Source organism: Microchirus variegatus, assembly GCF_963457635.1.
Source record: "Microchirus variegatus genome assembly, chromosome: 2".
NCBI classification, from domain to species: Eukaryota; Metazoa; Chordata; class Actinopteri; order Pleuronectiformes; family Soleidae; genus Microchirus; species Microchirus variegatus.
In genome coordinates this window covers 30154107-30298285 of record NC_139803.1, presented here as the reverse complement: position 1 = coordinate 30298285, position 144179 = coordinate 30154107, and the positions used below count along the sequence as shown (strand labels likewise).

Here is a 144179-nt window from a genome sequence, read left to right as displayed (position 1 = left end):
AATAACATAGTATTCAGATAATGTTGACAAAGTAACGTCAAGAAGAGAGTTATATGAAACAAAGATGAATCTACAGAGGATGTGTACCATTTGTGTTAGTTTATCTAAAGACTGCAATAACCTTTTTCTATGTTAATGACGAGTGTCCATGTGATTTAATGTTTGTTTGAGGTTCTAAACCTAGTAAATAAATTCATTCATTAATTCAACTTCCCGGGCAAAACAAACTCAGTAAAGCAGATGCTATTAGCAAAGCTCCAAAATGGAATGCACATGAAGGCTGCAGGGTCCGGCTTGTGTGCTACACACGGCTCATTTATATTGTTTTCTGCACTCTACCCTCTTATAGTCAAGGCCAGGAAGAGATTGTGTATAAATCTGTGCTCCATAACACAAATGATAACACATTCCTGTTTGTCCGTTTTATTTCTCTCCCGAAGACATCATCTACGATCTGGGATGAAAAATACAAACCAAGATCATTTATAATAAGAGTAACTAGAGCACTGTTTTTGATGCCTCTGCCCGGGGCTGAAGGTTAGACGGCACAAGGTTAGAGGTGACAAATACTTGATATTCTTACAGTGACTGATCTGTAAAACCACACTTATTTTCTACTCTAGAAAAATGAATGCTGCAGTGAATATAAATGACATGCATGCTCACACACTACACATGTGGCTGTACATCCAGCATCATTGCCCTCATGGAAAAGGGAGAAGAGCAACTGCTTCTCCTTCTGATTTATGGCAGAGTCTCTGTATTTAAGAGTGGATCCTGAGTTTCACAACAAAGGGCAAGACTGGCGGTGAGTAAACCACGGTAAACCACGAGTCCCTGGTGTGCAAAGGTCAAGGTTTGCTTTCAGAGGAGTCTCCTTGCATTGGATCAGGAGATGGAGAAAGACACACATGCAGAGAGAGAGAGAGACGGAGAGGTAGGAGAAGGAGTGTTTGGTTTCCAGACTGAAACAACATCCTGCAGTTTGTCCATTCAGCTCTTGAAAGGCGTTTGTCCCTCCAGTGTCTCTGTGTGCTATTTCAAGAGCAGCATGCATGCAGTTAGATCAATACATTACCCAGTCCTGAGCATATACTGTACCTACTGCAATGCAGATGTAGAGAAGGAAAAAAGAAAACTCCACAAAGTTCTGGGACATGCTGTCTGAAATGGTTCCCCCATGCAGAGCTGAGTCAGGCGGAGACTTTGATGTTAAATAAACAGAAAGAGAGTTGTGATTGTTCTCTCAATTCCTTACAACCTTCATTGATAAGTGACACATCGAAAGATTCCCAAACTTAGATAAAGAGGATTCAAAAAGGGGCAACGAGTTTCCTGAAAAATAAAGACGATAAAGTTTCTTTTTTGACATTATGCAGGCAGGGTGTGTTCTAAAAAAAAAACAGCAGCATACAGTGACACTATAGATGTGCAAAGAGAGGCAAGAATAGATGTCCATCATGCTCGCCCCGAAAACCTTGCTTAGCCTGTCAGCGATCTTCCCCAGAGGCTTCTGAGGCTTAGAGCTATAAAAATGAGAAAATGAGTGTAAGGGGACAGAGGGGGCAACAGAAAGAGAGACGGGGCTCTGACAAAGGCAAAGACAGTGACTGAAGGGTTCTAGCAGAGGAATACTGGGTAAGAATAATGTACAAGCGTCAGCACAAATACAAAGTTAAGACTTTTCTGTTGCGGCAGCAGCAGCAATTAATGAGCACTATCTCTTTAGGCATGGGTAACAGGAAGAGATAACTCCCGATCATGTCAAGTCCTCGGTGGCTCTGCTGGATTTGAAAACTCCAGAAAGGATCAGATTGAATTCTTCCATCAAACCTTATCATTAATTCACGCACAGAACTGAAGCTTGCCAATGTATAATGGAAGTGGCCCCGACTCTGGCCTGCGGAGCTTGTTTTCTATCTGCAGCAGTTTTATATTTTTCTCATATCCTGGGAGGAGTAGAAGTGTGTTTAATTAGATTTTTATATATATATGTATATATATATACATATATATATATATATACATACATATACACATATATATTATCCTGGCTCCTTTGGGGAAACACCTCTGAGCTACATGCCAGTTCATAATAATACAGCGAAGAGATAAAAATGAGTTTAACAATTATCAAGCACATAATTAGTCGTGCTGAACACCATAAACCTCTGTGGCGATTAAGCTACGGGCATCTGATGGCACCAACACGGTATTGATCTTAGAATTACATAGATTAATGCTAATGTGTTTATAATGTTTGATAACACACTGCTTAATTAAAGCTCATCATGATGGCCAGTGTTTGTCTTATTTGTGGGCTAAAACATGCACATTTATGTCTCTAAAAGTCTCCCATAATCAAATAAATACATCAGTTGCTAGCTTTCCTTTAATGGTTGTCACATACAGATGATAAAAGATGCTCTAACTTCTATTTCACCGTGAATCTTCCACTGCCACTGAATCTGTGTGTGCTCTGAGAGGCCCCAGACTTATGTCCTTGCTATGGCCTTTTAAAAGGTCCTTTAAACTGGATTAAGGTGAACAACTCAACATTTTTTTTATGTAATCCTGTTGACAGGACGGAGCCTGAGAGGGAGTTAAGAGGAACAACGGTGACCTTATACCAGGTCACCTCAAAAGGCTGCTAAACAGATTCCTGATTTAAGGAATATGCCCCTTGCCAGAACACACAATTCTTTCATTTCCCTGGTGTAAACAGACAGAAAGGTTCTTGGTCAGCACTTTTGTCACATAATACATTACACGGTAAGCCCAAAATGTCAGCTGCACTTGCTTTAGTGGCATCCAGTTTTTATGGCGAAGTATTTTCCATCAGATACAATATTTTATTAGAGTTGAGGAATGGCACCACAGATCAGCATGATATAAAACTTTCGGTTTATGATAATGGATGCAACTATCATACGATGCATCATACTGAATGTTACCTTAAAGGCCCAGCTACACCAAATGTTTCTGGTCATGCAAAAGAGATTTTAGCACAGTATTTTGTCTGTGATCGACAGTAGCATTGCAGCACGGCTGCATGAAACTGAGGTGACTTCGTTTTACACGCACACAAACGAGCAACTCGTGACTTTTAAAGTAGTTGCTTTCAGTGTAACTGAATCATTAGAATCAGTTGATTAAAAACTATTTGTTCAGTACTTACTAGTGGACTTAAGTACTGTGCCGTGCCATGTCGGTGGAAACACGCCAACATGACTGTTTCTCAATGAAAAACTGAGCTTGTACAGTCGTGAATCAAACATAGATATGTCACTTAAAGTTAATAAAGTAGTGATAAGTTAAGAGGTTTTTTTGTTCTCTTTTGTTTTAAAATAAAATGTAAACCAATAGCAGCAAAGCAGGAAAAAGGGGATTTGCACGTTATCATTCTCCGAAAATGAAATGTAATCTCCTCTGGAGACAAAGCAATAAAAAACTATAATTAAAGACGTTCATGTGATAATATTACTCAGTTAAAGGTCCAGGGTTTAACAAGATTTTATTATTATTATAGTATTCCAGTAATATAACAAAGAGGAGGTGGTCTGAGATTTCAAAGGGATGTTAAGCTCAGATTTTTGTGACAGATTCACACATTGTGTCTAAATGTCTTGGGCCCATTAAAACAACAACCGCACAGAATTATCACATAATTGTTGGTTGATATATAAGGGTTGTAGAGCATGGCAGGCTTTAAGCACCATTAACCCCTCTGTATAGATCCACAGCTCGGGTTTATGGCTCTTGTTGGCAGAGCGTTTTCTACGAGGGCACTTTTTCAAGGGCCCTGTCAATATCCAATGGCAGCATAAGCTCTGAGGGCAAAGCAGTGAGTGATGAACGCAGCATTGTTATCATGCAGCGAAGGCTAATGAGAAAACGGCTCCAGCTCCTGCTCCTGCATTGCACATACTATAATTACAGAGGTGGGGGGAAAAAAAGGTTATACTAAATGATAGCTGATAACAAGACTATGAACCCTTGAGCATCGGTGCCATAAATACTGCAATCTGCACTCCTGTAGATTTTCATGGCGCTGTAAAAGACGAGATTGAGTTACAGTGTCCCTGTTGTGGATTACAGTATGTAGGTGGTTGGGTTGTTGGGTGGAGGAAGTGTGTATGGGGTTGAAGGAGTCAAGGTTTCCTAGAGGGAGGGGGGTGGATGGTAATGTGGAAGCAGGCGTAATTAATCTCCACATCGGAAAGGGGGTGCAGGGGCAGCTGAGTGTCTGTCTCTCTCTCTCTCTCTCTGTGCTCGGGTGTTTTCACGATGGCCCCCACATCCTCCTCACACCAGGCCCCTGGGGCCATCCTTCATTCTTATTTATGAGCTTCCACACGGCCACTCAACCTTTGCTGTACCACCTCTGCATCGATTCCTCAAGGTCGACAAGGAGCTGAGCTTCTGCCGGTGAGCTGGATGCACGAGCGGCTGAAAGAGGAGAGCCTGATGTGTGAATGTAAAGACTTCTGTCGGTGTTTCCACAGAGGGGTTTGCCTCAGAGCGGCCATGCAAGCTCACCTCAGGGTGCCACACCCAGAAATACATCAGGATAAGATTTTTTTCATTAAAAAAAACAACCCAGAAACCTTCAAAAGCTAAGGTCTAGGTCATACTTTACGCAGAATAGGATTCCAAACATGTTTGAGATCTCATTTCATTCCAGAAGCAGCGATTTCTCCCAGATGTTCGCCCTCATTTCAAAGTCCCTGTATTCTTTGACGGCTATCGTATCCTTCTGCGACTCAAATTACTTATCTTCCAAAAGTCTGTGCTTCTCGCCTGGTGCCTTGTGACTTGGTAGTAAAGTTTTAAGTTGAGCTGCAGCATCATCCTTTCTCTGGTAGAGCTTTGTGACCTTTGTGAGTAAGATGCTCAAGGTCAGAGGTTAGCAGGGAGAGCAGATCTCTCATCTCAGCTTCCTGGCAGTGAGATTCAATCTCTGGGTGAGACACTTCCTGCTGTCCCACAGGAGAGTGAACATGCATTTGGTGGGTGAGTGACACAGAGCTCCATTAAAACCCCTGCGGATACAGGCGCGAACATTTCGCAATCTTACTCATGTTGCTGCGGAGCATGTCCAGTGACTGTCAATCTCTGAGTCAAACCTGGCTTCCGGTTTCCCATCCGTGAAGAGAGATGAATATCTGTTCTCTCTCATGGGGTCTTCATTTTAATATGGAAACCAATCACTGTGCCGTAACCACATTATTCAATAAAAAATAACGTTCAGCTGTGAAATCAAATGCTGCTTTTGCAAAGATGTAAAGGTATGATGTGCTGTGCAGGGCACAATTACCCTACAATAATCACATCACATTTAATTGTCACACATGCTGCAGCCATGCCGTGTATTTTCATTATGTTCCCCACCATTTTTTGATTTACGATGCGCCCTCACTGGTATTGATAGTTCAATAGAAAACACTACATTTGGTCATTACTCTTCAAGCTTATATGAACATGCCTGTGCGGGACTGAAATATATTGCATGTTGTACATAAACGGAGCAGCTTCTTGTATTTTATTGTCTCCCTGTTGGCCCTGAGGTGGCTTGTGTGAAATACTGGTTTGCATCACTCCACGCCAAATATCCCCAGGTGTTTGTTAAGATTGTAGAAGAGCTTCAGTTTATTAAATGGGCACAAAAAACACTTGAAAACAACATGTGCTCTACATATATACATATCTATATACACATTAAAGAGGCCCTTTATTGCCTCACATATAGTTTTTTCTTCTTCTTTTAAATGATTTATAACCTGACTTATAATGTACAAATAGGATATGTCATAGCGTGGCTGGAACACACATTTGTGCTCATTTAATATGGTTGCCATGGCAAGTCTAAATCAAGTTGCCTTATTTAAGTCACAACTACAATTTTCTTGCATTATTGCCCTGGTTTAAAATTGTACGAGGAAGATGAAAAAAATAATGACGAAAACATGTCGGGGAAATCATCAGCCCTCGACGCCATCTCCGTTCCTTTTGCAGGAGACCACGGTGCCAATGGGCCATGAAGACTGTCCTCCCATCACTTATTAAAATCTGTGGCATGCTAATGATGTGGCTATTGCTTTAATTCCATTTGCATTGGGGGAGAACTATCGCGCAGGCAGGCACACAGAAATGAATATCATTAGAGTGCAATGGGGGCAATTCATATAGAATGAGCTTGGAAAATGGGAAGCAACTGCAAATGCAATTTCTCATTGTGGAACTATTGTATAATGTTGTGTTTGTTTTTGCTCTGCCATTTATGTTCCTATGTATCTCATATTGGTAACGGAACCTTTTGCTTCTTCACAGAAATATTAGATAGTTTGACAATAACACAAATTGAAGGATTCTCTGAGCTACTGCAACCTTGAGACTTTCATATCCTCCTGTAACTCAACTAACTCATCCTCCAAAATCTGTGCAAAGTCAGTGGCAACACATGCCCGTCCTGGTGACTTGGGCAGTAAAGCTTCACGGCAGGAGAAGGACCAGGAAACAATCTATTAACTTTTGAAGCATTTCTGACAAAGCAACTATAGATAGAACTTAAAATAGAATATAATACCACTTTATTAATCCCAGAGGGGGATGTTATTGTGTTACAGCAGCAGACAGACCAATAATATTTGATGTGGATTCGGATTTTGTTGTTGTAAATAAAGGGGTTAGTGAGAGTATAGTGGAAGATTTGTGGATGAAGGTACAGGTATGTGCTCTCAGGGCACTTTTAAGTTTATAACTTGTGTAATGGATTTAAATCTATTCTCTTAAAAAAAAGAATCAATCCCTTCATCATTATTTAATGAAGGTTTAAATGGAACTTTGTAGATAGTGATGATGCTGCTCTCTCCCTCCTTCTCTCTTTCTCTCTGCAGCTGACAGATGAAGTCCTTCAGAGGACACACTGTAAAATACATGACTCCATCCTGTTTCATTCATACTGACCATGCATGCACAGATTCAGTTACGCCGATATCTTCCCCCTCAGCACTATCTGACCAGATCACAATATAATAATGGCAGCCCAAATTGGCTTATGGAACCAATATGGCCAGCGCAATGTATAGAGATGAGGATGAAGAGGCAGAGCGGAGCTGGAAAAGAGCTTTGTGGGGGAAATTGAAGAATGCTGAGAATAAATGTTTGCTCTATAAGGACGTGCACGGGCCACAGTGTGCTGTGCTGGTGAATAAATGATGAAGAGGAAGAAGGCGCTGTCCTGCTGAGCTTGTCAGCTTTGGAGGATGACTGTGTGTGTGTGTGTGTGTGTGTGTGTGTGTGTGTGTGTGTGTGTGTGTGTGTGTGTGTGTGTGTGTGTGTGTGTGTGTGTGTAGAGCTGACAGGAAGGCTGGACTGGATGGAACAGGCACATTTAAAAGTCAACATTTTAACATTTTAACGCTGGCTAAATGAATATTTCTCCATATTTACCAGAGCTAAGTACATGAACACTCAAACTACTGAACTCCAATCTAGTAAGTAATAATTAAAAAAATGTAAAATGATATATGCATAACAGAAATATCAAATAAAGCAATTGGGAATGCTTTTGTTTTGCAGGTCAGCATAACCTGGGCAAATTTTAACTTTTTTCTGACATGGGTCATAATGTTCGACTTACATCAACCTACTTTAATAAAATGTTGAATTATTGTTGTTAGAAATCTTCCAGCATACTGTCGTCACGTTAATCCTTCTTCTCCATGGTTAAAGATCAAAACAGACGAGTTAATCATTAAAATGATCACTATCATCATCTTAATTTAAAATAATAATAAATATGATGAAATCATTAACGGGTCCACAGAAATATAACGTTCCAGAGCCGTGAAAGGGGGAGGATGTATAAGTAACTAGTAGTTATTCCTTTAGGATAAGGATTTAATTATTGAAAAGCTGCCTCCTGTTGAGCGTGTGCACACGCACGTTCAACATAACTACACATTAAAGGCATGTGCCACGTCCTGTTGGAAGAGCAGCATGGAAAAAGAATGTTTCTTAAGAACCTGTCCAAAGATTTCACTTTCATATGGAGTCACTTATAACCTGTCATTAAATGATATACTAAATGTAGAACCTCTTTACAATGCTCTAAAAACACACAGTATATACAAAAGGCTATGACATAGCGCTGCAAAATTATGTAAAAAATAATAATCAATATTATCTGGCTCAAAATTAAAGTAACTAAATCTAACTATTACTCATCGACTTGAACGGCATTTATTGCACGTAAAAAAACATGACATTTCAAATTAATCTTAAAGATATTTATAAATGATTGTATATTGTAGATACTGTATAACCCAGTGTTTAACCCAGGGATTCCACTGAACAGGACAGGAAGTCCAGCACCATTACAACATTAAAAGCGCTCTTCTCAGAATAAAAGTAATAATTGTTATATATGATTATATTGTTTTTGTTTTTGTTTTTGGGCCATAAACCTAATTGAAACACAAGTTTGGATATAATAGCACAGCCCTACTTTGACACCAGTCCATTATGGAGTTGTCCATCCACATGTCCATCACTCTGCAGCACATTAAGCAGGAAGGAGGAAGTCAAAAACAACATCTCTCTCTCATCCAAGTCCTTTTTCATGACACCACAGAGATGACGTCATGTTCACAAAGCCACTGAGCTCGTTTGACACAAGCAAGATGCATGTTCATTTTTGAAGAGAATTGAGTCATGATGCACCTACAAGGACACATGCATACACTATATCTGCGGTGTGTGTTTGCATACGCGTGGTTTTATTATGATGACACCATGGAGGTGTCACCTGCCACTGCATGTGGCAGCATTCCTCTGTGGTGTTGACAGAAAGAGGGGAGAGAGGGAGGGGTGTAGGATAGGAGTGGCGACAGCAGTCTTTTGAGGCTGCAGCAGGTGCTGTCAAGCCCATTGTGTTTCCCCGTGTCTCGTCCTCATTTGTCTGTTTCCTGCTCCTTAATTCCAGCTTTCTTTTCTCCATTCTCACTGTGCACACACGTGAAACGAACCTCACTTATTAATATGTGGATGTGGACTAAATTATTTCTTTAAATAATAAGTTAAGACAAGCAATAATGGATATTTATAAGTAGAAGCAGTCGTATACTGGTATTTATGTCTCGTTAGACAGCTGGAATATTTATGGGATCGTGACTTTCACAGAGACATTTTCCATAATGGCCAAACAGATGGAACATGTTTACTATCATCAGATAAATGGGCAAACATACCTAAGCCTGATGAAGCAGGGGTGTGACACATATGTCAGTAAATAACACAATATACAATATGCTGGAGTACTTCTATATATACAGTACATGTGATTTGTGAACGATAGTAAACAACAAGATATTAAGCTGACAGCTGTCAATCACAGGTTTTATGCCCCACAAAGGATTAGTCGGTGCATTAACAAACACCTAATTACCCTCAAATGCTTTTCATTCAGGTTCCATGAATATTTAATGGAACACAGTAATGACGTTGTGTAGAAGTTAATTTAGACGCACAAGGCTAAACAAATGTGAACGCTATTATTAAACCACAGAGGCCAGTGTTGCATGAGGCCTTTTTAATGCAACATTTATTAAACAAGGGGTACTTATTGACTAGTAATAGTGTTATTATTATAAAAAAAAAAAAACTGTCTAATCATACATTAATTTTGTATTTACAGTCCTATGCAAAAAGTTGCAAAGTAATTACATTAAAAGGTCATTATAGCACTGCTAAAACAACACATTGAACAGTGATTTTGCACAGTAACTCAAGGCGCACACAGCTGATGCTGAACAATGAGACACCAATTAGCATTTTATTTTCCTTGTGAAACCCAGGAAACAAAGTGAAGACATCAAAAGCCTTGTACGCTGATTTTCAGCTGCGTGTTCACATGCATTGTCTGAGACAGGTATTGATCCTCTGAGAAATGAAAAGGAAGAAAATCAATGGCTTTTTACATAAATGCAAAATAAGCAGATTTAATATGCGTGCATGCGAGTTGGATGAGGGCAAAAAGGGTAAAAAGCACAATCTTGTGTATCAGGATAAAACTGAATATCCTCCACATTAATGCAGTAAAAACAACACAGCAGCTGTTGTTAGGTGAGAAAGTTTGGACAAGCAGGACTCATTCCACCGGAATGTGGATTAAAGCCAAGGATTTCATTTCTCTGAAGAACCGGGACTGACACTGACTTAAATTCCTCTTCATATACACATTAAAGCATCAAAATGCATCATCTCAGTTTCTATAAGACACACACACACACTCTCTCTCTCTGTGATTCTCTTTATCACCTCCTTTGCAGAACAGTCAAGACTCCTCGAACAAATTAGGTCTAAATGACCTGCTGTCATCATACTTGACCAATGGTCATTTAGACCAAATAAAGACACAGACAGACAGACAGGAGGACGCCTGTTCTCGTCTAAATCTAAATCTACAAGCCAATGTGCCGCCACTGTAGAGCGAACAGATCAAGCAAACCACCCACGATATCATCCATCAACCACAGGTCAGGATGCTCATTATTCTCCATCTCAAATCTTCCTCTCATGTGCTGCATCTGGCATTTACAGTTTATTCTGAAGATTCTGATGCTTAATATATGCTGACCTAAACTAGACAGATTGACAGTTCATGTTTAGGAACCATGATATTTATTTCACCCTTCTTAGCCCCCACTATAAAGGAATGATATTGTGTGGTCTGACCCTCGTCTTTAAACACTCCGGCATGTAATCAGAAAGCATTTTTTTCCATTCCACTGCTTATACTGCGAGGTGTGTGGAGCTGAGGGGCAGCACCAAGTACACACTGAGATGAAGGCATGAGAACAGCAGAGCTGAGTGACACATCAAAAGCTCCTCTGAGTTACAGTAATCAGGAGAGAGCCCAAAATCTGCCAGAGCAAGGCAGTGAGCAACTGAGCCGTGCTGGCAAAGCATGTGTGTGTACTGTAGATATGTGAGGACAGTTTGGTCCACACAACTTTAAAGGCCATTTTGAGGATTGAGACTCAGTTTTAGGGCAATGGTTAGTGGGTTAGGTGGCTAAGAATGATGTACAATAATATGTGTGTGTATGTGTTTGAGTGAAGTGCATATTTGCTGTCTTACAACAGGGGACAGAGGCTGTGAGAGGGACACAATGTCAAAGCAGAGCTGAAGTCATGGTTAAACCTGAACCAAAGTCCTCGTCAATTCCCATTCTTCTGTTCACCATCCCCTCAATTTATTTTCTCTACACGACAAAGTAAATCAAGGTCGTACTACATTTATTCATTTTTAAATTTGAAAGCATGATTTCTGACAGTAAGGACCAGTGGTGAATGCGTGTGGGCAACTGGAACCCTTTCCTTTTGTGACACATAATGTGAAAAAGCCGAGACCAACACAGCCCAGCACTTACAGGCACATTAGTCACTACAGGCACATAAAGACGGCCTTGCCTTTCTTCTGTTGTCAAGTGGGGAAGTTGCACTGACTGCATCATATCTGACTCATATTCTTCGTCATGAAAATGCGTGCATCTCAACAAAGACACATTTCAAAATATATTCTCCAGTTTCTTTTAACCAGCTTCAGATCTATTAAAAGTTGAATGAGTAGAAAAATACTAGTGCAGCCTCGAGTCTCTCAGTTTTGTCTCTATAAATGTTGACTTTTAAAAGCTCAGTATTTTGTAACGCATTTTACCAGAACAGAAATATCACGAATCACATTCTGATACGACAAATAATGAATGTTTCTAATGAAAATGTAATTTAATTTGTTGAGCAGATAGAACATCTATCGTTAAATGTCTCAGATTCAAACCTTGTGACGTCATTTTGTGACTTCATGTTGATGTCATTAGAGCATATGGTCATAATTTGACATCATTTTGTGACTTCATAGTGGATTTGTGTTACTAAGCACGTTTAAACATTCAGGTCTTCATGTGGGTTTACACCCATCGATTTTCAAACATTTAAGCACATAACTCAACTAATTTACAGTTTTTTCAGATTAGGCGATCTACTCTTGGTGGTTTAAGGTAGCCTGTTTCCTCTCACTGTAGAACCTGCTGACCTGTATAACCTATTATTAGTATGTAAATAGATTAACATAATAATGGAGGAACACTTGAGTGAAGATAATTATTCACCACTGAATCACTGTTGCCTAATTAAGCTATGACATCACTGGTCCCACAAACACACACACACACACACACAGACGCACACATCAAAGCAGGTGTGAGGAGCAGCGGACGATCAAAAGGGCGACTGAACCCTGCAACTGTTGCCATGTTCATATTTAAAGTGGAGAGCTGGAAGTAGAAGGTCAGAGAGTCCTTGAGCAGGTTTACAGTCCTGATCTGATCTACACATCTAATGAGGAACAATCAGCTTATGCAGTGTTAAGGCGAGCCCACACTGTGGACACGAGAAAATCCACACGATTCAAAAAGAACTACTGTTCTGAGTCAGGAAAAAGGGTGTTCCAAGGAGATAGGAAGAATCAGTGTCAATACACTTGTTTCTGTCTGTTCTGCTTCGCTCTCCGAGTGAGAGTGTGGACGCTGGCCAGCAGGAGCGATCGTTATTTCCTTGGACATCTTCCACGATGAAGCACTGGCCAGCGTAAGTGGCCTTAGATTGCTTACGGAAAAATAGTCTCAGGCCTCACGATCCAGCTGAATATGTGTTTGTTTTATGTGCCTGTATCTTTTAAGACCTTTGCTCTGACATTACCTCATCATTTATAATCACAATGTTCAGGCTCCTGTGCAGAAAAAAAAAACCTCATTGCTCTTTTCGGTCACTAGATCCTTCTCCTGCTGCTCGTTATTTCCTTCTCGACACTATCGTACGAGTGTGTGACTGCCACCATCGAATCAATCATGGTTTCCTTAGGAGTGTGAGGTTTCTCACTTTGCTGCTACACCTGCTGTTATGATTAAACTGACATGAGACGTTCATGTGTGACCCATCCATCATGTGTGTCTTACACTGTACTGTATATGTGTGGGGTGAACTAGAGTCCCAGATGATGACCTGAAGTGCTCTTCAGCATTTTGCAATAAGAGAAATAGACAAATCTTCTCCCGGATGGATTTAATGTGCATGTGTAGTATTTGTTATGTTATTTTGCATATTCATCCTCCTACATGTGTTTAAGGCCGTCAGGATCAGGCTGTGTAGCAGCTCACTCAATGTCTTTTATTTCCTGCCTTATCGTGTGATTTCCATTGGAGATCCCATCCTCCCATCGCCCCTCCCCCACTTCTTCCCTCATAAGATGGAAGTATCTGTTTCAGACTCTCGAAAAAAGCAGCTCATGAACAGATCCAAACATTCACCACCACCACCACCTCCCTCATGGGGAGCCATGCTGTCTGGACAGTTGTGAATGAAGGTCATCTCATCTTGACTAAGAGCCAAACACATTGCTTGTCCTCCTCCACAGTTCAAATACTGCTCTGTTTTCACTGCTATATGGATACAGCTGTGTGGACAATCAGCACTGACTGTGTGTAGATTTTATGTAAACCTGTGATTAGAGAGGAACATTTTAAGTGTACAGGTTAGCTGCTTCTGTTATTGATCCTCACCAATTAATGTGCTTGTGTGCACTGCCTGACTGTCTCCATGAACAAAAGGAGCAACATAACTGTAAAAAGAAAGAGGAGGAGACTTTCAGTAGAATCAATATATTAGAACAACAACAACAACAACAACAGTGCTCCAGTGCTCATTTTCCATTTCAGCAGGGATGATATTAGGACTGCAAACCTCCAAGCTACAACAGAGTGGATGCCACACATTTTATATGCATTGCATAGCCTCCTTTATGTCATTGTTTCTGTATCAGCGTTGCATAGTAGGGAAGAACATTGACAGGGCACATCAGTCTAAATGAGTCTAAATCCACAAATAAAGGAAAAGACCCCATAATGTGACGCTGAAAGTTTTTTTTTAATTTCACCCTCTCCCCTCCCGAACGCTCTAAATTATCACACAACAGGACCTCGGGGGAGGAATTACAGAGACACAGTGCTTGTGGTATTTGTCCATTACAGCCTCATAACCGCTCATCCAATTCTGTCCAAAGAGCGTCATCATCATCATCACACATGTAGAATGTAAGAATTAACCATGTTCACATGCTGATTTTATACATTTGTTTGCATCTTTGTTTTCTCGTTCGAATTCTGCTTGCAAGAAATAAAAAATATATATGCTTTTACTTGAAAATAAGATTTATTGCATTTATTTATTGTATTATTATACAATTAAAAAAAACTCTTTTTAGACTCACTTTACCTTTTACAGGCGCTTGAGGACTCTACAGCGGGGCATTTTAAGCTTGATTAAATCATTACATGATAATAACACGGTTGTGTATTGATCTGCATTTTAGCAACAGGGTCATGTATCGATGCGCCTTTGATTATCACGAGAGTCATTTATTGACGACTCCCAACCCGGATCAATGTGTGCCCTTTAGACAGTTCAATAGTATACGCTGCCTCTGCCGCAACCTCTCACACCTCTTCATCTTAGTTACTGTACCAAACAAAGGGGGAGGGGCGCATTGGAACAAATGGGTGGCCACATGTGTAGCTGCTGATAATATAGCAATATGTTTGTGGCAGGCAGGAGGGGAGAAGGGGTTTGATTTGTTCACGGCAGCATCCTTTACACTTCATGCTTTGTTCTGGAGCATAAGAACAAATATAAATAGATGAGGCAAAGACACTCACTAAGGATTTATGGTTGGATTCTTTACAATTACTAAACTGAAGTCCACAGACGTACTGGTCAGGTCAGAAGTACAATACTTTGCAGAAAATGTACAAAATGATAATACCTCTCCACTTACACTGTGTGTGTGTGTGTGTGTGTGTGTGTGTGTGTGTGTGTGTGTGTGTGTGTGTGTGTGTGTGTGTGTGTGTGTGTGTGTGTGTGTGTGTGTGTGTCCTGTACGTCTGCATTGCAGCCTCAGCATCGAGATGAAGTGTCCCTAATAGGATCCCTGTGGGATTCCTCAGCAGCTTTCCACAGTGAACCTGCACACCGTCAGCAGTCAGCACAGAGACAGAGTCCAAAACTCAAGATGGGACACACACCCCTCTCTCTCTCTCTGTCTGTCTCAGTCTCACACACAAGAATAGGAGTTTAAATTCACTACACACCGTCATCAAATGCATCCTTCAGCTCTCAGTGAGTGGTTTGGAGTCTCTTCTTCCCTCCAATCTGTACAAAGTTACTTTCAAACGGACTGATAATTAATGAGCTCACTAACACCTAGACATTGTGCGTTTAATTGACAGGTAAGATGCTGTCAGAAGCAGTTAATCTTCTATTTGCCACACCACATAAAGGCAGCTGTGGGCAACATAAAACATACATGAACTGGCTATTGCTCATCTTTAATGTATGCATAATTATACCATACATACATTAATTAGCTGCTTTAAATATGATCTGTGGCCCATTAATGTGTTTAAGAGGAGAATGTGAACTAAAGCAGGTCCAGGTGGAGCTGTTCTATTTTTGGGCGGCTGTAAAGTGGATGTAGAAACACAATGAATCACCCTCCCTGTGCAGAGTAACACATCTCAGAGCCTAAAGCACTGGCTGGTGAACATTATAAAAAGTAATTAACCAGCTCCCCCTCTTTAGGTAATTGGAGATTGGGAGTGTGATAGCCATTAGCAGCCTCCATTGTCTTGGCCTGGCGGCACTGCATGAAAGAAAGAGAAAGGCTGAGCAGCACACGCAATTCACGCAGAACACTGTGGAAGCTGGCAGACGACATTATTATAAAAAGACAAATTAAGAGAACACAATAGGAATGCTTCTACCTCCCGAGTTCTTGCCAGACCTCTGCCAGCTGGCTTTCATCGCAATGTCCATTGTTCATCCATCTCGTCGAGACACCTACACCAATTTAACAAATAAATGTTCAATTGAATCGAAGATAAGTCAAAAAAAAAAAATCACGTCAACATGTGTGACCAGCCAAGAAAAATGAAACGCTCTTTTAGAGTAAGAACAAAATGTCATCACATCTTACAGAGCAGAAACAAAAGAAGCACTACGAACAGAACATGTCGTGAAGCAGATTTCTTATTAACATTCTTTTTTTCTTTCAAGCAAGGAGGTTATCCATGAGATTTACTGGTGATAAATAAATCATAAGGTGCAGATAAAGAACACATCATCTTGCTAAAGATGACCTGACATGAAATCAGTGCTGAACAGTTAAATAAGCTGCTGCATGCCTGGAATGATTTCACTATAATTGAAATGCTCTACATACAAGCAGTCTCTGTTCCTTTCACTCTCTGTACTTTTTGTGTGATGAGAAACCATGAATTTTCAGTGTGGAATTTAACAGCACTCTTGTCTACATTTTTTAACATTTCATTGCAATAATGCCTATTTAAACATTATGTATTAGGCATTTTCTGAATTAATAAATTACTCACTTTACATTTAATCCTAAACAAATTTTGTCCGATGAAGGAATGCTGCACACCCAAAAAACACTGTACATGAACTACAAAAACATTTTGATAATAATAAAGAATCTACCAAAGCCAACACACAATGTAGTGATAGTGGTGTCCATGGAGAAAAGACCACACGGGGGAAAGAGAGAAGCCGCACGTAGCCGCACATAACAGTCTTAATACACAAATATTATCCTAAAGATATCTCGGGTGCAGTAACATTAAACCTGTCTGTATGATGTGTTAAGCCAGGAATGTAAACTCTGTGTATTGAAAACTGTGTATTGGATTATATTCTGATGTGGAAAGTAGTGGAAATACAGCAAAAATCCACTAAAAAGAAAAAAAATATTCTATTAAGACATAATTGAAACTTGGAAAATGGATAACAATGGTGCATCCAGTATATTCACAAAATAAATTCTCATTTGAAGGCCACAAACTACAAACTACTAACCAACCAATAACACAGCTCGTAGCATTCAAACACAAAGGCGATGTCACCAGAGTGAGCAGAGAGCAGCTTGTTGCTAAGCATCAGAAATACTGAAATATACGGTACCTAAAAAGCCTCACTACCCCTCTCACAAGTATCTAGATAGGTCTACAGTAGAGACGCGTGAAAATGAAGATGGCTGAATGCAAAGAGGAAGTCTCATGTGATAATTCTCCATGTTCTAAAGCAGTTCTTCTGCTTGTTATGGACACTAAAAATAACCAAATAGCTTCAAAGTTTGTGTGCATGAACGTTGTAAGGCAGGGTGTAAGTGCAGCCATTTTAAATGTGTATGTGTGTTTCTGTTCGACTGTCTCTGGCTGTTTCCATCAGATGCCACCTTGACAGAATTACTCCTCAACACCTTCAATCTTTATTTGGTGACATCCAAGGTTCTTTGCTTGTCCCTTGTGTGTGTGTCTGTGTGTGTGTGTGTTTGTTTACAGTCCAAGGACAGACATGCAACAAATGCACAGGTCATCATCGTATGCCTCAGTGCGCGTGAGCATGTGTGCATGTGTGTAAGCGTGCGTTTGTGACATCCGGCAGCTCCTCCCAGCGTCAGACTCACATCCTCAAGGTCACAAATCAGGCCAGGTGGCCGTTCGAAAGAGATTAAGGACACGTTCCTAAAAAGAAAAAAAAGAGACACCTTTGATTTATCACATGATGCCAGTCGTCATGCTGATCGCTGCTGGAGAAGGGCAGCAGTAAGAGGTTATGGAGCCGGGGCGAGATGCATCAGGGTAGACTTCACATGTTACAGCCCAACATGATGATGTGACAGAGAAGAAGAAGAAAAGTGGGCTGAGTAGAAGAGAAAACAGAGGGGCAGCATGTGAGTGAGGCAAAAGCTGGCTGGTCCAGTGTGCCAGGGAGGCACAGTCTTAAGGTGACAGGCTCTGCCATAGTAAAAATAATTGATAATGCCATATGGCTGCAGGAGTGCAGCAGCAAATTCTAGTCACGAAGCCACAGACTAGGAAAAATCCTTCTGCTCCTCCTGCTGCTGCTGCTGCTGTAAGACATGGCTTTACTGCCCTGTAAGACTTGGATGGAGGGGAAAAGAGAACAGGAGATGGATGGAGGAGGGGCATGAGTGCAGAGATGACCCCTGCCCTTTGCTCCTTCACTTCACGAAACGCATGTCCTCCTAAATCAGAAAGATTCCTTGATAGTAAAACGAGAGCTGACACACTGTTGTTCTGTTCTGTCGTACACAGGAGAAAGGCAGGTGGAGCTGAGCCTGCTTTTAGCATAATGCTACAGTAAAGGCATTGTGTATTTCCAACGATTACTCAGAGGCTTTAAAGAAATGACAACTGTGCAAAGTGAATGCTCACAGTTACCTTTCCCCCAGGTGTACACAGCCCAGAGAGGCAGTGGCTTCTATTCTGTGGCGAGAAGCAATTAATTTGGAGGGTGCTGCACCAGGAGCTGAGAGGTTAGACTTAAATGCTGCAGGAGCCGGCAAGAGACTACGGCTTAATTGTTTGATTGATTGGCTGAGACTGCGAGGCATATTTTCTGAAACCCCCCTGTGCGCCGATCAATGTGTCAGCGAACGCCTCGCCAAACCTCGCAGCTTCCCCGGCCTCGCAATTCAATTAACGTGGAGGCCTTGGTGGCCGCTGCCTGCGATCGTGTTATAGCCCTGGAGACGAGTCGCCACCGCTGCCTCCCCCTCTTTCTTTCTCATAGAATCTGGGAGGATACTGCAGCAGATACAGGCTTGGGGGCAGGGTATGTTGAGAAGGGGAGGGGCCACGGCACGCGGAGGATGCAAAGCAGAGGGGGGTTGGCTGGTTATTAGATTGGTAACAGACACTACATACTGTATTGAACACAAATCGAGTTAGCCTTCTAATCTGTCATTTAAACAAATTATCTCGGGTGGTGATGCATCAGCAGTATCGCTCCTCTCCGGGGGGTTGAGGTAAAGGGGGGAGGAATGGAGGAATGGAAAAGGGTGGGGCAGTGATGGAGGGGCCGAGGCTAATAGAGACACAGGAGAGACTGACACTGTGTCAGGGAAGCAACGCAGGGGCGGAAGAGACGATGACGACGGGGTGACCGGGGGGCGACAGAGTACATATACACTGCTGTTTTTGTTCACCTCGGTCGTGACCAGGATTATACCTGAGAATGGACAATAAAGAAACATGATGTAGAAACCACCCGTGTGCAAAGAAGGAGAGGAGATTTTTTTTAAGGAAGCACTGGAGGCAAACGCTTCCACTCTTTTAAAAATGACGGACAGCTCTGACACGTTGTTTGCTCCATGTCAGGGTCACGACTGCAGCCTCCATTACTGCAGATTGACAGCTTCATTGACGGGAAGACGGACACACGGACAGGCCGACAGACTCCCGGGGGCTGCAGTGCTTTCTGTTGTTCCATGAAAAACACAATGTACACAACATAACTTCACGTAGCAGCCGTCACAGCGCTGTGCGTCATCAAGAGAAATAGAATACTATGAATCCAAAGGAATAACAGCTTTTTGGTGTGAAAATAACAAAAAAAATATGTGGGCAATTAATTCATGACACACAAGGTGTTAAAGGGGAATATCACACTGTGTGTGGAGAGCAAAATTACAACTTTAAAAAGTTGGATTAATCAGAGAGAAGCTTAAAGAATTCATCATGTTTTCTTGGACGAGGTCTCTTTATACATTAAGGAACTTAATGCAGGAACTGCAGTTGAAATATATGCCTTGGATTTAATACAAATGACCCTTCTGTACATTACTGGAACCTGGTACTAAATGTCTGGCACATTTCCTGAGATAAAAAAATGTAATTTGGTATTTAAGAGTGTGGAGTGAATTAATTATTACTATTAATTATTGGCTGCAGATTCTTTCTCTTTTATCTCTAAACTAATCAGCACAACGTATTAATGTTGTGCAGCTCCAGGGAGCGTGTGGTGAGAAAATGATGTGGGTGTTGATGAGGAAAGTGTGAATCAAAGTGAGTTGTGTGACGATGCATATATAGTTGCACTGGTTGCTGATAAGGGTCATAAATCAATTATATGCTTCCTTTGGCACAAGACTTTGACATTAATACATGTGCGTTTGACTTGACTTATACGGAGTTTAAATGTTCAAAAAAATATTATTTTGATGGTGCATCAACTTACAACAGTAAGTGAATTACACCTCTCCCAAAGCCTGAGCAGATCTGGCGCTATATAAGCGACTATATATACACTATATTACCTATATCGTTACGATGCATTGTAAAAGAAAAGCACTCGCCCACACGCATTATTACATCATTGACCAGCAGATCAAAGCAGGTCTCAGAAGCCCACTGCCTCCCTTTGACCCTTCAACCCTTGGACATCAAGACTCCCAGGTCCTCCCATCGTCTACATCTTAATCTCCTTCAGCTCCCTCTGTACGAGGCAGCGAGATGCTGAGTGCACACTATGTAACGCTGCCGACTCAGAGATGCAAAGGGTCAAGGTACAAAGGTGGGCTCTAAATCAAGACCCTTGCAATTCGCACATGACACCAGTTTTCCTCTCCAGTGTTTCCTATGAGTCACAGTTTCATTCTTTTCCCCTTATTAATTCAAACTACTACAAAGTTTGCCTAAAAAGACAGGAGCTGTAACCTCCTTCAGTTATGCTGTAATAAACCTACCAAGGTGCAACCATGTTATGCCAAGAAGCAAAACCCTGAATTTTGACGTAAAGGCTCCAACACTTATTTATATATAACATAAATATAACATAATTGATTAATCTGTCAATTATTGTTGTTGTTGTTTGATCCATAAAATGTTAGAAAATGTTGATCGGCCAAATCAAACAGATTCAGTTTGAATAATTGCATTGATTTAAGGTGCGGAAAAATCAAAGAGCTTTTTATGAATAAAGAAACATTCAGACAAGAAGTAGTAAATGTACATATTCATAGTCAATGCAGTAGATCTCTCTTTCTTGTAACATTATCCAAGAATATGAGCATGTAAACAGAGCAATCTTTTCACAATTAGTGATTTAGTTTATATAAATGATACCGTCTACAAAGAACCAGCAATAATTAACTATGTTTTGAAGAGACTATTATGGTAATTAGTTTGCACGACAGCAAAACAGTCATTTGTAGGTACATTTAAAGTTATTTTTTTCCCCAGTTTTAATCATGTTAATGAGAACATAATGTGAGGTCAGATTCAAGTTAATGTGCATGTGTGATGGAAAGCTGTCTGAATGTCTGTCCTCCATCCTAAACCCGTGGTTTAAAATGACGACGATGAGCATTGCAGGTGCACTTGATGGAGCAGAACCTATATTCTGTCGTGGTAGAGAAGAGAAGATTGAAATCAGTCTTACTCCGTGTAACTGTTGAAAACTAAATGCTATTGTCCTCTTATCCACCCCGTGGCATTCCTGGAATCACTGTCCTATCACAACGAGAGCTGACGAGGGAATTCAGCGCTGAATATTATGGGTCGACTTCAAAAAGTCATTCCCACTGTCGCTAATTATCCGTCATCCTGAGCCGACGCTGTCGATCTCCAAGATGTGACACAATTGGGTCCTGTGAAAAAGGACTTGTTCTGTGAATGCCAGAACGTCAGAGATATATTTCACTACAAGAGACAACACCCTCTGCATTTCACCAGCAATAATACAGTACTGTGCAGGAGTCTGAGGAAAGGCAAGGTAAACCCTGGTCAGGTCAAGACTGACATACACTGTAAGAAACGATTCTGTGGTGATGTAGATTTGAATTAATGTATCAGGTAAAATATATTCAATATAATTGTGTTTTTGGTTTTGAAGCAAATATTTAATTACATTTCAAATAAAAATATTTGGAATAAAATCCACCCATTGTAGTTAAATAAAATATAAGCATTGTGTTTGCTTAATCCCAAAAAAACTGAATATTGAGTGAATTCAAATTAATGTAATCAGGCAAATTTTAATTGAGAAGCACTTCCTGTCAAAGTGTGCATTTTTTGAATGCAGCAGGCTATCATTTAGCCACAAGACATTTGAGGAGCATAGACAGTGAATGTTCATCTACTTCGACATTGCTCAAAGGTAAGAAAACTTATTTTATTATCACCTGGCTTGTAAGAAGAACGCATGAAGGCTATATTACAATATAAAATGAGCTATCACAGAAAAAGAGACTCAGCAGCAACATAAAGTTGGCTTCTGTTGCCAAGGCTTTATGTTAATGTACATCAGTAGGCCTAGTGTGATTTTGTTGCGCTATAATATGAACACTGCATTATACATTTAGGAAGAATTCATGTATTGAAGTCAAACTTATTTTGAAGGATGCGGATTAGCATTCCGCTATCATGGTTGCTATCTTGCTTCCTACGTCACTTGCGTGTTGATATATCCTCAGTATGTTTTTATAAAATGACGTAAATAAGTACATTGGGTTTAATGTTAAGGTTAGACACATTAACATAAAGAGATATATTGGGAGTTATCGCTGAAAGAGCATCTTATATTTCGGACGGCACTTGACGCACTTCCGTTAGCTTTACTTCCTGTGTGGGGCTCGTTTTCCCGGGCAGCTAACGTAAGTACTCTCTGTTGTTTCGCTGTTGTGTTCCAACTTGCAAATGTGAAGGCAACTTACCTAAACACACGTGAAGTAAGTTTATCAACAGTGTTACGTTTTAGAGCCGCAATTATATTTATTTTCATGCTTAAATCTGTTAATTTTAGTGTGGTAATGTCCGGTCCACAGCACTAAACGTTAGCAGGGGGGAGGAGGGGAGGCCTAACACGGCACAGATTTTTTCAATTTTCAATTTTTCAATTTCAGTCCATGAACGTTTTAGACTGGAAAATATATTATATTAATTATAGGTTAAAATCACGTTATGTTGACATTGGTGTTTATATTTGTGTTGGGGAAATTTCATTTCAATAAAATGCTTTCAGTTTTCACATGGGTATGATTATCATCTGCAGAAATTTGAAGCTGAAAAGCACTTCTCATATCTAAAACTTTGTGTTTTCCTTAGGTGCAGCCAAATGAGATGGCAGTGTAAAGTCTTTGGATTCAGAGCGACAACAAGGGGTGATCTTCTGCAGCATTACAGACTACAGCACAGCAACTTCTGGCTTGAAAATGAGACTGTAGTTGCAGTTTACATGTTGTGCTATGTTCAGCTTCTACAGAGCTAGCGATTTGCACATTTGAAAGTGCTGCTATGTTTGTAAATTAGCACTGATTTGGACACTTATCCCACTAATGTCAATGCCATTTCTATTGTGGTTAGTTCTAAATGTGTTTTACGCCATACAAATAGTTTTGGTACATGCACTTCTGGAGAATTTTTCTTTAAGATCATTATTAATCCAATTTAGTAGCTTTGTGAGGTGCGCAAGCATGGAAATACATCATCACTGTGTAAAATGTAATTTATTTTTGTTTTTACAAAAAAGTTTGGAGTCAGTATTCTGTCCTATTCAAATTTCTGGTTTGAAATAGGACAGAATAGGACAGCTGTTAATTGTTAATAAACATGTTATTTGAGTATTTGTTTAGTTCTGTATTTTCTGGGCTATAGACTAGTTATTCCTAAGAAATATTTTTTTTATATTTAATTGATTGGATTGAATACATTCAAATTAATGCACAGATAAATATAGTTGATTATTAATCAATTATATATCATTGATATGTAGAATTAAATACATTTTTATTAGTACAATTTACACATTATCTTTTTCAAATCAACTCAATATGTTTGTTTAGATTTTAATTAATTCTGTATTGTTTTCTATTCAGATCTACTCATATTAAATGGGTAACTATTAAGGGTCTATTTTAATTAAAATTTACTCAATACCAAACATTGTGAAATTTAATTAATAATATTGCTTGTAATCTGTTGCCTCATTTTTATTGAGTAGATATGGTGTATCTTTTCTTACAGTGTACAGTGATGCACAAACCTTTCAAATATTGGATTATATGATCGTTTTTTAGGTTTAATCTGTTTATTATATTAATCTTTTGTTGAACTTGACAAATCAGACAGTCCTCTCCACACTTACAGGCCAAAAACTGTGGCAACCACTGATTTAATCTATAACAAAATGTACTGTATTCTCTCAGCAAGTGTCTGTGAGACTGGATTAGAGCGGACACTCGTCTGACTGAATACAAACAGAAACTGCTTCTCTGGCTACACAGCTTTAAATATTTTGATCTTGCTGTATCTTGTGTCATCAATCGATTCAATTTCTATTAATTTATAGACAAAACAAACAGATAGAGATTGATATCACATCTGAACTGTTTTTTTTTTTGCTTCATTTTTACATGTATGTTCCCTGTCATCCTCTTGTACCACATCTCTTATGTACAGCTATTATTCCAGGTATATAGAACACTGAACACTGAGCAATATTAGAAGGATAATGCAGATTGGAAAACACCGGCCTGGTTTTGTTCACATTGATCGCAAGAGGATGAGTCAAAACTGAGAAACACTGAGAAACACTGCAGACATGCAAAAGTTTTTCTTATACTTCAGTCTTGTTTCATCTAAGTTTTTTCTCATTCCCACAGTGACACAGCAGGGGTTTTTTGGGGCTTCTTTTGTCCAGAGCTTTGAGGAGGATGTGATGACCACGCCTGCTACTCATCTGCCCTGCTGCTGCTGCTAAAGTCCAATCCAGATCCCAAAGCACAGGAGCTACTTAAAACCTCCACACACAGACCCAGATGACAGGCTGCCACCCTCCCCTTTTTGTCTGATCTCTCTAAAAAAAAAAAACCATGCTGCTGTTGTTTCAGCTGCATTGCAGTCATCCTGAACACATCCATATTTCACTGGGGAAAAGAAGATGGATCGAAGATGAGAAGGCAGCTTCGTACAGTGTCGGACAAAAACAAGAATGGACTAATAAGAAAAGAGTATACATTTGCCTTACTGCAACATAAGCAGGACATGATGTCAAATCAAGCCTCAGAAATGAAATAACTCATGATCACAGTTTTAATTAGACGCCACCCTTTACGATTCATGACTTTTCAGAACTGTGCAAATTAGATTCCTACAGTCCATCAGCTCTGAGGAGAGCGCTGCGGCAGGTAAGTCATTTTCCTCACATCCTTTTGGGAGGAAATTAAATAAGATGGACCTGAAATTGTCAGACGGTTGACCTATAAATTCACAAGTGTTCCACGACGGGGGGCGAGAGGAGGAAATGGGCAGAAAGAAGTGAGGGAAGAGAGAGAGAGGGACATGGAAAGAGTGTAGGAAAAAAAGAGGGAAAAGAAACAGAGACAGACACATTAAAAGTACAGTGATTGTTTGAGTTTGAGCTGTCAGGAAGGACAAACACACTCAGACAGTGAGACAGTGTCATGTTTGGCCCACTTTCGCCCCAGCACCACCTGTGAATGTCTGGTTAGTCTGGCCCTAATCCTCTCTCTGAGACTGATATAATTCCTGCATGCCTCCCGACACATACAGTGTTTTTGTCTCTGTCTCTTCTCAACTTTTACAGAAAATGAGTAGAAAATGAATTTTTTTATATATATAATGGGTAAAGTTTTATGGATAGAATGCTTTGATTTATTTGTGACAATCACTGCAGAGATTTGCTGCAGAGCAGATGCACGAGGCAAAGTGAGTGTAGGAGGGAGGGAGAAAAGTACAGCGTATACAGCGGCAGAAAGGCACGATGAAACAAGTGGTGTTTGTGAGGCTGTTAGCAAGTGTTAAAATGGACAGCGAGGCCCGAATAACACTGTGCTTATCTGTGAATGTGATTAAAAGGCGAGAGTTGGAACACGCATTGTTTAACCTACATACTCTCCATCTCCAGTGATTTCCACCGAGAAAGTCCCTCTTATCTGTTAATAGACTTTGATAATCCCTCTCACACGCATGTATGCATGCACACTGGCAGCTTCCTATGAATACTGAATGAGAGACGAATCTACACGAAAATCAACAGATATAGGCAACACATACGCCTATATATAGAGGCGATGCATGAAAGACAAGGGTTTATCAATGAGTCCTGAATAACCTTGTGCATAAAGAGCTGAATATCAGGTTGCAGGACCCACATAAACACTAAATATATATATAAAATGTGATGCAACACTGCGGTTGGATTTTAATTAATCAAATAAACCATCAGGCAAACGATGACAGATGACTTGCAAAATGTTAATTCAATCACCAATAATTAGCAAACACAACAACACACCGTAAAGAATGAATCATTCAGGGATTTATTCCAATGACTAATTCATGCAGAAAATAAAGGCTCTGACATTTTCACAACCAGTGATGACAGCGGGCATAATTAGTGCACAATATAAGGAGAGTATAATTTATTTGGATTACAATTACGGCCTAAAAACACGTCCCTGATATTTGATATTCTGTTAACTCTGGACGGGTCAAATTAGTGCCAATCAGTTACTTGCTCTAAGTGTTGTGGAGGAGAGGCGGGAAAGTGCAGGAGATTTCAGGCAGCAATCAGAGTGCAGAGTGGGAGAGATTGTAGAGGACAGCGCTGGAGATCAGCAGTGTGACCATATCCAGAAAATAAGATTAACCGAATTAGAGGGATTAGATTGACGACAGCTGGATTGGACCTCATGGTTCTAAGAAAAGAGGAAGATAGTGTAAGAGAGAGAGAGAGAGGCGGCGCACGGCCAGAAGAATAAGATATAAACAAGTTACTTAGAGAGCTGGGTGGAAAAAGTCGTATTGCGGTAGAGAGAGGAGGAGAGGAGAGGAGAGGAGAGGAAATGACAGCTCAGCAGATTTAGAAAATCCTGGGCAACTTTAAGGGGCTGGCACTGAAGTTAGCAGCTGACACTGTTGTGGCTGCTGCTCGGCTCCTAAAGGTTCAGCCGAGTTCTGCGGCTCCACAGAAGTCTGCTTGAGCTGCAGTGCCTCTCAGTGGTGATGCCTGAGCACACACACACACAGTGGTGTGATCCTCTGAACCTCTGAGTGGGATGTGCTGGGGTGAGAGGACACAGGGGCATCAAGAGGACAACAGAGACTTACTGAAAACGCTGGGATTTAAAAACTAAAATCTATGATGTGATCGTTTCTGCCTGTCGAGATAAAACCAAACCTTTCACAGGTTTGGATTTCAATGCTCATCTCATGATAGTACCTCAAGTGAAAGACAGACACGGTGACATCATCATCATTAATTCAGAGACTGTGATGAGAATTCATCATCAGATCATTAACATGGACTGGTGTGAGAGTGAGGAGAGAAGGTGTGGCAGAAGACAGAGCTCTGACCAGGGGCAGTGAATTCTAAATCAATGTGATTAATTCAAAGTGTTGCCCCTTGGTGTCAGTGCAGCGACGGCCGTTACTTTGCTGGAACACACGGTTCTGGGCGTCACCTTTACGTCCCCCCAACAGATCAATCTGCAAAGTCAATATGAGAGACGGATACAAACTCCTGCTGCTTCACAGCTTCACTACAGCTTCCTTCTGACCCAGAATGAAATAAATACATAAATAAGACCACGCTTAGCTTCCTTCCACTCCTGTGGTGCACTTTGGAGAATAATAAGAAGACCGTGGCGATGTATAACAGAGAGATACAGATTTTGTTATGAATTCTCGCTGCATATCCCACTATGATTTACAGGCGTCACACAGCCTGCACTGCAAAACTGCAGGGGCGTTGTCTGCATACTGATGTCCTGCTCTCTGCGAGCAGGGACTCTGAGGATCAGAGGCTCAACTCCTTTTAATGGGGACTATCCTTCACACAGCAGGGTTATTATAAGCCATAAACATCCTTTAAAAAAAACAAGGGTATTGACAAGGGAGGAAACGATTCAGGACGAAATGAAAATAACAACAAGGTTGATCAGGTTTTAAACGGCGCGGGCGAATCCACATCTTCAAAACACACAAAGCGTGGACACAGAACGAGACAGACGAGAGCTCGTGAGGATGATTAATGGCCTGCAATCACTCAAACACAGGGACATGGTTTTAATGTGCATATGAAAAGACTGAATGCACAATTAAGAAGATGTTAACCAGAAGGATGTGATAAATCGTACCTCTTGACAGCAATTGTGTCCAGGACTGTGACTGAAAATCTTGCCAATTTAAAAACAACAAAGACAGAAACAAAAAACTATTCAGAATCTCTTCCAGAATAAACCACATGGAAAGTATAAAATGTGTGTAAAATTGACAGATATCTGCATCTACGCCTAAAAAACAGCTGCATTTACCTCCAGAGAAATACAGCGTTTAATATACTTCGTCCCTGTGGCAGAGCAGAAGCTCTGAGTGCTCCCATCAGAGGGGAAAGATTGCCTGTCAGTGCTTGTTTAAAGCCAATCTGTTTTTCCAGTCAAGTCAATATTGCAAAACAGCTGGATATATTAGAGGTATAGGCCGCTCGCTCAGTAATGATACATGCATCAGACGTCAGTCCTGCAGGTTCTGTTTGAATATGTGCATCAGTGGCAACACGTAGGACGGTTTTATGTTCTAATGTGTGGAAAAAGGAGTGGTACAGACATTAAAAGAGACCATGACTCTGACAGAACACTCTATAAAGTCTATAAGGAAACACATAAATGGAGATGGCCTGGTCCACTTTACCGGGTAAACGGATGTACAGTTGGAAAGATTTTTGACCCAGTTCCATATGAAGAATAAATAACACAAGAAAGCTATACGCGAGGGCAGATACGCATCAGTGTAATAAATGACGATTCCAGCGTGGCTGACATTGCACTCCACAGGAAATCAAAGGCAGCGAGAGGAGGATGGGCGTCCCGATTTAGAGCAGGCAGCTGTTGTGGACCTCGCCTCACTACACATCTGCCAAGTCACTGTGGGCGGGGAACTGAGGTGACTTCCCAAGCTTGACACTCAAACTTTCTCTGTTCACACGATTGACATTAATGATGTACACTAAACATTATTAATCTTCCTCCTGATGACTTTCTGTCTGCCTGACAAAGCCTGTCAGATTAATTATCTGAAATACTGTACATCAAAAAGGTCCAGCATGTGAAATTGTAGATATCTGATGTTGAAGGACTCCAGAAAGGATGTTGGTCTCCTTTGTTTGGGTAATCTCCTGCTTCAAAATGCAAAACATGTTCTCACCGCCTTTTCCATTTAAGATGCTGTAGAAACTTAACTAAGATACATATAAGAGACTCACTCTAATGTTAACAAACAATAATATTCAGTTTCTGCCAAAGTCTCCAAAATGTTACCCACTCCAGTCTTTTCATGCAGTGCAAGCTGAGGTAGCAACAGCAACGATATGAGCAATCTGATTAGAGCTGCAACTTGTGATTATTTTCATAATTGATCTGTTTTCTTAATTTTCTCCATTAAATTAGTAATCGTTTGGTCCATAAAATGTCAGAAAACTTAAAAAAAATGAAATAATGATGTTCCAAGTGTCTTGTTTTTGTCCACAAACCAAAATGATTCACTTTTAATGAATTTGTTATGTGGAGCAAAGAAACAAAGAAAATATTTGCATTTAAGAAGCTGAAACAATCAGAAATCTTGTTTTAATCATGAAAAAAGATTCAAACCGATTATTAATCAATTAATCGAGTAATAGATGTTGTAGTAAATCTAATCAGTAAAAACATCAGGAAGTTAAGGAATCAGACAAACTGCTGTTTGCACTCCACAAGAGAGCTGCAGGTGAGTTTGCTTATTAGAAGTTTTAAGAAGAGCAGAGTAAGTGTTTGAAGGTGTGATTCAGCTGAGTTAGCAGAGTAAAAGGAGTGGGGGCGAAGTACTGACAGCTTAAATAGGCCAACGTATTACTGAAGGTGCACTGAATTGTCGAGTGTGTGACATGTGAGAGTTTAGCAGGCGACTCCAGTGTGTGTGTGTGTGTGTGTGTGTGTGTGTGTGTGTCCCTGTCCCTGGATCACAGCTCACAGGCTTCACTTCAGATTGTTTAATTAAGGTTGAAGTAGCACATGTAGCTCCTATTAATTCTTTGATCAAAGATTTCCACAGTGGGATCGTCTTCACATCTCCTCCTCCCCCCATTATTTTACTACACACGCATAAAACGCTCATGAAAGTGGGGAAACTACGGTGCCAATTGTGGAAGTAAATGATTAGAGGGTTCACTCTACACGGCTGTATTGACATAAGATTAAGTACTTGGTTCTTAATTTATCACCTATATTAAAACGCTTGGCCTCCTTTTGTCAATGAATCAGTTTGGAAAAGCTGATTATTATCTCCAGCTCTCTCGTGTTTCAGTAATGGCCGTGCATATTTCACACACACACAGCTACACTGAGCCTTTCCGAACTATATGTGAAAAAAAGTTTCAGCAGCACCTCCTGTTAATGGAAGGTGCTGCATTATCCTGGCTCCTCATTTCCATAACGCCTCAAGGAACGGGGAAAATATCCCGCTGCAGTTATTCAACTTTGACTTTGAGGTGAAACCCGGTCGCGGGTAATAGGGCTCAGGAATCACTGCAGAGATTTGTATGCGATAATGAGAAACGGGAGGTGCAGGCCCCCACACACACACGTTCACCCCGTGCTCACCACTGGGTGTAAAGTGTAATTACTCGTGTGTAGGCTTTGGGGAGGCTGACAGATTTAAAAAAGGAGTTGCCCTGGGGCTTGTTGGCCAGCCAGTTAGTTAGCGAGGCAGCTCCACTGACACCGATTCTCCAGCTGACAGAAATCTCAATGCAGGAGAATAAAATCACCGGAGAAATAAGATTCTGAAAATAACTACTCACTCATAAGAATAATACAGCTTTTATCTGTGAACAGCATTAAAATGTTGTACTAGAAAGGTGTGGTTCTATAGAAAGAGGTCATTTAACATTATGATGTTTAATATTACGATAAATAATAGGGCTATTTTAAATTCTAATTACAGATAACACTTCTGTTGTTTTAAAATAAGATAAGATAAACTTAATCTAAATTCACTTGTTAGAGAAGCAAAAACAGCTAAGACAGATGTGCACATACAGCAAAATTAGACAACACAAAACAAGCAAAGGATTAAAGAAAGGTAATATACAAATAAAAGGCTAGTCCTATAGTTATTTAAATGTAGCACTATTAAATGAAGGCTGTGATAGTTTTCCCCCAAAAGGATTGAAATATTCTTCTTTAACGATTTACCATGACTTCAAATATAATTTTATACGTATTATTTGTATCGGCTGATACGTTAACAATGTGTGCATTTGTTTACTTTCAGGCTGCTGCTGCTGCTGGTGTTTGTCGACGTCGTCTCCCTATAACTCAGGGGGGTGTCAAATCATCTACTGAACCAATTACCAATATTGAACAGCTTTCACTCAGCCCTTAACTCTTAACGCCTTCAAACGCTCGTCAATGAATACATTAGACCAAAATGACATTCTAATAACCATCTCCACTGATCAATACAGCTGACACTACACAGCAAGTGCACCCACCCATGGTGGGGTCATAAAGAATCCTTCTATTTGGTGGTATAATCTCACAAACAAATAATCCCTTCCAGATTTCAAGACATAACTTTGCACACGTGTAGATAAAAAAAAAAAAGGACAGGGACAGACTCTGGGTGCATTGTGCTGCTTGAGCAGGGCGGGGAATAAGAGAGAGGAGAGAGCTGAACGAGCTAAAGGAGTGAGCTTTTATTCACCAGTTGGCAGAGTGAGCAGCAGAATCGTGCACAGAGGCTTTTATGAGGTACTTACTCCCCCCCCCCTCTGCAGCCCTAAATGCTATAGATCACATATATCAGCCGTGCTACTGTGCTTACCAGCACTCTGCTCGCCAAAAAAGTCGCCCACATCATCATTCACTGGAAGAATAAAATACTATTAAGAGGCAGTGAGGATGAAAAGCACTGTAGATGTTTGGATAAGATTCATTTCTGGTCACAGCTTTACATTTGTATGTCTTTATCAGACAATCAGTGGCACCAGCTCTCTCCTCCATCCACACTGAACAGTGTTCTACACAATATAAAGTGCACGTTATTTCTAAATAAGTATATTTTTCTTGTGGGGAAAAAAAAAAAGTATATGTGTATATCAAAAGACGAATTATCTGGGACTCTCATCTATTTTAAGTGTTTTTTATTTTTTTTCTAACCAATTTATGTTGACAAATCAACCATGTTCCCTTAAAAGGAAATGTTTCTTTAGTTCACTAATAATGAAGAGCATGACTCTTCTGTCTGTGTAAACAGTTTCATTCCATCCTCGTCTAGAGCAGCTTTGTGAAGTCTGGGAATCCTGGAGATAACAGATGTCAGAAAGGTGAGAATATTTACCAAAGAGTGGTTTTAGAGGCATTTTTAAGGCTAAAATATAACAGTAAGTAATGAATCTTGTTCATCCATCAACTTTAAGGGAACAATTAAATGAAAAATACATGGGATGTGGACACTGGCATTACATAAAAATGTACCAGCACTTTCTTTTGTGGCTGTACTTGTTACACAGTGTATTAACTATATGTGAATTACTGTTTTTACTTCCTAAAGATGGAAATTAGCCAAAAAAAATGTCATGCACTTATCACATCAAGCATTTTTTGCATAATAATTACACAAATAAATATTGGTCATATAAGCTTCACATGCAGTGTTAAAATTAAATATTCTTATTATTTGTAAATGTATTGCAATTTCTGACATTTAGCACAAGGCATTGTGTCAAGGATTTTTTTGCTGCCAGTAGTTTGTCGTCATATTGTTTGTTTACATCTCCAACACAGACCATGTTCAAACTACACCACACGAGGGCAGTATTCACCTTTTCCACAACAACAGACACGGGGGAGAGAGAAAGAGGGAGCGATAATAACATTCATCTACAGTAATGTATTGTTTGTACCCAATAGTGCAAATGATGACTAAATTACACCAGGTCAAACAAGACTAGTAAACAATATTTAAATATGTAATTACAGTAAATAAACAGAAACAGGTCAAATACAAAAATAAAGAAGACAACAATAAACAATAAAGGATGAAGAGAACGTCACTGACTGCATTGTTTGATGGATAAAAAGGACACCGGTATTATAAACTCATTTTCATAATTTTTTTTATTAAAACAATAAACATCCAAAGTGTTAAAGAGAGGAATAAAACCACACTAAAGAGTTAGGCAACTGGAACGTTTTCATTGTGAACTCGACATCGCGCTGCAAGATAAGGTCGTCAGTGTATCATAATAAAATATATATTAAAAAAAGAATCAAACACATATTTATCGACTGTGAGGGTGATTTCTTGCCACTGAGGAAGCCAAAAAAAGATGCCGGCACGAAAATAAACTACTGCACACTGCTGCTGTCAGTCAACATAATCATGAATATTATGATCATTATGATAATCCAAATTATACAAAGAGCACAAGGGGATGACAACTAATTGTTTAAAGTTGAAATACAGCACGGAAAATATGCCTTTTATGGGACATATTTAGATCTACAGACACTGAGATAATAGTAGAACAAGAAAAACATGTTTAGCTTTTTTACAATGCAGACACTGCTTTACTGTATTTGTCCCCCTTTCATTTAAGATTATTGGATTAACAAAAAAAAGCTCCAGCTAAATACAAGTTCAAGTACACTTCATTAAATGTTGGCAACTGTATTCTATGTTGCTTTGGTTGTTTTTATGTCAGCCAAACTTCTCTACTCACTCTTACTTACAGTACTTACTTTTTTTGTTTTTAACTAATACTGTGTGGATATAATTTGAAATCATGGACAGAAACGAAAGAGCGCAACGACTCACAATCCAGTGACAGAAGAAAGGATTGAACTGGACACGAATACTTCTGGATTTAACCACAGATATGTCACTCTGTAACAATCTAAGGGGTTATAATCTGGTGTCTATGCATTTGAAATAGTGACACAATCCTAAAGTGTATCTATGATACCCACGAGAGGGTCTGTCACACTAAATCTGACTGCATTATCCCTGCACTATTCATATATAACTCTTCATAATCGATCATCATCAATGATTGCTGATAAGGACCATGTCAGCATTAGTTTCTGAGCACATGAACAGTGGAGGTGTTTTGAGTAATTGTCCCAGCTGAGGCTCTTTTACCTTTTTTCTTGGCAAAAACCAAAGCGTTAAACATCTGAGGTCGTCGTACGCCTCTCTCTCTCACTCCCACACTGCTCGGTGCGTCATCACCAGAACACAACAACAGGCCAAACATTAAAAATGTTAACATCGTTAACAAATAAGTAATGATTTGATTTTTGTTTGTTTTTTAAAAGAATAAAATCCCGGGATCCTTCTTCTGTACAGCGAGTGGCAATTGGTAACCAAACCCCCCAGCCTAGATGGACGTGGCAGTGGTTTAACACTTGTGCTTCATGGCAAGCTGTAGAAAAATGGAGGGTGGGGGAGTTGAGGGATAATAATGTGAGCCGACTGTTATATTACTCCATCAGCAAAATACTACAAACAATGAGTCTTTAATACCTAAAATAAAACTAGATAGAGTTGAGATACTTTTTCATTATTTTACAACTCCTTCCACAAATGAGAAGTAGAGTTTTATTACTCAGGTGCCAGAAAGTACGTTTTCTACATACAAGACTCAATAACAAGGGTTCTAATGGGCTTAGATGGAGGTTTGTTAGAGCAATGACCAAGTCCACCAAAGGATGACACACACAAGCTTGGTATGTTGTATGTTGTATGAGAAGAGTTGCATTCTACAGAGTGAACACGTGAGGGCAGCAGAGCAGCATGCAGAAATGAGTTGCGTTACAAAAAACTGAGCAAGCAGCACAGCTGAATCAGCAGCCGTCATGCAAGTGAGGCACAAAAATGAACGTATAAAAGAGCCATAGTGACCTTCTCACAGTACTGCACAACACACATGGTCGTTCCATAAGCTGCAGTAAGTGCAGATGTCCACCGTCACAACATGCAAATCACAGAAACTCAAATCTGTCACATCACAGCGGCAACAATCCAACTGCAAAGTCATTCAACAGAGCAGGACACAGAGTTAATGCTCACAAGGGCTTCAAAAACACGCAACACGATGGGTTTTTAATAACATACAAGATAAAAAGATGAGTTATAGAGGAAATATAAAAGATAACGGCGGCAAACTGAAATGAGAAACGCAGACAAACGAGTGATTCTTCATGGGGGGGCTCTGCAGTCATTTCTCATAGCTGAGACATGTTTCTCTGCTTATGAGAGCTCTTGTAATTCCTCACAGTGGGGAAGCTCATCTGTGAACAGTTAGAGGGCCGTGCGAGGCTCGTCAAACGTCTTTCAATTATCACACCATTACTGGTGTGGCATTGTGCATCATTCAGAAACAGTCATTTCACTGGGTAGTGAATGGCTTTACTATGCAAGTCGGTGACACTGCACTGAGGTTTTAAAAAGACAGCTATGATGGTCACATTTATAATTATTTTGTGATAAATTAAAACAATCATATGTCAAATCAACCACATGCTATTAGTATTATTATTATTTGCAGACAAGCATGAGATATGGAATCAATGACAGACAGAGAAAACGCCCCAAAAGAAGAAGAAAGCTATTATTTTCCCACAACACAGAGAACCACTACTGAGAGGACGGAGCTGCAATGAAGCAGCTTTGATCTCTTAGTTAAAATGATGATTTAATATTCTGTAAGACATGGGCTTGGAATGCATTCAGTAAAACCTACCTGAGGGTGTGTATTATCGCCTCACCTTTTGTGCAGTGACGGCAAACTGTTCGGCGCTGTTCATCATGTCCGCGGTCCTCTCCTCGGCTCGACCTAACCGCTCGCCGCGCTCGTTCAGGGCCTGGCTGGCCTTCTGTACGGCACTTGTCACGCTGTCTGCGGCCGAGTGTAGTATACTGTTACCTACAGATAATAATGACGGGAGTGAGGACGTCAGACAGAGCAGAGAGAGAAGAAGACAAGTGAAACAACAGAGGATAGGAAAGGGGGACACAAAAGGGGAAAAGACATCGTTATTCCTTTGGCGACTAAATTAACACAAGATGTGAAGTCTAATCGGTGACCACGAGATTCATTGGAAAAAGAGTAAATGTCTTGCCACCCGGGGCAACGCGGGGGAAGGTGGATAATGAGATTTCTTCAAAGCTGATTTACTTCAAGGAAAGAGCAAAGTGGCATTAACCTTTTCAAACTTAAAAGAAACGGCAACACCAAAAAGTAGAGAATGTGTCATTTGTGTTGACATTCAGCACTGCATCAGTGCCAGTTCTGTCATTAAGTCTCCTCTTTTCAACTCTTTCCTAACTCTAGTGTAATGAGGATAGAATAGTATGTGCTCAGGCAGCACAAGAACAGAAGCAACAGTGACTGTAAATAACTTCTACCTGATTCAAATGTTGTTGAATATTGGATAATGATTTTTGCATGTGAAAATGGTACAGACTAAAAACCAAGTGATAATATAATGACAATGTGAGTTTATCTTCTCATATATGAAGTAACTGAGTTAGAGGAGAAAGTACAGACTGTATTAAGAAGACCTGACAAGTCTGAGGCCGTCTTTTCCCCCGCAGGAAATACTATAATATATAGTGAGAGCACGTCCCGAGGCATGTGGACACGTAACCTTTCTGACAGACAGTTGGCAGAGCTTTGGTGCAGTGAGTTTAAACAGAAACCAACAAAAAAAAAGGCAGAAGGTGACGCCGGCTGGTTTTCCCCCCTGAAAAAGAACTCGCCTTGATAAACTCAAAGCAATTTATGGAGAGACAACAAACACAGACGCATCGCTATTTATACCCACGCACACACAGCCAGTGAGCCACAGGTGCCAGAGCATATTGCACAGGACAAACTAAGCCTCACCTATTACGATTTATTTTTATTTATTCCACATTGAAATCAAAAGGCCATGGTAAAGTGTAATAGTAAAGAATTATTTGGATGCAGGAACTGTAATGAATGTCACGTTTTCTCATCTTTGACCTTTGCCACCATTAGCAACTTCTGTAAACTTTTACAGCACTTTACAGAGACTACAACTACTCTGCTTCTGTCCGAGAGAGGAGAAAAAAACACTAGAAAGGATAAGACCTCTTCACCTTTAGATTCCTCTTTCCCTGGGAGTGAAACTCCCCATCATCCTCAAATGAACTGCAACCCTCACGCAGCCTCACCCCACATCGTTCACTCAGAGCACGTGTGCACATCAGAGTTTAGTGGGAGCAGCAGCAGCAGCAGCGTGGGCTCCATGTATTCACAGGAAAAGGCGAGGTGGAGACATTCTGGAGAGCTTATGATGGGCCTCTGTATGAAGAGCTGAATGAAAATGTGTAGGAGGAGCAGTTTATGTTGACATTGCTCTGATTCAAACTCGGAGCTTTAGTGTCTCTCAACTCAAAGTGGGTATAACAATTCTTTTATGTTACTCAGAGGGTTGACTGCTATCAATTCAGTCTGCTTTTTTAAATGAAAAGATTTTCCACTGATGTTGCAATGGTAAATACAAGAGAATAACTTTTTCTTGTTCCGTTTGATTTTAATCAACGCAAATCGTCAATTGAGAACAGAAAGCAGAGTACAAAAGATGAACATCAACGACACACCTCGCTCAAAAATGCAAGGAATTCTGTTGCCAATACCCTGTGATATCATCACAATAAGCCAGGATTTCTCTCAACAATAGAGCAGGACCACAAAGGGAAGTTGATTTCCAGCAACAAAAGATAAAGCTAGCACAGAAGGGTCACCCAAAGTCAACCACTTTGTTGTTGTACATGCTAAGATGTTAATTTTAAATATCTAAAGACAACGATTCTCATCTTACAATGTCTTTAACAGCTTCACTGTGAAAGGATTATGATTCTGCTGTGTGGTGTGTGGGTGTTTTATAATACTACTATCTTCTTCAAGACGCTCCATCAAAAACTCTCCTTATTACCTAAAGTTTACGAGAGCGCTTCAAGGCCGTGATGCACTCAAAGACAAATGCAATATCCTTAAGTGATACCAGTCCTATTCATACAGAGCCTACAGTCTCCTGACTTTACATTACAGACACTGTAATTGCTGATACTTCAGTGTAGATTCATGTTACACAACATTGTAAGAAAACTATACAAATAAATGTGGATCCATCCACTTATTAAGGGTATACACATGCTATTTTGCTGGGGTTGTTCTTTCATTTTTCATCAAAGAAAAGTGCACATTTGTAATAAATACAAACAGCAATTCCCGAAGTAATATCGCCGCGACATTATTTCCAGAAGAATTGTGTGAAATAACGGCGTACAAGAGAAATGTAATCACACGCGCATGCACTTAATTCTCTCTTACAACAGTCACCCCCAGGTCTTTTATATCTAGTAAATCTCATCCTTTCGTCTCAAATAATTAAGATATTCCCTGCCCCTCATGGACTGTGGTATATTATACTTTACTATCTCTATTATCTTAGCATGAACCACATTCCTACATCATACCTTATTGCATCTAAAAAACACATTAAACCTCTTACTTCACCACTCAATGTACAAAAGTAAGGACATGGATCTGGTCCAATGACATTTTCTTGAGGGGAAAAAAAAGCATTGGCCTTTTTAATTCGCCATCATGCTGCTTTAGACGGCTGCAGGAGGGAACCAAAGAGAGCTCACTAATAAGGATAAACAAAGAGTTTCAGTCCTTCTGTACCAAGCTCACACTGACCAGAGATGCTGTAGATGCTGAGTCTACTCTTGTAGTTTTTAATCAGTTTCTTTACAATCTTGTACAAAAGTAAAGAATATTCACAAACTACAGGCTTCTTTATTATTATTACTTTAAAGATAATAAATCCTTTCGTCAACGCTGACCACTTTAGAAGAAGTTAGTTTAGTGCATTATAGTCTTATATACCATTGGCTTACCTCGTCTGAGTAGATGACCGTGGTGTGCAACAAACTCTTTCCTCATTCTGTTCAAACAGACCTTGCAACGGACAATGACTGAACCTACAGCTTGGTCTTCTGCGATAAAAACATATTGAAAGTCATATTTAAATATAATATACTGTCGTTTTGGAATTAGTCAAGAGTGGTTATGATGAATTGAAATAATATGGAAATGATGTGTTAATCACTCAAGGGTTCGCTTCTTCTTAAAATAATGTCATGCAACTATGAAACTGGTTACTGTGTAATTGAAAGTATGTGTAAATGTTAATTTAAGTTTTAAGTTGAGAGCTTAAAAGCATCCACTTTTAATGTTGAATGTGCAAGGCTGCCAATATCATTTCAAGTCATTAAATACCTGCTTTATCAAATATTCAAAAAGAGTCACTTCAGGACTGACTGCAAAAACGATTTCATTGACGCATTATCCAGTCTATTTTCATTTTTAAATCCTACACTGAGAGGACAGTCAAAGCTTAAACTGAGAACCATGACGTTTTAATGACTAACTTTACCAAACAGAGCGCAGGAAACCATAGCCACCGTCAGAGTTCAGTAACTTGGAACTAAGATGAAATCTCTCTGTGTGTGTGTGTTTATGGAGCTGCTGCAGATACGAGTCTCCCACAGTTATGGTCCCACACCTGAGCAGCGTCATGAGTTTTGTTTTGCACTGGTGTGAGACTTAAACTGGAGGGGACAGAGTTGCCAGAAAACTGACCTCCTGTCACAAAGTGCAACACACACGGCTTCCTCAACACAACCGGGAGACAGGAGTTCATTATCAGATCATCAGGCAGACATCCACGATTGAAACTTAATGTATAAGTGATATGAAGCTTTTCTGGTGCCTCACAATCATTCTTGATTATTGTGTAGTTTACACGATGATACAGTAAGTGTGGTTTTCAGATCGACTGGAGGCGTGTGGTTGATATCTCCATAATCCATCCCACTCTTAAGACCCTTGCTCTATGGGACACAACCACCGTCCCACCTACACACACAGAGAGGAAGTAGGAGGAAGGTCAAGGCAAAACAACAGTGGTGAAGAGAACCGGCAGTGTTATCATCAATGGTCAGATGACAGGGTTCCCACACACAGATTTAAGAAAGGAAGTGAGCGGAATTCAATTTGACAGAAACGACAGAATCTCATACACACAGAACTCGACTTAGTTTCACTCGTCTCTGGTGCACAAAAGCTGAAGCATCAACTAGAAAATACTACAAATGTATCTGCAAGTGATGGAAAACAGATGAATATTATGTTAATTTCTTTGTTTCCAGTTGCTGGTGAATGATACAGAATGTGGTGCAGTGGATTCCCTGCAGGAGGTTGTGAGGTTTCCATAAATATTTCCATGAATAATACAACAGGTTGAACGGCGCTCAAAGACGAGGCTTCAGTGTAAACAGATCAATATCTGATCAAAACGTGCAGCATGCGCTCCATTTTCTGCACTGCAGAGGAAATATCCAAGACTAACAAGACTAACAAGTTTGGGGATTGATTTCGTTTTGACATGTTTGAGCAAGTCTTCATTAATGTTATTTCCAGAGTTAGATTTCAAAATGTTTTTCCACGACCTCATGGATTGGAAAGTCAGTGACAAACAAAGGGAGGGAGTGTTACAGCTCTTTGATATTATTTTGAAGGGCGGAAACTGAAGTCTCACACTTCAGGCACACAGTGAAACGCATTAATGTCACATAAATTAGGGCTTAGTGTTGTGTTCCTTTGTGCTGTAAAACCATGTTGATCTGTGGCAGATGCTTTGAGTCACATTTTGTTGGACATCCTCGTTGACCTCACTCTCAGCAGATGCTGTGTACGAGGAACGAGCATGAATTTTCATGCGCGCCAGGTGCTGATTGACATCATACATAAACAGATTGAGAGCGGCTTACAGCACACAGTGTGACACAGCGTTGAGTTGTCAGCCATGGCACGGCCACTGTGTTTCCAAACACAAATGCTAACCAAGAACAGTTGCGAGAGCTTTAAGAAAGCTAAATAAAAGTCTTACCCCCCAGCAGTTTGGACTGACAGTTGATGAACTCTGGTTTCCGTGCTGAGCAGTAGCGCTGGCAGGTGTGGTGAAGGATCTGGATGAAGGTGCACTTCTCTCCAGCCGAACCAGCGACCCACTGATCAAAGCCATTATCAAACAGCAGGTCGAACTCTGGACAGTCCTGTGAGAGAAAAACAAAGAGGAGAGGATTTAGTTAAGGAAAGGCAATTTGCTGAATGTCCCTTTATTCACACAAAGATTTTAGGTGACATACTTTGTTGGCGTCAATGCCGTTGACCTGTCGTAGCTGATCGATCGTCCACTGTGACCTCTTCACAAACGCAGAAGATCCTTGAAATTGCTTCACCTTAGTGAGGGATAAGTGTGATGGTTTCTTATTCGTCACTGTGGAAACAAAAAAACAATAAAGCAACACATTAGAAAGATAGGAAAATAAAGGATAAATTAACACATGATAAGGAGCATGAGAGTCACATAGAAACTCCTTTATTTCCGTGGGCGGCAGAAACAAAGGGAATCATTAACAAAGCACAATTCACTTTTGGAGCCAATAGCAACACAAGAGCATGATACAATTGCTCATGAGGAGACACAGCCCGACCATAAAAGACAAAAGTAAAGTTGTGCAGTACACACACGCGAGTCTGACATGTAAAGTATGCTGTGCAATTACAAAATACAACTTTATCCACAAAACGTTGTTGTTTTGTTCCTGTCAAAGTTATTTTATTTATTTATTCTCATTAATCATCATGAGAGTGATGCATTTCTTTCACGACACTGCAGACTAAATAACAGCTTACACATTCGAGCACCATTTCAAACAGTTCAAAGTTATGGAGCTCAGTTGGTGCATGAATAAGCAGTTCAACAATAAAGATTAATATCCATTGTGCACAGCAAGTTCTTTTTCTTTCTTTTTTTAACCAAAAAGGTAAAATAAAGTAAGTAAGACACTTTGTGTGTGTGCGTTTATGAATAACTAAGATATTTAAACGTTAGCCTCACCATTTTGTTCTAGCCATAAGGAGATCACATGTTTAGAGATCACCAAAGCTCAGAGCTGCTTGTGTATAATAGCTGGACACTGAAGGTTTTTGTCCTTTTGTGGAGACAACATAGTTCTGTGTTGCTTATTTAACCCAAGCAAAAAACCTCAGTTTCCACTCCAATAGTAGGCCAATAGAAGCTCCAGGAAAGCAGAAACTTTTATACAGAGAATGAAAACTGGATTTTAAATGTCATTCTGTCGAATGGCAGCAGCCTGAAAATACTAAGGTCATCCAATCTGCAGCAATAACAGTCTTTCAGTCACAGCCATGGTAGCTAATGATAGAATACATCACAGAGTCACTACTTTCTCTGAACACATTAAATAGACATCAGGTTTTATTAGTCGTATTTGATAAGTGAAGGATTGGTGGCTGAGACAGGAAAGAATAACAAGAATCAAATAAATCACTTACACACCTGTCAGCACAGGCTATATAAAAGAATAATATGAGACTTGCAAGTTGCAACCATGTTATCAAGTATCCCACACTGTGCAGAGCACACACTAATGTATTCATTGAATTAGCTGGGTCAATAAAATGTTTAAGTGAAGCTCAAGGTGACTTTAGGGCACAACATTTACACCAATGTTAATCTGAAAAAGCAAAATCCTATAACTCTGTAAATGCTTATTGTTAAATAAGTCATTATGAATCATTTGCTTATTCGCAACCACATGTGAAATCTATAAGAACATATACAGTATATATACACAGTACAATGTATCAACAACTCGTGACTTTGAACGCACAGAACACAACAGATGAGACACTTTCTTTCATTTGCATATTCACTGTCAAATCGCACGCTTTGATCTCAGAACAATGATCACATCAACCCTTCAAGGACTAGAATCAGTCAGTTGTGTAGGAGAAAAACATGTGAAGCACATACCAAGTGATCCAGTGCACATTCAAACACAATACAGTGGCATCTACTGTCGTGTTTATGCATTTTGAATTGAAAACAACTAGGTCGTATTCAAAGTAGCAGACACCTTTGATCCTGTAAAATCCACTTCATATTCAGCTGTTCACTCCCACCTTCGTCTGAGCTGCTCCCTTTCATCAAATAAACCCCGACAGTTACGAGAGCTTAATTGAAACAGCAATCAAGGACAAGACTGTGAGGGAAAAATGATGTTTAAACAAAACCACCTTCAGGTGCTCCCAGAGAGAGAGAGAAATAATTACTGAGAATAAAGTCAGTAAAGACGGCAACAAAAAATGACAAGAGGTGAACAGAGACACAGCAGGTGAAAGACAGAAGGGATGAAGATGCAAAGATGGAGGAGACATTCATACTTACACACCACCAAGGCTTATTTAAAAACACCTCACCCTGGAACACAACGCTGAGACATCAAACACCACTTTAACGCTACATAATACGTCTAAAAGCGAGGAAAGACCTCATTCACTGAGAGGCTGCCAAGCTGCCATTGTTTCCATGAGAGAGGAAAGGCCACGCTGAGGTTCCTGTCCTGCTCTGACGGTGACATGCTCTCACATCACTTCTTTGTTGTGCTTGGCTCCTCTGATGGTGCAGATATCGCAGATGAAACCTTCTCTGGGTAAACTTTCCCTCAAGGAAATATTATCTTAGTTGAGGAAGTAAAGAGAGAAATCTCAGCACCATAAGGATCTCTAGTAAAAGCAGTAATGACATGAAAGTAGATTTTTAATGCATACAATCATTTGTGGAAATGTTTAACACCGCACTATGAAACCAACGATCCTGTGGAATGTTTGAAAAAAAAAAAACCTCTGAACTTGCACGACCACCCACTTCATACAGTACTTAATCCACAATATCAGTACGATAAGCATCAATATTTTGGAGCTACTACCCGAGATCATATATGAAAATCTAGACACATAAAATAATAAAAGATCACATCAGATAATGTGTAACAGTACAAGCAGGGAAGTTATGTGTTCCCCTTGGCTAAAGTCGTTCCAACATTCACTAACCAAGCAGAAAGTAAAGCCACACACTAAAAATCATATTTTGTTGTGTGTATAACAATTCCACTCTTAATAAAGTGGTTAAATAACGACTCCCTTCTTTTCTTCCTCTTACAGCTTCATTCCCTCACAGCCAGCAGTCAAATATTCCATTGATTAGACATTGGTTGTCATGGTAACCTTATTAGCGCGGCACAAAAGACACCTGCCACACAGCGAGAGCAGGCGAAGACGATTCACTAAACTGCAACTAAAAATGCAAACACCTGGTCACAATTAAAGAGGATTTCAAAGCCATTTGGATGTCATTAAGATAGTAGAAAATGTTAATGGATAAAGTGCTTTGCCAGAAGAACTGTAGTTTTGTTTGGCTTGGCTGAGACTCAGGACTGAGCTTTCTCTATTGTAAAACACTGCTCTCAAGGGTTGGAGCATATGTGGTTGAAGAAAATAGAGATATAAGGCGAGTGCGAGTTTAAGAAGGTTCGTTTGAGGGGAAAGACCCAGAGCGCACAGTGCTTTCATCTCTGGAGAAGAATGCGCTTCACACTTTGTGAAAACATTGAACTCGAGCGTCATCATCATAATACTCGAGACATAAACTCCACAGTTCACAACCCCATCCCCTGAGGTAACAACAGCCTGAAATGATTGCCTACATATGGATAACAGAGAAGCTGAAGCAGTTTTGTCCCGACATGTTTACATTATTTTGTAGGATTGTTATTTGAGCTGTCGTCACGAGAGCGAATGTAACTCTCGTTTCTGTGCGAGTCTATGATTGCAGGTCTATTTTAAAGCTAGAACACAGTGTTATCTTCACAAAGAAGCTGTCACCGGAGTGAACCACACCACCGGCCAGACGAGCAGCAGCAGCAGCAGCACCGCAGAACAACGGCCGCTACAGTCTATTCATAAGTAAGAAGAACAAAGTGAGTGCTGTACCAGGCGTTCAAAAGGCTGCCCATGCAGAGGCGAGGCACCGCAAGTAAAATGGAGAGAATATATCAGGGTAAAGAACAGCTAGAGAAAGAATAAACCCAGACAACAACATCATCATCATCACTGTTACAATGGAGCAGTGCACAGCTGCACATCCTCACATGACTGTAAACTATTTTAAAGACTGAGTTACAACAAACACCAGCATCCGGTTCACATAGACCTTTAATGTCTAAACATCTTGATTAAATTAAGTTGTTTTTTTCTAATTTATTTAATCAGTGAACGGCACACAGTTATTGGCCGACTTCCACTTTCATCGAGATGAAACTGTGGTGATTTGTTTAGAATGACGTATTCCACAAATTCCTGAGAAACATAAAGATCGTTAGACTATTTGCATTTAAAGGTAATCCTTAACAGTGAGAAGACATGAAAATTAATCATTTTCTAAAGCAAATGAATTGTATTTTAGATGATATAAACCACACGTTCACTTTGTGTCTGTGTTCAGGGTTTTTTTAAAATGTCAACGACTTTGATTCAGCAGTAAATGTTAAACCTAAATTATTTTAAAAAAATAGCTGCCTTTGGCCTCCAGTCACATCTGTTATCCATTCAATTATTAATCTTACCCAAGGACAACAAGTTAAAATGATTATGGATAGAAAACTTTATTAGATTACAGAATGTTTCTGAACTGAAACAAAGGTGATAATATATTACTATTGTACGCAAAATATAAGTATGTGGCAATGGCAAATATAATGATGTAATCACTTGTATAAATGATGTCCTAACTGATGATTAAAACCTCAGATGACAGCAATCCAACCTGTTGATCCCTGTGAGTTTTTCTCTTTATATGAGAATAATGAGAACTAGAATGACTAACACTCACTAACCAGTGAAGGAGCAGTTTACATCTATGTGTGTTCATTTAATACAATTAAGTAAGAGCTTTGTGGGAAATTTAATAAAAGGCAGCTGGCATAATTATTGGAGGAGTGACCTGTGGGAGTATGAAAAAAGAAAGACAGAATATGAACAAGGTTGACAATAAGATTAAGATGAGATGATGAGAATGTGTTGAATTGACGGCTTCAACTTCATCTCATTTCCAAAAGCATAGAGGGCTAGAAATGAGGATACATTTCCTTTTACGACAGCAAGTGATGAACCATTCCAGGAACTACAAAAGGCAGAATTCATTTTCACCATGAAAGAAATTACAGAACTCTATGAAGAGAAACCATCCTCATCCAAAACAAAAGGGCAAAAAACAATCACAAGTTCCACAGAGTCAAGGTGTATTTTTCTTTCTCATCTCGCTGTGCTCGTGTTCACATCATCAACGGAGGAAAACAGGGTCTCTGGTGAGGCCCAGACTCCACATCATCATCATGACCTCCTGCACTCATCTATCAGCCTGATGATAGCCGTGCTATTCAGGCCGGGCCCAAGTCCACATAGTAAGCATTCCTCTGGAGCCAGAGTCCATGGAAACAAGGAGACATTTCATTTCAGCTGGGCACTGAGCCAAAGCTTATCTCCTACTGTGATGGTATGGGATGGATTTAATACCCGTTTGTCTAACTAGACTCTAGACTGACCATATAAAACCTGAACCAATTGTGGTGCTGTATACGATATGGCTGGGTCTTCTGTTCATGGGCTGCCAAGTCTACGTTAAATATTTAGCAAGAATTAAATTAACTATTTTACTTTGAGGGGAAAAAATGAAAGAAGACAAAAATGTCAGTGCAAAAACTCGCACGGTTATGGAAGAAGATAAAATATGGACGTGCGTGTTAATATAAATGACTTCACAGCAACCTAATCTGGTTATCATCATGCAATGATGCTTAAGCCGGGGGAATGTCAAAACAAGACGCATTCCTCAACACTTACTTGTTCAGGATGATCTAAACTGATCTGAACCCTGTGATCAAACAACAACCTTTGATTCAGACCTGGCTCGTGCAGTACGTCCCACAACAGAGATGCATGGTGGATTCAGATAAACCCTCTAAATCCAACTAGCTGTAATTTTATCCCAATATCTTCCTACTAAGGGGTCTGGTTGTAGGTTATGGGATATAATCATGCTGGGAATTAGGAGATTTAATGTATGCCTCTAATTCATCCATTATCTTATCTTAACACCGTAAGCTTTTCACAGCTATTATTAAATTAATCTTTAACACAAACGGTGAAATCAAATGACTAATCGAAGCGTTTAAAATTGCCATCATTCCATGGCCCATCTGTTCCAGTTTACAGACAAGTCTGGCTGTCAGAGTGCTATATAGACTGCAATAAACACTGCACAGGTCTCTCCAAAAACCCAATAATGTGGTCGGATCTAGGAGGTAAGAAAGCCTTATGAAAACAAGTCAAGTTTGACTTTTATCGTTGTGACAGGTATATTAAAAGAGAGAAAGCTATTTTGGGGATGTCAACAGTAGACACAGCTTGCTGGAAAGCAAAATAAAAAGGCTGCACCAGCTATGCTCCAAACCATGCTTTGTAAAAGATAAATAAAAAGCACATGCACTGCGACTGGTACCATGAGAATTATTCAGCTTCAAGCAGTTGCTTGAACGTTAACTTTCTTCACAAAGCTGCAGAAAAAAAAGATTGTGTTTGTGTTAAGTTTTAGGGCCCATAATAGAAGTGTGTGTGTGTGTGTGTGTGTGTGTGTGTGTGTGTGTGTGTGTGTGTGTGTGTGTGTGTGTGTGTGTGTGTGTGTGTGTGTGTGTGTGTGTGTGTGTGTGTGTGTGTGTCGTCATCTATGAGAAGCTTATACAAGATGCATTTGTTGAAAATGGATCACTCAGTTATGTATCCTTACATTCTGAATTAGTTGATTCCTTTATTCCACCTAATAATACCAATAAAATCAGGTGCCTACAATAGGGAACATTTATATATACATTCACTTCATTTACACAGCATTTAAATCCAATAGATCTTAGTATAGTATGATGTAGCCACATGTGAACAATTGTACATGGAGAACATTATTTGTGCAGTGATGCAGTGTTTGCAGTGATGCAGTTTTATAGCACAACTGGATTTCTCTCATAGAATATTTCACTCAAAGAGACACAGAGTGCAAGCAACTCAAGCCTTAGATCAACATAATCTTGCATACTGTCGTGAGGGTTAAAATTAAGATGAAAGCAGCATTACCGTGCACACATTAAAGAGGATAAAAGAGTGAAATATTGGAAAGGAATAAGAAACCTGAAAACCAAATCAATTCTCCAGACATTCCCTTGATTAGAGAGACCTTAATGATCATCCTTAGTCAGAGACAAAACTAAATTACAATGCAATGTTATTGTAAATGTACCACATAATGACCAAGCACTACTCCACACCACACTAATGACCACAGAAGACTAGAAGCACCGGGCTGAAAACATGGCAGAAACTGTGTGAGCTTCATTAGGACTAAAGGTCATAACAAAAAGTTTTAGAACAATTTGTTCTAAAAGTCAGATTTCCACTCATGGCAAAAACCCTTAATCAAAACGCATTTTACTAAAATTTAAAAAACAGTGTGCAGAAAGAATAAACAAATAAGGGTTTGAGGATGATGAAGGAGACTCATGTTTCCCCAAAAAGTCAAATCGAGTGCTCAGGATGTGACCCATGCACTGTATTGTTTATAATCACCAGTGGATCAGAGTGTAATAGCAGTAAGACCCTGCTGCTGGGACAGATCACAAACGTGCAGGAAATGTTCCTTTTGTTCCTTTAAGTCAATTATATGTGTCCATCTGGTGTTCCCATTAATGCTGTGTCATGTCGCTGGAAAACAGCTGGGGCTTGTGACAATGACATTAAACTATGATATCATTCTTCCTTCCTTCAGCGAAATGTGAAAAAACATTCTTCTATCTACAGTTCATCTTAAAAGTCCTGCATCTTCAGCCAAAAACGTAGACACAATGTCCAACAGATAGAGATTGCCTCAGTTTGCATAGTTGATAGCTTTGCTTCCCACCAGTGCTCAGTGTGTATCGATACAGCGATGTCAGGTCGTGCCCTTCACGTAAAATACCAGAGCAAAAGCCCACACAAGGCCTGACAGCCAGAGGTCTCGGCAGGAGAGCCGAGAGTCACCAAATCAGTGAGCCACCACAGGAGCCTGGAGAGACTCAGATGCCAAGGTGACAGTCCACATCCTGTGTAACCTTTATGTCCTAAATAACAGCTAAACGCCAAGTGGCCCCGGCTGCCTGGTGTTGGCCTGAACACCTGCTAACAACAAGTGACATATAGACTTTATTTTAAAGGGGTCATATTATACCCTATTTCTCCAAGTTAACTTAGTTCCCTGGTGTCCTAATGAACATGTCTGTGACATTGTTTGGTCAAAATTCCATAAGGATGAAGCACCACAGCAGTTCAATCACCCTGCCAAAACAGCCCTGTTCAGAACGCTTGGTTTAGTAGTATCTCTTTAACAAAAAAAACAAGGAAACCAAAACTTAAGGGACAGGAAATTACATCAGCCACAGAGGCTACTGGGACCTAACAACAGTATTTGGAAAAGTGATCATTTGCAGGCTCTAGCAGGCACATTGCCGTCATATATAACATGTATCCACTGGACAGATAAATCCTCTGAGGCTGGAAGTTTGTGTAGGACTCTGCGGACTTCCGGTTTTTGGATACCGTTGCCCTCGCCAGCACTCTTGAGTGTTTTACGGACAAAGCGGAGCTCCGCGAGACAAGGAATTTAACGCATAGTGACGTCCCGATGAGCGTGGAAGTCAGCATCGTGTGTGTTATATCCTGTACTTAGACTGTGGAGGACCACAAAAACATTAGTGAATCATCTTTTTTCACACTTTGCCGACTGATAGGACCTCCAGAGTCCCAGATATAAGGATTTAAATGATTAAAAAGTTGACTTTGCATAATATGTGCAAAATCCCTTGAACTACTAGGTGTGGAGTTTTACAGATTAAATAAACTCTGCTTGAGAATATTTACAACTGCACAACGATGTGAGTAAAACAGTCTGGTCAAAGTATTGCAGTCTACGACATGTGAGTCATCCTGATCACCAAAGCAGACCATAACATAACATGTTGGCAGCTTCTCAAACTCAATGTCTCAGTTCCAGAGAGTGCTACTGTGACATAATTTAAATTTAGAAAACATTCTACTTGGCTAGGTTCTCAAGTAAATCCATGCACTTCAGTTGGATTTTCAGATAAAGATAAATGATAAATGTTACAATGTTACAGAAACGCAATAAAACAGAGATGGATGTTCGCCCCACAGATGTGCAGATTTAGAAAAAGGTCACATTGAAATTAGAATTCATGATTCATTCATCAATCCCTTCCAGGACATCACTTTGTCTCCACAATAACAGAAAGAAAAGTATGTTTTTTATGCCTTTATTTTTCTAATTTTATTACAAAAACAGATCTGGCTTCATTCAGATTACCAGGCTGAAGTGATTCAGATCAGATTTTTTTGTATATCAGATATAAATCTGATATGTGGCCATGCAACATGAATAAGACTGATCATATCAGAATCCACTTGACTCTTCTTGTCTTCACGCATTAATCTGAACAACCTAATCTGATCTGATCTGTGTGTGCTGATTTTAATCTGATTTTAACAACGTGTATTACAAGGAGTGAGACTCTGCAGAAACATGTCCATTGTAATCGGTGATTCACATGTGCATCTGCACAAGTTAAAATTAGAGCTGGGACGACTCGACAAAATTTGTCGACATGAATATTTTTGCGTTGACGCGTCACCATTATGTGAAAGGTTACACTGATGAAGTAATGTGAAATAATCGGTAACTGAAAAAATAATCGGTAGATTAATCGTTTGAAAAATAATCGTTTGGGACAGCTCTAGTTAAAATGCTATATACGCTGGAAATGGCTTGGGTAGTTTTTCCTCACAGAAAGATAGAAGTTACCTGAAACTTAATAACTTCAATTGGTTTACTAACAGTACTTCTTTATAGGATAGAGGCTGCAGCTTCTTGAGTGTATTCTACTGTAGATAAACCTGTTAAACTTTATCCTAGTATCTTAAAAGTCTTGTGAAGTGTAAAACTTCTCAGTGTCAGCCTTGAGAAAGGTGTGTGGCAGAGGGGGGGGGGGGGGGTGCAGCAGCAGCATATGGTGTTTTTTGGTGTCCTGGTGAGGTTCCCATCAGGCAGAGATTTCCCAACAGGGAGTGTTGTAGATACAGAGAGGAACTCCAGCTGCTCCTCGAGGTGACCTTCATTACCACAATTAATATGCGTGCCACTCACAGGCACACGAGAATGAGCTGAACGTTGTGCGCTCAGGACGGGGAAATGAGCGAGGGACACAACAAGGCTGACAAGTAAGGATTGTGCTAATACTTCCTTATTTAAACTACTTGAACATATGTAACATACAGAAACTACTGCACTTTAAAAAGCTTTTCATTCATTCAAACAAATGGCTCTTTATCAGGCTTCAGCAGAACTTACTGACGAGCTGACCGTTTGCATCAGTTGTGTTTGAGCAGGGAAACACATCTAAAACATGCAGGACAGGAGTGAGAAACCCTGATCTAACCGAACCACATCCTTCGTTGTAAGTGCGATGCTTTGTGTCAAGAACCTTGAGAATAGAAAAATCAATAAGGGAAAACAGCTCACTGTTGTACAGCAGTTAAGTGGCAATTTATAATGAATTGTTGTTTGTTATTCTAAAGCTAAATCAATCAAAGGACCAAACGAGGTCTAACACAGAGACCATTACCCGACTAGTTTGTGCTGCTTCTCAAACATGGGCCGATCCGTTTACACGTCTGATCAGGTCCCCAGAGACTGAGGAGGCAGACGTAAACAAAACAAGCCTTAAATGGTCATTCTGTCTAATGACAGAAGAACAGAACAGTACGTCAATGCAGATGACCTCCCACATTTATTATTGATCTACATCAACAGCTGTAGCTGAGTCGGAAAAATGAAAATTTAAATAAACGAAAATGGTATTTGGAACAAATTAAAGCGGATTTCATAGGAATCTATGAATCAAAAACTATGTCATGTCATAAACATGCACCTCCGGTCATAAATCTTCTGTTATGAAACAAAAAAGAACAATAGCTGTGTTATGGCGTACACAAAACAGGGAGAAAATACAGCCAGTACTTTATCATCACACGTCTTCAATACAAAATCTTTTTCCAAAGACTTTTCCAACAAATAAGACTTTCAACTTTGTATCAATTTATTAAAAACTGTTTGCTGGGTTCGGGGTGAAGGTGAGGTAAACTCTTCTAGAAAACTCATCTATCAAGCCAAAGACTAAAATGTCACCAACGAGTTAAACGAAAATACATTTTCTCCATTTTATTTCAAGTTTATCAGGAAAACGTCGTTGTTTTTGGCCGACTGGCAGCCACTTGATTCATTTACCGAGTGTTACACAATGCCCTGATTAGAAAATGTTTGTTTTAACATTCCCAAAAAAAGTGAGGCACACCTCAAAATGTGATTATGGAAACTTCTCTGGGAGGATAATTTATATTCAAACCTTCAAAATGAATTAAAATACACCAGAAATGGACAATTAACAGTCAGCGTTCAAGAACAGCTCCATTCCAAACGGAATTAAATTATTTATTTAGAAAGACACACTCAAACAAGTTCCTAACCTGATATCTGTGTCAAGAAAGCTGAAACACTTGTTATTACAACATCTTGACTTATGATTATCTCCTTCTCTTACAACACAGACACACACCCACACAAAGATGTCATAATTCAAACAAAAAACAACTGCATATTGCTTCTTTTCAAGAAAAGATAATAAATCCAATACTTTGAATGATTATTATTAAATACTTTGAAATAAGATCAGGTTCATCTGTGTCACGGTTGAGTTTTCAGAGATTTGAAAACCTCCTAACATCTTTCTGTAAAATGTTTCACGGAGGTGAAAATGAGCAGCGCAAACTTTCAGTCTAGGCCAGATGTTGTTCGTTCCTCCCCGTGAAAATAAAACACTCCTTAGCTTGACTGTATCTCATCCAAGTATTTCCTCCAAGCAATCGCTCTGTCTCTGTCTGATTATCTCTGACCAGAGCCTGATTTGACCCTGATGATCAGCTCTTTTACTGGCAGAGACAGAGGCTTTTATTTGATAACTGTAACAAAGAGTGCTATTGTGGGGAGTAGTGTGGAGATAACCGCTTATAAAGTTTAAGTCTTATCGTGAGCGTGTCTTTTATTTTGCAGAAGTGGGTCTAATGTTCCCCCACAAGGTCCAATTAATCAAACTCAGTAGATTCAGTGCCGACTACTAACGTCAAAGCTGATCTACATTTAAATGTCTGATCTAAGATCTACCGTGAAGCGTACCATAGAGACACATTATAGGTCTGGCCTCCATTCTTGGGTGAACTAATAAACTAACTAATAAAGTTGCATTTCCACTACCATAGTTACCTGAAATCAGGTACTTTTTTGTAGTACCTGCTCTGGCCAGGTTCCAAGCGAGCTGAAGCGTTACTATGTGTGACGTCGCCAGACGGCCGGCCACTGATTGGTCAGAGTGCCATCACGGGTAGATCAGTTAAAAAGACTCAACAATCCTAAAAATGTGGGATAATCTCCAACAAGGGAAATGTCTAAAATCTCGATATTTAACAGAGGAGTCTGGTGTATTGTGTGACCGGTATCTATACACCGTCACTTTTATATTCAGTTATCACTTGTATTCTTTCAGTCAGTAGCTTGTTTGTTTTTGGTCTTTTAGGCGAAAGGATTTGACCAAGTCTAAGTCAGGATCTTAGCAGGCAACTGCTCTGGACTCTGTCCCAATCACTGATACAAGCACTGTGTACAGTTAAGCACTAAAGCTGGCTGACGCAGATTTAGCCCTGAGTGCATGTTGCACAGCCTCCCACCAAAAACAGGGAGGAAAGGAAAGGAAAAGTTGTCTTGGACGTCATTGATTGAAAGAGTCTGTCTTTACTACACTGCAGCAGATAAACAACGTGGTAAAAAGACATATGTGAGACTCTCTGCACCTCGTCTCGTTAAGACTTCCGAGCAGACTCTGAATCTGCTTGGAAGGCAAAAAAATGTTCCTCAATTTCGGAGCTGCAGATAAATCCAGTCTCCCTTTAAAAAGTGACTGATAGAGTTAACTCCAGAAGCCCTGGCTCAGCAGATCCATGTGCCTCACTTCAAAATCAATACTCGCAGCTTTAAAATGATATAAGAATCATGTGGCTCAGTGAACACAGGAGTGCGGAATCCACGGAATCCAGCGCTGAATTCATTACATTTGTTGGTATCACCCTGCTATAGCCTGTTAGAAACTCTCAGAGAAGATTTAAATCTTCATCACTCTCCCCCCTCTGACAGCTGCAGTCAAACAGCACCGGAACAAAACATTAGATTGTGATACAGGACATGAATAAAGTGATAGTCAACTGTTGTCAGTTTCATAAATAGACAAATAATATAGTTTTCATCATCTGTGTTTAGTTTGTAGACTCAGTGCGCTGCCTTTATATTAACGTGTTCCCAAAAATGAAGAAAAAGTCAGGTTGCATAACTTAACCTCTGCCTACAACCATCATTAACTGCAAGTCTAACTGCGAGTTTCTAAACGTAGGTGGCACGGTGTTCCACGATATAAATATATGCACACATCAGCTTTCCCAGGTGTATAATTCTGCCAAACTAAATATTAGCTGAGAACTGCAAAAGATCTTTAAATGAATAAGAAAAAGACTAAAGAATTATCGATAGTTGATGCAGTTTTTATTTCCATATTTTGCTACTGCAATAACAACAATAATACACAGTGGATACTGCACAGTGTGAATAAAGGAGATGGAACAAGAGCGAAGTAAACGAAGAAGAGCATGTTCCTCTACAGTTTTCCAGTCAGCCCAAAATTCTAAGATCAAGTCAGTAAAAGTTTCATTCTATGCCATTAAAAAGGAGTTTTGGCTCATGATGTAGATGAATATTAACAATATTGCTTTCAAACTTTGATTTTTCAATTTCAAGTCCGTCTTAATACTATCTAAATATTATCAGAGGTTCGGGCCCCTGAGATGTTTCCCTCCCTTTCTACCCCATATTTATGTCATAAACCACAGCTCCCTCCCAGTCTCTCATCCAAGTTTAAAAGTGTACATGCTGCACAAGATAGTTCTCCTTTTCTTTGGGTTAATGTTTTTTATTGGTCTGAAATAACAACTCATGATCAGATGAGGCTTTCTCAACAGATTTACGAGCTGCATGTAGATGAACATCGGGGAGAAGCAGCCAAGCTCATATTGAATCAAATCAATTTCCATTATATTTAATAAAATACACCTGAAAACAGTGAGGACGGTGAATATCAGATGTCAGAGATAAACACGGTGTTTGCCAACGTAAAAACCAAAAACAGATACAAAAGCAAAAGTTCTGAGTTATGAGTTATGTGTTCATTCAGATATTCTTTTGCTGATGTACCAGACTTTGTCGGCCAAAACCATGATGAATTGTACGTGAGGCACGACGCCAGGATGATTGTGTAGTGTCAGTTTTCCAGCCAAAGACATTTTGGTAAGTCCCTGTTTGCTGATCATCATCCAACAAAAGGGGGCAGGAGCTGTCAGAACAACATGAACACACTTTTATTTGAGTGTTTGTTTGTAGTTACAATTATTGTTAACATAAATCCTACCGTCTCTTATACAGTCCTTCGTTTACTCTCTCAATCCATTGACTGCACTTTGTTTAACCCTAATGAAACTGTACACTCCATTAAAAACTGTTCTTATGACCATCAAGGTAATGAGGCTGTCTGGATTTATATTGATATTATGGCTGTAGAGTTGTCAAAAACTGTTCCAATGTGTGAGTTCTTCTGCCCCTTTTTCCAAGATAACTTTCACTTTCCAAATCTGACAGTTATTCAACCGTTTAGACGAGTGATAACAAGTGTATGGGCACAAAGCTCCAATTCTGTTATCCTGTATCCATCATCCATCCATCTGTCCATCTTCTACTGCTTTATTCTTACTGGTTCTATATTTTTATTAGTGCTAAATACTTGAGCAAGACCTCATACTGAAACTATATGAGGAACCACGCCAGGTGACTAATTTGTATCTATCTCCCAGTCAGACTAAAGCACTGAGAAACAAAAAGTCAAACCTTTCCATTTAACACTTGAAGAATACAGCTGCACAGAGACTGCACGGAAAAAAACAAACAGTGGAAAAAGATGCTGAGTGGGAAGCATTAATCTGTCTTTGCAAGTTGACAAAAAAAAGAGAGTTATTAGAAAGCGAGCAAACCAGAAACACTGACTCTGACCTCAGTGTTGTGACAGCAAATGTTTTCCTCTCTAAGTCTTTGTCAAATGCACTCGTTGAGTGGGAGCCAAGTGCTGTAAAGAGCATCCAGACATCAAGATTGAGGGCTTGAATTAATGAGCTAAAGTAAAGTGAGGTCTCAGGGGCGTCACGGACTCAATATGTGACTGTTTTCTTTTAAACAAGTTAGGGCTAAAAACAGGAGAGAGCAGCTGGTTTCAAAGAATCCAGAGTTGTGTTTATTCTTGAGACTTTAGGAAATAATGACACGGTCACCCACATTTACTTCCTCTTTGGGAATTAGTCACAAGTCGACTTCAAGCACGGAGCGCAAAGTGACTTTCTACCAACTGCACACTAAAAATAACACGGACATTATGAAATGTCATGGAAAATTGATTGAATTGTGTAAATACAGTTAAATGTTTAGTTCTGAAGGGTTTGCTTGAAAGGGTCTTTGTCTATCTTTACAGCTCTCTTTTCACCTCTTTTTTCTCATTTTATTTTAATTTCACACTGCAAGAAATGAGAAGGAATCATCTGGGGAACAAACTTTGTTTACAAAAGAAGAGAATACAACGATGAGGACCTTTTTTTTTTGAAACACTCTCAATATATTCTCACAGACTGTAAGAGAGAAAATTCTCCTCCCTTTCATTTCCTCCTCCTTAGCATGTTCAGTGTGAGCAGGAACCCTGCAGAGTATTAAAGGAGGAGTGGGACTTCAACCAGCAGCAGCCAGAGTGAAGAAAAGTCACGGGGAGCTGAGTGGAGTCAAGCAAACAGCCTCCACATCATCAATTAACATATTCCTGCTAAAAAGAGAAGCACCCTACAGTTTGTGCTGGAAACAAGACAAAACACACACACACACACACACACATACACACACACACACACACACACACACACACACACACACACATGCACACAGACTCACAAAACAGTGGCAGTTGAAAGGAAAAAATGTTGCTTTGTTTGTAAGAAGTAGAGCTGTGCAGTTTTGCAGATTTTACACTTGTGATTCAATAGAAAATGACTTAAGGCTAAATTTGCTGTTGCAATTTGACAATTTAATTGATTTAAAGTTCAATTTTCAGGTTTAACTTTTAACTAAAATGCTGTTTGGATGGAAAGTGGACAGTGGAACACAAACACTGGAGCTGATGATGGACAGTTTGGCGTTGCTGTACACACACACACAGCAGCACTCTCTGTGGACGAGATGAAACACTGACCGACCGCACCGAGACAGATTGTTTCTTTGCACAACCACACACATACACACACACACCTCAGTGAGTCCACCTGCAGAGCACTTGAGCCTTTTCATCCACCTGCTTCCACCCATTGTGAGTGATCTGTGTGTGTGTGTGTGTGTGTGTGTGTGTGTGATCAGTGAGCAAGTGAAAGACACATCAGAGAGCATGGGATACCTTAGAATGCAATCACCTACCAATGTGTCTTTGTTTGGAATTATTTGGTCTTTTTTGAATGTGCTCCTATCAATGCTCAAATGTTAATGATTCACTTATAACTCACAAATACATCACAATTATTCTTCTATTCCACAATTCCTATACAATAGATAAATATCAATCTGACATCAGTGGGTATTGAGATGTCAAGGTCAGGTATGCTGTATATATTCAAATATTTATAACAGGAAAGTGTAGAGCTGAAACAATTACTTGATTATTAATTGATTACTAGATTAATCGTCAACTTTTTGATCATCAATTAATTTCTTTCATGAATGTTGATTTCTGATTGTTTCAGCTTCTTAAATGTGAATATTTTCTTCATTTCTTTGCTCCATATAAAAAAAGAGAAGAATAAAAGAGAAGAATAGTGAGTATTTTTTTATTATTTAGGTTCAATATAAACTGTGTAAAATGTCTGGCAGTTTAGGAGTAGCGATAGAGGGATAGACCATGCATCCGTTTCACCTTCATCTCCACTCTCCCATGTTCACATACTGAAGCCTGGAAGGAGCCTGTTGTTGCCCAGGAGGAGGCTGGAGGCACAGGGATGAGGGGAGGCTGAGGGGAGGCTGACGTGATAAGAGGGGGGCAACAGTGAAGACAGCTCATGTATTAGAGAGTAAGTCTGGCAAAGAAACTGAGCTGAGCTACTGCAAGAACCCAATTAGTCCAGATAAAGACCTCCCGTGCACACAGATACAAAGAGATCTGGTATGGATGGCTCACACACACACACACTCTGACATGTACACGTACACACACATACCTTTACTGGAAATGGGGGTATTAGCGTTGTGCTGATGTATGTGGTGTGCGAGCAGACTTTATATCTGAGTGCTCAGTAAATACTGGGAGGCCGGAATTCTTCAGAGCAGAGAACAGACCACCTACACATCCCTGTGCTCTACTAAACCTCGTTAAATAACGCTTGTCCAGACTCAAAAAAAACCAACTGTATCACAACCAAACACAAACCTTTCTGTAAACTAATTCCACTGGATCTGGTCATGGATGCATTCATACAGACTGATGTGTTTTTGGATTGAGTAAACATGGCCTGACATTAGGAACAGTCTAATAGACATGTGCGCTACACAATCCACCTGTCCATCCATCTCGCCAACTAATCCATGGCTATGAGGACACCGATGATGAATGGAGTGGACAGTTAAATTTACAAACACTGCTGTCACTGTCACTATTAAATGTTTTATGTGTTTTACTGCAGCGGTTCTCAAAGTAAAATAAAAAGATATTGAGCTCTTATAGTATAACCTAAATACACAGGTGTAAATAGGTTGAGCAAAGTCTAATTTACTCTCTTATCATCCTCCTCTTCCTCACATAATACTTCACACACTGGTATAGCATAATGAAGATGAGCTAAGGCAACTAATTATTATTTTACTTATTTATTTTTGTCATTTGCTTAATTTCCCATGCAAAATTCCACCGGTATATACACAGTAGAGGAGTATTTCTGATTTTACCACCAGAGGAATCTTGCATACCACCGTCTGGTATGCATATCACAGTTTGAGAACCATGGTTTTTGTTGCTAAATTCTGCCAGGTGTTGTCCAACTTTGGTCAATATTGATTTAGTGTGAAGACAAATGAGTATAAACATGAAAAACAAACACAAAAAGGAGATACAGTGCATGGCAACCAAGATAAGAGTATGCATCACATGATTCACGAGAGAGAAGCCTACACATGAATTCTACAAAACAACATGCCTGCATAGAGTGCACGATCATTAGACACCCACTGACTTCCTACATGGAGTTTCACATACTTGAATAAAAGCATCACTCAGAAAAGAGCATCAGTTCTGGTATTTAACCCCAAAAAGTTGCCACGCTGTGGTGTACACACTAATGTGCATGTTTATATAGACAAAAAGGGCACACAAACACTCAAATTCACCTCGACTTGTTTTCATGGAGTATTACATGCATCCCAAAATGAAGGGAATGGTTTGTGTTGTGTTTTCACCACAAATCACATCACAGAAGATTTTTTAATTGGAAGCAGAGAAAAATGATCCAGACACAGACAGAAACCCTCCAAACTCTGGCAGATAACTGAGCAAAGTCAAAGTCAAAGTGAGCCAAAAGAACATGAGTTCAATAATAGTAATGCACCCAAAGCACTGAAAGGCCTTTCTGAGCTGATTAAAGCCTTGTGGAAGAGACGCCTCCCCTAATCAGGTTCTTGCTCCAGTTCCTTGCTACAGATGTCGACTCTAAAAACAGCATTGTCCTGCTGATAAACAACTGTTTTCCAAGGTTTCACCCTGAAGCCAAAACATCCTTTAACTGAATCTTGTTCTCCTGCGGCCACATGTAATTCTGAAATCAGAAACACTGCTGCTGCTGCTGTGCAGGGCCCTTTTTTTTGTTCCACAAATAGATGAAAATCCTCCGCCCAAAACAAACAGTGATGTGAAAAACAGCAATTTGTTTTAAAACTCTTGAGTAAGAGGATTTTCAGCACAAGTAAATATGTTGTTTGCCTTATATTTAGTTTGATCTTCCTGGTGTTTAATCCTATGTTCAGTTTGAGAGTTAAGAGCCTGTAGCCATCTCTACAGCTCTGTTCATTCTCTTATTGTAGGATTCCTTTAGCCATGGAATGCCACAGATTACGTAACTGCCACTGTAAGGCCCTCAGGCACCAACTATGTGCTACTATGGCTGTGAGACTCTCACTGAACCCCCCTCTTCCCTCACTGCTGTATGCACACACAAAGCTCTTACAGTCACTCGCAGCAGCCGTGCTTCTCCAACACGCTGGGAGACAGACACAGGCTGGTTTCCTGCTCCTAGTTTAGACATATAGAGCGCACACACAAACACAAATAAATGCCACATGACTCAGGGAATGAACATGACAGTGCTCTCCTTCACTACAGCACACCCACGTGATGCAGAACTGCAGCTTTGTCAGGAGACCGTTCATACGGAGCACCCAGCAAAAGCCTTTCAACAGGCAAAACTCAATCAGGAGAGACAGTTAGGCAATGGTGTTGATTTTTATATTGGGAGAAAAAATGTTCCTTTTTATAGGTCCCATATTATGCAAAATCAACTTTTTAAACATTTAAATCCTTATATTTGGGACTCTGGAGGTCCTATCAGTTGGCAAAGTGTGAAAAAAGATGACTCACTCATGTTTTTGTGGTCCTCCTCAGTCTAAGTACAGGAGATAAAACAAGCAAAGTTGACTTCCCGCTCACTGAGACGTCACAATGCGCTAAATTCCTGGAATTGTTGTCTCGCAGAGCTCCGCTTTGTCCGTAAGCACGCGAGAGTGCTGGCGAGGGCAACAGTATCCAAAAACTGGATGTCTGCGAAGTCCGTGAAAAGTTCTATTCTTGGTTCCACAGTGCAGCACAGAGTCCTACACAAACTTCCACCCTCAGAGGATTTATCTGTCCAGTGGATACATGTTATATATGACAGCAATGTGCCTGCTAGAGCCTGCAAATGATCACTTTTCTAAATGCTAACTGCTGTTAGCTCCCAGTAGCCTCTGTGGCTGATGTCATTTCCTGTCCCTTAAGTTTTGTTTTACTTCGTTTTACTGAATGCACAAAAGGCTTTTCAGCACAACACAACAAAAGAAGAATAAATGGTGGATAATTATCCCTGCCACTGACTCTCAAGTTACCTGTTGATGAAACCAGAAAAACTCCTTTTCATTGGAGAGAGATCAACAAAACTAAGAACACAACAACCTCAGGCTTCTTCATCACTGACTGGAGCCAGCTCGTCTCGCTGCAGACCGTTGATGCACAGACCCAGGTTATAAATCCTGGACTGAAAGCAACTTTGAGGCAGTTTAAATTGGCTTCTCCACAGTGCGTCACCATGGGGATTTAAGGCCTCCGACTTCTGCCTCAGTCGGCCTCACACAAACAAACACATGAGACAACATTACAACAAGGATGAGGCACAAACACTGAGAAAATCAGGGGAAAAAGTAACTGCACAACTTTTTATCTTGGACTATCAAAATCTACCAATAGTATGCGATAGACAAATCACGCAGCCGCGACTCATTCTCAAATTGGATATTTTGCCAAAAATGGTCAATACAGAGAATGTAATAAACGAAGATCAGAGAAAGTAGCAATGTGCAAACGTGTTGCTCCATAGTGAGTCAAAATTGGCGCTTTTCTACCGGAAGATATATACACATTGATGAAACGTCAATCGGGCCAATTTTGGTTCGTTTGCTGGTGTGAAAGCGGACCACACTGGAGTCATATGTTACATAATAACAATTGTATTGCCTGGTGCGGATCAAATAATCGAACTAGTGGTGTGAAAGCGTCCTAAAAAGGAAAAAAAGCTATATTTTCAAATCAAAACCGTTTAAAGATGAGTTGCTGGCCTAATAGAAAAGGATTCAGAGCTTGTTATTTGTGCATTATGTCATCTTTTCTGATGCATTCTTGATCAAAAATATTCAAAGAGCATCTTAAAATGTAAACATTTGCCTGCAGAATAAGCCGAACTCTCACTGACTGATTAACATACTGCAGCATCAGAGGTTAACGTGCTGCTGTGAGGATGTGATCATACTGGTGCAGTGCAACAAGAGAAACCCAAACAATATTCACTCATTCACGTCCAAAGCAGATGTGAGTCACTGTCAACTCTTTGCAGGGTTCATCTCAGTAGCACGTGGTTAATCTCTGACTTGTACTTGAAGCACTCGGGTTTTATGTGCTCTTTCCTGAGAGTGTAAACAAGGCGCTGCTGCAGCAGCAACCTTGAGTTTTGATCCGCGCACACACAAAATACTGATACAAGTATTGACGACCTCGTCACCATGAAGTAACTTTAAAACGTCAGATGCTGCCACAATTCTTTTATGTCCTTTTTGACATACTCTGGTTGATGTTGTTGTTGTTATTGTTCTTTGTTTTTAGCTGTATGCACTTTCAAGGTGAAGTCAAGTAAATCTCGTTGTACAACTTGTATAATGACAATAAAGGCATTCTATTCTATTCTATTCAGCAGAGGTGAACACACATTAAAAACAAGGGATTTAACAACCAATATCCCAGCTAAGGTTCAGGTAGATATCTGTGACACAATAATTTAATTTCAGTGCTAATCTGATCTCTTTAAAACGATTGACCTTAAGCTCAACCACAAATTGATTAAGCTGTGTCATTTACTGACATGGGGAAATGTAAACATGCTCGTCAGAGTGAGAATTAGCATCAGAATTAATGCTGAAAGAGAGCAGTGGGTCACGTCAGCGTGGGATAGAGGGGAGGAGAGGATGATGTGTTCTCTGACCTGAGAGGCAGATGAAGGCGATGTAGTCTCCTTGAAGAAAGGGGATCTTCTTCTTGGTCCTCCGCTTCACCTGCACGGCAGCGAGCATCTTCTCATCATGTGGTATGAAGACCTCCTTGCTTATGGCCGACTTGGCGCTCATCTTTGAAATAAGTGTGGAGATCCACTCTACACTGAAGACAAGAGAGAAGAATGCAAATTCAATTCAGCAAATATTACATAAAACACTGATTTGGTTAACTCCATCCATCCATTATCTACCACTTTCTCCTCCACCAGAGGGTCGCGGGGGTGCTGTGCCTATCTCAGCTGACATAGGGTGATAGGTGGGGTACACCCTGGACAGTTTGCCAGTCCATCACAGGGCCACATATAGAGACAAACCATTCACACACACACTCTCACACCTACGGTCAATTTAGAGTGACCTATTCACCTAATCCCCATGTTGCATGTGTCACACAGCACTGGTCAGTGAGCGTGTAATAACAGAGATCCTGTGTCGCCATCTCTCTAAATGGTTTCCCAATGTTCTTCTTGGACGTGCGGCCACTTGCAGAAATGTAATGACTTCAGCAGACGCCGTTCAGAGAAAACTGTTAAAGTCTCACTGATACAGAGCATCAATCATGTTTCTATCGTTACAGCCAACACCTACTGCTGGATTTACTCCTCTGTGTCTCAGTGTCCGTGTCTGTGTGCAGGACACAGTCATAAAAGAAATGAATTAATTAGTCCCAGAAACACTCTCACGAGGACTGTCATTCTCACTCGAGACGCTCAAAAACCACATACCACCCTGACTCGTTAGTCTGGCTGTCATTTTCCACCAGTGGATGAATTACTCTGCTGCAAAAACCAGACAGCAAAACAACGTCTGCATCAAAAAATGGCTTGATAATAAACAACAGAAAGTGTTGTTTTCCATCAGTGCAGCAGGGTTTAAAATGTGAGGTCAGCAGATGAGGAGAAGCAAAACTCAGTCAGAAGTGCCACTAAATCAGATTACATTAAGCCAGAAGGAACACGGAAACTGTGCACACAATAATATCACTGCTACAACACCCTGCATCTTTAATTGAGAGTGTGAGCTTACTGTAGACGTTTCAAACTGAATTACAGATCAGGCAAAGATGATCTTAAACCCTCTGACACAGTCAAATTAAATATTCAGAATACATACATAAGTTTATCATCAACAATTTATAACAAGTACACTAAAAAGTACTTCTTTTAACCCCAACCAGAACTGTGTGCATCTTTATTAACTATGCTCCCTCTCCCCTCCCGTCCGCTACTTCAGCAATGAAAGACTTCACTGTAAACAAAACACACAGGCCAAGAGTCATTAGAAAAGGCAAATAAATAAATAAGTCTCTTTGGAATTTAAAAGACGTCCAACATCTCACATCGAGCCAACAGACCTAAACTTTCCAGTCACAAATATGACACCAGCGATGTTTTGCACAGGAGACGTGAGAGCTCTGATAAAGACTGATAAAGATCTGCTCTGTGTCAGCTCAACCTCAAAGGGACGAAACGCTGAAGCACTTAAAAACATGGACATTCTGTCCTCTGAATAAAACAGATATTCAATATTCTGATGTCAGCTCTGTGTGTAACTCAGCATTCGCATGTTGACCAGGGATGATCAGAGTTTTTCAGACAAAAGGGAATAAAACGAGCCAGTTATGCAATAATCAATCAACCTACACATCATAAACTGTAAAGATCTATCTTCAGACTTGTGTCTATGCACAAAGGAACTTCCTCAAATAAACTAAAAACGTTTCTTCTATTTCCCAATGAAATATCTCAAATATCACAGGTTCTTGTTGCTCTGAGCAGCGTTCTCTTCTCTCTGTGGAAGCCATAATCCGTGGCATCCATCCCTCTTTCCCGCCATTCCCCAGCTGAGACGGAAAGGCTGCTCACATCTCCCTGCAAGCTGTCACCAGGCGAAGGGGAGCGCATATCCACCCCCCCTCAGGTGGCCCACTGAGGCATGGTGGGAAAGAGGCAGAATTAAGTGGTTGGGGGGAGCAAGAAGAGAACAAAAATGAGGAAGTGGAGAGACATGGTAGCCTCCAGGTACTGAATGGGAGCCGGCAACGATGCATAGCTTATGTCTTGACTTGAGCAGTCACTGAAAGTGGCTTACATATATGTTACAGCTGCTTATCATACCATTACAGAGCAGTGCTCCTTTCAAAAACACTTCATTAAATGTGACTGAGTGCCACACAGTCAAAAGACTTCCCTCTTGCCCCATAATTATTTGTTAGTGTATCACGGCTCTCAGGAGAGCTAATTGGAGAGGGGGTCTCTGAGTTCTTATTAAACATCAGCATTCAGCACAATCCTGCTCTCCAGCCAGTGCTCACAGACCCATGGGAAAAATGGAACAGGAGCAGAAGCAGCAGCAGAAGCAGCAGCAGAAGCAGCGGTGGAAAGGAATCCAGCAGAGTCTTACGGGTAATTTCCTTTAGTCTGGTGTAAAAAAAACAAAAAAGAGGAAGTCGCACAGCTGGCACAAGGAGTTAGACAGAGTTATTTATTCACTCTGCTGGCAAATGTTGTGCTAATCATTATAAGATATTAGAAATCATCTAAATATATAAAAACACTACATGTGTCACGATTTAGAGGACATGAGGAAGAAAATGGCACAAAAGTGCAAATAACTCACACAAAGTGCAACACAATTAGGCAAATTAAATAAATTATAGGAAGTGGGGGAAAAACTGCTTCACAGGAAGAAAATGCATGACATCAGCGTCTAGTGTTCATAAGCTGCTGCTCAGTCATTTCACTTATGAATAGGGAAAAGTACTTCGGTATTGAAGATTTTTAATGTCACATCATCAATGACATGAATTCTGATTGATGTGTATGTCCCTGTTAAAGGTGCATTGAGTGGGTACAAGTTTGGATTTTATTCTCATAAAAGTGCATCTGGTGTGCAATGGCCTTAAAATTACACCTTAACTGTTTAGAAACCATTATGTGCTTTCTTCTTAGAGCCAAGCCATTGGAGTGCAATTATTTTCACAGGGACCTTTCACTATTTTACTGGACTGTTTCAAGATTTGGCTTTAGTTTAGAATCAGGTGTGGCATCATTGGAAGACACCATACTTTTGTGCCTAATCTGAATGAGAAATAGCCTAGTGCTAGTGCTATATATTCCTTTTGTCCCCAAGAGCTTGTTTACAGTCTCCTGTTCAAGTGGAAATTTAAATTGGAACACCGCCTCTGTCTACACAGAAACAGACACAAACAAGGAGAGTAGTGTCTTGGAGTACAAACGGTTAAAATCGGATAAATTACACATGTGGAGGAGTTGAGAAACAGATCAAATGTAGTCGATAAACTGACAAAGGAAATGTCTTCCACTGGTGAGTCAACAAGCACTTGCAGCCTGAATGTAAAACACCAACATGACAAGGAATTATATTCCATCTACAACGAGTAAAACTATGTGAGAGATATCACCTTTCACTTAAAAGGTTGTCATGAAAGCCTTAGCAGAATGTGATTTACAAAATTTGGAACATAATCTTGCAAGATAGTGTAGTTTATGATGTTGACTCTGCCGCTCTGTGAGAGACCTTGACTTCACAGAAAAATACAACAATGGACTCACATCTTTCTAAAACTCAGTGTGTGTGCAATATAATAAATAATAAAAAAAAATAGTGAGCAGTATCCAGCATCGCCACACGCACAGATGGTCTGTCGTAATTAAGATATTCCTGCTGCCTCGCTGTCTGCAGAGTATTATTATGATCATTTGTTAATAAACCTGTAATGACAGGTCATCTTCAAAGCATCAGAACTGTTGATAAAGGTAAATACAGAGAATTACGTCAGACAACTCCACATTCCAGCTTACGCTGTGAAGTCAGGGAACAGGAGCCAATTCCGTTGGCAGCGTTTCTACCACGTACCAGTCCAAAACTGCACTTGGGGAATCAAACCGCTCTCCCTCTTTCTCTGGATTGTGAAACACTTCAACACTCAAATAACCTTTTTAGAAATTGCTCAATGGTACAAATAAAAAGAAATAAAATGCTCTCCTGCAAAGTGACTAACAGAAAAAGTAGGAAAACAATATTCAGGCTGGATTTGGCCGTCCATCAAATCCTCGTATCAGAACTAACACAATGAGTCCAACAGTTAGAAAAAAGCTCATTAAAACTGAATTCTGCCGTCTCAGACACACAGGAATCTTGAAATGTGTCCAACTCAAATCTGCTCAGCTGTTTAGTACAATATGTAAACTGGGCAGGACAAAGAAATAGTCAACGATATCACAAGGCTTTATACGTTTTATAGGTAAACCTTTACCTGATACTGATACTTTTACTTTTACTTTTACATTTCCTTGTTGTTTTTGAGACAGGAGGAAACCTGGACTCCTCAGTTTTGATTTATTCTTCATGTCAAACAGATCAAGTGTTCTCAAGTGTCCTCAGATCATGACTTAGGGTTCATGCATCCCAATATCCATAACATATCTATTTTAAAGATACAGTAATAGGGACCTTTATTCCTAAGGGAACATCACAGATGTTTTTGTGAATACAGGACAGCCCATAAAGCTGATGCTGCTTCTGCATCAGTCATTTAGCTGCTTATTTTACTTTTACAAAATGTAACATTTTACATTATATATGTATATGTATATGTATATGTATATATATATATATGTATATATATATACATATATATATATGGAGAGAGAGAGAGAGAGAGAGAGAGAGAGTGTAGTGCTGGGTAGTTTACCTTTTCAAAACGGGCCAATGAGCGTCTAATCTGGTCAAGAGGGAGCCGGTCTAGAGGAAAGAAAGTGGGAAAACACAAATGTTAAAACTTATCACAATATTCCATTGTGATGTTGCAATGATGATTATTCATGACGATTCATTCACAGATTTTCAATGTTAAAGTGCTTGTATTGAGTATAATGACACATTTATGATGCAGAGTTAATCTATGAATATCTAAAAATATCTAAATAATAACATGGCTTACAGTATATATACAGTAATGTTGAAGGCAATACATTGAATACTGTGATAATTTCAACCGAATGTCTTATTATTAATTATTATAATAAAAAAAGTATTGAATTGTGTTTAAACACATGATGTAAAGTGGTTGGGCCGCATGTGATCGATTGTCATTGAAAAATGACCAAAAAATGCACTACTAATGTCCAATTGAAGTCTTTTTGTCTTCTAGAATATTGGAAACGACTCAGTCGTCCATCAAAGCACCTGCCTGAGAAATCACTTCACTTTTTTCCCTCAAAAAAAAATGAAAGGATAAGGAACGATTCATCCTTTCTCCTAAGAGACTGAGCTGCAAGTGAAGATCACCGAGAACCATGGAATCAATGAATGACCCCCAAAATCAGCCCTGTTCTTTATCGCACCAGCACCTTATGGCAATAAAACACTGAGGAAGGCGCTTGGTAAACAGTGGAGAGGCAAACACAGAGAGCTGCCATCATTAACAGTCACTCAATAACACACAGACAGCAGCCTGCAGCATTAACAGTGAGAGCTACTTTAGTATAAAAGGCAAAAAACAACCTGCATTGTGTCTAAATTTACAACACTAGAGTAAAACTGTATGATGCAATGATAACAACCACATTATAAATGTGACTCAGGTTCCCTCAGGGCTGCAAACGCAGAAGTGTAATTTTGTTAGAAACACTGACAGGAAGACTTTTGTACTTCCTCTTCTCATTTTATGATTCACCAAAGAAACACGGCTCTTTGCGTCTCACCTTCAAGGGGAGCTGTCGTTGGATACTGAAGTATTGGGGGGGGGGGGGGGATAAAGGTTTACAAACTTAGATTCTATTGAGTGCCAGAGCAAATTAAACCCCGAGTACATGACTGTAAGTGGGTCAGGTGACAGCACACGAGCAGAATGTGGAGCCTCTCTGCTAATCTGAACCAAACGGGGGGGGGGGGGGGGGGCTCTCATATCCCAGCCTGTCACAGAGATACACCAGAGACACAATGGTAATTACTATTCACAAACACTCACGCGTTCATACACGACGGTGCAGCCTCGCCAACCAGCAACCAAAGCTTTTGCATCTCAGTGTTGTTCGTGTTCTCAAGAAAGTACGTTTGACGATGTTGTCGCCCCCTTAGGCTCATACTGTTCCCCCTTAAGACACCTTTAAACAATAATAATATCAGAAATGTACACTCTCATGCAGCCACTGCTGATGGATTTGCTTGCTTTTGTTTGCGGACAGGTAAAATTCCACAGATTTAACATTAAAATCAGATACATTGATTAAATCTGGAGGACATCAGACTCCTCACTTGTACAAACATGATCAGACATAAAAGTCAAGGCTTTAAGATGCTGTAACTTGATCATTGTGCAATAAATGCTTCCTCTTTTGGGGAAACAGTTATGATACAGGAGTGCAGCCTACTGTCATCATCATCACAGTCAACTGTTGGACAACACCCATTATTCTCTGTGAATTCTCTGTCAGTTCCCTGGAATATCTGCACTCCCACGTTATGGCTGTAGTTCTGAATAAAAACGTTGGATGATGGACATTTTTTTTTTTTTTTTTCCATTTCACTGCAACACTGTGAACACAACCTCCGTTTATTATCAAGAGCCTGTCCAAAAACGGAGAGAGGTGCGGTTCACCTTCACTGCACGAAGTACAACACGATAACATATAATAATAATAATTAATAAACAATAATAACTCTGTAAAAATACCTTTTTGTCAAGTTTCTCTACTAAACTCGGATCAAAGTCTCATTAATTAAAGCGCACGTGAGCATTGCTAATTAAGTGGTAATAAGACGCAGGTGCGCAAACACTTTTCACCGCAAAGGCTGTGACGCTGACGCACATTCTGGATCAATAACGCGCAAACAAGTCCACTCACGCGGGTGTTAAGCACTAATTCAACTTTTCCTGTTCCACATTTCCACGATAAAACACGAGGGCACTCACATTATTGACTCACCGACGAGGCTCAGCAGTGACGAGGTTTCCCACGTGCAGACGCGGAGGTGGATCCGGATCCGTGGGTTAATTTGTCCAACAGCTGCTGTCACAGTCCACGCGACCACCGTCCTCTGTCCTCCCGGACTCAACGGGAGCTTCTCGTGTCCACGTCCACTCTCAGCGACAGTTGTGTGTGTGTGAGTGTATGTGTGTGTGTGTGTGAGCCGCGGGAGGAGACTTTTCGCTGCTGCGGAGGCTGTGACTGTGTGTGTGTGTGTGCGCGCGCGTAGAGAACCAGCAGCAGGTTTCCCAGACAGACCATAAACACGCGTCCGCCAATCACGTTCAGTGTCACAGCTCCACGCAGGCTGCGCTTCACATCTGCAGCAGGTTTCCCACTGTGCGAGGAAAGAAACAACGATTATATTATGTTTTATGTTAATAAAGTTTATAAATGTATTGTTTTAGTACTTCAATAGCAGCCCGGTTTTGACTTCACACCAATTAAATGTGACAAATAAAGCAAAGCAAAAAAAGTCACACTTGAACATAACTGTATGAAAATAATAATACGGAAGTAGAAGAAGAGGAAAAAACTGCTGACAAAACGTTTCTAATATAGTGGTTTCAAAGTCTGGGTCGGGGCCCACTAATGGCTCGCCTGAGATTTCAAACATATTTGCTGGATTTTTCCAAACATTTCAGCTAAAATTGATGTGAATATTTTATAAAAATGATCACATGCCGTCTTTACAACGTTACTTTTAAAGGATTCATATTATACCCTATTTCTCCAAGTTTAAACTAGTTTCCTGGTGTCCTAATGAACATGTCTGTGTCATGCTTTGGTAAAAAAAAAAAAGGAAAACGAAACTTAAGGGCCAGGAAATGACATCAGCCAGAGTCTACTGTGTGATCATTTGCAGGCTCAAGCAGGCACATTGGGGACAGATAAATCCTCTGAGGCTGATAGTTTGTGTAGGACTCTGTGCTGCACTGTGGAGCCAAGAATAGAACTTTTGGCAGACTTCGCGGACTTCGCAGACTTCCGTTTTTTTGCGTCTTTTACGGACAAAGTGGAGCTCCGCGAGACAACAATTCCTGGAATTTAGCGAATTTAGTAAATTTGTGACGTCCCAATGAGCGCGGAAGTCAACATCGCGTGTTTTAGAGTCCCAAATATAAGGATTTAAATGATTAAAAAGTTGATTTTACATAAGATGGGACCTTTAACCCTTCTGATACCAATCCTGTCATCGCCAAATGGATTTGTCATGTGTATTTCTCATTACCGTGACTCCTGGACCGGTGTGTGATATCCATCCATCTTCTACGGATTTATCCTCCACATGAGGTTCGCTTCTCGGCACTGTAATTCCTAAATGGTTCATTAACTGCCAGATATGTAAAAGTGAAAGTTATTTTGTTTAAAAAAAAGTAGCAGGATAACTCACTCATTGAACATTTTTTAACAATTCTACAGCCAGAAAATCTAAATAAATCCAGACCTAAGAGGGTTAAGAATAAAACCATAACCTTAGAGCATCAGGGAGATTGGTGCCTCTTTCATTCCCACTCTGCATCCTGAACGTCTGTCCTTGTCCAGTGTGAGTATGGTGATCAAGAAGGAGACACTAAAAAAGAGCATAATTTAAATGACTGTCAGTGATTTAAATACCACAATCAGGTGCAGTAAAGGCCGGGTCCTTCATCCATCCATCAAATCTATCGTCTATTGCTTTGTCCTCCACATGAGGGACACATGCAGGGGGCGCTAAAGTTCCTGTCCCAGCTGTCACCAGTCCATCACAGGACCACAGAGACACAAGAAGATTAGAGTTAGATATAATATGATCACAATATACAGATTTTGAATGACTCGTTTGAACAAGGTTGGCATAATATTCAATAATAATATCACTGTTTCTCTTCAGACCAGAAATAAATGTGCAATAACTGTATGTTATTCAGTAAGTTGATGTGATATAAAGTGGTTGGACTTGTTTGGGATCATGTGTTCAGGCAGGTCCACATGAATCCTTACAATGACTCAAACCTAAAACATCTATGATCGTTGTCTTTTCACAATAAAACACACTGAAACCAAGACTTTTTCCCCCCAGTGTTGCTTAATGACATCTTCTCCTTCACCCGAATGCTCTCTTATAACAGCTTTTGTTTCCATAGCCATGCCAATTGAAATCTGTTCCCGGAGAAAGAAAGCAGTGGAGTCTCATGTTGTGCTTTGCTGACTCCAAGTCATCCAAATCCCATACAGAGCTTTAATTCCTCATAGGTCTGGCTCCTTCTTTTCCTTGGCCACTGACTGCCTCATCCTCAACTTTAATGTGCTTCTGGTTTCTTTTCTTTTGAGTGTGTGTTTCTTTGCCTCTGGGTGTTTGCAGCTGATCGTGCACATGCTCTGGGAATTGAGAAGAGTTTTAAGTCGTCATGATTTGTCGTAGATAAGCAGGCGAGCGGCCGTGTGCTGCAGCAGCAGATGTCCTCGGGTTTAAGTAATGGTATTAAATAAAGCACGATAAAGGCAGAGCAGATCTGCAGCTGTGTGCTAATCAAAGATGAATGTTCCTCATTTTCGAGCTTGTGTGGATTCACACGTGTGTGTGTGTGTGTGTGTAAGGTGCCGTGATGAGCTCAGAGTTGTATTAATGACACATGTCGGTGGATTTTTCACTCGTGAGCACAACATTTCGTCATCATCTTCTCCTTTGACGAGTGCAGGCAGAGAAGAAGAACAGAGCAATAATTCAGTATGAACGCTCCTTACATCTCTTCCTCTGGATCACATTACAGTTTGTCTGCTCAAGCATCTGCTGCAGCATGTGGAAAGAGTTCATTTCAAGAATTTAAAGCAGGGGGAAAAAGTGTCTTCTGAGACTGAGTTTACCTTCACACAGTCACACTTTGATTTAAACACTCTTCTCTGTTTCGTGTGGATTTGGATCTGAGGAGGGGATGTTTTGGACGCTGGATAAAGTTCTATACGCTCAATCACGAGTGTATCTCTGTGCTCCCCTGCACGAGCAAACACTCTACTTACAGTCATGAGTCACTTTTTCCAGGTGGGAGAGGGAAAGCGAGAGAGAGTAGAATGCCGAAGGGGGAAAAGTGATGCATGCAAACACAAGCAGAGAGGGTTAAAAGGGCATGAGCTGTTTCCTGTTGCTGCATGTGGGATTTCAACGGGTTGAGTCTCTCCAGGAAAGAAAAGTTTTCAAATGGCATCAATGGTCTCAGTCTCGGTGAGCGTCTGCACAATGACAAGCAAACAAATCCGTCCCAAAGCTTGAAAACTCAATCCAGTAGTGAGGTCGGGATTTGGATCCGTGACACACACAGACACACACACACAAACCACAGAGGAGGAAACATCCTCCACGTTCTGCACATGTGGCTGGAAGTTTCCGAGCTGGGTTATGGGATTGGATTCTATGGAAACTATTCTGGTGAATGTTGCTTTATTCACTGTCTCATTTAGAATAGTTATTAAAAAGATAAAGGAATCAGTTAAGTTTTCTTCCAAGTAGAAACTATTTTTGCTTAAAGTGCCACTTTATTCTGTTCAGGAAATACAGTGTGTGTGGTCCTCTGCTGCTGTAGTGTATCTGTGGTTATTTTAATGACTGTATTCTCTGCAAACACTTACAGATAAAATACCAGCAGATCAGCTCGTTATGAAATACTCCACCAACATCCATGCCTCAGTTGCTGCCATGGGATTGGCTGCAGTAAAATGCCACGTCTTCCCCTTTAAATACATGTGTCTGAGGCCTTTCACAACCATGGGATTTTCCCACCACTCCCAAAGACAGCAGGAGATACTGTCTGAGCGATACCTGGTGCTCCATCTCTTCCTCACGCCCCCTCCATCCCTCCTCTCTCTCTCTCTCTCTCTCTCTCTCTCTCTCTCTCTCTCAAAAATCCTGGAAAACATAAACATCCGTCCAGACCTGTGATGTGACATCACTCAAAGGCGCTGTGGAAGGATTAGGGAGAACGAGGAGAGAGAGCATTGCCTCAATAGTCCCCATGGTGAGCAGGGTAAACATGGAGATCCGACGATGGAGGAATGGAGCGGTGCGAGGGAGCCTTGGCTCCGGCCGCCAGCTGCCTCTCATCTCTATAAATGGCCAGATGGCAGCCATACACTCACACTCTCTACAGTACACTGTCTCTCCATGGCCATAGTAGTCTGTGTGTCATGTGGCTGATTCCATGCGGTTTGTTCTTTACTCTGCACAGCGGTGAGCTGCAGAGCTGCAGAGTCTTGCATGTCTTGGTGTGGTCACGCATGTTCTCTCTCTCTCTGTGGTCCGATCGCAGAAAATCAAAGCTACTTGTTTGCGTTTCTTTCATCGGGGTTGTTTTTGTGATTCTTCAAACCTCATGGAACTCGGCAACGTTCGGAGGAGCTGCTCTGGGTGTTTATGCAGGGTGTGTGTGTGTGTGTGTAGCTGAGGCCTCATGTTTAAGGCTCACTGTAGAAGTAGGCGTGCGTGCGTGCGTGCGTGTGCTCTCTTGCCTTTGTCTTTCTATCAATGCAAAGACACGTTTAGCTCCATTCCTGTGAGGACATTCTCACCAGTCGTCTGACTATTTCAGGGTTAAGAATGGATTTTTGGGTTCAGGTCTGAAGAATAAGAAGCGTTTGGTGTCACAATAGTAGCATGGATCTACTGTCACAAACCCAAACCTCACCTAAAATGCAGGCTTTGCTCTCCAAAAACTCTGACTTCCCTCCTCAACACACACAGCAGCAGCAGCAGCAGCAGCAGAGACATAAACACATTGAGCTTCTGCCTTTGCTACAGAACACACAAGTCCACAGGGTCTTCATCAGAGCTGCACTACAATTAGTCCATACCTTCACGTCTAATTCTGCCTTATCTTGGCTTCCTAGGTGCTGACAATCGGTGGTTGTTATGGGCTACGCGATACATACACACACAGCATATATCATTTTGTATTCATATTCATTTATGATGCCCTTTTTCAGTTGCAGTAGAACATGTTAAATCTCTAATATTTTGACGAATAAACTGACTGCTATCAACCCAGAATATCAACCCAGACCGTCCTGTAACCCGTGCACCATGAGTGTTCCTCCCTACAACTCCATAATCTTTAAAGACTCTGAAATAAGAAAATAACAAGTCCTCACATCTGATATTGATTTTACGTGCATGTACTTCACAGAATATGTTTCACATTACGTCGAAGCTGAATAAATCCCTGACCTCTGTGCTGTTACTGACTCTTAACCCACTCCTCCATGGTTTTTTTTTTTTTGTGCCTGAGTGTAGAATTAATCTCCCTCAGCAGAGAAGAATACACTTAACATCATTTTGGAAAGCACAGTTGTGTGCAGCGAAGCATGGAAACACAAATAAGCTTTTTACTGAGATGTCCATTTTTCCTTTTAAACAAATCGTTAAGACAATGATGGCCGTCATAAATAATCCTCTGATTAGTCCAGAGCTGTCAGATTAGGAGAATTTATTCACATTTATGCACATCCAGACGCAGCTGTAACAGAAAGTTCTGTCCCTTCTTTGGGAAAAATCATTGTTTGACAGCAGATAGGTGTTGACTCTGAGCCACTTTAACTGTCTTTAAAGCAGTGAATCATGGGAATGAACGCTCGTCAGACCCAAGTCACTCTGATATGGCACAGTAATTAGCGTCGAGTCCCTGTTTTGAGTTGTGCATCGCAAATAAAGATGTTGTTCAGTCAATGACGTATTTAGTTCTAATATGAAAGGAAAATCAATACTTAATTAAATTCAGACTTCGGCTTAACAAGGGAAAGAAAGAGGTGTCAACAAGAACTCGCATCTCAATATTACTCTGTTCTTACCAAGTTTTCCTCTCTTTATAAAACAAGGCCTTGCACATGACGCGTCACGTCAACCGTAGTTTTTACAAATCAGTGAACTTGAAGAGAAAGTCATTTCATTTCACTTTGGCACAACTTGAAAGCGACGCTGATGCAACCCTCACCGTCACTGTTGTCGATCAGATTCACTCCTTTTGCCACATCTGGCCTGAAATTCTAAAACACAACATCTGAGACGTGTGTTTTACTCGCTCTTTCATCGCGGCTCGTGCCAACACTGAGGAAACATTTCATCTCACATTTCCCACCGGCCACAGCTTCATCCGTGGGTGAAAACTGGAATCACACTTTACACTTTACACCATTTTCAGAACAACTCACCGGGCAAAGAGACTGAGTAATGGAAGCACACGCCATTAAACACCACAAATGAAATCCATCTCCATCTACACAGCCTGACAGATGAATGATAGGTGTGTGAGGGAAGTGTGTGCTTCTGTGTGTTGTTGCTCTGTAATCATCTCTGTTATTATTATATTAAGGTTTCAGACACCTGAGAGCCTCATTACAGGGTCTTAATCTCCATTAATCTTTATCTCAATCTGTACCTCTTCACTCTCTTCTACATCTTTTTGCTTTATTGCAAATGTTGGATTTTATTTCCACTTCTTGCTTTGCTTGTTCAGTCTTTATAAACCAAGTATTTGCTGTCCTCTGTCCACCTGCCAGGAAACTGACTCTCCACCGTCTCCAGGTAACAGTCAAAGCAGCCAATTTAGCCGAGGAACCATGTTTTGTTTTGCAAGTTCAATTTGGCTTTTATTGTCTCAGGACGACTGGGAGTCCATGTCATGCTCGAATCAACACAGAGACGAACACAGTGGGCAGCGACTGTTTGTTATTTTGTCTTCATATCTGGGAACAATTTAGGGGCGACAATAAAAATATGGATGAAGGTGAGATTCTGAAAAGATGATGTTGCCGATCCACAGGGATCAATTTATCTCAGTGTTTTACACGGAGACAACAAAATTGGAAAAATGTCCCCAGTGTCCCATTACAGCCTCTGGTTTCACCTCCTTTCTATTTTGGAAAGAAGAAGAAGGTTCCATTATATTTTTTTTGTCCAACATAAATTAGATTCTTTCCTTTCTATGAAATAACAAGAAAAAGGTAAATGTGTCACTGAATATCCCACAACAATGACAGGCCTTTATGTTGCATTAACTCACATGAAAAACAAAGATGTGACCGAACAGCCAGGAAACAGGTTTTCATGGGTGAATTTCACAATTTTGTGAACACAGCTTAAAGCCAAACATTCCCTGAGGTGAAGTAAATGACTTTGGTTAAAAACCTCACAGAAAATTGTTTAAGAACAGAGAGGGGAACACCCTGGACAGATCGCCAGTCCATGACAGGGACAAATAGAGACGAACAACCATCCATTCATGCTCCTACATGCATTTTAGAGAGTCCAATTGACCTAATCCCCAAATCTGCATGTTTTTAGACTGCGGGAGGACACACAAAGACACAAACATGCAGAAAGGCCATAAAACAATATTGTAAAGCTATAACAATGTTTTTTTTAAAATAAATTACATAGGATTTTCTGCAATAATAGACGGAACTTTGAATTCATCCATCACTTTGAATCGCAAAACTATTTCCCATAAGCCTCAGGTGTAATTTCGAACAAATTCAACAAAAATGTTGAAAATGGTGAACATTTATATCACATTATCGTCTAATGAGACTTCGGCTTCTCTGTTTCTCTTTAATTCACTTTGGATGTAAAAAAAGAAAAGAGAAGACTTTATTTATTTATTCTTAAATCAATACCATAATGAAACGTCTCAAAGTGAAACGCTTTTCAGCCGACGTTTCGGTTTGTAATTAACAGCAAACGGCTTGCACTTTAATGACCACGGAGACTGATGTGTTTGCAGTGTGTTTGTGCTCTGCAGTGAGTTCACTGATGACCGTCTCTCTGCGAGAAACACTGACTTTTAGTCACAGAGTCCACAGAGTCTCTATTTGACCTCTTGTATTGTATTGTATACTTAAAAAAAGAACCTCACATATGTTCTTCTCATTCACTGGTGTTTTAATGGAAAAACTCTGGGCTGAACTCTCAACGTTGCCAAGATTGTTATCTTGATGTCATCAATTATTCTCTAAGCCACTAAACTGGTGTTGAAGGTTCTAGGAAGAGTTTGTCTCAAAGCCTACAACAACAATCTTTATGTCCACATAATCGCAAAGTTTACTTTTTGTCTTCAGATAATTCACTGAAGTTGTATTAGGACAAGTGTGTTCAGGCACCGCAGGGGATTTTTTTTTTTATTCACGTGTGTATTTACACCTGTGTGTTCCATCTGTTGGACGAGTTCACAGAGAAGTCTTAGGTCGCTCACTTTGTTGTTAGTTTTCTAGCTGCTGCAGAAATGCGAAGCGTGTCATTAAAGTCTCAGAGGCGGATCTGGACGTGTGTCCTCTCAGCTCATGAGGTCATGTGTCACATGGTGTTTAAAGACATGACATGGGACTGTTGTCAACCCAGATGTCCAAAAACATGCAATATGGGGATTAGGTCAATTGGACACGCTAAATTGACCCGGGTTAGAGTGTGAGAGTGGATGATTGTTTTGTCTCTGTGTCCCTGTGATGGACTAGAGAACTGTCCAGGGTGTGACTCAGCTTTTCGCCCTATGTCAGCTGGGATTGGCACCGGGCGACCCTCATGCGGAGGATAAAGTGGAAGAGAAGATGACACGATGAATGAACGAGTATTGGCCTTGCTGTACATGTTGCTATAGATAAAACAGTGTGTGTTTCAACACAAAGCAAAGAACAACAACCTCTCCTGCTATGTGAAGGCTACTGTAATGACCTGACACACTGGGGAAAGGGAGGAGAGAATGAATGAATGAGTGAGTGGAAAACTGTATTTCATTTGCCTCGATATTAGATGTCTCCTTGACTTTTAACCCTGTAAAGCCCCAAACCATTAAATAGTTGACAGAAAATTCCAATTCTTTGTAACTGGAGCCCTTATTGGTCCTTCTGAACAACAAATTCCAACTATTCCAACAAAAACAATGCAGCAATGGAACTGTCAGGGTGGTAGTCTGGAAGACATAACATTTCAGTTATTTTTACTCATTTTGCAGTTCACAACCTTTTTATTTTGAGTGATGGTAGGCTTGAAGACAGTGGTTCAGACAAAGATGCACTCTGCATTTCTCACAGTACACATGGGCAAAGTGGGCTACGCAGTGCTTGCATCTCTGTCAGGTTTCTCCGTCGGGTTTCCCATCATTTTATACATCAGGTTTTTCAGGGAAAAAAATTGTCACACTGGTCATGTGGAGGGCTCAAAAACTCATGTATCGCATACGATACGCTTAGCGTTATAGGGTTAAGAAGAGAAGTCAAAATCACAACAAGTCATCCACCAAATATCAAGGTTAATCCAACACATGTTGATACAGTTTTACCACCAGAGAAAGCTCACGTACCACTGGCGGTCCACACACCACAGTTTGAGAAGTGGTGGTGCTGAACCATTGGGCCAACATCACCGTCCCCAGAGAAACCTGCCTCGTCACTATCATCTGTCAACCTGGCACCTTCCCTGAAAGTGACCTCTCAACAGTCGCTGACACTTGTTAGAGACGGAGAATAAAAAAGGGATTGATCTCGACAAGGTTGAATCTCTCGTCTGAGGGGGATAAAAAAAGAAAAATGAGAGCAAGTTTTCTTCAAAAGCTGACATCGTCTATAAGACTGCAGGCAGAGTGTGTGAGACAGACGTAAACAATGACCTTAACTGGCTGTGAACTTCAGGAATGAGCCGAGCTTTAGCAAAGGCTTCCCTGAGACTCTTGCACTATTTTATGTTTTTTTTGTTTTTTTTTACTTCCTACTATTGTGAGTCCATACATGTCATCCTCAGGCACCGTCCACATTTACAGTGCTGCTGTGCTGTCACATGAAAGAGCAGAGGAATTCCACGTCACGAGCTTGAGGTCGGAGCACAATAAGTAGATCCCTCAGGAACACACACACACGCACACACACACACACACACACACACACACACACACACACACACACTCTACACTGGGCAGTCACAGCTTTAATAGTGTGGTGGTGGGAGAACATCACTCAAAAGCTTTTATGGAAGTGACTGCTGTCAGTGTTTTTTTTTGTGTAGTGCATTGAGACCATGTTGGACAAGAACAAGATGTTCTCGCAGAGCTCAGTTCATTGTTCCCACACCGGTGATAATTCACAGCTCACCTCATCTCATCTCTGACTGATACAAGCTCACAAAGTGTTGCAATACAGCACCATGTTAGCTATTAATGAGGAAACCTCCACACCACAGCTGCTCAGTAGGCGACGGCACAGATGTGAGCCATGGCCACCAATAGAAGTCCTCTGATCCAGCACTGGTTTTCTGCTTGTGTCAAATCTGGAAAAGTTTATAAGACAGGGAGGGGACAGCAGGGAAACAGGGAAAGATAGTTTGACACTGCCCTCTCGTGGAGAAACATAAGCAGTACAATATATGTTTTAATTCATTTCTTAACCCTTAAGAGCTCCTTAAAAACTTACATTTTATTTGTTCCAAGCAGCAGAAAATAACACTTTCCCCAAAACTGCTTTGACATTTTTTTTATATATTAAAATGTTTTCCCCTTTAAATTAGTAAATCTAAAACTACTTCAGCCTGAAATATACAAATCACATTTTAATTATATTTTTGAAATGTTAACCCTTTAACTCAGGGGTCTCAAACTCGCGGCCCACCAGTCGATGTCCTGTGGACCTACACTTATTTTGAAATTACAAAATTCCACATTTAATCTTATACAAGCCTGTCTAGTGTTTTAATATCAATTTTCTACATGTATATTTTGAGTAAAATTAATTTCTGTCTGTTTCTGTCTGTTTGAGGCCCCTGCTTTAACAGGTCGGTTATTGATGGATGTGATATCCATGTTCCATCATTTTCTTTTATAGAAAATTCGACAATAGATTAACTCGACTGACTGCGCAGGTAGTTGAGCAGTTTAGAGCGTATGCCACACAGGCAGCAGACCCTGGTTCAAATCCTAGCCCTTCTCTCCCATTTCCTGTCTAATCCACTGTCAAAAATAAAGGTGTCTACGCTTGAAAAAATCTTTAAACTTAACTAAAACCAGAACTTTTCAGCCTGAGATTCTGCATATTTTACAGGGAACCACCCGAGGTCACTGTAGGGTTAAGTGGTTGGGCTGCGAGATTATTAAGCCATTACATAAAATGTTTCATGGTTCTGAAAGAGCAGAAGAGTCAGTAGACGACAGAAATAAAAGTAAGAGCAAGTGGATTTTATAATTAGAATCATATTCTTTATAATTCATCTGTATGTAGTCGGTGTTTTAGACCAAAAATAGGCTCTCCAATGACTCAAGAAGGCGTTCAGCTCTGTCAAATATATAATCAGGGTCAGAGAACACCCAGCTTAAATAAAAATTACTTTATTTTTTAAAATAAATGCATTTTTACAGTCAGAAACCAGAGCAGCAGGACATGCACTGCTGCTCATGACACTGGAAGCAAACAACAAAAACATCAAGGTAAAAAAAAGAAAAAGAGTCTGGGCTTGATTTTCTTTTACCTCCTTTTTTTTTTTTTTTGCCGATTTGTCTCAAACTCCAGGATCTTATAATAAATGCGTCTCCTTCATATGGACATTATTAAAATGGCACACTTCATTTGTGACCAAAAAAAACAGACGTTTAAGTGAAGACTCTTTAAGCATTAACGCACAGAAAGAATGGCGAGTCGGTCTAAAGAACGAGCTAAAAATGCAAACTCAGGGCCACAGATATTTCAGCCGTGAGCAGAAATGAATAAAGTTAAGCAATAATACAAGAAAGAAACATTTAAAAAGTCATACGTATCTGGATTTTTAGAAAAAAATATATGTACTCGACAAACATCTTCAAACATCTGGAGTTTGAGACTAGTGTTATCTTCATATATAGTATATTCATATATATCTTCATCTGAAAACGCAGTAAGACCACGACATAAGCAGGCACAGGTCTGAATACTACACCCCCCCTCGCACCCTCCCTCCCCTGTTTACTTCTGAAAGAAAAAAAAAAAAACCCCTCCAAACCCTGAAAATGCAGGGAAAAAAAAACTGTACAATTTCTCTATAAAATGTTTGTGTTTTTACATTAGTTACAAAAAAAATAATACTTTCTAACTAAACTAAACTGATCCTTCATACTCACGAGAGAAGAGAGGAACATCTGCGTCATTCACTCCTCAAACTCAGTGACCTTTTGCTGGTGTGTAATAGTTAAACTTAAGAATAATAACAATAATATTAATACTATACGGCGTGAGAAAGGCAATTTAAAAGCCAACGGTGGCACAAGGACACAAAAGGGGAGGCCTTGTGATGGTGTAGTGTAACTGAGATGTCAGGGGGTTTCACAACAGCAGCACAGAGACGCACACGGTCAACCATTACATATGAAGAAAATTTACTCAACAGGACACGGCATTGAATTTGGATTTAAAACATTGTTTCGTTTCTAGATAAGTCTTAAAAAATTAAAAACTGCCAATAGGGGGAGACATTTTAAATATGCTTAGTTCCAAACAGAGATTTTAAAACTTGCTTTCAGGAAACAATAAAAAGAATACATTCAGAATGAATGAATGACTGTAACAACGTAATGCAGAATAAAAAAAGACACTCGTCCGTGTGCAGTGATCTGTAGCGTGTCTTATCTGTTAAATACAAACCTCAGACCTTCAAGTGTCACCTGTCAATTCATTATGATGAACTCTCTCCTGAAACATACAACAAAAAGCTAAAAAACCCCAACAAAAAAAACAGCTTATTCATAAACAGGACTGGATTACTGCACAAGTGCTTACATATGACTTCAATGAGTGGAGATTAAAATCTTCATAGAGTGGATGGGATGCACAGTACGCTGCTGTTCACCCTCTGGATTAGACTCGCGGAGGAAGTCCATCTTTCAGGATAAATAATTTAAAAAGTGTGGTGTATCTGTGGCACTATATCACAGTACATTTGAATAACTGTTAAACGTCAGCTCCTTTAGTCCAGAAAAAGAAGTTAGAGAAAAAGACAGCAAGACAAAGAGTAACAAAAGAGAAAAATATAGGATCTTTGGGATTACATTTGGTGTTTGATTAAAGGGAAGTCATGGACGCAAGTTGATGGCCATCAGTCCAGGAGGAGAGGAGGCAGGTGGGCGTGGCTAAACAGACCAAACACCTGGTGTCAGCTTTGCATGAGACTTCTGTTCAACCACAGGAGTTCAGAGTTCACCACAGAGTAGTGTTGTAACAAATGACCTGGTCAGTCGCGATGATGCAAAACAATAAAAGTAGTGTCGCTACGACAACTGTTGAATCTTCAGCACGATTTTTTTAAAAAGTAGAATAAAACAACCCCCCACACAGACTCTCACCACTCCCTTCCTGGCCCCTGACCTACAATTGTTGACCCCTGGCTGTTGTTGCTGCAGCTCAAACCCAGCCGCTGGTCAGCTTATAGAACATCTCCTCGTCTAGGGACTCGTTCTGGTCCTTGGCGCGCGTGGACAGGAAGATGTAGCCACCGATGAACTCGTGGACGACCTTACAGTCCACCTCAGCGCAGACGAACGACAGACTGGGCTCATCTGCAAACTCCACCGTCACCTGAGCACGCAGAGAGGAGAAGACGTGACAGGAGTCAGAGGAACTCCAAAGTCATGCTTTCACAATAACAATAACAACACATATTTTGTGTGATCCACAGAAAACAGGACATGACAGTTTTTCAAGCTAAAATGAACAAATAATCATAAAGAATAATCAAATTAACCATGACAAGAAAGAGCAACACAATTCCTAACACAAGAAAACAGTACATTAGAAAGATTCACAGATGCGCTCATGTTATTATTATTAGGGCCAACGGCTCCTGGCACAAATTGCAAGAAACCCATTTATCCTGTTGATTATTATTATTATTATATAATATTATTTTTCTCCGATGTTGTGCTCATTTTGAGGGGGTTAACATGCATAAAAAACTCTTGACATTTAGCACAAAGGTATCTACCCCAGGGCTCTATAACACCCCCAGATGTTGGGTCATGATCAGACAAAAGTCAGAAATTTTTGATGCGAGAAAAAGTGGCCAGAAATGTTTCTATCTTGTCTAAAACACGTTCTGATGTTACCCAAACTTGGTACCCTTGTTATTATTTTTTGAATCCATTACGTACCATCTTGATCTCCCAGTTGACATTCCATTGCTTCATGTTGCTAAAGCGCCAAGTCTTGATGGCGTCACCGTTGCTGGCGTCCATGCGGATCAGGCGGTTATATGTGATGCCCATCAGCTCCTCTCGCTTCACACCCTGAAACCTGCGGGGAACAGGTCGGAGAATACACTGCGTTATTAAGAGTGTCTAAAGTAAATGAGCAAATAAGTGATTTTCAGCATATAATAGTGGGAAAAAAAAACATACCTGGCAAGGAAATGAGTGATTCCAAACTCAGGCAGGGACTGCCACGCCTGGATGAAGCGCATCTTGGCCTCAATGAGACTCATCTGGGCCACATTTTGATGGGCTTCAAGAATCCGGGCTGAAATCTAAAAAGAATATGAAATAAGACATAAATCACAAACATTTCACATAAATGATATGTCTGTATGGTCCCACCAAAAAAAGACAAACGCATTCCCCCACAGAGTAAACAAAATGTCTTCCATCACCACAACCACACGCATCCAACATGTATAAACAAGCTGTGGCCACAGAGCCGTCAGCACAGTTGTCCAGTAACCACAGAGCTGTCACACAGCGAGAAAACAGACATAAATACTATCGCATTCTTTAGTTTCTATAGCGAACTACTGACTGCCCTCTATATCAGCACTAATTTCAGTCCATGTTAGTGTTTTATGAGACTTAGACATTAGTAATCAATCATCGAAGATGCGTTTAGCTGCTGCTTAGCAGCTTTATGAGATATGACACTGGTCTCCCTGCAACCTAGAGAAAGAATTTAATTAACTTCACTGTGATGGATCACTTACCTTCTGCAGGTTTCTAGTCTGGTCATTTCTTGTATCATGCATACATGAATTTAAAATCAGTACCAAGTACTTTCTTTTTCTTTCACACTTAAGGAACGCATACAGCAAACCATAGACAATGAAAAGACGGACTTTTTCTATTCTCCTGCAACTCTATAAAGTCTATGCTACTGTGACGACTACAGAATGTCCAATGTTTCCCACATACACACATTTATTAAACTTTATTTAGCCGGGTCACCCAGGTGCTCCTTGTACCTTTGTGTTCTGCCCGTGTGAGTTATATTAAGACTATGTGGATGTCTCTGCTGTGGCTATAGCTACAGTAAATATTGTGTAGTTATTTTTAATCCCTGAGCCCGAGGAACACATGTAGACCATTTTAGCATGAACAGGAAATGTTGACCTGTGGGAAACACTGGTGTCATAAAGCTACTTCTACTAAAGAGGTGAAGAGGAAAGACTTGAGACAATCATGCACTTATCTACGGTTTTTATAAAGGCACCCAGTGGACACACATCTCAACTTACCAAGTCCCTGATATAGCCTGGCTGCAGAGGGAAGGAGGAGGAGGGGATGGGAGGAAGATCACAGAGGAATGAAGGAGATGCAAAAGAGAAGAGAGAGAAACATAACGGATAAAGAGGACAAGCAAATAAGAGCAATGCTGAAAGAAAAAAATAACAAAGAGGCAATAACTGGAGTCTGAGGGTCATGCAGCGCTGGGCCACAGGAGAGAAGCAAAGCAGCAATGAGACAATATATAAATAATAAGAGAAAGGAGGAAGAGGTGTATAATATCTGTGCAGTTTCACATCAAACAAGGTTAAATAATTGATTTTTATGATGCAATTCCTCCTCCAGCCACATGATGGTGCCACAGACCCAACAGCACTACAATCTAGGAGTGCCCTGTCTCCATGCTCTTAGAGTTCATAACTGTCCATGAATCATTGGTTTCCTCTCTGGTGTAAATGTACAGATTTGGCCTGAGACTAATCCAGTAAACACAATCTGAAACATTAATCTGTGTCTATGTGTGTGTATCCACAAGGAGCTGTGGCACGGAAGTCTGCTTGGACAAAATCGGACCACAGGAAATCCAGTTTAAGGGCGGTGGGGAGGGGTCGCAGCTGACTGAGAGCAAATGGGGCTTTTCCCAGACAGTTTTCCCGCGCAGCATTCCCAGGAATGGCTCATTTCCTGTTGCCTCACACCCACTGCATGTGTATGTGTGTGTCTTTATGTGCACATACACACATACAGATTGTACATAACGCTACTATTCTTTCATGTTGTGCCCTGGGACTCTCCTATAAGTGTGTTAGAGAGTGAGATTGGACCTGGGCCAGACAGAACCACAGCCCCAGATGGACAGACAGACACACACACCCTGCCCCCTGCTCAAGCTAACCTCTGTATAAGGATTTGACAGTGAACACATGGTTGTGTGGTTGAGAAATGCTCACAGCCCAGTGTACAAACAGGAATCATCTCCTATGATCAGTCATGTCATTCATTTCTCTTCCAATGAGTCCAATGAGTCATCACTTAAGCCCAATTTATACTCCTGCGTAAAGTGCTCTGCGTAGCTACGCAGAGTCCTCTGCGTCGACGCAGAACCTGTCGAAGAGCCTCTGCGTCGTCTCCGGGTGCACGGAATATTTTTTAAGTGTCCGTCACTCCGTCAAGGGACTACGGAGACGGCAAGAGCTGCGATTGGTCCTCAGGACAGGCCGAGCTAAGCTGCTCTGTGCCGGCTCTCAGTGCGCTCCGGGCGTCCTGACAGAGGTGGAGCTGATCCCCGCCGATAACGCCGCTGCCAAACTATAAATACGTCATATCTATATACACACAGCACATGTTTAGACTCTAAATGGCCAATTTCTCGCCTCAAGTTATCTTAAAACTGCGTTCCGTCACACAGAAAAGTGAGAAACGGCCACTGTTTCAACAACAACAGTCTTTCTCTCTCTTTCTTTCTCGGACGCCATTGCTCACTGTAGCCAGAAGCACAACAACCTTGCGCAGCGACCCCTACTGATCGGGCGGGAAATTGCAGCGAGTGTCCGTCACCACGACGCAGAAGTATAAATGCTCGAGGCGTCTCCGTGGTGACGCAGACGGATAACGCATACGCAGTCGGAGAAGTATAATGTGGCCTTTACTCTGTGAGGTCTGTGGTGAGACCCCATCCTCCCTCCCTCACCTAACACAGCTGAGGAGTTTGTGTACTCAGCTGTTTGATGCACACACACACACACACACACAGCAGCCTGTTGCTTGCATGCAAATCCACTGGGCACACGAATCTCGAATCTGCTTAAATTCATCCTTGAAGATGTTTACTACCATCATGTAGTTAATATGTTGTATTGAAACAAACAAATGCAGATTCCACTCCTCTCACCACCGGAGATCTCAACACCTCTGGCTCTTTTTCATCGACAAACACCAAGAACGAGAGCTTTGAGATCGAATGAATGACTGTCACAGTCTGACAGCAGCAGCTCTCCTGTGCATGTTGAGTGGTTCAAACGTCTGTTGTCCTGGTTTCCCCTCGGACACAGAGGGGTGGGGAAGTGGGGACAGGAGGAGGAGGAAACGTAAAGGAGGGAAGTGAGGAGGAGGGGAAGTTGCATTCCAATGCAAGACAACCCTGATGCCAGGAGGCACCCATCTGGGAAGTATCATATGCTGCTCCATCCAACTCATCAAACAAGTAAACAACCTCCCACCAAATACACATTAAGCCAGATTAGTTACCTTCTTTCTGTCTGTATGTGACAACAAACATTATCTTCTAAAGTGTAGTAAGTGGGCCTAACAGTACCTTCAGATGTTTCCTGTAAAAGCTTTGTATTGTTTACCTGCTTGTTCTTGTACTTCTTCAGGTAGCGTGGGGAGACCAGGCATTCTGGGTTGATATCAGTGGTGATTGGCTCGATGAACTGAGGGTCTGGGTTCATATGCTGCATCTTGAGGAAGGACAGAATGTTCTGGACCTCCAGGTTGTAAGAGCTGTCCGCCATGGTCTTCCCTTTGGACGCCAGGCGACACGCAGCCATCCAGTGGGCGTACTGTTTCTCCTGAAGAAGAAGAACGTCAAAAACAGATCGTTAAAAACCTGTCCGAGAAGCTAAAACAGCAGGAAACTGGTGCAATATAATCAATCATACCATGTCACACCGGAGCCAGATCTCATTCATGCCATCAGCCACAGGGATTAGCAACTTGATGTTGAATTTCTGACCCGAGATGTTAACATCTGGAGTTACCTCACAACCTACACATGAGAAGTGCAGAGTGGAAAAAGGAGGTCAAAGGTCATACAAAAAAGAAATTTGCAGTAATATATATAGTATATTGCGTAAATATAAGCATCTGCACCTCTTAGATTCATTTGGTGAGCAGGTGTCCCGTGTGATTCCTCTTTACTCTTGTAACAGGAAATTGTGATGTCCTTGAACGTGCACCAGTACTGCTTATAGCCCTTCAGCGTCAGCTTCTTAGGTCTGGAAAACATAGAGTTATAGAGAGGGAGACATGGCATACATGAGAAGAAGAAAAAAGAAAGCTGCTCATTTCTTATTATTAATGGGGGAGGGGGAATTACAAGCGAGTCCAAAGGAGGGGGGAGGAGGCATCTTGAGTGCAGAGTCAGCGACAGCAGAGTGAAAAGGAAAAGAGCCAAAATTGGACTAGAACATTAACGGAAAGCCATTAAAGAGGAAATGCCTCTTGATATCAACCCCCCCCCCCCCCACCACCCCCACCGATGATTTATACGTTTTATGAGACAATCACCACAGGGTTCACCTGCCTGTCAGCAAAGGCCTACAGCCAAACCTGAACAGGGTTCAAAAAATTACAAAAAATTTGCTTTGTCCAAGGGTAATCACTTCAAAAAAACAAAACTAATCTGCAAGCTCAGCCTGCAAATATCCTCTGGCAAAACAACCATGCCCATTACACTGATGCAAACCAGGCAATAGCACTCTTAATTTGCCAGAAAATGTTATTTCCTATTTCTCAATTAGATTCAACTTCCTTTAGGCAAAGAAAATCAGTTGTTACACAGAGTTTGAGAACACTGAAAATGACTGTGGACTCACTTGAAGACTTTGACGTAGTCAGCTAGCTCAGGAATAGATGTGATATCACCCTATGATGAAAAGAAAACATGCTTTAGTAAAGGCTCAGACTATAAAATGAAATGAGAACATGGTGAAACAAGAAAAGACATTGACTTCAGTACTAACTTCATTTTGTGACTATTTAAGCCCAGTCTTTCCCACAATTTCCCACACCAAAATCTCTTAAATGCATTTCTTTATACATAATAGTGTGAAAATCATTGTTATTTTCCTCCCCTGGGTCAGTGAGCAATATAAGCAGCTATGTGCTACTGTTTATTACATTGATGACAGGAGAACTCATCAGTCCACAGTAGAAAAACAAAAGGACCAAAAAAAAATTCACAAAAAATAACCCAAAGCACACAGTCCACAACCAAAATACATTTCACTGATAGAACAGTGTTGCTATACCAGTGTGTTGGAAGTCTTCCCTCCTTCCAGAGTTATCTCCAGGTCTGACAGGGCGGCGTCCACCTCATCCACCTCCTTCTCACTGTTATTCATGTGGTTGTCTGAGGCCATGATTGACAGCTTGTTGATGTGGTACTGAGGAGAGAGATATGCACTGGTTTAGTAAATTTTAATAACAAATGAAGCACTTAATTTAATTGTCTGTGTTAAATTAAGCTGTACCCATGCAGAATTAAATTACAGTTGGGTCACTTAAGGACGAGTGGATGATTTTACATTAACCTCATCACATACAGAGACATTTAAAGAGTCTTCTTGGTAACATGAGTAATGCGTTTTGTGTTCTGGAGAAACTTATGGTGTTATTCACAGTCTGTGATGTTTCCAATCACAAGTGAAAAACAACCAGTGTCACAAAGTACAGGAAGAAAGCGTTAGATGGAAATAGACTTTACTAGCAAAATGTTAGAAACTACAAAACCTTTGTCAACAGTTTTCTCTAATTTCCTACTAGTGCATAAAAACCCTACAACTATGAACTGGGTCTGTGCTAATTACCATATAAATACTTTACTGGAATTTAGGTTAGCAAGTGGAGCCAGCCCAGCATGCACCACTGCAGTTGTTGAAACAACAATGGTGAATGGTAAATGCAAGTATCTCCGTTATGTGAATGATGATGAGGTTAAAATGAAAATGAAAGCAAGTGTTAATGCAGATTTTCATGGACAGCTGATAGTCGAGTTGTAGGAGATATAAACCATTCAGGAAGTAAATTTGGGTGACTGCATCATATTTTTTTTTTTTTTAAATGATCTCCGTTTCTGCCTGTACAGATAAAAACACTACTCTGAAGTTTGAGCAGAGTATGAGAAGAATGTATGTGTTTTTAAATCAAAACTGAGTAGTTTTTGTGGATACAGTCTGCGTTTCCCAGTGATGGAAAAATCTTTGAAGACTAGAAGACTTTCATGATGAAGTAATAGGTAGAGGTGACTCACTGAGATAAATAGCTTATAATGGATGACACAGAGCATCCTCCAGCACGTCTTTGAACTGTAACCGCCTGTTTACAGGGAACATATGTGTGCAACATGGACAATAGTTGGTCAACAATAGACATGCCAATTAATCAAGATGGGGCCCATTACTAAAAACCTGACCATGGCTTCTTTTTTAGAATGAGTCATGGTCACTAAATACAACTTGTTGACAAATGGCATTTATAATGTCAACCCATCACCAACCCCCACTAATATATGGAAGAACAGCTGTGGAGAGAATGAGAGACACAGGGACAGAGTTTGGGGGAGATATGCGAGGCTTCAGCCAGCTAAGGTTACAGAATGTGGGACAAAGGGCTCTCAGTGACGCTCCATCACCCCCCCCCCCCCCCCCCCACACACACACACACATTTTTTTAAATGTTGTAACACTGATGGGCTTGTTTCCTGTTTGTGTGAATGAGTGCCATATGTTTGTCTGCCGAGGCACCGTGTACAACCTGCGACTCAAGTTTCTCGTCTCCTGATGACCTCATCCGTATGTACTGCCAAAGAAAGTTCCAGGTGATAACATACCAGGACGAGCCTGTAACACGCTGGAAGTGGACAATCATTGCTCTTTATTTAGACCCTGCGTATCCTCTCATACCTCAATACCAAATCTCTGAGCTCATACAAGCTGGCTGAATTGTAGTAGCTACCAAAGTGCTAACAGACAGGTAGCAACAGTACTAGTAAATATGCATCTCTCTCTCTCTGGAAGAGGAACAAGAAACCAGTTAAGTGTAATTATAACCGGCCTGATGAAACACACCTCACACCTTAGAGTGTAAAACAGCTTTTAGAGGAATGTGAATGAGTCTGAGGAGAATGTGTGTTGATGGGCTGGGTGGTCTGGGCTCGAGCACTGGATCCCAGAGTCCAAGACCCTCTATAATTACCCCGGGGGTGAGGACAGGGTGGCGTCGTCAGGTCTTGGCACCCACAGTTTATGAGGGTCAGAAATAGTAGGCGTACCCACCCCAGACTAAATGGGGCAACCTAATGGGGCAAAGGGTGCTCACATCTGTACATCACTTCTATTAAAATCCATTTCAATGTCTTCTGATCTTCCTTAAAAGAGAGTGGGGCTGATACTGCACTGTCTTTAGTGAGGTTACCTCGTCACATGAAGCCTAAAGTCTTGGCCCAGATCACAAACTGAATTATGTTTCAGAAGGAACTTGTAGTTGGAACAGATATTCATTCATTAGCTTTCCAAACAGATCTTTGGAAAGCTAATGAATGAATAAAGTTTACATTAACTGTAAATAATTCATTATTATTTTTGTTTTAAATCCTAATGACTTGTTTTTCCAATGATGCCAAGTTACGAATAACATGAATTGATTCATATTAATGAGCCCATTGGGAATCTATGATAATACTCACACAGACTCATTTTGCAACACTGAAAAAGCAGAGTTTTAGGATGCACGCTGCAGCAAAACTGGCAGGGGTCAGCTCTGGGCCGCAGGCCCATCCAATTTATTAGCTTGTGGTTAAGAAGGAAATGTGCCCATTGCACAATGAGAGGAAGAATGCTGGTCTTCAAATTTTAGTCCTTGACAAAACAATGATGCTGATACCGGAAAATTTAGATCAGGCAAAGACAAAGACACACAAAGTTCTCTTACCTGCAGGGCAGCAAACATCATCATTTCCTCCTCTGTGCACTCAATTTCCTCGATCAGGATCGCCCATTTGGCCTGTTCATAGAGCTGGTTCACTCTGATGGCATCATACTGTGGACACATACATGCAAATGGAAGATAAATAAACACTACAAACAGAATGTTATGGAAATGGCATGAACATTAATGTCAAATGCTTTACCTTGATGATCTGAGCGATATCCTATGACATTTATGAGAAAGTACTACAGCATTTAACCCAATTCATGCCCAAGTCAAGCTGTATATGTTTCAGAATCTTTACTCTAGGTTGGATTCTTTTGAGAACAATAACAATTCTTCACACCAAATGACTGCAGGACAAATTCACACCGCTGCATCTTTGACACATACCTTAGGGTTGAGATCGAAGAAACTGTGGTATTTAAACCTCAGCAGCAGCACCTCATTCTCCTTCACATCCTGCTCCATTAGAGACCTGGATGAGTCCAACCACCTGCACAAACAGCGATCGAGTGTGGCCACTTAGAAAATAACGTCTTAACAAACACTTGTTGTTATTTTGCTTTGATCAACAGCAGAGCATTATTTTACAAATCCACCACAGTATTTGTGACTATAAGCAGTTTAACCAAACCACCAAACCACGACTACACAGAGTTCATCTCACCCCTGGTTGATCTTGGCTTTGTCGAGCAGGGACTGGGGCTTGTACAGTTTCACCAGGATGTCTGGCGAGGAGATTGGCTGGCTGACAGCGAGGATGCTGGGATTGCCCTCAGACAACGGGCTGTCCCCGAACCACGCAGAGGTGGGCGACAGCGGGCTGCCGTCCCTGGAGTCGTAGGTGGGGGTCATCGTCTTACTGTACAAGCCTGGACTGGAGTAGATGCTCCCTAAGAACACACAACAACCCAGTTACAGTCGTCCAAAGAGAAGTCAAACAGACAATTACATTAAAATAAAAAGCACACACAGGCCAACACACGTCAACACCACGTGACCACCAGCGCACACTGAGCAGATGAGTGGCTTCAACTGCTGATGGTAGGGATTGATGTGGATCAGCATGCAGATGATGCACGACATGATCAGGGTCACCCACTTACTCATGGTGAGAAAATCTGCAGGAATGCACTGCACACAGCAAACGACTGCACAACTTGCCACAGGGAGGAGAGGAGGAGCACAAGGATATATGGGGGGGAGAACGAGTGGATTATAAAAACAAATCTGAAACCTGAACTGTAAGTGTACACCTTCAGTCATTTGTCAACATTATTTCAGATTGAGGTTTTTCAATTGAGGTATTTGTTGTGTTTTTTGTTTTTCCATCGTTTCTCAGTTGTGGTTACAAAAATAAGTGAAGCTGTTTGTGTTTCCTGTTGGCTGGCCGGCCTCATGGAGTATTTTTGGCTCCACATCTCTCCATTCCCTCTCTCCTTCTGTAGGGCCGAGGTCAACAAGCAACACTGAATCCTAAACCACTAAATCCCTTCTGAAATCAGGAAGTGGGCCTGGTTTGTGTTTGCGAGTGTGCACAGTGCCGAGGTCATGAGAATGGGGTGCAAACCTACGGCCACCCCCGTCCCTCGTGTGAGAATGTTTTTATTTAGCGACTATCTCAAGGTCCCCCAACGCTGAGTTAATGATGAGGTCAGGGAGAGTTCTCTCATCTCCTGTAGGGTCTCTCTTCAGGAATCTCAAATATCCAGAGACTCTGTGTATAAGGAGAAAGCTGGCAGCTCATAAAAAACACAACTAGTCCTCCTCCATCCTGTTTACCGACTCCCTAATACAAGTGAAAAGGCACAAAGAATGTCAACATGACTTTGACTCCCTAGTGCTCCCACACTGGGAATTTGTAGGAGGCTTAGCTGGACCACCATGGGCTGGTCAGACTAGATGTAGACCATAATGAAAGTGTCTCTGGTGGTTTAGATAGATTTATAAGAAGGTGCTGTGTGGGCGACTGAACATGCAATGATTTATTAACTTCTATAAAAAATGCTTAACTTATTTTTCCTACATTTTAATATTCTTTATGTTTGCATAGTGGATAGACCAATTTCTAGGGCAGGTGCAACACTGTTTTTTATTTATTTCTGTCATTTCTAGTGTTGGGTAAGTTACTGATTAGTCCTTATACTTGAGCAAAACGTTACTGTACAATTTTACTTTGTATACACAGTAATGTGTTATGTTACTTTAGTGTTACTTTTATCAGAACATTTGCTGGAACATAGCGCTAGAGCTTTCGCTCTTGTCTAATTCAGAGGAATCAACTATGATATGGTTCAGTGACCTGGCTCAACAACTTGGTGCAAGAAAATTATGTAATTTATTTAATTTTATCAACAATATTATATGTTTATTAACGTGATATCTGTATACTTTCAAAAAAACAAAACTATATTTCATTATAATCACCAATTAAAATTAAAATAAAAATTAAAATAATTTTATAGACAGATTTGACCATCTGTAATACAGATAAAGAATAAAACAAGAAAAACAAGACCATAAAATCATAAATTAAGAAAATTAGCAAAATGAATATCACCTGAAATTCACCTGAAATATTTTGTGAATTAGTGAAGCCGTCTATTGCGAGACTTTGTTTTAATAATATACACAAAGCTTCTTTATCTGAAAATCTAAATCCCTCAGAGAATATCACCTGGAATAAAACCAAAAGTAAAGTGTTTTGGGGGGAATTTAATTCCAAACTAAAGATAACATTTGGTCAGGATGAGGTTATTTACTATGAGAGTCTCTTTCATGACATATCAGCTGACTTCCTTTACACGAGCAGTCAGGTTCCCAATGTCATGGGACCTCAACACTGCAGCTGTGGGGATGTCACATGGAGGGAAAAGGGGAGGAAAGGGCACAAAGCAGTGTTGAAGAGTAAAGGACAGAGGAAGAGGAAAGCTTACCTTTGACAGGTCCGATGTACACTACCTCAGAGGCTAGGATGAAAAGAGAGAGAAGGAAGAGGAAGAAAGACAAGAAAGGAGCGACGGGACGAAACAGAAAGGGAAAACAACATCAAGTGGACAGATATAAGACACTGAAACTGAGGTAAAAGAGGACAGGAGAGGAGACAAATATAGAGAAATAGAAGAATGCCAACTGCCTGCCACAGGGTGGATGACTCAGTTTAGCCTCTTTGCAGAGGGAGAACACCCTGGCATGACGAGTGAGGTTCTGTCATTTCCATTCACTCGATCATAGCCAGCACAACCCAGTATCCATGCAAGGCACCAGTCAGTGCGACCCAGCCCTGCATGTGTATGCTGCAGCAAAGATATAAAGCACTCACTGACAGAGTTATGCCATTCTCTGTGCTGACACCAAAGTAAAATTAGATGCAACAAAGCACATTAAAATGTGCTGCTCCCAGGACCTGGAGCACTGGTATCATGGGCAACGTCATGGCTCTCAGAGCCACAATAACAGCTGGAGATTAGTCACTGCGTTATTTTGTTTTTGTTTTTGCTTCCTCGACAAAAATGACCACTTCTGCGTGGTAACCGACATGAGTGAGCAGACAGACGAGGAGTTTCCTCGGTGATCCATTTAAAGATGGAGATTGTGGTTGAAGAAAAAATTGGCAGTTTCTTTAAGTGGAAATAAGTGGTCATGTACAGTTACCATCCACCCATGATTTACCCTGCTTTAGAAAAAGTACTGAAACAGCTGCAATAATATGACAACTTTCAACTTTGATCAAGTGTTTTGCTGTGAAGGCTTTGCTTCTGATTTCATCTCTGCCAAATCCTGTGATTCCTATCAGGAGACATGAGCTGAGAGGTCAGCCCTTCCTCACAAGGGACAAAATAACGGCTTAAAACTTGGCCATGGAGCACACCCTCTGATTGCAGCATGTGATTGATCTGACAAGGAGCAGCAACAGGAAGTGTGTAAGTGACAGTATACAGGCAGAGTGTAAACAGTAAACACATTCTACAAATTCCTGTTGAAACTCTTTTTCTGAACCTAGCACTGTGACCACAGCTGCCCATTGAGGGGTGAAATAAATCAATCTGCACCAGAGGAATTAATGCATCACACCCATGAAATGATGTGATGCAACTTTGGGTGTGACTTTGAAAAAAATAACGTTATCCAGGCCTGTTCTGACTCACATGTGTTTTTATGCATGTTAAGCCGAGTCTGATGAGACAGATTCAAGTCCAGGGCAGAAGACAAATGGTCTGTTCCACCACTGGTGTGTACCCTGGTTTTGTTCTGCTTCTCTCTGTGATTACATGACTGCAAATCTCCCATCACTGGGCGGAAGGAAGGAGGGAGGTTACGAGGGCCGGTATAGATGCTGCTGCTGCACACCCTGGTTTGGGTTTAAAATGGCAGCGTGACCAACTATGTGCGGAATCTCAACCATTCTTCACTCTCCCTGCCAAGGAGGTGGCTGCAGATCCCATGCAGGTCTCAAACTCACACATTCATATTTGGTCATTAGAGGCAGGGCTGCAGCCCTGTATTCATCTTGGTGGTTTCTGAACCGTGAGTACAAACGGAGAGAGAAAGAGAATGGAAGACACTCTGCATTCAGAGGAACCTGTTATTCAACCTGCTGCTTGAGGGAAAAGAAATGACTACCTTTCAAAATGAAATGTAAAAATAAAACTCCATACTTACTTCCATGTAACTGAATGCATTGTATGAACCCATTGTTTTTAATTATTCTGCAACTTCTGTAATTTATATGCTTCCTCCCTACTTAACATAAATAATTCAGCTACATAATAAAGCTACACATGGTTGATTTGCACACATGAGGTGAACTCACCTGATCCAGGAGTTAACAGTGGACCCTCCAGCTGCAGGTCGTCCTCTTCTGCCTCCTCCAACTTTTTCTTCTTCTTCTTGGGATCACGAGGCTTACGCAGTAGAGAAAGCTCCTCTGGATGGCGAATATCTAAAAAGGGATGACAGAACGAAAGTTTAATTTAGTTCAATTACAGCACACAAGCACTGCACAGATCACAATAACTGCACCTTTACTGTAGGTAAATATGTTAACCTGAAAAAAAATGAGGGGAAAAGGAGTAAGAGAAAGCTTAGAGATGGATGAAATGGGTGTATTGAAGAGTTGCACACAAGAGAAGTGGAACATTGTAAATCTCTTTTCTCAGGACGACAACAAATCTTAGCTACAACTGTGTCCAATATCCAAGGGAGACAGGGAGGACACAAGCTCTGTCTTTTTCCCTCTCACTTCCTCCTGTGACTATTCCAGTCACACACACATGAAACAGAACTACATGCACAGCTTTCACTGAACTGAAAATCTTCCACCTTGACGATGATCACATACTAAAAATGAAATAAACTCCAAGATTCTAACTCTTTCTCTGTGTGTGAGTAAATGGATGCTGTTGAAGCCGTGCGCAAAATCCCGCTCAGGCAGCAAGATACCACACTGAATATAATGACTAAAACAGAGTAGCCCCTCTTCTCTTCGTTCTTTTTTCCTCTATCCCCTGGGCTTGGGGGCCAGGAACCATCACTCAACGGCAGCAAAGATGTTTTAAGATGGGCTCGGGATGGTTCTGATTTAACGAGTGAGACCATCAGAATCCATCACGACCAGTAGAGACGGAGCACATCTGGACCCTCATCTGGATTTAGTTTTGCAGATGATTTCATATATATATATATATATATATATTAAGAACTACACTTAAATCTGAGAACCTATTGTATTATTTTCACTTTGTTTTACACATAACTTTTGTAAAAATACATTTTTAAAAACGTATTTGGTATAGGATCTTCTGGCTTCATTTTGAAAGATAAAGGCTTGACAAGGTGCCATTTTAAAAAGGTTGCTGACTGAGGGTGAGGGGAACGCACACGTATTAGGGGAGAGTGAGCGTCTTGGCTTGGTGAGAAAGTTTGTTTGGTTTGTGTAACTAAAGCAAAAGCATTCCAGGAGCTTTAAGAACTACCAGATGGGAGTTGAGCTTCTCCTCTCTCGTGGACTCCCTCCTCCCTCATTCTTTGCTCTGCTGCAATCGTGGAGCACAATCCCTGTGCCCTTATACAGCCATGTGAGTTGCAGGCGTGCTGCCGAGGTTTAGCCCCCCCTGAGCTCTGCAACACGGCCAATGCACACAGTTAAGTGTGTATCAAATTGTGTATCAGCGCAGGACTCCTGTCTGACGGTGAGGCACTGCAGAAGCAGCATGTGGTATTTTACTACACAGTGGAAATATTAGCCATCTGTTACGCAAGATTAATATGATATGCAACATAATAGAAACAGATAACTAATAAAATAGATAAATGTTATAATCCTCTATTAAAAATGTGGCTCAAAAACAGTGACAACAAACAAAAACCTTATCTCTGAGTGGTTTATGGTCTGTTATTACAAACGCTGGGTCTCAGCATGTGAGGAAACTGTGAGTGGGGGTAAATAAATGGGACAAATATGCTTTTCCATCTGACCCATGAAGGGAGTGGAGGCGTAGCAGATATGATGGATTTGCAATCCAAAGTTTTAAGATGAAAAACAGGCAAGGAAGGAGGAAAATGCTCCACTTGTACTTCTCAGATAGGAGAGCATGGATTTCTGCTGACATACACAGCCCAGTCTGAATTGTATGTTTACAGGGATAATTTAAGAATCATGCACTGGTGGGAACTACTGTTCCTACACAAACGCCGTGCTCGTGGTCAGTGTCATGATGAGGCGGTCGGGGTGAGTGATGGTTTTTGAGTTGCCTTCCATGTGCAGAAATGACACCTTAGACAATAAGACCCCCAATCTTCCGTCCTGCAGACTCCAGGCCTGGAGCCAGCGGAGCGGGGGGTTGAACCAGAGCCAGCTGGGCTTGCGAGACCGACTCCTCGGAACACATGATTCACTGCAGTGAGTAAGGCCAGCCACAGAAGAATCACAAACACCGTCACAGTCTAATTTTACAGCACCAAAGTTTACAGTACAAACAGATGGAGACCCTACATGGACAGAAAAAATGAAAGAGGAGTGATTTCACCTTGTGTTTTCCACTGGAATATTTGAACAGATCACCTGATCAATATTAGTGAAAGGAGTTCAATATAGTTGGATCCAACATGAGTTAAGATCTGCTTTGATGGTGTATCACTCCAACTTTAGAAGGACAAACAATAATAAGCGGCATATAAACGATAAACCCACCTAAAAGGTCACATACTTGATGTTTAAGGGCTTTAGGAACAGTGTCAGAGGTTTCCTTTATTCACGGGACAGGAGGCTAAAATGGATGGTACTAAGAGGCCATTTTAAAAGGGATAATAATAATGCACTGTAATTTAGAAGTAGGAGCTAAGGGCCACACCACATTCCGCTCGTGTTATGACAACAGTGGCCCAGGCCAGTGAGGCAGACCACAGGTTGAGCAGCCTCAAATCTGTTGGACGAGGCAGCAGAAAGGTTTCTGGAGGATAAAACATTCTGACAAAACATTTTGTTCAGCCTCATCTTCCTATAGCAAAGACATGCTTACAAAAAAATAAAGAAAAACCCTCACAGTTGCTTAAGTGGAACAGCCTGATACTTGTTACCAAGAAGAAGCGGTCAACTCATGTGTTAGTCAGTTGTGAAGAGTTAAGTTTTTCTGTGTACTGGCTCACAGGGAAAATAAAACTGTCTCCTGTTAGAGGGAGGACGTGGTGTGTGTGCGTGTGTGCAAGTGAGTCCAGGTTGTCTAGACAGGACAAGCTCATGTCTGACTACGAGTCTTCACCAAGCAAACCAAAGAAGTTTAGCGTCGCTGAAGAAGTGAGGTTAACTAAATGATCCGTCATGTCCTCCTTCACAAAATCCATGAACCTTCTCTCTTCCTATATTCCTCCATCTTCAACATCCTTAGTCACACACAATCACTGTCCCTCCTCTGCACATGACCAAACCATCTCTGCCTCGATTCTTCGAACTGTTCAAGCTGTCCCTCAAATATGCTCATCAGCAAACACTGCAGAAGCCTGATAAAGACTCATTTATTCGAGTCAGGTGTGTTGGAGTAAAGTAAACCCCAGGATCAGGATTGAGAACCTCTGGCTTAATAGCTAACATTTCTTTTAATTTGTTGATAAAGAGTGACAGTGACAGATTCATAACTCACCATAACATAACAAACTCCTTATTTGTTATGATCTTCAGACTTCAAAAAAGAGGGAAAAATGAAGGTTCAGAGAATTCTCAAAATTGTTGAGAACTCAAAAAATGTGACCAAGTGGAAAATCCCTAAATTCTTTATTTCACTATCGAGGAAGCAACGCAGCACAGGATGTAGGCGCTGCCAGATGGCAACAGAGGTCAAATCGAGGGAGTCTAACAGAGTGACTTCCATCTTTTACAGTACGTCGACCTTTTGTGGAGTCCACTTCATTCCCAGCCGGACCCAGATGGACTGTGTCTGAGTCGGGACACAGCTGCCATGGACATGGGAGAAGTACACCAGTGATAATTGGTTACATGCTTTTAACTTGAGTGTTAGGTTGATTTTCTGAGCTGTGTCCCTGATTGGGACTTGAGTAAAGAGACAATAGAAAGTTTGAGGAGGAAAAACACAGACTCTATGTTGATGGTACAAAAAAGTCAGACCTATATACTGTCTGGATGTCTAGAGCGAAGGCCAGTTGGAAAGGCCTTGCCTCTTCCTGTCCCCTGATTCTCCAGTCAGCAGAAAATATGCACAGGAAATTGTAAATCTCTTGTAAGTTGCCCAGATAGCATAAAAAAAACACCAAACTGCTTTCAGATCAGACCACACCAGCTGTAAATCACCTAAGTCAGCTGCCACAATGTCCACTATCTTGAGTTCTACTTTTTACAAGCTATAACACTCAGCGACTCAAATACAGAAGAAGGAGATGGCACCAAACTGTCATCTCCCTGCCTCGTGGAAGGATTTCTACAGATGAGCATTTTCTAAAACCTGAACACCACAGCACATGGGGATTATGAGTGAACGGCGAGTGGCAAGAACGGAGCTTAGAAAAAGCGGGTGTTAGCAGGTCAGAGGTCACTGTGGTGTCAGTAATAGAAGCTATTGATTGTATGTTTATGTGAAAGCCCTTCAGTGTAACTTTCACCATGGGGGACAGTTAAATTTAGAACCGTGATTAGTAGAAGAGGTGGAAGGTAAGCCAGTGAGTTATTTCTTTTCTTTTTTTCTTTTTTTTTTTACATACATTTGTACTTTGTGGAGACCCTGTATTAGAAGCCAAAGACAGATTCACACCCAAACACAACAAACGAGTCCCACGCTACACTTACTGAAGGTTTTGCAGATGTCCGACACCGCCTTGAATACGCGGTCTGAGAAGTTGACCTTGACTTTCATGTGCTTCATGTTGGGCAGCTGGAGGCGCAGCAGCTTGTGCTGCGGCGTGAAGAGCAGCCTGGCGTCTGCTTGAATGCCGTACTTGTCCAACGTCCAGTGGGTTTTCAGCAGCCATGTCTTCTTCTTCTCCCACCACAGTGCGTGGTCTGACCAGTCCTTCTTCACATCTGTGTAAGGACAGAAAAGAGGATACACTTTAGAAATAAATACAGAGATCCAAACAATGCAAATAATGCTACATTAGTCACCATTGTAGGCAAAGGGAAAGTGAAACTAGAGCACAGAATATGTATCCATCTCCCTGTACTGAAATGTGTCCCTCTAGGGCCTGGGGTCACATTTAGGACATGAAAAAGTTTGCACAGGGGCAGGGAAGTATAAGTGAGAAGGAGGAGACTGGAGAGTGTGTGAAAGACGTGGTTGTTTGTATGACACTGAGGGGATATCGGTTTCATACCTCCCTCTTTGTTCCAAAGTAGCACTGTGATCCCTCTAAAGCAGACACAAGCCACCCAAAACCCCACATAGCTCCAAGGCTTTTTGCTCTGCAGGGGCTCGGAACAATGAGGACAGACCTGAGGTCTCATGGTGTGCATCCGACTGATGAAAACCACAGAGTCTTGAGGGGACTCGAAGCAGCTGTTGAGCAGATCATCTTGTGATGAGTTGACCTGAGCTGCAGGTTAAGATAAAAGTGTAGGCAATGGATTTTCCGCTTTCATGTCACTTTTCTTTTTCCTTTTATTTAAATACATTCAAGAAAAGACTTCATGGCTATTGACATTATCCCACGTCATAAACGATGCCTTCACATTCAACATATTGTGACAAATATGATAGTTAAGACCGAATGAAAAGTCTATTATACTTTCAGATATCCCCCTGAATAGTGATGTCATTACTATAGCATTGGTCCAGAAAGGTACTTAGCAGATCGGTGTCTCATTTCCTCCACCCACATACTCCTTCATTGCTTTTCCAGTCTATACTCTATGTCTCACAACAGGGTCTCTCGCCGTCTCTGCTCTCTCTGAGTCAGTGTGTCCAGACACAAACGCTGGTTTACTTAGTCATCATTTATTAAAACATTTGATCAAAACTATTTTTGGGTCCTTAGGAGGAGAAAACAGGACCATGTTTTGCCATAGGTAAATTCAAAAGTACACTACTGGCTGTTAAGAGATCCTTCCTTAAAGAAATGTCATTGTAAAAACACAGGAATCCTTCTTTGTGCTAAAAGACATCGAGTTAGCTAAGCTGCAGTTCAGTGAGCCAAATCACAAAGGTATCATCCAAAGTCACAGTCTGTTCATTATTACAGATCCCAGTTTGTGTTAGTGTTCTTCTGCTGCAGCTCAGCAACAAAACAATGTATCTAGAAGCACAAAGAGGCCAAAAAAAAGTTGGAAAACAAAGGAAGAAACATTTAGCAATGGATAATTATGCAGATATGGGCATGTCGGTCCATAACAATCCATAATGAATAACGTGTCTCTACTTTTTTATAGCACTTTTAACGTCTGCTGCCCTACGGTTTCACTAAAGAGCTCATGCATGCATTATTAAAAAAAATCTTAATTATTAATAATTATTTCAGCAGAAACAAAAAGATCCCAGAATCACCATATTTCGTGCAATTTAATGCTCATAATTACTGTGGTTTGATAAAATGGCAAGCACTCAATTTTGTCACCATGAGCAAAATGTGGAATCAAGACATTACACCTACTTAATACGCGAGGAGCACACAAACACACAAAAGGTTTAGTATTTTCTTATAGAGATACAAATAACAGAAAAAGAGAGAAAAGAACAAATTCCAAACAGCACATAGCACAAGGAAAAGTAATTATGCATCAGCAGGATGCATTAATTTCACTTATACTGAATGCTACCCTATGGTGACCTCTGTGTCAATCAAACCGCTTAGTGCCATGGTAACGTAAACTTTGGGCAGCCTTCCATTTCCATGGGCTGCTTTTGTTTTCCCTGACCTTAACTTCACATAGGGGCATTCATATGCATTGTTGACACTCTCCTGCTGATCCCGTTTATACACCAAATGAATGGGATTAATGGTGAGCGTGGGGGGGAAACAACAGATTGGCTTCTTTGAACCAGGAAACACGAGGGATGTAAAGCACTCTGAGACGAGGAAGAGATTATACCGGGTGATTAGGGACAGAAGTGACCGCCAGCATCTCAGTGCCCACTGTGAAGGCCTGTGTGATGTGAACTGGGCTGTTTGTCAAGCTGCTGGTTTTTATACTGTTTACTTCACATTGGGCAAACACTTCTGTGTTTCATTCAAGTGAAAACATTCCAAGCTTTCTTTTGACCCTGTGTGAGTTTCTCTAGCAGCGTGGGGTCTGGCTGTCATCGCTCCATCCTGATGCCTCAGCTGTGCCGAGCAGCAAATTCATTGCCATCATCACAGCAACTACTCCCATACGTATAAAGCAACTATTAAAAAAGGCAGAATAATGAGGAAGAGAGAGAGAAGCGACGTTGAAAATAGACCCGAGTGCTTTTTTATAACCATGATCACATTTTCCTCTTAGATAGTTATAATTTCTGGTGTCTGGGAGCAAATTTAAACTCAACAGCTAGCATTAAAATTTGGCGCTTGAACACTTTACCACAGAGGAACCACATTCTATAGCACCGTCTTCATACTCATGACCACCATACACTCGGCTGCTCTCAGTTCGGCCCCTGCTCCACCGCTTTGTCACCACCCACCTTAATGGACAGTCTTTCCTTAGCCTTTCCCTCAGTTTGTTTGTGGTGGTTCGATGTGTTGTGATTGGATGAAGGCAGCCCCGGTCAGGCGCCCCATTGGGTACTTTCAGCAACAAGGTGGTAACTCAATCCAAAGGGAAGGAGGGAGAGAGAGGGGCCAATGGCATCTCCAAGCTAAAAATACAGCCTGCCAAGGCTGACGTAATGCAGCAGCCAGAGGAACGAGGGGCTTAAGTAATTGGTTGCATTAAATGTGGACCCACAGACCCTTAGTGGAGTGATGCGAGTGTGTGTGTGTGTGTGTGTGCGTGCAAGGAAGGGGAGGGAATACAGAATGGGAAAACCATGTTTTATGACCTCTGCAGGACGTGAAAGATGATACGAAGATTGTGTTTGTTGTGCACGTGTTGTGAGAGTGTGTGCAGGTGGGGAGGGAGGGAGGGAGGGTGTTCTTATCCATCCATTAACTACATTAGTTCCATGTATGTGTACGTGTGCGCCCTTTAACAAGCTAAATTAATCCAGAAATTCGGTCAAGCTTTTTAATTCACCACCATCGCCGCCACAATTCTCAACCAACACAACCTCCCGATGTTCTGTACAGCAGTGATTACAGAGGCTGCTTTAAAAACAGGAATTAATTTTGTAACATTCTGAGAAGCAATTAAACAAGAAGCTAAGACTAAACATTTTACGTGGTTTTTTAAAAACTATTAGTGGCACAAAAATTGTTAAAATGACAGTGCTTTCATTTAAATATTACAGGAAACTGAACTCTCCTCTCTTCCCCACCACCATTACTTTCTGCAGCCCATGTTCTAGTCAGAAGAGTATCAGCTATGTTTAAAGAAGGCAGTCTGTGAGGGGGAGGGGACAGGACAAATTTGGTGAGGATGAGACAGAAGGAACGAGAGGGCACGAAAAGGAGAGACGACGAGGATGAGCAGAGGACGACGAGTAGCTCACACTGAGAATACGATAATAAAAGAAGGTTTCAGGGTAAAACCAGAGGAGGAAAAACAAAAATGACATCTCCTCTTTAAAAATGAAATAAATGAATGTACCTCAACCTGCATGTGAGCAAAAAATTGATCTACTTGAAAACTTTGCTCCTCTTATACAAAGTCATCGACCTTTCCTCCTGTCTCGGCTGTAAACAGTAAAGCTGTGAGCGTCAGCTGATGCCTGTAGCAAAGTGCATCTCTGGCATCACTGATGATGGTGATTCAGGAGAGAACACATTTACAGGCCAGGACATTTTCACTGTGGGTCTGCTTTCTGATCATGTTTTTTCATAAGCTGTCAAAGCTGAGCCATTGTTGTCGGTGATAACCATGTTTTGTCATTTTCCACCATCAGCTGATAAAAACATGACAGGCGGGTCGAGGCGGGTCACTCCGTTTCCTTAGTGACTCCTGGCTGACGCCACAGGTGCAGCAGAGCACGGCGACGTGTTTTCAAATACAACAAAGACACGGGGAAGCAGGTTTGTGTCAGTTATAATCCGTTTAACACAGACAGACTTTATCCCCCTCAAACAGGAAAACTCTTCACTTTCTAGATATATTTCACGTCTGACTCAAAGTGAAGGTGAGACAAGGATAGACAAGCTCAGATACAGGAATCAAGTGTTCTACACTGTTCTAAATTAGATCTGATGCCGTCAATGGCCTTTATGCGCACACTGGCTCATGCAGTCACGCCACATTGTGTCAAAATCAGATAGCCAACATGTAATATCTGGTTCAATAGATGATTCTATCTGTACGGCAGACATGAGACCGCATCAAAGAGAGAGTGTCACACAAGCTTGCAGGTGAATAAATAGTGACGTGGAGACAGACGACAGCATCTAAGGATCTAAGGCAGACAAATATTTTTAAGACAAAAGACCCACAGACAAGCTAAATCCAGAACAGCATCAGGAACATCTATCGATATGCATGTCGTGTGAAATACTTTATTGTTGCTGCACTCAGACACAAACATAGGTGAAACCATTGACTATAATGTGTTACTGTATTCAGGCTACTGAGTCCCTCGGGTATTTGCTAACCAATAGCACTTAAACTCAAGTGCTTTCCCATTTGCAGGCTACAGAGTTCAACGAGGTTAGACTGAGCTTATTTCAGTCAGTTACTATACAACGACTCTTCCTCCCAAAAGACAATACAACTCAAAACAGACCATTTATCACAGGCTCCACCATGCAAAACACATTATATATAGACTCCATGGAACCTAACGTGACAAAGCAGTTAGACAACTGGGCACATGATGCATTACTAGAATCGCTAGTCAAAGGTCACATGATTCTGACAGCAACAAAACAAAATATTGTTGTTTTAATAATAATTGCAGAAAGAAGACGAGCAGGTTCATGACCTGGTCTAACTAAAGGCCTTTCTGTGTGGAGTTTATATGTTCTCCCTGTGTGGGCGTGTGGCTTTCTCTGCTTTTCCTCCCGCAGTCCATAAACATGCAGAGGTTAATTGGACACTGAATTGACCGTAGGTGTGATTGCGACAGTGAATGGATGTTTGTCTCTATATTGGCCCTGTAGTGGACTGGTGGACTGTCCAGGGTGTGCCCCTGCCCTGCAACCTCATTTAGAGGATAAAGCAGATGACAATGAATGAATGAGCTATTCCGACTCTCTTGACTACAATATTTCAATTACTGATCCTCAAATACTGCCAAAAAGATTTAAACAAAACATACCAGTAATGGCTAGGCTCATTCACATAACTTCTTAATAAAAGCCAAATAGTGTCATGCAAGTTGAATTATGTTATTGTGACACTGTGGAATTTTAAAAGAATGTTATAATAATGTAATCGGATTCAGCGAAAGATAGCGAAAAGGAGTAGGAGGACATAATGATGTCCTGTAGATAACATACTAAATACCTTAATCACATCACACATAAAAACATACTTCTTCACTAAAGACGAAAGTAAAATGAAGCTGGGGTATGCTTCAGGATAATCCTTGTCAATCACAGTCAACACCACGGACTCAGGCCAGATCTTGGGTGCATTAGGTTCACATCTTAGCTTATCTGGGATCTCCAGAGGATGAGCTGAAATTACTTTGGTAAAGCCCACAAACAGTAGACAGGAGAACCGAGTCAAAACCAACACAGAGACCTCCAGGTGATGCTGTGATTCAATGAAATAGGCCATTTTTTTCCTTTGAGAATCTTAAAAGGACATTTAGGAGCAACCAGCCGGTTGAGAGTGCAGAGAGAGTGCAACAGTGCTGCCTTTCATGCATTAGCAGAGACCAGGGGAGGCTTTCAGAGGAAATCTCCATAGAGACAGATACTGCAGTTTGTATCCATTTGTGTCATAATCCAAACACATCCAAAATAATGGGGAGCTCTGCTCCGCCCTCACACAGCTTTACACAATCAAGTGCTCAGAGACCTGGTGGAAAAATGACATTATATTCTCAGAGGCTAACATCAATGGAGTAGTTTGAGAATATTCATCTTGTCCTTGTATCTATGTATGCATCCTGCCAGATGTCCCCCGAGGACAGCGATAAGCCACCCCAACGACGCATGTGCAAGTTCAACGGGAAGTTCAGACTCTGGGTGCATTTTTCAGAAACTAATGCGGAGAGTTTGCATGTCATTTCTGAAAACAATCTCGCTTATTTTCTCAATTAGTCGAGTAATCAGTTTTAATAATATCTTTACTTTATGGAGCAAAGAAACCAGACAACATTCACATTTAAGAATCTGAAAAATAACAGAAACTGGTTTTAATTATTTTTTTAAACACTCAAATCAAGTAATCGTTACAGCCCCAGTTCCAAGTTCAATAATCTGCAGTACTGCTGAAACAAATAGGATTGGTCAAATTATAGATTAATGTCAAGTTTTGAATGAACAGACTAATCTGATGGCACAATGAGTTACATTTTATGTGTTAAGTTTGACAATCACTTAAAGAAAATACACAATTTGCCAACATTTTGTTTAGGTATTGTGATTGCAATAGGATTCATAGGTGCTATTGATCATTTAGCTGTAATTTTCACACAACAAATATAATCATGATTATTTGTTTCTCATCTTAGGAGCAAGATGTTTGGGCAAAGGAATCATTGTCTTTTGATTTAGTTTAGCTTCATTTTTTTATTAGAGACTCGTGTTTCTATCTGCAATGAAGGAAATTACTAAATCATATGGGGGGAAACAAAAAGACAAATTGGCTGGCATACTAATCATGTACGCACTTAAGAGTGGCAGAGCTGCAGGAGATTCATTTTCGAAATGTATGCTCACTCACAGCTCCCGCAGCAGAGTCCTGGATATGAAAACAAACATCTGCACAGAGACAAGACTGTGAGGCAGGAGCAGGTTTGGATGAATGAAACGTGGGCCGAGAACCTAAACAAAGAAACTCCAGCTCCGTTTACTCCCATTGACACACAGGTGTGGCGTTACAACAATGTGCTGCTCTGACATTTCCGTCTACTGGATCCACTGCAGTGGCTGCCTCCACAGGAAGGACGGGACGAAAAGCAACAGGCTTCAGATTCCCAGAGGAGCCATGAACATGTGTTCTAAGAGCATGTTTTAGATGCGAGACACAATATTATCAAGTCATCCAAACAAACACACATATGCACACAAAAACATGAACATTTATTCTTGTCAAGAGCCAACTGCCCTGTTTGAAATAATGTGTCATGTGGAGCACTGAGCAGCTGATATTGTTCCCATATGACCAACCCAGAAACCACCAGCTGTGACGGTCACAGTTTAGCTCAAATTAAAGAGAAATCTTTTCCTTGTGCAAATCATTAGCTTGGTATCATCATAACAAATTCACCACCACGTCTGCTGTCCTTGTCAATCATTTCTTATGTTATCGTTAGTCTGAATAAAAACGTTTGAAATACAGGTAACAATGTTATTCTGAGTGAAAATGTACTAAATCAAATGTCTAAAAGTCACCCAGATAAATCAAGATTGAAGTCGAACTGCTACTGCGTGTACTTCATTTTGTTGGACCAGAGCTCTGCATATACGCCACACTTCCCACGCCTGAATAAGAATAAAACAACTGCAACAGGGTTTTTAAGTGAATGGATGGGTAGGAAGACCTCGAATTACGCATGACATGCTTACAAGGAGCCACATGCTAAACCGGAAACTGACAGATAATAACAAGCTGCAAGGGGACAAGAACAATAGTCCAATTCTAAAAGGCGTTGCTGTGCTCTGGAGCTTTTTAAGGAACATACAGAATCAACTGTCCTATTAGGTTAATGTATTTATGCAATAAAATGCCACAAAATGGTACAAAAACCACCTAATATAGAATAGATTGTAAGATTTGGTAGAGATGCCCCATGTCTGAGATAACAAAATGAACACACAATATATGGTAAACACCGAGAGTATATATGGACATGTATAGGACAGGGTGGACCAAGTGCAGAAGAGCACAATCACTTCAGCATCTTGGAATTGAAACAGGAAAGCTCTGGCCTGGGCAGGACCACTACTTAGGCTAACTACTTCCTGTTAGAGAGATTAGAGAACATGATGATCAAACAGGCTTCCAGGCCATTTCACACTTCTTAACGCCAGGGTGCATAGTCCAAGAGAAATGAGTCTCAATGCACACGGAGCACATGTATATGAACAGCTTATAATGGTATGATTATATCAGTAAATGGAACATGATCATAGCAATATATCCTCTCTCTAGATGTGGGTTATCAAAGATGACGGCTTTCTGGTCATCAAGAAAGAGATGATCGCAGGGTCTGAAGATGCAACTCTCCAAACCCTCCAAACCCTGAGAGGGCAGGAAGGCGGGAATGAACAGGGAGAAGGGAGGCATATAACAAAAAAAAAGCCCAGAGGAAGTTCAGCATCCTGTGTTAAATTGTGCCTGGGTTTCCTAACGAAATCTGCACAGCATTGTCTAAATGAAGGCATCTCCATGTAGCTATCACAACCTCAGCAGACAGCTTTGTGACTTCAATCCAAAAGGGATAAAGTTCAAAGTTGGCAAAGCAGAGCACTGTCTTGAAAAGGACAGTTGCTAAGAGGAAACTTAAAAAAAAAAAACTTCTAAATCAATATTGATAGATCATAACAATAGCTGATGATCACTTTAAAAATGAATGTGTGGGTTATCACAATGTGAAGAAAATGCTAATTTTCTTTCTCCAACATGTTGGGAAAGTTCTCTGTGGTTGGTTAGTTGCTGTAGCCAAAAACGGCTGGACCTTAACTGGAAACTACACATGAACTATCAGAGTCACTTCAGACCAATTAGCCTGCTCACATTCTTCTTATTTCACTTAACAATGAACAGTCACCTCACATGACTATGGATCAGAAATCACAAGAAAGTTGTACTTAAATGTTTCCGACTGATTGCAAGGCTTTGGTATGTGGCTGAAGCACAAAGTCAATAAAAATAGTTTCCACAAAACAAATGTGGATGAAGAAGTAGTAAGAAAAGGAGGGTGAGGACAGAGAGAAAGAGGGGGAAAGCAAAGGATCCAGCAATGACGGCAGTGACCAGAGAACAACATGCCAATCCCTGGAAGTCATTTCCTGCTTCATCGAAGACTTTTATGGAATTCTAGCAGCGTGGCCAACGTCAGAATGGAAGAGGGACAGCAATGAGGAGGAAAAGCTCAGGCCTTCCTCGCTTCACACACACACCGCCCTCTCCCCATTTTCCCCTCCCATTTTCTCCTCTTCCCTCAGCTGTCACTGTGAGTCTTAGCAGAGCCAACACAACCAGGGTCCTGCAGGAGTGTAAGTGCAACATCGTTCTCATCTACAGTTAGATTTGTTAACATGCCTCTTCTGCAGTTTTCAGGATTAGGTAAAAATTCATGATTCTTGTAAAGGGGCACATGGTTGACATACGGTGCTGACAAAACACTGAAAACACACTTTTCTATTTTGAGCATGTGCAGAAAATCAATGAATGTATGTGAAACCGATAGCCCAAACACTAACTGTAAGTCCTAAAAGCTATGGGACATGGAAATAATTCCTATAAAATCAAATAAATCCTGGAATGCTAATGTTGTTTGTGAAGTACTTTGTTTTCCCTCTGCGACAGAACAATGTTTGTGTTGAGCGAGGCGGGCAGCAGCACTTTAAAAAAGCATCAACAAAGGCAGGGAAAGAGGCAACGATGGAGAGCAAAAGGGGGATGAAAGGACCTGGGGAGCCGAGCGTGGTCAATCAACTTGCTTTAAATACCCCCCCCCTTTAAGGTTTGCTGGGGAAATGGACGAATCATTTGCTGCCGTGATCAATAGCTAAGTGCCTTCCTGGCATTTGTCTATGTAATCCATTATCGAAGGCCATCTGAGCCAGTCATGTGGACCTGACGCTCACAGGAAGAGATGAATGATGGATGCAGGATATGTGTGGAGGGGACACACCCACTGATCCACACACGACTGTGCTCACGTGTGGAAACACATGCACAAATACTACTAAAGAGAACACTGGCCATCGTGCAGAAGACAGCTGATGTCGCCGGATTCTAAAAAGCTAAAAGGAAACGGATACAAATTCATGGTAGAGTTTGCAGTGTTAGTTAATTAGAGAACACAAGAGGTCCTTCATTTTGGAGTGTAAAAGACAGGGAAAGGACAGAGAGAGAGAGTTGTCATTGCACAAGGAGGTCTTCTGTGACCCATTGCCTGCCAAAACTCAGTAGTATCTACGTGATTCTTCTCACAACACCATTTATGCATATATGCACAAATATACTACCTTTAAGCAATGAACCCACCCTTACAAATGTCATTTTTGTCTAAAGTTTGACTCAATACTGACAAAAACCATCAACAACACAGCTAAAAAATACTGCCCGTTACAAGCACAACCTACTGTGTCTCTGACAAACACTGCAGAGTTACCTGCTGTGGCTGGCCATGTGGAAAACTCATGTTGTGTTGTGGGTGGGTTAATGATTACAAAGCAAAAACAACCTGTTGACTCAGGGCAGGAGAAACGTGGTGTAGGCAAGTTCAGCTTCTCAGTAAGATGGTCGATTAACTTAAAGCACATGTAGTGGGACAGATTTAAAAATGTTCAAAAATGGTCATGTTTTGAAAGGACAACAGCACAAACAACCTTACAAGCCCACATCCTGTTATTTCTCTCGAACCAACAACAGACTAAGGGCAACAAATCAAACATATTATCATTGCGTTCGTGGATGTGAAGAAATCAAGCCACATGAATCCTGAAGGTCCTGGTTTAAAAATAAATAAATAAAGGGTCATCCGGGAAATATCTGCATCCTGCAGTAAAGGAAAACTAGAAATGAGCAGCAGTGAGGGGGAAAAACATGTCCCTGATAGACCTCCTTTCATATTAAAAAAAAAATAATAATATAAAGTTACTTAACTATTATCCTTCAGGACCCAGCTATTGTGACACAACAACCAGTGCAGCAGACACACCACACTGACACCACACTGAATGTGTCACGTGAAGTAAAGCCATACCCTTCAAACAGACCTGAACAAAAAGCACCAACACAACTCAAACAATGCATAAGGCTGGGTCTTGAGTGGAGTTAGGGGGCGGGAGAGGCGACAAATTCACGACGTCCCACTTGCGGCAGCAACATTGCACTTGGCTGTGCCGGCGTAGATGCTGCACGGCACAGGCGACCACAGAGAACAAAGACCTCAATTATGTGGAGCTCCAACAGGAGAGGCTAAAAACGGGACCATGGGCAGGGAATAAAACCTTGTAGCGTTGCAGGAATGCAGAGCATTCAAGCAGCACTGGCACACAAGCACACAAGCACACTGTCACTCCAGAATCATGCTGACCTTTCTCCAGACTGCATGAAACAGGACAGTGTTCAAGTGACTGGAACAGAGGACTCTTATGCTTACTTGCACCCGAAGTTGTCAAGTGCATGGATGTAGTTACAGAACAGAACATGACAGAGTGGGGGAAGGGCAGTGCCTATGGCTTCTTTTATACCTTGGGAAAGTGACCTATATATATATATATATATATATATATTGCAAGGTAATAAAAATTTATATTTATGCAAAACTTAACCTAAGACACCAACAAATAAAGTGATTCCAACTTCTGATTTCGTACATTAAACTTCGAAGCTTTGCCAAATCAGAGTGCTGTCTGCTTAGTGGAATCCCACTTCCCAGAATGCTAACTGTTGTGAAAAAAGAGAGGTATTTATAGCCTGAGAAATATGAACAGATAACACAAGTCAGCCATTACTAGACGCCCACTGTGGCAGGATGGAGCAGAGCAACAGGTCAAAGGCAACAGCCAAACTGAACCATTTACACGTTAATTACACATGAAAAGACTCAAGGTTATCTAAAGTATGTTCACGCCCGTTAACTACAGCTTTGAAAGAGCCGCTGTGAAGTGCTCAGCGACGTGCACTCATACCTAGTTTCTCCACGAGCTTGAGCATGACTCCGCCAATGTGGATTTCCCCAGTGACCCTCAGCGACACGTCCCGGTGGAGGTCAGTGACGTGCATCTTCAGTTCCCACGTCCCGTCGGCGTAGCAGCCATCGGGCATCCGGATCCCATCCAGCGCCATCCTGGCAAAAAAACAAGACCACAGACAGGGGTGAGAAAAATGTCCAGTTATAATCCTGTCACACCGGGGTGAAAGGAAACATTCTGAGCATGTGGTGAAGCAACAGCACATGGATGCCAGGCCATGTTGAAAAAAGGCTGATATTTATGGCAATGTGTTCTTTGCAGAGACGGAACACAATACACATCTTGCCGAAATATTTTTGTTTTCTAAATGTATCACTCTATTTCAGTACATCTGTGGGAAATTGTACATTTACTCTTTGCTCTACTCCCTCAGTACCAGAAAGTTGTATGCTATTTGAGTAAATGGGTACCACCTACATTAGCTATGCCATAACAAAAAAAACACTAATGTGACAGGTCTGTAGTGAGAAGAAATGAAGATACACAATAATTTCCTATACCAGTATGCAGTATTAGGGAAGCGAACGTTTTAAACAGGAACACTGCATCACTGATTTACTGGTAATTGTCAATCAAAACATCTGCTGTATCTGCCACAACTTTATCAAAGTACAACTTTAAAACCAACAGACAAGTCAGTCTTGAGTAACATCATTTCAACTTGTTTAAAAGCATCCATGATCATTATATAATGCTAGATTCCAATCTTACTACAAGTACAGTGATTGAATTAGATACTATCCACTTCTGACATGGTTTTTCCCCTCAACTGGAATTACTGTAAGTGCAATTTTGAAAACAGAACAAACTGTGTGCTTACTTGTCATTGAGTTAAGGTGACAAGGTTTTGGCTTCTTCTCTTCTTCTCACAGCATTGGGACACAGTTATGAATGGCGTAAGGCTATAAAAGAGGCTGAAAAGCGTCTATTTTTTTCATGTAAAGTGAAGCCACTGAGCATAAGAGCCATTGTAGGCTAGCTGTCACTGAAGCCCGGCGATGAAAACACTCTCTAATCAATGAGCACAGAACAAAGGCCCGCGGCTACAAGTTCAACATTTAAGGACGTTATTAGCTCCACTAACGTGAGGCTTCACCTGTTAAAGTAACGGTAAAGCAGAGACGAGGCTTCATTATGTAAGAAAGAGGCTGTTCAACAACTCCCCGGCTGCACACGCACACACACACACATACATACCCCGTACGGTCCGTACTTCACCCAAAAAAAGTGCGTGTAAAAGCAAATAAACCCGACTATTACTCCTGAAAACTGCGGTAAAATGCCCGAGAAGCGACTAAACCAGGACGCGACAGAGGAGAAGAGAACGTGTTGATGATTTCAAAGTGGCAAAAACGAAGTCAAAGCTTCGCGAACATTAAAGTGTGGGTACTCACCTTCACAAAGACGAGACAAACGACACACACTAAAGCAGTCGACTACACGGGCACAGGGCAAACTTTGTCCTGTTTAAATCATGTATGAGGCCTTGGAAAAGGGAAGAAAACACAGAGAAATCCCAACACGAACTCGCCGGAGAAGAAGTGAGGCGTCCCGAGCACTTTTCCTGCAGGCTTTGGCTTAATGGAGTCCAGCCGTCCCTCTTCTTTTCCCCCTCCCTCTTTCCAGCAGCGGATCATCATCATCATCATCATCATCACGTCACTGCTCCAATCCGACTTTTCCTTTCGGACTGACACACGCGCGCACGCACGCGCAGCTACCCTATTAAGGACTCTGCATTGACTTCCATTCATGAGCATCATCCCTAACATTAACCATAACCAGTTAACATTTAACCTTATTTTAACCACAATTTAAATTCATGTACCCTGACATCCTACTAACCTCAGAAATTAGGGTCTGTCTCATTAGGACCAGGTTTTTAGTCCTCATGAGGACTATTCTGGTCCTGACAGAGTCTAAAGAGGTTCAAATGTAAAATGGCCCTTGTTTCTTACAGATTATGGAGATTAAAGATTATTTCTGTATGTGCATGTGTAGGGAACACACCTAAATGCTCAACCCCAAACCCTAAAACCTTGTCTTAGCTGTAAGAAAACCATTTGAAACGATCAAGTAAACCTGTCCAAATAACATAACCCTATAAAGGCAATGTGGAAATAGGGATTTTTTTTTTCTATTATTTACTCCACATACAAACACAATGTTTTGATCCTGGAGCTTGAATAATGACAACACTTGAAGACTTGTAGTGTCAAAAGTTATTAAAAAAATGTATTAATGAGCTCTATGCAAATTACAGACAGATAAATGGACAGTTTTTATATACATGCTGTATAAACTGTCCACAGAATGAAAACTCAGCAGTTTTGTGACAGAGATAATGAACATGCCGTTAAAATCTCGAGCTTCCTTTTATGGCAATAACAGCAGCAGCAGCAGCAGCATCCCCTGAGTGTCTTCACTCCCAGGAGTAAATGCCACATTATAAAAGACAGCATTTTGGATTTGTCACTTTCACAATATTTCACCAAAAATCCCCACATTAATGCCCGGGTGGAAAAACTGGGGCTTACTTTTTACTCCTGACACATCACATATATTCAGGCTGTGATGTTGTCTCCCGTCCAGGTGTTGGTGTCACGCCAGACATCTGCACACACACTTAAAGGGTTATAAAGTAAAATAACCTAATATATTTAATCATCTTTAGGCCACGAGTGAATAACAGCTGCAGACAAATCATAAAAAAGGTGCAATAAACTGGGACTTTTAATGTCATTATATGAACAAGAATACAATGACAGGCTCGCCTTATTGAAAAGATTAATCATTTCATAAACATATTAATAAAAGTGATGCAATAAGTATCTAATTTTCTCCCCTATTGCTTTAAATCCTAAATAGAATTGGTCAGATAGAACAGACACTCAGAGGGTTTACTTGGATTTAAGACTTTGAGCATCAAGTGTCCCATACAGTGGAAAACAGTGATCACATGACACTGAGGATACTTCTGTCTGCACATTTTTGTTCACACCTTCACTGGTTTAGGTGGAAAACAGCAATTTAATGCACTTAAATGACACGTTGAGGATTAAAAGGAGGTAGAGAAGACGCTTCAGCAGCAGCAGCACTCCAGCTCTTGAAGTGGTCTGCAGTGAAGACACATTCATCACCCGTGTTTCTGGCTCAGTTTCCCCCCCCGCTGAACTCAGAGCTCAGCTCTGGTCCTCCAGCTCAGGAATCTGGGCCTTCAGACCTGCGCCTGCATCAAAGCGATTAATAACGTTTCTCCCTACAGCTCCGAGGGACCCCCTCGTCAGTGTCTGGCAGCCGAGCCCGTTGCCTTTTATAGGCTGTGTTTTAATTGCAAAGTAAACATTTTGAGTTCAGTCAGACACAGAGCTGACTTGGCTGCTGATGACGTGGATGAAAAAGGAGGAGGAGGAGAAGAGATGAGGTGGATGATGTGAGGAGGAGAGGCCTTTCAGAGGTTTAAACTCTGCATGAGTCACCTTTAGTAAAAGAAAATACATCTGTTTCAGCATTTGGATTATCCACTGCAACTTCATATGCATCTATGTCAACTGACAACTGACAATGATGTTAAAACAGCTCAGTGAGTTAAAAGGAGATAAATATGTATAAATAATATTAACATGACAAATCAATAAGAGTCTTTGTTTCAGCTTTGTTTTAACAGATGTCTGACCTCTACTGGCCAAAAGCAGAACAGGAGGGACTAATTTATTATTTAGGAAAAGCTAACTGGTCCCATCTGTGAGCCATGTTTTGCAGATGTTGCTAAACTGCATTAAAAGCCCTGAACAATGAAGGCCATTTACAATTTATAAGTAAGCTTTGTTATTCACGCAAGGAGGGGGGCGACCTGGAAAGAATCTGACAAGACTCTCAGATGAACAAATGGATCTATTGTCCTCCAAAACCAGCCTGGAAGTGAGAAATGGGACCATCTTCCTCCAAAAACTCAACATTTCCACTTCTATAAATCTGTGACATACAACGAAGAAGAAGATGTGGTCAGTGCATCCCAAAAGAAAATGAGGAAATACTTTAATAAAAGGAAATAAATACAATGCTTTGGATGGCAGTTAGAATCCAGTACAGGCATGGGTTATTGCACAGCTCTAGGAATGGACACAAAGAAACACAAAAAACAATTTCATGATCCATTCAAAGTGAACAATGACATTAATTTAAACACATTTCATTCAAAACACCCACTGTGTGCGTTTGTCTTCGTCAATGAGTGTAAATATGGCTGCAGACCCTTCTTTATCAACTTTATAACGACATTACTTGTACATTTTGACTTTATGATGGCTTCAAACTGGCGTCAAAAAAAGCATTGTATTTACATAATCTACAGTGGACGTTTCCCTGATGCTCATCTTAACTATAACAGAAAAAAAACCCAATATAAAATTATAAATCAAAATGTGCATTTAAAGGTTCCTTTGATTATCTTAAATTTTCTCCAGTTTAATCAATGTTGAGCATGCAGGGTGACACTGGAACGTCTGTGCTAAAAATCAACAACTGCTCACATGGGGGGAGAAAGTGCAAATTTCACATATACTTTGGAAACTCACAGTCAATCACAAACACGGGCAGGAACATTTCTGTCATGGTTACACAGGTCTGTCCTTACAGAATGTGTGTGCTGCGTCTGAATCCATTCAGTGTGATTTTTAAGATGCAGAGGCAACCAGAGATCTGTTTTTGTCTTTTGCGTTGCATTGTCTAAAGGTTTTCAAGGTTAATAGCATTCCTGTGTTCAGTTTTCTTGCCTTTTGCTGCGATAGAACATGCAAAAAGAGAAAGAAAAATAAATTAAAAAAACAGCGTTAGTCCTCCTATATCATTTCTGTGCAATTCTTAGCTGATAAATGTGCAAGATCCATCCGGTCAAATATAGAAATACTTTCATGTCGCTCTCCCTTTTCTTTTGTCAGCTTTAAAGGGGGAGTGTGGTTCAGTCAGTAGGCCTTTGCACACGTTACACAAACATTGAACAAGAATGAACTGATCCCTAAAAGCCCTTGATTGTGTTACCTAAAAAGCAGCAGCAGCAGCAGCAGCCGGCATTTTAACACATTAAAATACACTCTTTTATAGTCATGACATAACGAGTAAGAGCCCAAAGGAAACTTTGACACTTGACAGCACTCAGATCTGCCACATGTACGTCTATAAATATTCATCTTAAGGTCGGTTCTGTGTCTTTATCCACTGCAACTATGTCATAGATGATCTAATTAGACATCCATACACAATCAGAGGTTTTTTTTCTATTCAATTAAGACCACATAACAGTCATTTAGGTGTGTGTTGGCACGCTCTGCAATGTCTTTTTCTGCCCTAACATCCATTTACTATTAACAATGAAAACAGAGTAAGCTTCCTAATCAGGGCCATAGCAAAAGAAAAGTCAGGATTACTGGTAAAATCTTTGATCACTGAAGACTAAAGCCCATTTTTTATGTAAAAAAATATCCACATTAATCTCTCCAAACTGTGAGAAAGTCATCAATTCACAAAAGTAGCGAACAGGGCAACAAGTTACCGTCGAGTGTTTACCGTTTGTTTTCATGAAATAGTGAAATTAGCCTCAGCGTTACTAAAGCGGAGCAGACAACAAGCGAGACACATGCATTTGGCCACAAGTTTCAATCCCATTCTTCCCAAGATGGGAAAGCACATTTATGCCCACAAGAGCCTGAAAATCATTAGGAAAAAATATATGTATATACATATACATATTTTGTTATTTTAAAGAAATAAATACATCACAAACTCCTCCATGCCTCATCCCTCATAGACAGACATGAACAGAGATGAGATCGTGTCAAGTGAGACCGTCTTGTCTAGCAATGACATCTTTGAGAGATCTTAAGACTGTGATCTAGATCCATAAACGGTGTTTAAAAAAGAACTATAAATGCCAGCTCCCTGTTTAAGAATCGCTGGAACATGAGTAACGTGACTGTAAACGTTATGTCAAATATAAAGTAACAAAGTCCTGGATGTGTGTCCCTAATCCTAATCCTGTTTGGTTTTCCTGTGGTACGAGCATATCGTATCTGCTTTAATCAGGTATTGTTAAACGATAGGCAATCGTGCCATGTCTTAGAGGAAGACAAACTAAAAATATACACCTAAAATGTGAAAGTAATAATAATGCCTCAAGTTTTGTAAAAAAAACAACAACAACAACAACAATAATAAAAACATAAAGTCTTTTGCGACATTGTTTGGCTAATACAAAAAAAGGCATAGAATTAGCTTGTGGGCATTATGTGTCATGAAATCTAATAAATAAAAGTTTATTTTAAAGATGACAGTTCTATTTATTTCTGCTAAATGTCAAAGAAAAAAACAGAACTAAAAGTCTCAGAGAGAGAAAGAGAGAGAGAGAGAGAGGGTCAGGCAAGTGTGTCACAAGGCTCTAAATCAGTCACTGGAATGGAGGTCAGGTGAAGCATTATTAAATATCAGTAAACTTAAGGAAACTTCACTACCAGGCTGAGGGACAAACGTCAGAACTCTTTCCACTGGGTGCAAAAAAGTCCTATGCATCAAACTCATTGGACTCTCATTTCATTGTTTATATACATATATAACTTCTGTCCATATTGGTAAAAGGGTTCACCTCCACAGGGGTTCCTGGTGCATCATTGTCACCCTTAGGGTGCACGATTGTGTACAAACTAAACCAGTGCACATATTGGAACGACATCAGTTTGTCAATAATGATTTCCAAATATAAAAAAAAAATAAGAAAAGCTGGATCACAGGGAGATAAAGAAACGTGTGTTTAACCATGAAAAATAAATGATTGAAGTCTATTTGTTTGTGTCCTGAAAAGAATATGACAAACCCTTTCATGATTAGAAGACACAATTCAAGTGTATGAGTTGTAACAGATGTGCTGACTCATTCTGGGTCCGGAGCGTCTTCTGCTGGGTCAGAGGCTGACCTCTGCTTGTATATGAAAGTCAACAGGAAGAGTGCTATGTCATGTGAGCACCAGTAGCCTGTGTGTGACGTCACTGCTGACCAATAGCGACTCTCCACCAGACCTTCTCTGAGCTCAAAGTCAATGCGCCGCTCCAGCTCCACTGTAGGACACACAGAAAAGTAGTAAATATTCATGCGAGGGAATAACTGATGATCAGTTTAGCGTGCTAACAGGTGAGTGAACTTACATGACGAGTCATTGGTGGGTGAAGTGGGTCGAGTCATGGTGGAGAGTCCGTACGCTGACTGACTTTCTGCCCGCTTCTGCTCCTCTTCTTCAGTGTTTGCCACTCCCTCGAGGCCTAAAGACACTGAAGGCTGACTGTTGGAGCGGGAGAAACGCGAGAACAGGATGCCTCCGATTCCTTTTCCTATGCTCGCCGCACCTGCACGAAGGCAGACAGACAGAGTTCAGAGCAAAGCTGAAGCAGTGTATTTTCTTTATTATATGAGCACATTCTCCATCTGTCCACATGATGGCACTGTCCACTGCAGTTGGTTTGGACAAGAAATGAGGGAAGTGATCGTTACCCAGTATGCTGGCCTTGCCGAGACTGGTGATGGACTCTCCATAGTGCCTGCGGGGGAGGACAGGGGAGGTGCTTGGGCTGGGAATGCTCTCAGTGTCCGATGTTGGCTCTTTGACAGGGTTGAGGAAGGTTGGCCGGATCTCATCGTAGGATGTGGGGTTTGTGGCACTACACCTGAAGCACAAGAGGAGTCCCATTAATGCAGAAAACTTGTATTGTAAGAACATTTAAGAGCAGACTGAAGCTCTTACCAGTGTATCTGAACAGGGGAGATATTGCTATAGTGTTTGAGGATGAGGGGCTCCAGTCTGTAGGCCTGTGGAGTGAAATAAACCTTTGGTTACCTTTCAGCAAATACGTCCAGGAAAAACTCAACATATTGTCATAACCCTAAGAGAAAGAACTTCTGTGTGGGCTGAGGCACAGAGAGAGAGACTGACCACAGGGTCTGTGGGGTGGAAGACATTGAAGAGTCTGCTGCAGATGGAGGTTGGAAGGATGTGGTCCTGGTGGCAGCTGCTCCCAGGGCGGATGCCCCTCAGGGCCAAGAACACTGCGAGAGGAGAACCCATGCAGAAAAAGTTCTCCACCTGTAAGAGAGACAGAGTAAAGATGTTTATAACATCTGCAATATTAGAAAAACATTTCTAATATTTATTTCCAAAAACTAAGCTCCTTACCTTAAATTTAAGGGCTGGAGGTGCTGATGGTCTGGAGGCCTCCAGTGTGAGGAGCTGATTTTCCAGTACTTGCAACCTGTCCAAAGCAAAATGCAAAGTGACCATAACTTTTACAATTTGATCATGAGAAACCACGGTGCAGAAAAGACAACATACCAAGTGATTGCATTCAAACGTGTGCTTCAAAGCTCCCTGAGACTTTTGGAGAAACTCCAACTCTTTTCCAACTTCTCCTCAAACTCTCTGCAAATCTGATCTACATTCAGGAAACCTTACCTATTCCTCGTCATGCGTAACTGTTCTAAAAGGTGCCTCTCTTCGTACGACATCCAGCGCGGGTCCAGCTCCTCCTCCACGGCGTGATGCTCCTGCAGGCAGAAGCGCACGGGGTCCCACCCTGTCATGATGTCGTAGGTGATGACGCAGCCGAGGGAGTGAGACACGATGGACACTTTCCCTCCCTGCTCCTCGAACCTGGGATTCCGCGAGCAAAAAAGGGTGTAGAGTCTGTTTAGCTCCTGTGTCAGTCCTTTGGTAATCTGAGGAGACAATACATAAAGAAGTTTGATTTTTAAAAGGAGAGCAGTGATATGAACAGAGATGTTTGAAGTGTGTGACTCTTACCTCGTCTCTGTAAAGCGGGCTGTTGTAGTACATGATGTCCATTGCACTGCTGTTGAGGAGGTCTCGTAGTCCCCTCACTTTGTCAGGTGTGATCGAGTCTACCGTATCTACACAGACATAGATTTTATTGTACCTCTTAAGATTATGTTAAATTAAAACAAAAACAAAGAAAGAGAATACAAACATGCAGGTATGGTTATTTATCACACACTGACCTCCATCTAGAGAGAGTTTGGAGCGCCACTCGACAGGCAGGAACTCCACATGTTCCTCAGTGTTTTCTAAAAAGTGCTTCTCCTCCATCTTTCTGACACCCTCCCTCAACCTAACAACAACGAACACACAGTTCAGAAGAACAGCTTAAACATTAAAATACAATAAAAATCAGTGTTAAAGTTTATTCAGGCCTGCTACAACTGACTAACTGTCAGGATGAGGATCAGAACGTCCATTTCTTCGTTTTACTGCTCACTCATGCAGCAGCGTTCAGCAGACACACACACACGCAATGACTGCACGATACAGGGAAGCATTAGCTCATAGGAGAGAGAGAGCGAGTGAGGTTGGGTGTTGATGTGAGTAAATGGAGAGGCTTTTAGAGGACTGGTCTCTGAACAAGGCATCGGATGCATGTTTTGACAGGACTATGTAGTGTATATTCATATTCAGAGCATAATAAGGCCATATACTCCCAATATTTCCTCCTACATTAATGATGTTTATAAGACCAGGGTAAAGGTAAAAACAAAAACAAGAAACAGGCTAAACATGTCAGGTTGATCTTTCCTCTTGGCTGAGGAAACTGTGTGTGCTGTAATCCACACAGAGCTGTAAGTGAGGCTTACGGTGCTCTGCAGCCAGACTTGGTCTACTTTACCTGCTTAGCTGGCCTAAGCCACAGGCGGGCAGCGGCTCGACACCGACATTGTGACACAGAGACACACAAATGCACATTCTGTTCTACTGCATGAGTAGAGAGTGTAAACCGTGGTTTCAGTGTATGAACTTCTGTGAACTCTACACAAATCTTACATTGTCAGAGTTCCTCATTGAAAAACACGCCTTTGAGAAAAAGAACAAAGGAGGCCTATTAAACGGTTAGCCCGCCCAATGAGACCACTTATACATAAATGTCTGTTTTATGAGGCAAAGTTGGGATATATCCATTTCTGAAACACAAATGAAATGGAAATAAATGGGATTTTGTATTGGTTATTCATGCCATAAACACTAATTTACATAATTTTTAAGCAGACATAGGATGTGTTCACTCGTTTCTTGGAATGCACCGTTCCTATATTTGTGTGGCTTGCAGTGCATTTAACTGTTCTGATAAGTTATCTCTAGTCCAAGCTTGTATTACTTTCTTGACACCAGATAAGGTGCATTAACAATGCAAGTGACAGAGGAACAGTAAGAGAAAACAAATAGAGTGAGAAACATGGAACCTGGAGGGGAGGAAATAGAACACACAGGTGCAGAGAAATGCTTGAAATAACTTCAACTGCTGAACATAATATGGGTGGCTTCAGATAACACTTTGTTTTAGCTGCTTCTTTTTTGCGTTTTTAACGATTATATAGAAAGGGTATTCATATGAATAAATCACTACCTTGTATACTCTATACATAATCTGATTGACAAAGGTTTTGAACAAAAAGGCCACCTGAAATTAAAAGACCCTGCCAGACAAAGACTGATATTTGAAAACCGGCAGCAGTTAGTAAAACACAATGCACAATCATCACAGCACATTTTAAGGAACAAGACATAATCACACTTTTGTGTTTGCGCTGTGAGAGAAAAGCAAAACTGTCATCAAACGGCAGCATGAGAAGTGTGAGAGATAGAAAAAAGGAGGAACAAAGGGCAAACACAATTCAAATATCACATCTCTCAGTGACATTGTTTCTCACCCTACATTAATTGGGTGCAGATATCGTGTGAATCATAAAGTGAGTCAGGTGGGAAAAGGCTTATTTTAAACCCTGAAAGATTCCAAATGTGCTTACAAAAGGAATAAACATATAAACCCTCAGCAACTCACATTCCAGTGTTTTTGATAATACGTCCTTGGTCCATCTTCTGTCCGATCCCATGGACCACAAAGACGACATGTGTCGTCTGAGGGGGTCTATCCTCTGGTGAGGCCTCCTCAACATAACCACGGTGGAGCCGTGTACCACTGCTGGAGGCTGGAGGAGGCGAGGACAGGGAAGAGATTTGCTGTTTATTTATCATTTTTGTAAAATTAAATAAAACGGAATAGTTACAGTACTGCTGTAAAATGCACATTTTCAATCTTTTCACTTGTAGACCATAAATACATGCTGCTGTGAATCCAAAGAGGCCAAAGTCCTGCTGAGACAATGGGCCAATACTCGTGGCGGCACTTGCATCTCTCAGGGCTGAGCATGAGTCCTTATTTAGAATCTATCATCTGATAAAGTCATATGCCATGTGGCAGTGATAAAGGAGCCAGTGGAAATCGCTGCCCTCTACTCGCTGATAGCACTGCAGAGATTTCCCGCTACAAAGCATGTGTCTGGAGCACTTGTGATAACCAACACCTGCTCCTCCTCTTATAACCTGCAAGCAGGAGATGAAACTGCGCCACAGAGTCAAACAGGTCAAACATCTAATAGTGAGTTAAACTGCAGTTGCCACCTTTCTAGTTACTCAGGCCATTAAATCAAACTCTGTGCCTGAAAATAGCAGTTGGACACAGTGATGTTTCTGGGTTAATCCATTTAAACGACTGAACTGTACATGTACATGTTTGAATAACTGCTTGGTGATACCTGCAAATGATTGTGTGCACTGAAAAGAGAGTACAACTTTAAATTGTGGAATAAAGGGATGAGGAATTGGGCAGAGATGCTGACCTCGTGAAATGGGAAAATAACTTTTTAATTTATAGCTGAAGCCATGAAAGTGTGAGCTCCAATGTGCAGTGAAGGTGCTAAAGCACAACCATATTAAATGGACAATAACCTTAGAGGAGTACAGACCTTTAGAGAATCCCAGTTTCTGAGTGACCGTGCGTGCAATCTTGGAAGTGGTGGCATCACTGTAGAGGTAGACCTCGTCCACGCTGTGCCAATCCACATGGGTTCGACTCAACTTCAGACTGTGAATGGCTTTAGGAGAGAGGGAGCAGAGAGAGAGGAGTGAGTGAATGATTGGACACAGGAAAAGGACAAGGATGTTGCCAATGATGGGACTCAGGGAAAAGAGAAGGGGGAAAATCCAGGGAAACGGGTAAAGTAAAAAGATTCACCAATACACTGTGTGAGAGAGTGAACACGTCATAAGATTTAGACCAAGTAGGATGACTTTACTTGAATGGCTCAATCAAATGCAGCCTGGAGCATTGATCTGCAAGGGAAATATAAACACTAAACTTTCACACACCAACATTGCATATTCCAGCTCTTGCTTGTCTGTTCTGCTTGTGCATCATCAGGACACTTGTTGATTTAAACATAAATTAATGAGACTGTGATGTCATAACTAAATAAATGTCACTTTAGATTTAGTTTTTCTCCTGGTTATTTAACGTACAAGCAATGACTAGAGCAAGTAAGAGCAGAGGTATGGCTGGAGAGGCAACTCAGTTTACAACAGAAGCAAAGATCAACAAATAAAACTGCAGAATGTCCTTTGGATGTCCTGCGCAGTCATGTCAAGTCTTAAGATTGGTGGAAGACGTTGGCTTTAGTCCAGTGCACAGTCATTACTCTGTGCACAGCTCTGAACCAATCTAGGGATTTAAAGGTCTTAACAATGAAGGAAAGGACTTGGGGAAAACACAACGTTCCAGATGATTTATTTTTTTCTAGCTTGAAACAGATGCCGTATCTGTGCGTTTTGTGTGACTCCTGTTGCAAACAAAATTGCCTCTCAGAGTCAATAAAGATATATTTTGTAGAAGAAATGCAGTATTATAATTGCATTACAACAGTTGTTTAACAAAAACATGTTAATGTTTCACATTAATGGAAAAATACCCATGGGTGATGCTTGTGACATATGTCAGAAGCGTTTTCCTTGTCATTTATCCTTAAAAAATAGACATTTACTTACTAATACACTGGCCATTGGCCAATACACTCACCATGCCTACATGGCAGAAGTAAGAAATGAAAAGAAACGTAGTTGTATCTCTTCCACTTCCCATGTAAATAAATCAAACAATTCAAACAAAGAGAGTCTGTGTTTAGCTTGGCCTTTGATGCCTGGCCAGGCCAATTTCTTCACTGGACAACCAAAATGGGTTGGGTCATGTGATACCAAGCAATTATAGCATCTGACTGTGATTTCTTCTTTCCGAGTACAACCAGTGTGAAAATGAATAGCTACCTCTAAAAGGGAAAGGACAAGAAGGGTCTGGACAAAGAAGATAAGGAACAGGTGTTACACCAAACGGTAATAGTCAATTTTGGAATAACGTTAATTTTCCCCAGCCTGATAAAAAGATAAAGCTCATGACTTGATCAACCAAAGCAGATAGATTCAGTAGCATACAGAGTTTCTATTTTCAGTGTTCAGTGCCAGAAGAAAACCTATGCTGATCCTCTATAGTCACACAGAAAGAAGTGGCTTTGTGTTCTCATGGAAAACTTCAAAAAGGGGGTTAAAGACTGGGACTGAAGGGCAAAGACTGTGACACAGACTGAGACGGGCCGGATAAGCTGTTAAAGTAAGTGTGAGAACATTTGGGAAGGATACAGCAGAGAAATGAGGGGTGAAGGAGATTCAGAGGATGAGCTACTCAAACTTCTCATAAATATTAAATATATAATGGACTACCATTCTGGTAAAATGAGAATAAATGTTTTCTAGGGAGATATATCATTTACAGTATAAATGTAATGTGAGTATTAATACTGTAATCCTCTTAATCCAAATAGTTGGTTATACAGGAAAAACAAAGGGTTCTGGTGAAGTCTAATTATGCTGTGGGTAAAAAGCTGCTGCTGCTAAGATTTACAAGATGAGGACACGAACCCTTCAACCTCCACATTTAGCTTTTTTAAGAAGGTCAATAGACCCTAAACTGGGACAGTGACGGACCCTCATCTATGAGGCCAACTCTGCACAGTGTATTTGGCCACAATGGCTCCTCTGTTTGGTTCATCACTTGAGCTTGGCCTCTCAACAAAGCACTTTGTTCATTGCTTCTAGTGCGAGAGCTCATGATGGAGGTTCATTAAGAACAGTCAAACTGCCAGAGGGGATGAGAGAAAGAAAGCGATTAGAGAGAGTGGAAGACAAGGTTGAACAGATAAAAAAAGGGGTAAAGAAGGGTGGCATATTTGAGAACCATCTTATCCTCTTGTTTAAGGGATTTAAAGCCCAAGTACTGAACCTTGTGGTCAAACCCACTACACCAGCAAGGAGAAGAGAGACAAACCAATAGGTTTCCTTAACAAGCAGCCACAGCTACAGCAGTAATACCAAACTAATCGGTCACAGCACAGAAGGAAAAGTTCTAGCAACTAGGCCCAGTTATGGCTAAAATAGATGACAGAGAGCAGCCAAAATCCATTTTAATACAACCATTTGTAACTGAGCCTAGGTCTAGCATAGAGTAAGAGATTTCTAAGGTCTGAAATAAAAAGGAAATCTAGTTCCACAGAAACCGAGGTTCTATAAAGAGAAAGGGTGCAAGCTAGCAGACCTAACACAGCAGAAATAAAAACAAAAACAAAGAACAAAAACTTGTTTTTTTACAGTACCTTGACAACGTTTGCGCTTGTGACATGTAGTTCTAGCACTCCTCTGATATCCACTCCATTTGAACAGAAAAGGGAGGTAGAAAGGAGGCAGGTGGGAGAGAACTAACAACCAACAAAGAGTGAGTAATGGCCATTACCCTGGCGTCAGTCACACAAGCTACCACTGTCATCACTCTTGAACAGGCCCATCTATCAAGCAGCGCTGCTATCAGGTTACCACGTCAAGGCCCAGGGACCTGGTGGCTGCAGGTAGATAGAAAATAAGCTGTAAAAAGCCTTAGTTTAAGACTGAGGTCAAAGGAAGTCTGAAGCCGAAAATGCAGCGCGTCTTGACAGATGCCCATGATGACCGAGGTAAACTCTCAGTGACAGAAATATACTGTATTCAGTGTGAAAACTTACACACTTGTCACATCATTAACCATCATTTCTTTGAAAGTGTTTACTTGTATGTATAATAGAGTGAAAAGCTTCTGAGTGGATAACTTTGTAAGAGCATACTTTATAGACTCTTTTGAGATCCACCAGCATTTGTTTCCATTTGGGTTAATGAATAATTTATACTTTGCATATTAAAGTTGTTTTAGGAAATCAAAGCAAGAAACCTACCGGCTCTGACCGTGTAATGAGATCTGCTTTAACTCTGATTTTATTCTGTAGTATTGCTTTCTTTTGAAACTGTACAATGAGGTAAATTATACAGTCTTTCTGTGGGGTAGTGCTATATGAATATATGACATATCCTAATTATCTGAGCCATGTTAGGCTGTGCCTTGATTGTTATTTTTATATTCTTCATGAAAATATAAGTGACAAAGACAGGTTAAACATGGGTTAGGATATATTTGCTGCACTGAGATAAGTAACATTAGTGTGTTTGTATGCAAATATGAAATAGTTACATACAAAAAGAATCAAACACTCAATCAAACAAAAGATCTGTACGCATTAAACCACCAAATCAGTACAGTGGGTGACTTATACAAGCATTTTTTTTTAATTTGTTAATCAAATCAGCAAAATCCACAAAGTCAGATGTGACTCCACAATTCACTCACTGAATCAGACTTGCAAATGTCAGCACTATCTCCTTCAGCAGAGGTGAAAGGCTGAGCAGGGAACTGCTGAGTACACAAGAGGTTTATTTGCGAAGCTAAACAGTGAAATCCATTTGGACATCACTTCACTGATGGAGCCATAAATTCCCTAATGACTGCGATATTCACCGTGCACATTATCATATCCACATCAAAAGGAACAAATAACCTTTTGTGCAGTAGATCACATGGTTTGAGGACGTGTGACTTGTTTACGTAATCTGAAAGGTGAAGCCTCTCAGATTACGCCGGCAATGATTTCGTCAACACATGAAACAAGACTGTCAGTGTTAAATAAGCTGTGGGCGATGATTTCAAATAGGGCTGCAACTAACGATTGTTTTCATAATCGATTCATCCGTCGATAATTTTCTCGATTAATCGAGTAATCTCTTGGTTGCAATTATGCAGCTGAAAATGTAGTGTAAAAAACCAGCCCACCTTCCTTGATGTGTTAGAGGCCAAACAGACACATCTACTCATACTTTCCAACTACCTTTTAAAGAGAGTCCAAGTAATCCTCTCCTAATAACATTATTCTCTGTTGAACACCAAATCAAACGTGAGCCATGCAAATCCAAACATTAGCAGACAATTAATAAAACCCCTGAACTTTAACGCTCTTTGTGAACATTTCTTGCTTCAATTGCTTAAATATGAGGCAGAGCTTCCTCTCTATTCCCACAAGCGAAACAGCCGTCACCACTGTGAGTTTATGACCATAATGTGACATTATTTCTCAATCAATTTACTGGAACACACTCGGAAAATAAGGGAAACATTTATGCAGTATAAAAAATGGCTCTCTTAAAGCTGGGAACCCTGTATCCAAGACATGTGTGAGCATTACATACTTGTCACATCATTCCAATCCAAATGCCAACAATCATAGAATTTGACAGGCATAAAAACAACAAAGCTGGTGGTGACCTGAGACTTTTGCATAGTACTGTACATACAGCAGTCGTCCTTCCTTCCCACACTGTGATGTTATGCCTGCATAGCACGCTGGTATGCTGATCTGATATATTTCTTCTGCTTCACTAACCTATTGTCTGCGCTCCTTACTGAGGCATAAGGAGAAGCAGGGGAGGAGATAACAGAGGGTAACACATCGCAAAAAGGGGATTTATGAACTTGCAGTGATGTCTGAACCTCTAGATTACTTTGAAATCAATTTAAATTAAATGGCCACATTGCTAAATATACCCTCACTAGACTGGCTAAGGTCATACATGTGTCATGCATTGAATGGGGCCTTCAAGTGTGACAAAACTGACCCGTGTGCCCTTGTATACAATATTTCACACACCATAATAATAATAATCACTACACTCCCTTTGTCCTCTGTGACCATTCACACAGACATTTTAGTGTCTGTGTGTACATGAACACTACCGCTTGAGGAAAAGGAGTGACCTTCCACTTCTCTTTCAACACTCATGTGACGCAATTTGAAAGAATTTATAGGAGAAAATCAAAGATGCAAGCGATTTTCCTTTTTCTGCTTCGCTTAGTCTTGCAGTGACAGTGTCTTGAAATGTCCGCTATGGTGCAATCAGTGTGCTGAAGAAAAAAGGCAAGGAAAAAAGCTGAAGGAAAATATAGACGTTGTACCATAAATGAAATAAGTGTTTCAGATCTTCAGGAAGCGCTGTTTGATTCATAGCAGTTATTATAAAGCTGTTATTGTTAGGATACAATCAATTAGTGCTACAAGGTAATTGTATATAAGTGTACATATTATAATTAAGCAGCCATTCACTGGTTTATTTTAAAATGGTAATATGCTTGTTTTTGATAGACGCTTTTCCTCTGTTTTGCTCTGTTTATCTGCCACATTCCCTCACCCACACATTCATCACCACAGAAGGTCCTGCCTAAAGAAGACTGCTGAATCAATGAGCCCCTTTCTTATTGCTTTTCACAGCTAAAGCCCACAACATTTTGGCTGAGCCAGCCCTGCGAGATGGACGTGCCAGAACCAAGGAGGCCTCAATGAGCTGCACCTGCTTTACACTGAGAGCATGACAGGACAAAAATCTACACATGAATGCACCTGTTCTATTCATTTTGTTAGGCAGCGCTGTCACATAATTCAGCATTTTACAACTTGCAATATGTTCCTTCTGGCTTCATTGTGAAGATGATGGAATTTATAACTAATAAAACAATAAAAAGGAGCTCCTCACTGCCCAAAAACAACACATTGTATGTGACATTTTACTAGACACTGCCCATTTAGATTAAAAATCAATGCAGTCAGTGACTCCACTAAATAGAGAAGTGCATACATGTTTGTTAATAGCAAGCAACAAGTAGTGGCTTTTTAGTTCCAACCCCAAACCACACTCTAGTTTGCAGAATGATGCCTCAGTGTTGTGCCGTTTAAACTTCTGAATACAACAACTTGTAGATTTCTTTATTCATAACATTGTGTTGCAATGAAATTAAATTATACTTAATCCTTTCCACTCTCTCACCATCTTTGCTGTCGACGGTCTTCACCACCAGATCTGTCTCGAATGTGTCCTGCATCTGTTGTCCACGGAAATGGTTCAAGTGCTCCTGTTCAATGAGGTCGCTCTCCTCTTCTTCTAATGGGAGCCAGGTACCGTCGATAAACCACTGACCTCTCATCACTGGGATGTGATCTTGTTCTGCAAAAATGTGTAAAAAAAAAGTGCAGATATTTAGTATCAAACACAAAGCAGCAAATTTTAATTGCACATAGGTGCACATTCAAGAGCATTTTACATGATATCCTTAAAAGAAACACTGTTGCCAGTGCCACTTTCTGTGAACTAACATTTTTCACATAACTACAGTCTGGTAATTCCAGAGGGGCCAGCCTACAGTGACATTCCTAACTGGTTCTCTGGTGGTGAGTTTACGGGTAGAAGAACAGAATATAGAGACACACTTAAGACAAGCAGGAAAAACACACCTGATACTTAGATACAGCAGTTTCACAGAACATTCTAGTCATTCCTTTGATAAGGTGGTTCCTATCTGACAAGTATGTGAGAGTCGCACAACATATATTGTTCCCAGAAAAAATGTATGTACTTACATCAGCAAATCTGATGTGCTTTTTAGATAATCTCCCTGTGTTTATTTCACTCTCAAACACTACATAGGCAACTTAAATACAAACATGACAGTGTCACAGGCCAATCTGAAACATAGTGAAGGTCTATAAAGGACTTACATTCAAAGCACATCATGAACATTCAGGAAAATAACTGCTTCACTGAATGTCACATGGCATTAACCCTCAAAAGGACCAGCTACCCATGAACCCTTTCATTGAGGTCAGTTTTCCATAGTGACCGCCTTCTATTCAGCCCTGCCTTTTCCTAGAAATATCCATAAATTAGTTAGTACACATCAGCTGAGCCTAATAGACTGACTTCCAAGGTTTGTTTTGATGATCCCAAAAGACTAAGCTAATTACTAAGCCAGGAACAGCACTGCTGAACTGTGCAGGTAGTTACCATTTCAAATCAAATAGCCCGATACCACTTTTTTTGTGTGTGTTTGAAACCGATATCCGAACTATCAATATCTTCCAATGGCAAAATCAGTCCGATATCATCTTTTACATTTCATAAAGTCCTGAGCTGTAAACAAAAGATCTGTGGTGGTACATTAACCACTAGCCCACAAAATGTCTCCCTTCGTACAATCTGTCCTCCAGTTACTTGATGTTTACGGTTTTTAGATTATATCCTGTACTGTAATTGTATGATTGTACTTTTTTTGTTCCCGATATCTGGTCCACTTATTTTGACAATGATCTACTGAGACCGATATTGTGCATTACATCGGTATCATCATGGGATGACTTCGAAAGATGTAGGCTCCACCTTGTGACACTTCAAAGCCTGGGACTGTTAATGGCAAACTAGACGAGGATACTGTTAGCAATTATTCAGATAATGGCAATTTAGCAATGAGAGCAATTTTATAATGAGAGCCCCCCCAACACCACCAATAAGCAATAACGTTTATCATCCCATCTTGATATTCAGAAATTATACTGCAGAATAGCAGGTGTATCATAATAAAGTGTCTGGAATGGCACAGATGATCTTGGACCTGCAAACCCACGCAGCAAGAATCAATGCAGGAAGAATTATGATTATTTATGACTATGTCATTATTATTGTATAATACTCACGTTTCCAGTAAACAGGATAGCATTCTCTTTCTTTAATGTCCACTTCATAGAGCCCTCCTCGGACACACACAGTCTCAACACTAATTTCAATGCCGTCAGGTTCCCTCTCATCTGGGGACACGGTGGACGCGTCCACAGAACCACGGCCTTCGTGCTCACTGCTGGTCCCTGTCTCCGCCGACACTGCACCGTTCAGTCCACTGTACTCCTCATTCCCGTCTCTGACCTCTTTGGGTCTGTCGTCCTTTGGGTTCAGCTCGCAATATTTCCGAAACATGCGTTCGATGTTGAGCGAGTCGTGTCCGACAAAGGGCTTCCAAGTTTTCTTGTCCTCCTTGTAAAACCACCGCACCTCCTCGGCTCCCAGCTCCGTCACCACCTCGTTGAAGCGGTGTCTGGAGCTGTTGGACCTCGACCTCTTCCTCCTATCGAACAACGGACCAGCGTTGTTCCCCTCGCTGCTGTTGTACTCAAGGGAGCTGCTGTCGAGGTATGCTCCCGGGGAACTGAGGTCCAGCAGCAAGCCGTCCTGGGCGCCGTGTTGCCCGGCATGGATAAGGGGAAGGGGCAGGTGTACGTCCAGTCCCGTCTGGACTGAGGACATATCAGCCTGCAACGCATCGTCCATTGGACTCATCTCTTGACAGCACAGAAACACATCGCTTCCCAAATCCCACTCTTCCTCGTTGTTGTTGTTGGTAGCGTTGACGCTTCCTGAGCCTTCGCTACTGGTTGTAGTGTTGAGAGTGTTCATAACTTATCTGAGCAACCACACTGACGCCTCCTCGTCTGCCACTTCGCACTTATCAAAGCTCGCACAACTTAACTATCATAGCCTTTCATAGCCACAGTCTGAGACCACATGATGAAATTATGACACAGTTCGAATCAATAGAAACCAGCCCCCGCTGCATTTTGATGAACCTACCGCTGCTACATCAGCTCGTTAGCTTGCTAGCCGGGGCTAGGCTAATGAAGCTGGTTGGAGATGCTAGCGTAATATCACCGAGTCCACGACATGTACACACGGTTTAACCGTCGCTGTCCTCTGCTCTAATTAACGCGAACATGAGCCAAACTACTTCCAAGTCCCAGTCCCTTTAGTCTGCCTGTAACACGAGTGACAGTTCGGCGACCCAACGTAGTTTGAGTTTTCCGGTGTTACGCGTTTTCTGGTGTCCTCGCCAACGGGGTTTCCTTGCGCGTTCACGCGTCATGTTAGTTGATAGGCAGTTGATGAGTTCTGTCATGGATCAGCGGAAGTTCCATCATATACTGTCACACACACACACACATGTCAAGATATTTAAGTCACATGTAAAACCAGGTGTTATTGTGTTACACGACAGCTGACGTCGTTGTTAATTGTGTTATCTGTATACAACAGTAAAATCACGTTCCTATTTAAAACATTACAACCGGAAACAGGGCTGAGGAGAAGAAGAAAGGACAAGAGACATGATGATAATACTAATAATAATTATAATACATCATATTTAATAATAATAAATGCTATTTATAGTGTTATCTTTCACAACAATGTAGCACAACACTGAATTCAACAGATAACGATGAAATTAATGTCCCTAAATGTCAACATTATACATACTTTGAGTTAGGTATAAATGGGTTTATTTTAATGTTTATTTTAACTGTCCGTCATAGACTGCGTTTTTATTTCCATGTATTTTGTCGTCAGCGTCATCAAAGGGTACGAGTGCACGCGCAAGGCAACCAAACCAGCTTCGTGTGGAAAACCAGACGCCGCATAACACCGCCTCAATGGATTCATTCATCATCCATGAAGCCATGGATGTATGACAAGAACTGTAGCACCGCCCCCTGTGGCTTGAAGACAATTTTGTCATGGTGGCCACTCTGGGTACTGCAACAAAAAATACTCATGGGGCCCAAAAAGCAATTTTCCCATTGAGCACAATAGTAAAAGAGACGCCTGTAAAAGTGTCCACAGGACACTTCGAGACATGGACACTGGCTTTTATAGATCGTTATATTCTGTATTTTTAATTAATGGAGTTTCATATTTGAAAATATTTGAAAAATCTTCCTAAATGCCATAAAAAGCCAAGACAAATCTTATTTCTTAGAGTGACGTCACAGCTGTGTACGAGCACAATTGCTGTGCGCGGTCACGTGGCGTCTCGGGAACAGCGCTACTGTCAGGGAACCGTACGACATGAAAACTTTTATGACAAATTTGAATAAATGAAGGCAATAAGGGGTTTTTCGTTTACATTTTTAATTATTACGACAAAGCAGGTTTTAGTTATTTATTCGTCGCTCATCAGCATTTATTTTCAAACTTATTATCGATGTATGAACGAATCATTGATTCCCTGGGAGGACGCGATATAGTAGTGCGATAAATACACGGGCTGGAATAATGGTATGGCAATGTAACATAAGTATATTGTTAATGATGAGTAACCATAATAATGACGCTATCTACATTCTCTGTGACATAAACTGTGTTATTTTGTATTGTGCACTAGATGGAGCCAAACGCCCATCAATGGGAATAGGGCTTAAAAAGTGCACCTGCCTGGGTCTGCCACTAGAGTGCAGCAAAGACCTCTTCTTAGTTGAGCTGATTCCAACATTGCGTTGATGTCTGCTGCCTTTAAAAGAGGAAAGTTAACTTTATAAATCACTGCAGCAACTTTTTACAATACAATCACAATAGTGATAACATTAAAAAAAATACATTTAAAACATCTGAAAGACAAGTATTAACAAGTATTTATTTATAGAGAAGACTATTTTAGAGTCAGACAGAAGAGTTAGATAACGTAGATAGATCTGCACTACAAGTTCTCACGAGTTGTAGGTTCAGCCCTCAAGACATTGACCTCCAAAATCTGTAATGTATGTGTTCTTGTGCTAACCGGTGTGTTTACAGAGAGAGAGAACTGTACAGAGAGACAACATGAGTACAGTGTGAGTTTGCAACTGTGTGCATACTATATGCATACATGTATGCATGCGCCCATTTGTTTGTTTATGCAAGCACACCAGTTTGCATAATTTGTGTTTTGTGTGGTGCGGTGTGTGTGTGCACTGCTGGTCCAGGTGATTCTGAGACCGCAGTGTGGTCTGAGGAAAGAGAAAGAGAGGAGAGAGAGGCCCAGGCAGCTGTATTTGGAATAAACAGAAATTATCCTGCTGTGTTCTAATTTACTGCAGAGTGGGATTTAAACTTTAAACTCATCCCGCCCCCTTTGCAGTCCAGTTCTGCTGGCCATCAAGAACTTGCTCAACATGCGTTATTGCAGTGTTACCCCATCAAAAATGTGACTTTTTAGACTTTTCACCTGAAGGCTTAAACGCCGGTTGTAAAAACATTCTTTCTAGGAAAATATGTTTTTTCAAGAACAATAGCACAACATGGAAGCAAGAGGTTCTAGTTTGACTAAATGATATATGTTTGGAACATAGTGGATTTGGCATTTGAAGAGTGGATTTCTCTGCACACGGCATTTAAGGCACTTCTGTTCTTTTTCACATATATGTATGTATTATTTCCCACCCTAAAATGTGTCAGCCCATGCAGCAGTTGCTCTGTTTGCACTACATAGAAATATGGATACTCAGCAATCCCAGTCAATTTAACGTGAATGTTCCAGTGTTGTGATTCTCCAGATGATCGTCATTAAAATGGGTCATTATGTAATTATGAGCGCAGGACTTATTCACATTGTAGTAATATCTAATGTGTATGACCAGAATAACTACTGGGTTAAATATGCAACGCAATCTTTTCCCAGAGTTTTCTCTCTGTGCAGGTTTACACTCAAGGATGACATGTGGCTTTCATATAGGAATTAGTCAAATTCCTTGTTTCTGGCTAACTCAAACAGGTTGGCCTCTCTCTCTCTCTCTCTCTCTCTCTCTTGCTCTCTCCCTCTTGCAGCCCTGATGTTTTGCAACCGCTGGGCTCACCACCTGGATGAGTGGATTACAAACAAACTGCAAATCTCTCTTCCAGTAACTGACCAGATAGATATTTGTAACCAGCTGGTCACCTCCCCCACTTATTGGGCCCTCCTCTGTGCAGCGGTGGCTGTGAGAGCTCCCTTTAAAGATCACTTGTGTCACTTTTGGCTTTGTTCTTAAACAAAGAGAACTGCCCCTCATCTGCCCGTAATTGGGCCGACTCTTGGAATGTGCTTGATGTCTCCACACGGGCCACTGCTACTCCAAAGGACAAGCAGGGGTTGCAACGACATGGGAGATGATTACGACGTGGAAATCCGTGCACTCTTTCTTACTCTAGTTTTTTTTTTCTTTTTTCATCCCCACCTCCTATGTTTTCTTTTATTTTTTCCCCCTTTTTTCATACCTCTGTCCCACTCCCTCTGAGCCACCAATTTTCCCAACATAGAGAGTCTCCCTATTAAAATAATGAAACCTCACACTCGTGGTTGTGTTTGCTCGGTGGATCTGAGCTGCTCCACCTTGCTAAGGTGAGCTAATTGGATGCATTACAAGGCCGAGCTACGGCACATGTCACGAGCAGTTAGCGCCGTGATGTTGACCATGGACAGATGGTTGAGAGGGGATTGGAGGGTGTTTACTGCATTGTTACTAAAGGGAAGCAATTTAGAGTTCAAATTCCACTTGCAAAGGAAAAGGGGAAAATGTTGAAACAGTAGTTGGCCGGCGACCAAAAGCCTGAGCCCCTAATCATTTTCATTAATAGCAAATAATCTCAAAGTGCTTACTCTGTGTTCTGGGAAACATTATGGTGTTATATTCAAGACGTGTACATCTGGTAAATCTCTGAGGATTAGTTTGGAAATTTGTGTGGAGCAATCATACGGACACAGGCTGAAAAGTTTTAGGACTTAAAAAGTCACAGAACCTGCTAGTGACTCTCTGGGGATTTCTTTTTGGTGTTTAAGTAAACTTGTCCTCGGGAATCTAACTTTTTTGGTTTTGGTCACGAGTCATTTGCTCTTGAATCTTTCACCTTTCACCCCCAGCTCCACTCTCTGCCTGCTGCGCGCTCGCTGCCCGGGATAAGTAAATACATGATGTAATGTGTGGTTTTTTCGCCTCCCGCCCACCTCCACCCACATCCAGCGGTGATTAAAACTGGAGCACAGCACTTTTAGGTGGGGATAGGTGGGTGTGGTCTCCAGGGTCTTGAAGAAGACGAGGAGGAGGAGGAGGAGGTAACAGATGAGGGCAAACAAAGATGTGGGGAATTAAACAAGTCTGGATTTGGGCAAACCTGGTGGAAGGGAGTGGTCACCGACCGAGAGGGCGGGGCCTGAATCAGAGACGTCACAGCCGTGGTTGATGCGTCTGGGCTTGGGCTCCTCCATCCCCATCCCCGCAGCCTGTAGCCGAGGTCAAGCAGGCGGCTCCATCTTCCCCCGGCTGTCTGCTCTCCAGGTTCCAGGTGGGTGATTGGGGCTGTTGACTGCAGCACACAGAAGCCGCTGCCTGGTCCCTGCTGCCTGTAATGACCTCCTCTAGGGCTACCTCACAGACCCATTGTCATTCAGACCCCCCCCCCCCCCCGTCCCCCGCCTACAATTGAAAAGTCTGATATCCCACTGCACTGGAGCCTGGCTGCTGTCACCGTGTTTGTTTGTGTGAGCTTGTCAGGAATAGTAATGTGCTGGTATTTTAATGACAATGTGTTCTAATGGGATTAACGTCTCAATAATCAACTCAGTGGTTGTTTTTTTATTGCGTCTCTGTTGAGTTAAATGTTGTAAGCAACAGTGAAACACAGTGTATCCTAATGTCTATTTTAAAAACATGGTGTCATCCTGATTTGTCACCTGGGATTCTCCAGTTTGAGGGATTCACTGCAGTGTTTCCATCCAACTGTGCAGCAGAAAAAGTGAATTTCCCATGATGTCAACACACCACCACCACCAGACCACGGCATCCTTGAAAGATTTCCTTTCGTCATGATCCATCAGAACCAAATGACATGTTGTATCTTTTTATAACGTGGACACGTCTGCCTGCCTCTGGTTTGTGTCCACAGACAGACTTCAGTCCCTTTAGGTCAAATTACTCTCTGTGAAAGAGAACTTTTTAAATAAATACACTCATCACAAAGACTGAGTTCTTTCCTTTCTTACTCCACAGCACCACAGCAAGACAATTCAGAGATTCCCATTTCATGAGAGCATGCAGGTTGGCGAAAGAGCTCAGAAAACAGTGTCAATGATTACTTGTTGTTGGGGATGTTGGAACATTTTGCATTCCGACTTTTTCACCTCCACAGAAAAGTAAACTATAGCTGGTGAAACAGACGGCCGTGGAGTGGAAAAGCGCCGGGAAGATTAATGAGGTGTGTGTCTTCCCCTCTCTTTATCCCTCTGTGTTTGTCTGCGCTGGCTGTGGCTCGACGTGTGCAGGGGTCCATGTAGGGTGGTGGACCTATGGTGTAACGTGCTGGAGTAAATAAGGAGAGGCGACAGCAGGGTGATGCTCCTATCACTCTGCTCTGTGCCACCCAACCATGGAGCTAGTGCCAGACAAACACCTATTATAGCTCATTTTCTGATCTCGCAGTCCTCTTCCAATCACGTTTTCTAAGTAAAAGATCATTTTTAGCCTATGTACAGATTGATCCAATCCAATCCAACACAAAGTGCTGTACATCAGAGATAAATCAATAAAACATAAAAACGTGTATCCTAATAGACAGAAGAACAGACAATAAAATATACAATAAAATAATGATACTAATGTAAAGACCACAACTATATAAATAACTACATACTATTTGAATATGGCATTTTCAGAAAGATAAGACCTGCGTTGAGTGATCTGCATCCATACACTCTTAGAAAGAAGTGTTCCAAAAGGGTTCTTCTACAAGGGCTGAGGTTCTACCTGGAACCATTTGCTTCTGAAAAACCCTTTCCCGAAGAAAGGGTTTTTCAAGGGTTCTTGGAAACACTAATGGTTCCAGTAAGAAACATTTTGATCCAGAGAACCCTTTAAAAACCCCTTTCCCGAATAAAGGATTTAAGGTGGAACCTTTATACAAAGGTTCTACCTGGAGCCAAAAATGGTTCTCCTATGAGGACAAGCCGAAGAACCTTATATGGTTCTACTTAGCACTTTTATTTCTAAGAGTGTACTACAGTAAGACCTGGGTCATAGTTACCATGTACTGTGTCTGCAGAGAGCAGCATCACATCTGAAACTGAAAGTTTACGAAGTCCAGCATATTTCGAACTAAATTGGAGACTCAGGTTCTACCCGGAACCATTTACTTCTGAAAAACCCCTTTCCCGAAGAAAAGGTTTTCAAGGGTTCTTGGTAACACTAATCGTTCCAGTAAGAACCATTTTGATCCAGAGAACCCTTTAAAACCCCTTTCCTGAATTAAGGGTTTTAAAAGGGTTCTTGGTGGAACCTTTATAAAAAGGTTCTACCTGGAGCCAAAAAGGGTTCTCGTATGAGGACAAGCCGAAGAAACTTATATGGTTCGACTAAGCCCTTTTATTTCTAAGAGTGTATGATGCAAGCTTGTGCACGTACGCTTCACTTATTCCTTTGTGTGTTATAATCTATACTTGCTTTTAAGTCTGCCAACACCGAACGTCACAGCGACAGCTTTTTATTCTCTCTTCGGGGGGGAAAGATGGCGGTCCCTATATAAGCACAGAAGTCGCAGTTAATGCATTGTCTGCGAGTCAACGTCTTTAGATCCACCTGTCATTTACAAGGTGAGCGCTGTGCCCTCAGGACCTCTGCAGAGACCTACATGTGTTTGCGTTGATCTCCAGTGTTTTCAGATGATGTTTCACACTGTCAGGGTTGACTTATTTGAGTGGGGGAAAAAGGTTCACGGGGAACAGACATATCTCACAGACAGCTCTGGAATGTTTTTACAGAACGGCCTGGGGACCTTCAAGGAACGTCAAGGCAGTCGTACTCGTATACAGATACAGTGAGTACTGTATATATACAGAGAGGGGAGGAGGTGAGCGAGTGTCTATTTAACTATTTTAACTAATATCTTTGATCGTTGGGTCGCATGATGACTGGAATTACAAAGGATAAATAAGTCGAGTGCACTTTCACACCTGCCTGGAGCATGTGTAGGTTCTTCAGCTGCACCTGAAGGGCACACGCAGGGCTGCGCTTCACCATGAGTTTAAATAATATTTTTGTTAATATACACTAACCCTAACCCTAGTTTTCTTTCATCAAAGAACCAGCAAAACTGTTTTCAGCTGTGCTAACATAATTGCACAAGGGTTTTCTAATTATCCAATAGCCTTCTAATGCGATTAGCAAACACAATGGGCCTCCATACATGTCCCATTAATAACCAGACGTTTGCAGCTAGAATAGTCGTTTACCACATTAACAATGTATAGATATGTATTTATGATTAATTCAATGTATTTTCATTGAAAAAAAGTGATTTTCCTTCAAAAATAAGGACATTTCTAAGTGACCCCAAACTTTTGAACGGTCGTGTCCATGGTTATAATGTTCGGTTGCACCTACAGGAGAAAAACTCTGCATTGTGGCCTGAGTTAAAACCATTTTATAGTTGTCAGAAACATCCCCTTTTTTCAATTTGATTCATCCTCCCCCCTCTCCTCTTCTTCCTTCCTTCCTTTCTTTCTTTCTTTCTCTCTTTCTTTCTTTTCTAGAAAAGGACCACAAGTCCCCTCAGAGGCTCGGTTCTCCATCAGTATCCGTAATGGATGTCAGATGTTTGCAAGAGGAGAACGTAGCGTGAGTGTGTTTCATGTTAGTTCTCAGCATGATGAGCAGGGAAGCAGCTGGAGATGAACAGAAACGGCTCTGCCCCCCCCCCCCTCCCCAACAATACCACCATTTTTTATCCTTACTCCTGTCTTTCTAAGTAATGCTCTCCTGCTTTTTTCCCCCCAGTGTAATATATTGGTATTAATAAAGGCAAACAAAGGCAAACATCCTGTCATGGGAGAGGAGTCGGGGATATTTTGGTATCCAAGAGAACGACACTTCTTCACACTGTAAATCTCATGGCACTTTCAATGGTTGGATGCTGTGTGTTAAAGTTTCCCCTGAGTTGATTACAAAAGAAGACCATGGACAAACGGCTCTGTTACTGCTTACAGCCATTGCACTTAATAGTATGCTACAGTGGTAAACTTCAATTGCACAAGCAGTCATACAATATCAATTTGGACCTCAAAAGGAATTTGTTATTCATCAAAGTAATTGCTTCATGGAAAGGGGTCTTTACTCTAAGTGGCATCTGAATGAGTTCCCCTCTGGCGGTGCCGCTAACGTCCAAATTGCTTAATAGAAATTCAAGTTTCCCACAAAGGTCTTTGTCTCTGTTTACCGCAAGCATTAAATATAGCAGTTCACATTCTCCTCTGCCTTCTGTTTAACATTTTATTTGTATCACATTAGAGTTTTTCTTTGGGAAAAATTGCTCCCCAGGGAGATCCGGGGATAAAAACAGGCCTGGGATCCTATAAGACTAATGAGTGAATAATACGCTGTGACGACTTACAGTATGATGCTGAGTGCATTTTATAAGGTGGCGGAAAATAAATAAAGTCCAGGTGTTTTAGTAAAGTAATGCATGAGTCAATATGACGATTTCCTACTCTTCAACAGCTGGAAATGTGAGTAAGACAGTGGTCTGGTGGTGGTGTGTATATGTGTGTGTGTGTGTGTGGGGGGGGGGATGTTGATGTGTGGGCCAAACCACTAAAAAGGAGCAAAATGAGTTTAAAACTGTTTGTGTTCGTCGGTGATAATGGTTTCCCATATGCACTGCAACCCTGAACATGTTTATAGGAGGACGTGTATGTGAGAGCATGCAAATCAGGGCCATAAAGTTTCCTCTGCTGCCTCACGAGAGCAGAGATTGTGTACTGTGTGACACTCTTATGTTGCATGATAATTGCGTTTAATGACAGGTAGAATAAAAATACAGTATATAATGGAGAAGCGTTATAACTAACCCTATGATTACAGTTCAGTATACTTGTTCCACTGGTAATTAATTTTTGTGCACTTCCAAGAATTGTCATAGACACAAAATCACCTTTCACATCAATTTATTTCCATGTATAATTACATTACTTTACTTTGCCCTAATCACAAGAAGAAATTAAGCAATTTAAATATGAATTTTCACTGAAAAATATCTTGACTTTAAAGTTATTTCTGGAAAGTATCTTACAACAGCTTCTCTCAGATGTGCATTGACGCTGAAGTCAGCAATAATACATCAGGCGCTGCCTGCATGGAAGGAGTGTGCCAGAGCCAGGACACCTGCCAGTTTTCTGGAGTTCAATGTCTGAATCCAGTTCCTGAAAGACAGAAGTTTGAAAATAATAAGGAGACTCGG

The 144179-nt window shown here is 40.9% G+C and overlaps 3 protein-coding genes across 7 annotated transcripts; all 3 read right to left on the bottom strand.

Annotated features, from left to right (window-relative positions):
* Positions 1–34300: 34300 nt before the first annotated feature.
* Positions 34301–70272, bottom strand: stxbp6 (syntaxin binding protein 6 (amisyn)). 2 transcript variants are annotated; one of them, XM_083910123.1, is made up of 7 exons: positions 70121–70272; positions 67898–67947; positions 63111–63283; positions 41240–41370; positions 40981–41146; positions 35761–35918; positions 34301–34415 (listed from the first exon to the last, which is right to left on the bottom strand). In XM_083910123.1, the coding sequence occupies exons 3-7, from the start codon at positions 63250–63252 to the stop codon at positions 34392–34394; spliced, it is 621 nt and encodes a 206-aa protein (XP_083766249.1). In that variant the 5' UTR covers positions 63253–63283; positions 67898–67947; positions 70121–70272; the 3' UTR covers positions 34301–34391. The 2 variants fall into 2 exon arrangements, with proteins under 2 accessions (XP_083766249.1, XP_083766248.1); XM_083910122.1 differs by having other exon boundaries at positions 70134–70272.
* Positions 70273–81556: 11284 nt separating this feature from the next.
* On the bottom strand, positions 81557–115513 carry fermt2 (FERM domain containing kindlin 2). Of its 4 annotated transcripts, XM_083908420.1 has the most exons (17): positions 115348–115513; positions 113891–114048; positions 101637–101870; positions 97155–97283; positions 95278–95310; positions 93009–93234; positions 92732–92834; positions 92342–92449; positions 89662–89796; positions 89227–89276; positions 88502–88626; positions 88291–88397; positions 87982–88200; positions 85642–85662; positions 84539–84663; positions 84293–84434; positions 81557–83720 (listed from the first exon to the last, which is right to left on the bottom strand). In XM_083908420.1, exons 2-17 carry the CDS (start codon positions 114045–114047, stop codon positions 83547–83549), a joined length of 2088 nt encoding a protein of 695 aa, XP_083764546.1. In that variant the 5' UTR covers position 114048; positions 115348–115513; the 3' UTR covers positions 81557–83546. The 4 variants fall into 4 exon arrangements, with proteins under 4 accessions (XP_083764546.1, XP_083764547.1, XP_083764548.1 ...); XM_083908421.1 differs by lacking the exon at positions 85642–85662; XM_083908422.1 differs by lacking the exon at positions 95278–95310.
* A 5101-nt stretch (positions 115514–120614) lies between these two features.
* On the bottom strand, positions 120615–134817 carry ddhd1a (DDHD domain containing 1a). The gene is made up of 13 exons (XM_083910295.1): positions 133814–134817; positions 132114–132290; positions 125804–125932; positions 124840–124987; positions 123008–123117; positions 122793–122899; positions 122445–122707; positions 122169–122244; positions 121929–122078; positions 121740–121804; positions 121490–121662; positions 121147–121344; positions 120615–121059 (listed from the first exon to the last, which is right to left on the bottom strand). The coding sequence occupies exons 1-13, from the start codon at positions 134565–134567 to the stop codon at positions 120875–120877; spliced, it is 2535 nt and encodes an 844-aa protein (XP_083766421.1). The 5' UTR covers positions 134568–134817; the 3' UTR covers positions 120615–120874.
* Between the last annotated feature and the right edge of the window lie 9362 nt (positions 134818–144179).

Coding starts and splice junctions, on each gene's coding strand:
- stxbp6 (XM_083910123.1), bottom strand. CDS start 63,252: ATGAGCGCCAAGTCGGCCATAAGCAAGGAGGTCTTCATACCACATGAT. Junction 35,919..40,980: donor TCAGTCCAAACTGCTGGGGG/GTAAGACTTTTA, acceptor TATTATCTGTAG/GTAACAGTATACTACACTCG. Junction 34,416..35,760: donor TTGCCGTCACTGCACAAAAG/GTGAGGCGATAA, acceptor ATTTTTCTACAG/CTTGCCATGAAGCACAAGTG.
- fermt2 (XM_083908420.1), bottom strand. CDS start 114,047: ATGGCGCTGGATGGGATCCGGATGCCCGATGGCTGCTACGCCGACGGG. Junction 95,311..97,154: donor ACTGTTAACTCCTGGATCAG/GTGAGTTCACCT, acceptor TTTTCATCCTAG/CCTCTGAGGTAGTGTACATC. Junction 84,435..84,538: donor ATCACTCATTTCCTTGCCAG/GTATGTTTTTTT, acceptor TGTTCCCCGCAG/GTTTCAGGGTGTGAAGCGAG.
- ddhd1a (XM_083910295.1), bottom strand. CDS start 134,567: ATGAACACTCTCAACACTACAACCAGTAGCGAAGGCTCAGGAAGCGTC. Junction 132,291..133,813: donor CTATCCTGTTTACTGGAAAC/GTGAGTATTATA, acceptor ACATTTTTGCAG/AACAAGATCACATCCCAGTG. Junction 122,079..122,168: donor CTCCAGCCCTTAAATTTAAG/GTAAGGAGCTTA, acceptor TCTCTCTTACAG/GTGGAGAACTTTTTCTGCAT.